At 44.2% G+C, this 144179-nt stretch overlaps 1 protein-coding gene across 2 annotated transcripts; it reads left to right on the top strand.

The window, feature by feature from the left end:
* The first annotated feature begins 37694 nt into the window (after positions 1-37694).
* Ntn4 (netrin 4) lies at positions 37695-143940 on the top strand. 2 transcript variants are annotated; one of them, XM_028880244.2, is made up of 10 exons: positions 37695-38219; positions 41322-41851; positions 77180-77458; positions 103892-104018; positions 107185-107373; positions 127410-127623; positions 127939-128051; positions 134334-134402; positions 138130-138300; positions 142493-143940. In XM_028880244.2, exons 1-10 carry the CDS (start codon positions 38165-38167, stop codon positions 142627-142629), a joined length of 1884 nt encoding a protein of 627 aa, XP_028736077.1. In that variant the 5' UTR covers positions 37695-38164; the 3' UTR covers positions 142630-143940. The 2 variants fall into 2 exon arrangements, with proteins under 2 accessions (XP_028736077.1, XP_028736075.1); XM_028880242.2 differs by having other exon boundaries at positions 127936-128051.
* Positions 143941-144179: the final 239 nt, after the last annotated feature.

Raw genomic sequence — 144179 nt, 5'->3', positions numbered from 1 at the left:
CCTTGAGATGGAGTCTCCCACTGAGCGTGCAGCTAGATTAGGGGCCAGCCAATTCCCGTGGGCCTGCAGTCTCTGCAGCCTCAGCTTACAGGCATGCGCAGTCATGCTTGGCTTTTTACATGGATGCTGGAGCTTTGTGGGGAGCCAACCCAGTCCCCCCCTGATGATTCTGATTGTGGCTTTGTCTTGGGCACTGAGTAGCAGTGTTCGTAATCTCTCTCCAGCAGATGCAGGTAGCAACTTCTTTCCCTCTTGCAAAAAATGAAAATGCCAGATGTTCCCTAGGGGATTCACTTGTCCCTGCTTGCAAACCACTGGAGATTGTTTATAAATAAAGACCCCGGGCCTGAATCACTTTCCTGGTAGTATTGCAGCTTTGAAACTATTTTCATTATTAAGCAAAAAGCCGGCACAATGTGCGTTTATTTTATAGAGATTGTGAACACTCCCGATGCATCTCTGATGTTTGTTTGTTTTGTTTTGTTTTGTTTTTTTCCGAGACAGGGTTTCTCTGTGTAGCTTTGGAGCCTATCCTGGAACTCGCTCTGTAGACCAGGCTGGCCTCACACTCACAGAGATCTGCCTGCCTCTGTCTCCCAAGTGCTGGGATTAAAGGTGTGCGCCACTGCCGCCCGGCCCTGCTTTTTATTAGAGTAAAATCGACTCAAAAAAGAAATACTGGTTGGTTATCATGGGTCTGTTCAGAAGTTTTGAGCAGCGTTTAGATGATTTATAAAAGTGGGAGAACAAATTATCAATAAATTATTTTTATTTTGTAAGGTACAGATTTGGTTTAGGAAGACTGTAGCTAATACAAACATTTGGGCATAAAGAGATCCAGAACCACTTAGCTGAAATGCCGACTTTGAATTCGGTTGGGTTCTTTACCTTGTTTCCACAGGGGGGCAGTGCTGAGTCTGGAGCAGAATAACACTTGGCTGTTGGGAAGTCAATCATCCAACTGAGAACTCGCCCCGCACTTGAAACACAATACCCCTAACAAGTTTTCCCACGTTCCCCCGTACCACCGGCTCCCTACCTCAAATGTCTCCAACGAATACAGTGTTTAAAACACCTTTGTATTCTAGCTCTCCATCCATCACCCGTGGTCAGTTATCTCGCACCTCCCCGGACTGCAAAACAAAATGAGGGTGCGGACCTGTGTCGGGATGTTGATGCTTAGCAGTCTCACCCATTAGCAGCAGCCGGAAATGAGTGGTCCATTCTGCCCGACAGACCGCAAGTCTGCCCTTGCACCGAGAGCTGGCTTTTCTTTCTTCCTTCCTTCCTTTCTTTTCTTCCTTCCTTCTTTCCTTCCTTTCTCTCTCTCTCTCTCTCTTTCTCTCTCTCTCTCTCTTTTCAAAGACAATTTATTGAAATCATCTCCTTTCCTTTTTTTTTTCCTGGAGCTGAGGACCGAACCCAGGGCCTTGTGCTCGCTAGACAAGTGCTCTACCACTGAGCTAAATCCCCAACCCAGGAGCTGTCTTTTCTCACCTCCATGACTTACACATAGCCTATAAGTGACCCCTTTCTTGCCCGTCTTTCTTTGCCTGGAGAATTCTTCCCGTTTTACCTCCATATTTCACTCAAATGAGCTCTCTGGGATCCCCAGCTCCCTGGGATCACAAACGTGAGTCGCCATGCCTAGCATGTGTTATGTGGGTTCTGGAGAACAAACTCAGGTCTTCATGTGTGTGAGGCCAGCACGTTGCCTGAGCCCCCTACCCCACTGGACGTTTTTCTGTTTGAACTGGCATGGATTCTCAGTCTTCAGTCCTTCACCACACAATCACAATCCATCTTGTCTTAGCACTAGACTCCATTTCAGAGGAGATTTTGTTGGTGAACGCATTTGTAGCTAGTACTAACCATTCCCCAACACATAGCAGGATATTCCCCATCCCTACCCCGGCTCTCCTCTCTACACAGTACAAAGACCAGGATGGCAGCAGATTCTTGCCTCAGCCTTCCAGGTGCTAGGACTACACTCTCCATGGTGTGGCAATATTTTAGTGGTTGGATAATATTTGTTATTAGGATTACACCTTATTGTTGGACATTTAGGTTGTGTCTTGATAGATCACTTTCAATACCAGTCTGGAAACTACTAAATATAACCAGTGTATACGTTTCCTAGTTATCAGTCCATTTCCTATTCATGAGTCTTTCGGAAACATGGATACCTCTGTTCTATTAGAGGTGGCTGCATGTTATGGTTAAATATAGGATCCCCAGAGTCTAGGGTGACTAACAACAGCCCCAATATCTGGCTCTGGTTTTTTTTTTTTTTGTTTGTTTTTGTTTATTTATTTATTTTTTATTATTTATTTTTTCGAGACAGGGTTTCTCCATGTAGTTTTGGTGCCTGTCCTGGATCTCGCTCTGTAGACCAGGCTCTGGCCTCGAACTCACAGAGATCCGCCTGCCGTTGCCTTCTGATTGCTGGGATTAAAGGTGTGCGCCACCACCGCCCGGCTTGTTTTTGTTTTTAATTAAGACCTTTTAGCAGTTCGTGTTACATGCTACTCCCAGGCAAATGTGTCTGGGAGGTGCTAGGCCTAGGGTGGACTTGTCTGCCGGTAGATTCCTGCCTGGTTTGTGTGGCTTCCGCTCAGTTGGGTGGTGGTAGCTAAGGTAACCGTACATGTTACCAATACGGAGTGAAAGGATAAACATGTTAAAAAAAAATAACTAGGCTCAGCTCTGGCCTAGATTAGTCTATAGACATGCTAAAGAGTAGAGTTTATAAGTGGAAAAAGCAAGCCCGCCATCTTAACACGGCTCTCCTTGCAGTCCAGGAGCTTGAGAACGGACGCTGCCTTTGCTGGACACCGAGATCCCTAGCTTTGTTGTTCTCTTGATTGAGATCTCTGCTCCGGTGGAAGCCCCACCTCTCTGTCCAGACCCCGCCCCTCAGAAAGTCCCGCCAAACACGGCTCCTCCCCCAGAGATGCTCAAGACCACTCCCACAGGTATTTAAACTGCACCCCAGAAAACAGACACGTAGTTTTTTAGTCTCTCGTCCCTGTCTCCTCTCTGGTGGGCTGGAGAATAACCTAAGAACGCTTTACCCATTAAACTGAGGCTTTTTCTAATTTGGTTTGATTTGGTCTGATTTGGATTGCTGTGTTAGCTGAGACGCTTATTGGGATGCAAAAACTTTTCAGTCTCCCTGATGCTTTCAGAGGACAGTGACTTTTGTTTTGGCCTTTACCTATAATAAATGAAACATCTGTCCATCCCCTATCCCTTAGAAGGAACATTCATAGAAGTGACATTATTTTGATTTTAAAAATCATATGAAATTCATAATAATGTTCCAAGTATATAACCTAAAATCTTTATTTGCCCTGAGGCATTTAAGAATAAGATGTGGCCCAGGCAGTGGTGGCACACGCCTTTAATCCCAGCACTCAGTAGGCAGAGCCAGCCGGATCTCTGTGAGTTCAAGGCTAACCTGGTGTACAGAGCACTAAAATTATACAGAGAAGCCCTGTCTTGAAAAACCAGAAAGAAAAAAAAAAAAAAAAGACTGGTAAGATAAAACATGCCTAGTATCTTTAGTATCTTCACTGTGCCCTTCCTATGTTTGAATTGTGTCCCAATTATCCGAAGTCTGTGATCCAAGAATATGTCACACAAGTTTTAGCCTAGTAATGTGAGGATGGAGTAGATGCTACAGTATAGGATTGTTTGAGTGTGCTCTATATTTACACAGACTACTTACGAATATCTGTGCCCATAGTTCTTTCTCCATACAGTGATCCACCATAGAGTATCATACCTTAATTCTCTGGCACATACAGCCATCCTCGCTTACACGTGAAACTTCTCACCAAAGACTACATCCATAGAAGGGGCTAGCCAGTGACTCTCTCCCTGAGAGGTGGCAGAAACACATTCACTCTCCAGATTAGTGTGTTTACTACAGTGTGCCTGTCATCCCAACTCTAGAGAAACAGACACAGGAAGATCACACTGTGAAGGCAATACAGACTCCATCTTAGGGCAGGGCCACCATCTTAGAGCACTTGCTGTATTCAGTTCCAGGAAGGATCTCAGGAATGTGCCCTGACAATTCGAACAGATACAGCGCAGTATGTGCCTGTAGACATTCTGTCTGTGGTTTATGGCCCTTAAGATATTTTGTTTTCAAAGACTGTATTTTATTTTGTTTTGTTTTGTCCGAAAGTCTAATGCATCCCTGGTAGGCCTCCCACTTGCTAGGCAGAAGACACGCTTGAACTCCTGATCCTTGCTAGAATTCCAGGTGCGCCCAGCCACATGCCCATCTCATGTAGTGCTGGGGCCTGAACCCAGGGCTCTGTGCATTCCAGGCAGGCACTCCAACTGCACTGTGTCCCAAGCTCTTCTTCAAAGACTGCCTTTAGTTACAGGGTTTCACACTGTCTTCAGGAGGTCTCCATGGGTAGGCTAGCCTACAAACTGCCATCTTGCCTCACCATTGACAGTAACCGAGCTGACATCTGGGGTGTGGCTTTAGGAAGACCCAGTGTTAAGCTTGCATTAGGAAAAGCTCCAATTTGTAGGCGGAGCCTGCAGGTCTCATTTAAACCCTTTGGCCCGCGCTTGCTTCTCACGCCTTTGCGACAGGAAGGTAAATAGTGTTTTCTTGTCGGCGCATCTGCTTCACCGGTCAGCCCTTGTGCAAATAAGTGTCTTGGTTCTGTTCACATAGCAAGTGAACAGAACTCATTTTAGTCGGATGTGGCCCACATCCCAGTGTACCTGCCTGGAACCTGATAAACCAATTGTGAACTGAGGTAACCCTCTAGCACATTCTCAGGGCAGGGGGAATAAAAAGGTTTCTTTCATTGTAAGATAAGGTTTGGTTTGGCTTGATTTGGCTCTGCGCGGACTCTGAGGGTTAAGAAAGAACAAAGAGGCTGACAGAGGTTACATCTGGACAGAGGTGGAAGAGAGGCTATTTTCTGTTCTGTATTCTCCCTCACTGAAAACAGTTCTCCAACTTAATCATAATAAACCATGTTCAAAGGACCCTCATCAAAAGAATCAATGAATGAGGCCTTGGCCACCAGCCGAGGGGATCTGCTGCCCTCTAGAGGTTGTTGTACTGTATATGCCAAGATCACGAGCAGGCTAAAAAACAAGTTTTTTTTTCATGGCCAAGGAAAAAGCATGGAAGTCACTGAATGTAAACAGACAAGATGGAAACTGAGAAATGGTAACGTATGTTCCAAGCTGATATGCTCATTCTCTATCTCCTCATTTAATTTCCGTCAATATTGGGGAACTAATGTCCAACAAGTAATATTTTGTGGTCATCACCTACAAATAATATCTGGACACAGTGAACATAAAAGAGGGAGCTGAGGGTTTCTTAACTAAGCTATATAAAGGCTCAGGTGGATGAAGATGAAAGTCTCGCCCATGTAGTGGAATTCTAAATGGGGGGCAGTCAGATGCAGAAGTCTACCGCCATGCTGCTCTTGTCCATCTCCCCTAGATTTTGTTCAAATGAGACAGTAGGTAGCTCACACCGCCACAAGCAGATGGAGCTCTGATCTGAGCTTTATAACATACAAACTCCACTGCATGTCTGTCAGATGTACCAGAAATCATATTAAACTGTAGACGAATTTCTAAGTGGTCTTATTAAATAAAAAAACATGGGTGAAAGCCTTAGAGATCAGGGAAATGGGAATAGCCACCAGCCAACCTTACCTTACCATGCCGCAGCTTCCAAAGTGAGCTACTTCCTGTCTACCCATGTCTTTATTGCCTTGCTGTTCTGCCCTCTCATTGGCTCTAAGCCCAGCTACCTCACTTTCTTGTCACTGCCTGTCTGTACAGACCTCCAGGTCTCTATGGTTGGTACTGGGATTAAAGGCGTGTGTTAACAGCTTGGCTCTGTTCCTTAGTGTGTCCTTGAACACACAGAGACTCTGCCTGCCACGTGATCGGATTATGGGCATGTGCTACCACTGCCTGGCTTTGGTGTTTACTTAAAATGGCTTGCTATTTCCTCTGATCTCCAGGCAAACTTTATTTATTAACATACAAATGAAATATCACCGCATTAAGCCAAAAGTGTTTGAAGGCCTGTTAGAGGGCAGACACCGTGGACTTTGCCAGAAGTTCAGTTGGTACAGATCTAAGTCCTGTATGTGCGATTACAGCCATGTTCACCTCAGTAGAAATGAAAAAAAAAAAAAATGTAGTTAAGAGGCATGGTTTTAATTTTCTTGTGTCAGCAATTTTTCATGGTCCTAGCCAATCAAACAAACATCTCCTCTCCCCCATGCTGTGGAAGAATCACCTACAGAGCTATACCTGTCCAGCACAGTGTATGGAGGGGCTGGGGAGATGGCTCACTGGGCAGGAGTGCCTCCTGTGTAAGCATGAGGACCCAAGTTCGAATCCCTGGCAACCACATAAAAGCTGAGCTTGTCAAACATGCCTGTAAACCCCAGTGCTGAGGGATAGAGACAGGAGGATTCCAGGAGCCTCTTGGCCAGCAGCCCAACTAGAACAATGAGCTGCAGGTTCGAAGAGAGACCCTGCCTCTAGGGAATGAGACAGACAGCAATAGGAGAAGATATCCAATCGTCTCTTCTGGCCTCCACATGCATGTTTATGTTCATGGTGATATTTTATTTGTGCTCTAACAAAGCTTGCCTGGGGATCAGAGGAAAAAGTCAGCCACTATATTCAACATAGAGGTCAGGCATGGTAGCACACGCCTTTAATCCCAGCACTAGTTAACTATAGAGGTCTGGAGGTCTATACAGACAGACAGGAAGTGATAGAACTGGGGGGAAATAGGAAGTGATGTAGCTGGGAGCAGAGAGGAAGTGAGATGGCAGAGCACAGAAAGGTATATAGGCATGAGTATACAGGAAGTGGCCCTCTCTCTTAGGCTGAGGATTTCCTAGCAGTAAGAACTAGTGGCTGGCTTGTTCTGTTCTCTGATCTTTCAGCTTTCACCCCAATATCTGGCTCTGGGTTTTTTATTAATAAAACCTCTTAAGATTTGTGTTACAGACACATGCATGCACACACATGTGCTCATACACACATAGCACAAATGCACAGCATAACTCACACACACATACACAAAGAAACTATACTAAAGCACAGCATTGAACATATAGTAGTTGCTCAGCAAATGTGAGTTGATTAATGAGCCTAGAGACACCTCCAGTGAAGAGTCAGAAGGTCCATGTGGAAGGCAGCTGTACGGGGAGGTCCAAGAAAGACGTGACTCTCCACCCCTGTCCAGCTCATTAGGCACATCAGCTCCGGCACTTTTGAAAACCTTGCATTATCATCCTGGGAAACCCTTTAGTCCAGGGGGAGCTGGGGTCGCTAGTCACCATAGCTCAGAACCCAGAACCAGAGACCGAAAGCATCCTAATGTTCACTGGCTTAACATGGACACTGGTACCATTCATTCAGTGACCGACTGCCGCACTAAGCAATAATGGATGTCACCAAACTTCAGAAGCGCTTTGAACTAAAGGAAGCAAGCTGCAGGAGGATTTGTACGGTGTCACTTAAATTGTGTAAAATCACAACGTTGTGAACGTCTGTACGCCAATACATGATGCAAGTTCAAAAACAGTCATGGAGATGAAATCAGGAAAGTTCATATGGCGTCACATTGCTGGTTTTGGCTTATTGTTTAAATTGCTGAAGGAAATGAGTCAATGTATTAAGATTTGCCCAATCTGGAGGATGGGTACACAGGGGGCAGGTACATGGGGGACCGGGTACACGGGATGGATACACAGGGGATGGGCACACAGGGGACGGGCACACACAGGACGGGTACACAGGACAGGCGCACAGGACGGGTACACAGGGGACGGGTAAATAGGGAAACAGGCTCATAATATAGGGGATAGGGACATAGCATTATTTTATTTCCCATGTTATCTATTGCTTTGAGTATTTTACTTTGGTTAAAATAATCAAAACAGTAGCGTTAACATTTAAATTGGGGTTACCTCAAAATCACTCCAAACATACAAAAGTTTAAAAAAAAATTTTTTTTGAGAATGGGCTGTTTAACAAAGCCAAATAACATTATTTCCAAAAAATAAAAAACACACATCCCAGTGCCCATGGTCCTGACGGAGTTCACTGACACTTGCCCAACACTAGAGGTCGCCTGTCCTCAAGCATTGGACTGAGTGTGAGCCCTTCTGGCTGGCTGGAGTGGGTCTGTTTGTTAGTTTCTCTGCTTGGTATGGAAAACGAAATTTCAAGTCTCACCAGGTAGTGTGTGGAGACACTAGGAATCACTAGGAAGCTTCAGACTTACTCGGTGTCTTTACTTCAGGCTCTGTATTAAAAAGAAAGAGAATATCCTAAAAGCTCCCTGTTTGGTTAGCTGTATTCTCCACAGGAGAGTGGCAGCCGGGAGTAATTCCCACACTCGTCAATGCTACACAGGCATAGTCACAACTGAGAAATGGGGCATTCCCACCCTCCACCCCCGGAGCTGAGGACCGAACCCAGGGCCTTGCGCTTGCTAGGCAAGCACTCTACCACTGAGTTAAATCCCCAACCCCTTGTTTTATGTTTTGACAGTACTGACTGTGTAGCCCAGCTTGGCCCCTAACTTGAGATCCTTCTGCCGAGTCTCATGAGTGCTGGGATAAAAGGCCTGTGCCACCACGCCCAGATCTCAATTTTTAAAGGAAGTGCTGTTCTCCTCAGTATACTACACCAATGCCGTAAGATCGCTGCAGTGGGGCTTATTTCTCTCTTACCATGCAGTCTTGCTGTATGTGCCGGGCCACACCAGTCCAGAACTGGAGCAGGAACTTTCTTTGGCACGGCTGGTCATTGCATCCTTGTGAAATGACGTATGGAAAAAAATGGATGCTGCTTTTAAATATTTATTTATTTGTATGTGCGTTGGTGTTTGTTTTGCCTGTGGAAGGGCGTTGGGTCCCCTGGAACCATAGTTACAGACAGTTGTGAGCCACCATGTGGGTGCTGGGAATTGAACCTGGGTCTCTGCCAGAGCAGTCAGTGCTCTTAACCGCTAAGCCATCTCTCCAGCCCCAGATGTTACTTTTATTTTATCTGTCTATCTATCTATTTATTTTTGGAGCTGAGGATCGAACCCAGGGCTTTGCACTTGCTAGGCAAGCGCTCTGCCACTGAGCTAAATTCCCAACCCAGATGTTACTTTTAAAAAGGAGACTCTAACTTGGTTTCTAGGAATCCTACCACAGCTTTTTCTAACAGATATACAAGCCCGTGAGTCCCTCATCAGAGAGACATAAGGGGCTCCAGGCCACCGTTTTATTTAGCTGAATGAAGGAGAGAGAGAGAGGGAACTCATGCATTTTACAGTAATCTGAGCCACTGGGTGTCAAAAACTTTTACAAATGAATAGAATAAATATATTTGCCTTTACATACAGAATTACTAAATTTGCCAACTTAGATTCACTTTATATGCTTAGAGAATTTCTGTTTCTATTTTGTTTTTGTGTTTGATTTTATTTAGTCAAGGTCTCACCATGTAGCCTAGGCTGACCTGGAACTTGCTATGTGGGCCAGACTAGCCTCAAACTGATAATTGTCCCACCTCTGAATGCTGGGATTTTAGGCGTCCACCACCACACCTGACTGTAAGAGAATTTTTTAAGGCCTGAACATCACTGCTTTTCATATTAAGCAAGAACTAGGTGGCAGTACATTGTGACAGTTTTCACTCACTCCGATCCAGTCTCTTAAGGTTATTCAGTAGTATGAGCTTAACACCAGTGTGGACACTGCACATACACACTACTTACAATACCGAAGAGCAAGAGAGTCTTCAACAGCTTTCCAATTCCTATCTGATGTCTGAGCTGGCTAACAGTAGAGGAACCATCAGCCCCAGGAAATAGAGAGTCCCTGGGCCACTACAACATCTGCAGAGAGACTCAGAGTCAGCCACTTAGGAACTCCATGGCCTGAGGCGAATCACTGCAACCTCACTGCTCCGCATCTGTAAAATGGGAACAAGGACAGTATTTCTTTCATGAGGATGTTGGGGGACCGACCACCCAAGTCAGTGTTTGTTAAGACCTTATTTTATGGCCGGGCGGTGGTGGCACATGGTTTTAATTCCAGCAACTCAGGAGGCAGAGCCAGGCAGGTCTCTTGTGAGTTCAAGGCCAGCCTGGGCTACAGAGTGAGTTCCAGGGAAGGCGCAAAGATACACAGAGAAACCCTGTCTCGAAAAAACAAAACAAAATACAACAAAAAAAGACTTTATTTACATCAGTACCTGGAAGATGGCATTTGACAGTAGATATTAAATGGTTATTTCCCAGTTATAAAAATGTTGGCATGCTCAGAAAAATTAGCCTGGGGGCCTTTAGACTTACAGTGCTAAATTCTTTTATTATACTGATTTCCCTAAGACAGGGCTACCAAATGTACCCTTAACATCCCATAGTCTTATGCCTTTGTGAAAGGTCTTTCTTGCTACTTTTTAGCCTATTCAAAAACTCAAAAGCCATCTTCTCTACCTACCCCCTTTCGCCTAGGCACTCTAGTCTCTGGTGTATTTTGCTTTATGTGCAAGATTTTACTTGTTTTTGTTTGAGGGGTTGTTTTTGGTTGTGTCTTACTATATATCCCAGGCTGGTCTTCAAAACGACAATTTTCCTACTTCATCCCCCTCAAGAGCAGGGATGCAGGCATGTGTCACCACAGTGGGTTTATAATGCAACGTATTGTATACCAAGTCACACAGCAGGTCTCTGAAGAACATTCAGATGTTCCCGTATACATGTCCCAGCACATGGGCAAATTCTCACTGAGTGAATAGAGAGTACAGGAAAAACTAAAACGGAAATCACTCCTTAGTGCTGTGGGATGTTCTGTATGTCCTGTGGGAGCCCGTTCTTGGGTTCCTTGTGGCTTTACCCAGCAGGTCCTCATAGAGGATGATTAGGACCATGGCCTGAGTGCAGGTGTCTGAGATGGTCTCCACTTGGCTGTGCTGGGGGATGGTCTGTATGTCAAGTTGCTCTGATTGGTCAATAAATAAAACACTGATTGGCCCGTGGCTAGGCAGGAAGTATAGGCGGGACTAACAGAGAGGAGAAAAGAAAGAACAGGAAGGCAGAAGGAGTCACTGCCAGCTACCAGGACAAGCAGAATGTGAAGATGCCGGTAAGCCATGAGCCACGTGGCAAGGTATAGATTTGTGGAAATGGATTAATTTAAGCTATAAGAACAGTTAGCAAGAAGCCTGCCACGGCCATACAGTTTGTAAGCAATATAAGTCTCTGTGTTTACTTGGTTGGGTCTGAGCGGCTGTGGGACTGGCGGGTGACAAAGATTTGTCCTGACTGTTGGCAAGGCAGGAAAACTCTAGCTACAATGTGGTTTGAAAATGACCCAGAGGTTGGAAGTCAGTGCCCTTCCCAACCGATGTTCTAAAAGACAGTGTAAAGCTAATTCCTTATAAATCCCAGCAAGACACATTTTTGGCTAGCCGCTTGGTTTTCGACAAGCGAGACTTTTAAAAATCTGGTCTAAAAATTTGAAAACATTCTGTCTGCTGAGAAGACATAATTGGGGTTTTCAAATGGCATCCCTGTCAATCTGAGTTTAATGTTTTCCGTTTTCTGTAAATAGGAAAGCTGGTCTCTTTGGCTTCATCCTGTTGCTGCTGTTGCTGGTTTTGTTTTATGAACCAGGGTCTTGCTGTGCAGCCCAGCTGCCCTCACACTCACCCTCTTCCTGCCTCAGCCCCCCCCCTCCCCAGGCCCTGGGACTACAGGAGAGTCCCACCATGCTGGGTATTTCTGCTTCTTTCTAAGGACATCTTTTTGGAAAAATACTTTTGTAGTTGTAATCCCATTTTTCTATTATGCCTCTGAAGTTTTCCTGGAAGCGAACGAAATGGCATTCTTCATTGTATTTCCCAAGGTGCTGTTATCACTGATGTGTGGCCCTAACATCACTTACACCTGGTGTGCAGGATGTGTTTGATACCAGATATTAGAATCAACAAGATATTATTGTTATATTTCAACAAAGGTGATATTTGATTGATTTTCTTCCTCCTATGTAAGTCCATATACATACATACATACATACATACATATATGTATGTACACACACACACACATACACACACACATATCCTTTTCTTGTCTTCCTTTTATTTTGAGACTGAGTCTTGCTATGTAGCCCAGGCTGGCCTTGAATTTGTGATCCTTCTGCCCTAGTTTTCTCAGTGTTAGGATCACAGGTGTATACCAACACATTCCGGGGTTTCTTCTTTTTGACTGTGCATTACAGTCCCAAGTTTGTGTCCACTGCTGTGCCATGGACTCACAGGGAGTCTGCACACATCAGCTCAGGCTCCTCCCCATTGGTTCTCACAAACCATGCTTCTCCCGGACAGAGCACTCCATAGCACCTTAACGGGACTCAGGGACCTTTCTTGGCTCTCCTTCTTCCTCTAATCACTTTCCTCTGTGTATTTTAGGGAGCTATATCTGCTCTCTAAATGCTTAGCGTGCTCAAAACGCATTTAGTTCTGTTGGTTTTTCTTTGTGACAGGGCCAACAGCATTCTGGGTCGCACCCCACCTTCCACCTTCGCCGTCATGACAGTGGTGGGTATTCCTTTCTGAATAACACCGTATCCTCAACGTTGCATCACAGTATCATTTCCTGTGGATTTGTGTGGAAGAGCACAACACCGTGTTTCGTTAGAGACCTCCAGAACATACATGCAGTGGGTATCTCTCCCCTTTCCCTCTGTAGATGTCATTTTGGTTAATTACTGGAAGATGGTGTTTCCAGCTAAAAGGGCCCACCCCACCCATTCTTAACTTATAAATGTGATTTCATGATGATCTCATTTATTTATTTATAATCGGAACTCTAGAGCAGTGGTTCTCAATGTATGGGTCACGACCCCTTTGGGGTTAAATGACCCTTTTAAAGGGGTCACAGATCAGATATTTATGTTACAACTCATAACAGTAGCAAAATTACAGTTATGAAGGAGCAATGAAATGATTTTATGGTTGGGGATCACCACAACATGAGGAACTGTATTAAAGGGTCGCAGCATTAGGAAGGATGAGAACCACTGCCCTTAGAAGATATGCTTATTAAGGTAATTCTGATTTCCTAGTTTTCTTTATATAAAGCGTGTCAGAGTAATCTTTTCTTAAAAACACTTTGCGTTAAAAAGACATTTGAGCAGGAACTAGAGAAGATTTTAGTCATTATTCTTTAAAAATTGGTGTATCTCTCAGCTAATTCACACAGGAAGCTTACGAATTAAGCAGAATTAGAATGTGATGAGTCACTGGCATCCTCCTCTGCTTGGGTTTAGCCTGTTGTTAATTCCAGAAGTTCATAAACAGTAGATCCACAGAGAGACTAGAGACACACGCATGGACTTTTTAACCTCTATGATTTATGATGTTTAGCACTGTCTGTAGAAAAAGAAAGAGGAAAATATTCTAAGTACATACCACCTTTGCTACAGGCTAACAGTTAGCTTTTGCTAGTTGGGGAACTTGCTTCTAAATTATACAAACGATGACATTTAAGCCTGTGCCTGGGTTTTGAGAGAGGTAATGCACTGGGACCATGAAGGAGAAGGATCCTAAATATGCAAGGATTAAAACAGAGTTAAACGATGGCCCTGTGGTTAAGAGCACCTGCTGCTCTTGTGGAGGACCCAGGTTCAGTTCCCAGCACCTACGTCATGACTAACAAACATCTGTAACTACAGTTCCAGGGGATCCAATGCCCTCTTCTGGACTCTGAGGGCTCCTGCATACATTTGCAGCACATAAACTCACAAGAGTGTACATATATATTATATATATATATATATATATATATATATATATACTTTTTTAAAAATTAAAGAATACAATAAACTAAAATTAGACAGGTAAACAAGCTTGAATTTCAATTACCAAATATATTTGGGGTGCTCATAGTGAGGAAATACAAATTTTTCTCTATGAACATTTTAGTAATAGAAAAAATTTAGAAAAATCCATTGGCAAAATACACTTTTCAGCTATATGGAGAAAATATAAAATAGCTAACATAAGTGCATACTCTGTGCAAGGCATAATTCCTAGACCTTTACATATATATTATTCCTTTCATTCTCATTAATAAAACTATGTGATTGACACATGGTCTCAATTTGAAGGAGACAGGAATATAGAAGTGGCATGCCATTGCGGTAGTGAGTGGGTGTTACCATTTGGATCTGAAGTGCCCTGTAAAACTTGTATGTTGAACACTCAGTCCCCCGTGCAGCAGTATTGGGAGACGGAGCCTTGGCGTTAGATCATAAGGTCACTGGCCTTATGCATGGATTAATCCACATATAGATTCGTAACTTAATGGGTGCTGGAAAATGCTGAAAACTTCAGAAGGTAAGTCTTTGGAGGAAGAAGGTCATTGAGGGCATGATCTGGAAGGGTATATTTTGTCTCCAGCAACTTCTCTCTCTCTCTCTTTTCTTCTTGGCCACCATGACATGAGTGACTTTGTTCCATCACGTGCTCCCTGCCATGATGTTCAATCTCACCACAGGCCCAAAGCATGAAGCTAAGCAGCTGTGGGGTGAAGGCTCTGAAACTGTGAGTCCAGAGAAAGCATTCCTGCTCCGAGGATTGTCTCAGATGGCTTTCACTGCAGTGACAATTGACTGATACAGACTCTAGTCTAAAGGTAGGGCATGTGCGTGTTCTCCATCTCATTTTACAACATGATCAATAACCTTTCGATTCATTTTTGTTTCAACAATTAGGATGTCTGGTTAAAAGAGCAAGTTATGGTAGATGGTATTCTATCACAGCATACAAATGTGTTGTATGTAGAATATAAAAAAACATTAGTACCATTAGTTATCACATACTCAGTATAGGAACTAAAGATCCAATAAAGTCCCAATACTGAAATTTCCTGTAGTCCAATAAGCCAAGAGAAAGAGAGAGAGATTCCACTCTACTTGATAGAAAAAAAGACAGTCATTAACTTTTATTAAATGCTTACTAGGAGCCAAGCATTATTCTAAATGCTTTGATTAATAGTATTTAATCTCACGACAATCTGAAAAGACACTTCTATTATTATCCTCATTTTATGAGTGAGCTTAAATGAGAGGCAACACTCTTACCCCGTCTCTCTCTAGTTATTGGTGGGTTTTCTGGATCTTTAGTGCTTCTGGTTTTCCATTGGTGAGTGATCTAGAAACTTCGAGTTGACTTTTTCTGGTAAAGACGGTTGAGGCATCTGACTTCGAAATGGTTTGAAGGATAATGCTTCTTCAAAGCAGAAGAAGAAACAGAACAGAGGCTCTGGAGGCCTTTGTGTCCAGTCACCACTGGCTAGCCCACAGCAGAGTTTAAGGGGAAGACTATGGCTGGGTTTGTCGCCTTCTTCCTCCTCTGGCTTGAACTGTTCTTACTGCAGTGTCAACGTAACCTCAGACTAGGTGATTTCTACACAACACGGATCTATCTCTCACAGTTCCCGGGAGTCTAAGACACCTGTGGCAGCGGAGTCCTTGTCTGGTGAGGGCCAGCTCTCTGCTTCAAAGATGACACTTTCCCACAGTCTCCTCGGGGGACAGAAGGGGAAAAATGGAAGACAGGCTTTCCCCGTCCTTCTGTAAGGGCACTAACCCCATTCAGAAAGTGAATGGGATTCACCTCCCAGTTACATCACCTTGGACACTAGATTTCGGTCATGAACTTTTGAGAAACCCAGGCACCCATAGAATAATAATTTCTTCTGAGGTGATCTTGTGCAAGTTCACTTCCAAGGATGGTGTCTTAGGGTGCACAGGGGATATCCTTGCCTTGTTTGTGCTCCCGAGGAGGGAGGGAAGAGGTCATTGTGAGAGAGAACAGAGAGGCAGCAGCTAAAAACGCTTCTGCCTATCCCCACCCAGCATTCCCATGACCTATTTGATGGTTCTGTTTGTATGGCGGTGAAGGCAGACCTCTGTCAGCGGCTTCTAAGCATCTGAGAACTTTCTAGAACAGATGTCCTTCCATGAAAACCGACCTCCAGGCCCACCCAAGCTGTTTTGGTGAGGTCACTTGTAGCCCTCATCCTAGGTCTTTCCTGATGCGTCACCAAGGCTGTCTGTGAGCCACACCCACAAAAACAACTTGGAGACAGATTTTTTTTTCCTTAACCATTGACGGCACTGGTGGGCCGGGATATTCTTAACTAGGTCACAGAGCTGTCTACTTTATCATCCCTCCTCTATATTCAGTAGATATTTCCTGAGGATTTATCCTCAGCACCCTCTCCAATGGTGCCTGATGGGTGAATTCATCCCAGTGGATTATCCTTGGTCACGTCTTAGTACCAGCAAGCCTCAAACCTTCTTCACTGCCTGGGAAGACTGCTTTAAACCATCTTTCCAAGCCTTTCTTCACCTTGTGACCCTTGGCCTCTCTGTTTAGGCCCTGGTGCTAACGCTATCACTAGCAACTATCTCAGAGCATCCGCACTTCATCCCTCGCTACCTCGATTTGTACTCTGGCTCCGTCCTGTAATGGAATTGCGTATTTGCACACTCTACGAGTAGTCCCTTTATGGTGTTATCCCTGTGAGGACTAGGTCTGTGCTGTCCAGTTCTGAATTAATGAGTGAACAAAATAGCGTACATGTCTGTCGTGTGTGTGTGTGTGTGTGTGTGTGTGTGTGTGTGTGTGTGTGTCTAAGCTTTAGATATGTGGCTACAAAGACAGACTGCTGACCTCCTTGCCAATCTCAGTTATGACCTATGGACTGCCTTTCTGAACAGAGATTTATAGTTTTGCTCTGAAAACGTTAATTTTGACACAGAGTGGACATGGGATGAAAGTTTTCTTTCTTTTACATTTATTGATTTGGGAGGGGCGTTGCACATGTGGAAGCTGGAGGCCAACTTGGAGAGTTAGTTCTCTCTTTTCATACAGCGTTGAACTCAGATCTTCAGTCTTGGCCACAAGCAAACTCACCCACTGCACCATCTCTCCAGCCCAGAATGAAAGTTATAAAAGATGTAATATATAGCCGGGTGGTGGTGGCACATGCCTTTAATCCCAGCACTCGGGAGGCAGAGCCAGGTGGATCTCTGTGAGTTCGAGGCCAGCCTGGCTACAGAGTGAGTTCTAGGAAAGGCACAAAGCTACACAGAGAAACCCTGTCTCGAAAAACAAACAAACAAAAAGTTATAATATAATTGAAGCAATGATACTGCATATATGGTGACTTAATGTACATCATTAAAAGTGGCATTTCTTATCAAGAAAGCAGTATTATTACTTTGTAATCCCCCCCCAATGCTTTTATAGGAAAATGGGAAAATAATCCACCATTAGGCTTAAACTTGGAGCTAGGCCAAACAATTAGGACTCATGGGCATACCATCATCACCAGTATCACCATTTGCCATCATCCCATCAAAAACATTTTCAATACTATTAATGAGAATTGTTAATTGTAGGGTTTTTATTAGTTTGTTTTTGAGACAGGGTTTCTCTGTATAGCCCTGGCTGTCCTGGAACTCGTTCTATAGACCAGGCCATCCTCGAACTCGGAAATCCTCCTGCCTCTGCCTCCAAGTGCTAGGATTAAAGGCGTGCGCCACCACCGCCTGGCTAATTGTAGTTTTTTTTTTTTTTTTTTTTTTTTTTTTTTTTTTTTGGTTTTTCGAGACAGGGTTTCTCTGTTTAGCTTTGCGCCTTTCCTGGAACTCACTTGGGTAATTGTAGTATTTTTATATTGTTTCTTTTCTCTAAAGAATATCTCCATTCTTTCCTTGTTTCTTTCCCCCTGATTGCACTTACATTAAAGAGAAGCAATGATTTTTCTTAGTTGCATCATACATCCCAGATGTTTTCTTCTTGAAGCTGGCAATGTAAACTTTCTTGACACAGGTTTTGGGAGTGCTTTTGGAATCAGGTCTTAGAAGATTCTCACTACTTGCTTGTGAGAGACCCCTCAGTCTTAACTGTGATGTGAGCCACGTGGGCAAGGTTATAGCTTTCAGCTCCGTGGATTGCGTCCTGTAACGTTCTAGGTCACACCACTCACAGAGACACGAGCCTCCACAGCCTTCCCTATGTGGCACAGCAGAGAAGCCTGAGGAGTACTCATTTCCGCCAAGACACACCATTAGACGTGAGAAAAGTAAAAGCGATCACCAGCTCACACTAGGGTTCTCACACTAGGGACGGTCCAGAGGCAGGATCGCTTCCCAAAGAACAGACCCAAGCAATTGTGTAGACTAACATCTGAATCCTATCGATGCGAAACACTGGGAGCTGTGTAGAAACAAGCACGATTTTAAGCTTACCTCACAGACAATATGAGAAACTGGAAGTCCCACCACTACTGTGACTTTTCCAAACACACTACATGTTATAGCCAATGTATTTAGGAAAGAAAAACAAACATGTTTTAAGTCATCTTTAAAGAGTCTTTGTAGACTAGTAAAGGCAAATACTTAATCACACATGATACTGTTCATACAGAAAAAAAAATCAAGACAGGATAGATGATTAGAATTAAAATTTTAGGTGGTTGCTCGATGTAAGATGAATGTACAAAATCCAATAATTTCCATACACCAAGAACAGAGTTAGACGATACTATTTTTTAAACAATGCCATTCAGGGATGGTGAGATGGTTCAGTGCTTGCGGCCAAGCCTGGCAAGCTAAGTTTGAACCCTGGAACCCACACAGTGGGAGGCAAGAACTGACTCTTATAACCTCCATGGGCACATTGTAGCATACCCCTTCCCGACACAAAATACATAAATAACTATAGAATTAAACATACATCGTTCATGAAAAACAACCCAAAGTAGGTCTACAGCCAATCGAATGAGACGTTGGTACTATTTTTAATGAAGAAAATTATACACGACTACTGAGATGTTTTAGAGAGGACCTGATGGCATGCTCAGAAATGTATAAATTCAGTTTCCTAAGCACATAAGCCCACCTGAAACTAACTGCAAATATAGTACAATGCCAATTCAACCCGACCCATGGGAATAGGTGGAATAGAAATGATCTACTGGTGTGGGAAGTGTATCTTGAGTTCTTTGGAGAGCCTCGTAGGATTTACGGTATCTCTTTTGAAAGTTATTCCCTGTAAATTCTGTTACAAAAAGGATGAATGTTAAGATATACTTTGCGAAAAGAAATATATATGTATATATACACATATACATATATATAATCTTGCTTATCAAGATTTGGAATATTTATGCCAACATTGGAAAATTAATGTGATTTCTTGGCAAAGCAGTTACTCTCTTAGGAGCAAGACATCATTCTCCATCCAGGACTTGGAAGGGAAAGCCTTGAATCCCTGCCCAGTGCCCAGTATGGATACGGGCATCAGGCTTGCAGATCTACCGAAGAATGTCGTCAGGGTTCAAACTGCCAGACATAAGAGCATCCAGTGGTATCTGAGTGACGGAACCTCACCCAAAGGCTCCTTGTTAAAGTGTAACAGGCATACCACCTGTCCCTTCAGGGGCCAATAAGTGATCTTTGAACAGGGTTGGAGTTAAAGAGTAAACCCATACTTCACGCTTCTGCATTGTTATAGCTGAAGGGCTTGGAACACCTGACATGATATGAGTGTGCAGTCAGTGTTTGCCCTGGAGATCCACTCACTGTTTACATTTTGACGGCAGCACACACTTGCCATGAAAAAGGTTTTCCAAATCGCCTGATTGCTTTGGAAGCAGCTGTTAAAACTGTAACGCTATACAACCAGACAAACCTCTATAACGCCAACAGCACTGAGGCTTTGGTATCTTAGAATACACAGAGGACACAAACTAAAAAGCTGCAAATGCTCTAAGAGTCTTATTATTATTTTCCTATTATGAATTATCAAGAGCAGAGATAAAAATCTTTGGTGGATGAGATTGACATGCAAGTGTCGTATAGAATATGGGAAAAACCAACTGATGATGTGACTCACCCTTTGACCCCTCTGGTCCTCGAACACGCCCTTCTCATTGTAGGAAACAGTCATCGGACACAAACTGAAAACTTGATGAAGAATGTGTCTGGCAATCTGTTCCATATTTTAAGTGCAAAGTGAGTTTTATTTCCTTTTTCTTGCCTTGTTCACTGGCTAGTAAGTGTCCTTTGGAAAGGATGGCCAGAATAAAGCTGTATATGACCTAAGCAGATTGATCAATTTGGTCCACTTGAGCATTCTAGAATACTCCATCCCACAACAGTGTAGTAATGCCTATTCTTCTCAAACTCAGGGAATATGCAGCGAGACAGACCATGTGAAAGAAACAGGAAACATACAGAACTTATTCTGAGACCACAAATAGAATTAAACTATAAACAAATTTTGAAAATAGCTGGAGGATCCTCAAATATCTGAAAATTAACATGAAACACTGCGTGCTGCTGAGTAACCCTTGGGCTACGAGAAAAGTCTCAAGAGCAACAGAAATATTTCGAGTTAGCTGAATATGACGGCTCATGCCTGTAATGCCAGCCCTCTGGAGGCTGAAGCAAGAAGATCTCTGTCTTAGTTAGGGTCTCTATCACTGTGATGAAACATCGCGACCAAAAGGCAGGTGGGGGAGAAAAGGGTTTGTTTGACTTTACACTTCCACCTTGCTGCTCATCACTGAAGGAAGTCAGGACAGAAACTCCAGCAGGGCAGGATCCTGGAGACAGGAGCTGGCGCAGAGGCCATGGAGGGGAGCTGCTTACTGGCTTGCTTTTCATGGCCTGCTCAGCCCACCTCCTTATAGAACCCAGGACCAGCAGCCCAGGGGATGGCACCACCCACAGTGGGCTGGGCCCTCCCCCATTGATCACTACTTGAGAAAATGCCTTACAGCTGGATCTTATGGAGGCGTTTCCGCAGCTGAGGCTCCTTCCTCTGATGACTCTAGCTGGTGTCAAGTTGACACACAAAACCAGCCAGTACAACCTTCATGAGTTCCAGACCAGCCTGGGATACGGAATGAGACCCTGCCTCGAATAAATTATTTTTTTTTTAAGATTTATTATTTATTATGTATACAGAAGAGGGCACCAGATCTCATTACAGATGGTTGTGAGCTACCATGTGGGTGCTGGGAATTGAACTCAGGACCTCTGGAAGAGCAGTCAGTGCTCTTAACCTCCGAGCCATCTCTCCAACCCCTCGAATAAATTATTTAAGTTAAATGAAAATACAAGTGTAGCTTAAAGTTTGTGGACATAACAAAAGCAGCCATCAGAGGGCAACAGAGCATTGTGTGCTTACTTTAGACCAGTGGTCCTCACCCTTCCTGATGCTGCGACCCTTTAACACAGTTCCTCATGCTGCGGTGACCCCCAACCCTAAAATTATTTCCATTGCTGCTTCATAACCGTAATTTTGCTACTGTTATGCAATACTGTAATGTAAGTATCTGATATGCAACCCCCGAAAGGTCATGACCCCCCAGGTTGAGAACCACTGCTTTAGAACTAGAGGTATCCGGCCTCCCCAGCAAGTCAGGAAATTTTACTTTCAGAGGTCAATGAAAGGGGGGGATAAGACTAGTTAGCAAACACAGGAAAAAAAAAAAAAAGTTCTGCTTTAGTATAATTCAATTAAGTGGATAAAAACATCATTTTTCTCATACCGAGCTAGGGAAGATATTTTAAATTTATTTATTTATTTATTTTTATTTTGCATACATTGGTGTTTTAGCCATGGGTGATGGGTCCCAGGAAAATTGGAGTTACAGACAGTTGTGAGCTGCCATGTGGGTACTGGGAATTGAACCAGGGTCCTCTGGAAGAACAGCCAGTGCTCTTAACCGCTGAACCATCTCTCCAGCCCCTATTTGAAAGCAAAATAATTATGCTGATATGGGTAAGGTAAAAACAGACACATACATTAGCGGTGACTGTACAAATGTATTGGTACAAATACAGTTCAATCATCGTGCAAATGTATTGGTAATTCTACAGATTTGCAAAGGTTGTAAAGGGTATAACCTTCTTCTTCTTTTTTTTCTTTTCTTTTCTTTTTTTTTTTTTTTTTTTTTTTTTGGTTTTTTGCGCCTTTCCTGGAACTTGCTTTGGAGACCAAGCTGGCCTCGAACTCACAGAGATCCGCCTGCCTCTGCCTCCCGAGTGCTGGGATTAAAGGCGTGCTCCACCACCGCCCAGCGTAACCTTCTTAAAATTTTGGAATGTAGCCTAAATGCACCTTGACCTGGTATTTCCATTTCAGTGGATGATCAGGAAACAGTCCCAGACTGAGAAAATATTTAGTTCGCACAGCCAGATATAAAAGTATTATTAATGAGCTGAAAGTAGCCCAGGTCAAATAACCACAGTACTAATAAGAATGAGATTCACACATTGGAACAGCAGATAGCCATGAAAGATTGATCTTAAGACAGTATTTCTCAATTTGTGGGTCTTGACCCCTCTAGGGGCCAAGCCACCCTTTCACAAGGGTCACATATCAGATCTCCTGCATATCAGATATTTACATTATAATTCATAACAGTAGCAAAATTATAGTTATGAAGTAACGACAAAAATAATTTCATGGTTGGCAGTCACCACACCATGAGGAACTGTATTAAAGGGTCGCAGCATCAGGAAGGTTGAGAACCATTGCCTTAAGAGAATTACTACTAACTTAATCACATGGGGGGAAGTATCGTGGAGGCGATAAACCAGAGGAAAAGCTTGTTTCTTTGTTTAATGGGTTTTCCTTTCTGTTTCCCATAAGGCCACGGTGAGCACAGGAGTTTCGCTCACGATCCCTGGCGTCTGGATGAGACCTCTCCTCTGACGCCCACTTTGGCATCCATTCTTATTTGTAAAATGAGGATGGCTGAAAGTGTCTTCCCAGGTGACTGTCAGGTCTGAAAGTTATGTTCGTGGGTCCTTAGAGCAGGGCTGCTGGGACCAAGGCCTCATTAAATGCTCGCTATCGTTATTGGTTATAGGGAGGGGAGAAAGTTCTTTCAACCGTAGGCACCTGAGGACAGGTTCACCCAGATTTACACAGGCTCGGCTCTCCCCAGGACTCTGTTTACTTAATCCCCTAACTGATCTGCAAATGCAAGACTTTAGATACCGATTGCAGGGTATGTTGTGTCCATAAAGGGGCAATTAAATTTTATATACATATAAAGTACACACTGGAAAAACATAAGTATCTTTGACTCTCTTTGTGTATTTTAAAAGTGCTGTGCCCTGAACACCAGGGACAGTGAGAAAACTCAAAGCTGCTGCTGATTGTGGCTACTTATTACCTCAAGACTGCTGGCCCTGATTTGTTTTTTTCAGAGTAAAAGATAACAATCTCTGTCTCCTTTATCCTGTGGGTGGGTGTGAGGCCATAAAATACAGCTTTCCACAGAACAAAATCTCTCCAAGGTCATTAGTAAGGTAGGAAATCCCCTGGTGAATCAGAACTCTTGTCAATATAAAATTTAATATTTTTAAAGTGTTAAAATAGCTCCGTATACCTTTGTGACCCAAACCACAGTTCTGGCACTCACAAATATGCCATTCATGCTCCCTGTAACATTTTTTGGGGTTCGGGGATTTATTTGGTTCACAGTTCCTGACCACAGTCTATCACTGAGCGAAGCCAAGGCTGGAACACAAAGCAGGAACCTGGAGGTAGAAACTGAAACAGAGACCGCGGAGTGCTGTTTACCGGCTTGCTCCCCATGGCTTGCTCACCCGCTTTCTTATATAACCTAGGACCATCTGCCTAAGAGTGGCACCACCCATAGTGGGCTGGGTCCTCCCACATCGGTTGTTAATCAAGATTGCTCTACAAGCAAATCTTAGGGAGCGTTTTCTCAATCGAAAGTCCCTCTTTCCAAATGATTCTCGGTTATGTCAAGTTGACGTAAAGCTAACCAACACTGAGGGCCTACGACATTAAAATTTCCCTAAGATAGCCGCATTTGAAGCGATTACTGATGAGTAGAGGCAGGAAGTGAATGTATAGGGATGGAATTCAGTCATCACCGAGGAACAGTCTCCTCCCCATGCGTCCTTACGTAGCAAACATAACCGCTCGTTACAACAGAAGTCTCTCTACTGTGTTGGAGATGACCTGGGAGCGCTGCAGGATGGGAGGTAGGCGATGAGAAAGACTTCGGGTTTCACTTCGAAGGCCCACCCCACCTTCAAGTAATTCTCTTGTTTCATTTGGGGATTTGTTACCCAAGATCGCCCTGGGCAAAAGCAGTATGAAGCTAGCATGGATTGAAAGTCCAAGGCATTATTTAACTCACAGTAAGGCAATTTTTTTTTTCTCTTCACCGTTTCTGTAAAACATGTGTGTCTGTCAGCAAATCAGAGTTGCCCATCTCTACTAAGGACCCAAGGCAAGGAAATCCAAACACAGGATGCACAACATAGTTCCTCCTTGGTTCTTAGAGATGCTGATAGCTTCTCTAAGAAGCTTCGCCATATTTTCTTTGTCCTAGTCTTTTTAGAACCCCTCATCAAGATCCCTATGACTCAAAACGCACTAGGAGACTGTTAGAAGTAAAAGTCAAAATATATCACTTATACTTGTTGATTTATGGACTGGCCTTTTCGGCCACCGAATAAGCAGAGAGAACTATCAGGATGCAATATTTGCATCCTCTCAGCAGAAGCAGCAGCCCCGAATCCCAGAAACAATGTGTCCACAGAGAAACACACAAGCCAAAGACTAACTTGCGATTCCAAAACAAAAATGGTTCTCACACACTTTATCGGTTTTATAATCTTTCAGGTATGATCTCACTGGAAATCCACACCCGTCCCAGGACTTAGGAGGACTGGTATTTTTTACAGTCACCCACACATGGGCTCAGGGCCTAAAGAGACTCGGGGAATGCTCCGGGGCCCCGAGCCCAGTTATTGGGGGCAGAGTTAGGGCTACCTCTGCTTTCTGAGATTCCTCAGAGATGAGTGAAGGGTCTTCCCCCTCCTCCTCCTTTATGTTTTAAAATGTGTTTTAGTGGAGGGAAAGTTTAAAACTGGCTAAGCAGTGTCCAGAGCCCTACTTTATTTCTACCGTTTCTACCCTGAAAGCTTAAATCATCCTCTGCTTTTGTGATAAGCAACAAGTTCCCACACACCAATAACGAATACCACTGTCAATTCCGTGATTTTTTTTTTCTTCAGTTAAGCGTGTGAATCTCAAATGATTCTTCAGATCATAAGAGCTGTTTATCCACCTACTCTCTGCCTCCAAGACAGCGACCACAGAGCACCCTGAGTGACAAGACACGTCTGGCTGGGTAAGAGGTCGGCTGCTTACTCCAAAACGTATGGAATACATACTCTCATGTGTCTCTTGGGATTTCTTATTTCTCCCTCCTCCTTGACATCCTCCCTTTCCAGTTATGGGTTGGGGTGAGTACCTTGAAGGGGAGAGAGGGATGAGTGTAGACCAGCCCACTGAAGGATGGCAAAGCATTTTGAAGAAATATGGGCCTCTGCAAAGAAATCAAGGACAAGCACTTGGCCTCTAAGGGAAAAAAGCACACCGTTCAAGTCCAGGCTCCCAGCTCGGGTCTTTGTGTCCTTTGCAAAGTGGCCCATGGGGACAGCAGGCTGTGTGGTGAGACTTCCCACTTCCCAAGCGCAGAGCTCACTGTGACATTTTTAAAGATTCCTGGGACTGGAGAGACGGCCCAGGCATGAAGAGCACTGGCTTCTCTTCCAGATAACAACGTCTATTGCTCCAGAAATCCAACATCCTCTTCTGACCTCTACAGCTACATGACTTGTGGGCAAGACGCCCATATGCATAAAAAATAATGAAGAGGAAGAAAGAAGAAAACAAAGAAGAGAAAGAGGAGGAGAAGGGGAGGAGGAAGAAGGAGAAAGGAAGAGAAGGAGGAAGAGGAGGAGGAAGATTGTTTTTCCCATTTGATCCATTCAAACATCCCTGAAACAGCAGGAATCGAGGAAATGAATGACCAACACTTCCTCTCTGAGGAAGAAAGCTTTCACGTGAGAGGGACTAACCAGGCACACAGACACCTGCTGCGTGTTCAAGAGCAACAAACATCGTGTTAACTTTGGACTGAGGGGTTCGGTCCCACAAATCCAATAAGAAATCTTCGTGTGGCTAAGCAGAAGTCATGAGTAGAGACGCTCTACAGCAGACCACATGCAGCGTCCTGGGAAGCGTGAAGAAACATAAAGGACCTGGTTTTTACATGAACTGGAGTGGCTATGGCCTCAGTTTCTCTCACAGCTCATTCACAGGCTTTTCAAAGCCTATCAGCATGAGAGGATGGTGTTAGTGTTTGACATCCTTTATTTTTTTGAGACAGGGTTTCTCTGTGTAGCTTTGCGCCTTTCCTGGAACTCGCTTTGGAGGCCAGGCTGGCCTGTGTTTGACATCCTTTAGTGAGAGTCTTCAGATGTTTCTGGGATCTGAATTCCCACCTACGAGGAGGTAGGTTGTGGAAAATTTGGGATTAAAGAAAACTGTAATAATTGGTCTTCTAAATTGCACTGTAATCTTCTGAAACTTCACACCTAAAAAAATTCAGGGAGGTGCTTGTTGGGAACTACAACACAAGTTTAGAATTGGAGAATAGCTAGATTGGCTTGTTTGTTTGTTTGTTTGGAGACATTGCCTCATTATGTGGACCAGGCTGGCCTCGAACTCACAGAGGTCTGCCTGCCTCTGCCTCCCGAGTGCTGGGACTAAAGGCGTGTGCCACCACCATGCCTGGCTTGCCCTGGGTTATTGAGATCTAAAGGTCAAAGCAAGCTGGGAGTACATCTATCTAGCTTGGCCAACAGCTCGCACAGAGTGTGGCATCATCTATCCTGAAATTCCTCTTGCAGAGTCTTTAACCCTCTTCCCAGGTTCTCTTTCTTTCTAACCTGATATGCACTGTTTCTACAGCAGATAAAACGATATAAATTCCCAACAACCCCAGCAACCTGGCAGACCGTGGTCATCACTCTGCCTTTTCTTTCCAGTTTCCACGGATCCCATGACTACTGCCCCCCCCCCTAATTTATGTTCACTTTCCCAAGCCTCTTCCTTTATTTTATTAATTTTTTTTTGATACGGGGCCTTACTCTGTAGCCCAGGCTAGCCTTGAACTCAAGGCAATCCTCCTGTCTCCGCTTCCCAAGTGCTAAAATTATGGCCAGGAGCCACTGCACCCAGCTCCCAGGAGTCCTGACATTTTACCCTCTGGCAAGGCTCATCCGCACCCACCGCATAGCCATCCACACCTGCCCAATTGCTGGGTCCAACTGAAGGCCTCAACCTTGTGTGGCTCTTCTACCTCCCACCCCCAAAGCCACAGAGTTCTGCCCACTGCTAATACCCTACCATACATGCCTCTCCTCGGATGCCACTTGATGCATTTTAGTGTTGTTGTTGTTGGTGGTGGTGGTGGTTCTGTGTGTGTGTGTGTGTGTGTGTGTGTGTGTGTGAAAGCACGTAGGGGTATATGCACATGCAAACACCTGTATGATTTCATGTGTACTACCTATGTGCAAGTGACCCAGAGGTCAAAAGGGCGCAATTGAGAAATAGATGATTGTGAGCCATCACATGGGCGCTGGGAACTGAACCCTGGTCCTCTACAAGGGAAGGAAGAGCTCTTAACCACTGAGCTGTCTCTTTTTAACCCCCATTTTATGCTTTTTGAGTAGCCTGCCTTAAATTGCCTATGATTCTTTCTTTAAAAAAATTATTTATTTATTATGTATACAGTGTTCTGTCTGCATGTATGCCTGCAGGCCAGAAGAGGGCACTAGATCCGATTACAGATGGTTGTGAGCCACCATGTGGTTGCTGGGAATTGAACTCAGGACTTCTGGAAAAACAACCAGATGCTCTTAGTCACTAAGCCCTCTCCAGCCCCGCTATAATTCTTAAATAAAGTGTAACTTCAAGAATTGCTAAGAGAAAAGGTTATCTGTAATATTTTGTTACATTGATGTCTTTTTCCATGCTTTTTCATTCATTCATTCATTCATTCATTCATTCATTTTTTTTTCAGTACTAGGGGTTAAACGTAGGGCCCTACACATGCGAGACGAGACTTCTACCATGGAACTACACCTTAATCCTTTGCCTATTCCTAGGTGGGTTTCTCATCACTCTATTAATGCATAAATTCAATATTGCTTCCTGTTTCTTTTCAGTACAGAGGGGGGACACATATCTGAGAATCATGGCGTCATAGGTGGGTGCCACGCGCAAGCAGAGGGGCGGACAGCTCTTTGGGAAGAGAGGAAGGAAGACGTCACGGCAGTCATTGTCAGGACTGGATTTCCAGGGACCCGCCAGTCACCAGAAGAAGAGGGGAAACTGCACAAAGCTCACCATGGGTGGCAAGGAGCCCATGGCACAAACTGGTCCATCCCAGAAAGCTTGAATGCCAAGTCAAGCAGCATGAGTCCATCTGCCAAGGGGCAGGGAGCCATGGAATATGCTAATCTGGGCAAAACACATTGCTGACTTTTGATGACATGTGTAGACCCATGTCTTCCTGACATCCAACCTTCCCTTCTTTTTAATAGAATCCTGACTTGGGTGAAGGGTCCCTGTGTGTCCGGATGGAGGTCGTCGCTCCTCGTCGGTCCCCAAACTTTCTTTTAGTCTGGAGAAGCTGACTGACCCAGCTCTGCGCAAGTAGACATACAGAAGCGGGTAAAGCTGCTAGGAAAGCTGCTGGAGGTCAGTCAGGCTGGAGAGACGGCTCAGAGAGAGAGCAAAGGCCTGGTGCTCTGAGAATGATACTCTGGACCTGCACAGTAGAAGGAGACAATGAAAGGAGAGAACCCGTTCCCAGATGTGCTCTAACCTCCATGAGCAAACACACATAAATAAGTATAACTACAAAAAATTAGATCGAGGCTGTAGAGATGCCTTAGAGCAGTGGTCCTCAGCCTTCCTAATGCTTCGACCCTTTAATACAGTTCCTCATGCTATGGTGATCCCCAACCATAAAATTATTTCCTTGCTACTTCATGACTGTAATTTTGCCACTGTTATGAATCACAATGTAAATATCTGATATGCAGGATATCTGATACATGACCCCTGGGAAAGAGTCATTAGACTCCCAAAGGGCTTGCGACCCCCAGGTTGCGAACCACTGCCTTAAAGGTTAAGAGCACGGGCTGCTTTTGCAGAAGACCTGGATTTGATTCCCAGGACCCACATGGTGGTTCACAACCATCTGTGACTCCAATTCCAGGGGATCCAGTATCTTCTGGTCTCTTAGGGCAGCAGGCAGGCACACACATGGGCAAACGCCTGTATACATACATTTCTTTTAAGAGTCAATTGGCATACACCTTTTCTTCTTCTCTTTTTCCATTGGCTTGCATAAAATAAGGTCACTCCCTGTAGATGGGCAGCCATACTGTGCCCATGAGGAAGAACACCATACAAATCCCATGACTTCTTTGAACAGAGACACTGCTCGACTGTTTGCTCCCTGACTTCTCATCATATGAGGAAAATCAACCCCAATTTGGCTAAGATAAACAGCTTAGTTCCCCATTCATGCAACAAAATGCCATTCTATCAAATATTATAGTGCACCCATTTGGGAGGGAGGGTCACAATGGAACGCAGAGTATTAAAATGTCTGAGAAATCCTATTTAACTTTCTTTGGTCTAATTAAAATGACCTGACTACTGAATTTTTCTTCCACAGAACAAGTAGACCATCTTGCTGAATCTGAGTGGTCTATAGACATTTGAAAAAGGACACCCTTTTTCATTTCAATCAAGGCTTAGAGAAAACTGACTCTCTGACCTCATCTCTCTCACCAATCCCAGGAGCTACAGCAGCCTGACGAATCAGGCCTATGTAATAGCAAGTTATACATGTGTGATTTCAGTGGGCTGAGTGTCTTCCCCTGACAGAAACACAGATTGCCTAGATGATTTCCACCATCTTTTCCTATGCTGCTGTGTGTGTTGGGGTTGGGGTGCACACAGGAGCCCATGTGGAGATCTTGGGGTCTTCCTCAACCGCCATACTCTACCTTGTGTTTTTGAGACAGGGTCTCATCCCTGAACCTGGAGATCATTGATGCGCACTACCATATCCGGTTTTTACCTGGGGGCTGGGGATCCGAACTCAGGCCTGATACTTTGAACAGCCCACACTTTACCTCCTGAACCATCTCCCCAGCCTCAGTGTTGATGCTTTATTGGGAAATTATTAATTAGGTGAGTTGATAATACCAACGGTAAATATTCATAAACTCCCTTTTGGAGATAATGAGATAAGACTGTAGTTTTATGAAGATGAATAGTTAAGCAATCTACTAAGACAGGCTGCGGGAGAAACACGTTGAGGGAGAAAGACAATAGGCTTAGCTTTGAACTTGAAGTGAATTCAGTTCAGTGTTGAACTCGAGGGGTCTCGGTGGACTTGCCCGTAGACAGCTAGAGAGAAAGCCCCAAAGATGAAGGGAGATCTGAGAGCGAGTAAGATAGATGGTGGTTAAACCCACAGGCTCAGTGAGATAAACCGTAAGTGTTAAGGTATAAAACACTCTCTGAATGTGTTTATCAAACGGGAAGTCGGCGTCTAGGGGCAAACCACGCCCCCTCGACCTCTATGCTACCCCACCATTCTTTTGTTGTTGTTGTTGTTTGTTTTTTTTCGAGACAGGGTTTCTCTGTGTAGCTTTGCTCCTTTCCTGGAACTCACTCTGTAGTCCAGGCTGATCTGGAACTCACAGAGATCCGCCTGGCTCTGCCTCCCGAGTGCTGGGATTAAAGGCGTGCGCCACCACCACCGCCACCACCACCCGGCAACCCCACCATTCTTAATAGAGGCAATGCAGGGAAAGCTCTGCACAGGAGTTCAAACCCTGACTTCCGATGGGGAAGCCTGCTCAGTCAGAAGAGTGCCCACGGTGACGTCACATAAGGACCTGACTTCGATGCCCAGCGCCCACGTAAAAAGCCCCGCGCGATGGTACACACTTGAATGGTTCTCGCGCTGGGGAGACAGAGACCGGAAGGCTCTTTCGAGCTTGCTGGCCTGCCAGCCTAGCCCCAGGTCCCAGGGAGAGAGATCTTGCCTCAAAAAACAAGGTGGACAACTGCTGTAGAAGGACACCGAAGTTTTATCTCTGGACTCCGCACGCACACACATGCATACACCATACCTGTGTCCATGCACACACACACGAACACACATACACGCATACACAACATCCAAACTGGTCCATTTCCTCAACTGAGAGAATGTGGCTCGGTTATTTAGCTCTTCCAATCAATTCATCATGGGGGGCGGGGCAGCTTGCCCTAAACAGTCACTCTGCTACCAAAGGGTTAACAGAAAGTGATGGTCACGTGTTTGGCCCCAAACAAGACATTTATGTCGTCCTCTCCAAGCCTCAGGGAACACTGTGGGAGAAAGGGTGGGAAGATTCTAAGAAACAGAAGCTGAAGATGACTGTTGTAGGATGTCATATTCTGGGAAACTCAGTCACTAATTCATGGACCCTCAACAAGTACAAATGACTTTATTGTGTCTGCAGTAACAATGGGCAAGGATGGAGGACTGGGGTCCTATCCCTCACTACTGAATTATTTCCTAAGAATAGATATGGGGAGGTGGGAGTCGGGGGAGGCTGCCGAGATGGCTCAGTGGTTAAGAGCCTTAGCTGTTCTTCCAGAGAACCCAGGTTCAATTCCCAGCACCCACATGGCAACTCACAGCTGTCTGTAACTCCAGTTCCAGGGGATCTGGCACCCTCACATAGACATACATGCAGGCAAAACACCAATGCACATAAAATAAAAATAAATCATGAAAGATAGATTAGATAAAAAGAATATTAGGGAAAGAAGGAGCCAATGCCTCAGTTGTATCTACTGGTAACCCCACCAGGGCCCAGTGTATATTCTAATCCAACAGTCACACAGATGGCCCTCATTACTGTGACGATCATTTAATGCCAATTCCTTCAGCCCTCCAGCTGGGGGTTGGCTCCTTCATGCCTTTATCTCCTGTGGAGATCTTCTCATAGAGGGAAAGCCATTTTTAAAATTAAGCCAGGGCCACTATTGACCTTCTCCTATTGGATATCTGTGTATAACTCAAAAATGAAATTTTGAGTCCAATCAAGAGTACATGGTGGACTTATATTTTTATACTTTGTATTTAACAAATACAAAATTACATCTTGTGCTTTTCTGAATATTAAATCACATGATATTCACAACCTCCTTATGAATTAGACACTGTTACCATCCCCATATAGAAATGTAGGCAGGACAGACAAAAAGATCAACAAACTTGCCTATGGCCAAACAGTAAGTTGCAGACCCAGAGACATCAGACTCCAAGTAGTAGCTGATAGCACACATCTGTAACTCCAGGTCACTCAAGAGGCTGAGGTAGGAGGATTACTAGTTGAAATGTTGAACTCAGGACCATCCTGGGTCTCTTAGAGAAATCTTGTCTCCAAATGGAAAAAAGAAAAAGAAAAGGAAGCGGGGCAGGGTGTATGAGGGAGGGATGTAGCTCCGTGGCAGAGTTCTTACCTAAGGTGATTGGAGCTAACAGTCGTGGACAGGAAAATGGCTCACGGCCGTCATGGATGCAGATGCAGTGCTGCTGGTGTTAACTATCTCTGTGTTAGCAACAGAAGTGATCTCACTCCTTTCCATTTTTCCTCACCTCCATTCATGAGTTAGAACACGAGAGGGCACGTGAACGTGTTTTGTGAAGACAGGTACCGGTTACCTTCCTGGAAGAACTGGTGTGTTTTCAAAGCCTCCCTCCTCCCTCGCTGGGGATGAGCAGCCATAGCCAGGAAGCATGGGAACTAAGAAACAGTGTGGTTGGCCAGAGGCTCAGATTAAAGCTTGAGGAAATTCCTGAGATGATGTCCTAAGGGGGCACCTGCAGGGCAGAGGCCAGGAAGAGAACAGCCTGGAAGACGATTTCAGTGGGAACATATTTCTCCATCCGACCTCCTCCACAAGGTCTCCCAGCTTCTTGCACCCGCAGGAGACAGATAAGCAAAGAGATTGCGATCTCCAAACCCAGGCCCTGGCTGGATTACGTTCACTAGGTGTTCACGTATTTGTGATCTAAATTTGGTGACCACACCTCTCCTGCCACTTTCTCTTTGAATAGTTCGTTGTGGGTTACAACACAGACACACATTCACGCAACAAGGGCAGAAGGGATGATGTTTCTTGATCCTTAAAGGAAGGATATAAGAGATAATGAAATAGGACTCTTTTCAAAGACCTCCCCCCTTCATTGGCAATGGAGACCAGTGCCACGTGGGTGTAAGAGCTTTATTCAGGAAGTAGTTATTTTTTCCACTTAGGAGAAAAAGTTCGTTTTAAATATTCTGACAGTTTTTTCATTTTTAACTTGTTTGTTACTGTATGAGTATGTTTGAGTGAGTGTGTGTAGTACATATCCTATGTATTTGCCTGTGCTAGTGTATGAGTGTGTTTGAGTGAGTGTGTGTGGGGGGTACACATCCTATGCATTTGCCTGTGTTAGTGTTTGAGTGTGTTTGAGTGAGAGTGTGTGTGTGTGTGTGTGTGTGTAGTACACATCCTATGCATTTGCCTGTGTTAGTGTTTGAGTGTGTTTGAGTGTGTGTGGGTGTGTGGGGGGTACACATCCTATGCATTTGCCTGTGTTAGTGTATGAGTGTGTTTGAGTGAGTGTATGTGTGTGGGGGGTACACATCCTATGCATTTGCCTGTGTTAGTGTATGAGTGTGTTTGAGTGAGTGTGTGTGTGTGGGGGGTACACATCCTATGCATTTGCCTGTGTTAGTGTATGAGTGTGTTTGAGTGAGTGTATATGTGTGTGGGGGGTACACATCCTATGCATTTGCCTGTGTTAGTGTATGAGTGTGTTTGAGTGAGTGTATATGTGTGTGGGGGGTACACATCCTATGCATTTGCCTGCGTAGACCAGAGCACAATCTTGGGTGCAGTTCCTCAGGCACCATCCACTTTTTTTTTTAAAGACAGATTCTCTCGCTGACCTGGAACTCCCAGGGAACCCCAGACCATTCGTCTCCACCTCCTCAGTGCAGGGATGACAAGCATGTGCCCCTGTGCTCAGCATTTCTTTTATGAAACGTGGGTTCTGGGGGGTAAACTCAGGTCCTCATTACTTTCAAGGCTAGCACTTTTTCATCTGAGCTCTCTCCCTAACCATTTTTTAAATTTAGCAATTTGAACCTATGGGTTTTTTTTGTTTGTTTGTTTTGTTTTTTAAATACTGAGTGAATGTTTACGCACTCATGCACCGAATCTTAATGGTCTGTAAGAAATCAATATATACAAAAGATTTTACCCCAAGCATTATCAGCCCATGTCACAAAACTGCAGATGTGTTTTTAGGCGACATAAATACAAGGCTCCAGACTCATGAAGGACACTGTAAGTTTTATTTTATCCTCACTGACCACACTTAGAGTTAACTCGTAGGTACTGAGTGTAAGACAAATTGGAGTATACTAGAAACGGCGAGATAAAGCGGAGTTTTAAAAAACACTTGGAGGAGGTATTTCAACAATCAAACTCGGTTTCAGAGTCGCGGATACTTCTCAGGTGGTGTGGGCTTGTCATCCCAGCACTCAGAAAACTAGGGCAGGAGCACTGAGAGCTTGGGGTCAGCCTGGGCTACATCAACTGCAGGTTCCAGGCCAGGCCAACCTGGGCTATTTAATGAGACCTAGTCTCAACACACACACACATACACGCACGCACGCACGCACACTGAAAGAGAGAACTTATGTTTTCTTTGTCTAGTTGCAAATGCCTATAAGAAGATAAATGCCACAGTTAAATAAAAAAAGTGCTGACAATAACATGGATGCCTTTGGTTCTCTTGTTTATTGGGATGCTCAGAAGAAAAACTGCATGGCCCGTAGGCAAAGACTTCACGGTGGAAGCAGGACTCCTGGTGGGGTGAGAAGTTGAGGCCCAGGGTTTTGTTATTAGGTTTTGTGCCGAGTGTTTATAGAGCGGTCTCTTCCTAGCCTTGTGCTGCTTTATCTCTGCCCAACAGGCCTCAGACTGCTGGGGAACTTTTACTGGGGAGGGGTAAGTATTGCTGCTTACACTTTTGTCTTCATATCTGTGGTTCTAATTTCACCATCCTCTTGATTCCGAGGCTGCCTCGGTTCATTTCTTCTCCTTAACCATATCTGGTCCCATTTGAGCTTGTTATTATAATACACTGAGCCCTGGAAAGCGCCCTAAGCAGAGACACTGAGCTAGGAAAAAAAAATTTACATATGGCCCAGGGGCACCCAGGAGTAAGGTCTTTGGTGTGTGGACTTTTTGCCATTGACTTTAGATATTAGAGGCCCTTTTAACATCTTTCCAAGTCACCAGGAAGTTTCTCGATTAAATTTGTCAGTTTGTGACATTTGGAAACCTGCTGTGGAAATTCTGTGGTTTCTCCAGCCCTCCCTGTAATCCACAGCAATTAGAAAATTCTGAATCAGTTCTTGAAAACCTCATAACAAAATCATAACCAGTAATGCCCTCATGTCCTCACCCCTGAGCAGACTTTCTTGTTGGTTAACTCTTGGGTCCTTTCCTCAAAATGATAATGTAATTTGTGACAATGTAGACTAGATAAGCATTTTTTTTCTTTTTTCTTTTAAAGACGTGTTCTCCTGTGGTCCTGGCTAGCCTCAAACTTGCTTTATAGCTAAAGCTGGCCTTGAAAGCACGACCCTCCTGCCTCTACTATCAAGTGGAAAACTTACAGATGGGAACCACCACATTGCATCCGAGGAACATTCATTAGAATGCTCATGACCCCTCCTTAGAGCTAGTCTACACATGAAGTATTGCTGTAGAGAGCACACATTCCACTAGAATGCTAGGAATCACTCTTATTTCACTGGTTTCTGCTCGGTGGTTTCTATTCTTAGCATAGAACAATAGTTTTGAGATAACTCAGTCAAAACACTCAGTGAACATTTATTGCATGTCTGACAAGTGTCTTCAGTTAAGAATAACCAGCAAAGTAAGAAAAAAAAACATAATTGCATCTTGCATAGACTGTCTAACTGCCATTTTAGGAGCTTGCAATTTTATTAAAGGAAAAAAACAAAACAAAACAAAACAAAAAACCCAGTTACAAAGCACCAGGGACGTTCACAGCATCACTGCCGACAGAAAATGCTTTTGAAATTCATAATCAGACATGGGTTAGCTTTGCCTCAACTTAATATATTGACTCAGAGATTAATAGTAAATACCGTCTTCCTCCTCCTTCCTCTTGGCCAGTTGGCTAATATTTGGGCTAAGGGCCCTTAGCCTGTTATAATTTCCTATCGTTTGTTTAATAAAAAGAACAGTTGGAGAGGCATTTTAGCGACTTCATCAGGAGCATTCATTATCTGTGCCAGCCAAAGAAGGCACCAACATTGCCAGGATTTGAAAACACACAGGGTTTGTTTTCTAAAGCTAATGGCGGCTCCCATGTCGTCTGCCACCTCCAGTTATTATTGGCCAAAAGAATAATTTTAACGCCTCCCGAGTGGCTTATGCTAACTCAACTCAGTTCCTTCTGCGAGATAGAAACTTATATGTCCCCAGCTGGGCCATTACAAATAGCATCTACGTGTCCGTCCCCCCCCTGCCCCCACCCCGAAGCTCTAACTGCCCCATCTATTATGCTCATGATTTATAAACAGAATGTTATCTGTAAAGCAGTTAATTTTCTGGAAAATATTCAAAGGCACACACTGAATGCTGCAATACAAAATTGCATTCGACTTAACTTTTGCCAGTTTCCTGGGATGTGTAAGCAGAATTATATTTTCAGAGAAGTTACAGAAGTCCCAGGCTGAAGTGCTATTTAATCTCCTTCCATAAACACCAGCCCTGAGCTACAATTAGCTGCTTTGTGGTTGCTGCTAAATTGCTCCCCATCAGATATTTCATAACATTATCGTTCCCCTGCACACCATACTCTGGAAAATGCGTGAATACGCCGAGGACTCAGGCGTCCTCTTTGTTACATCCCTGCCCTAGACCAGGATGTCCTTAAACAGCCCATTCCCTGATCAGGGATTCTGGTCTTTCAGACTCTTGAGTTTGGTGAGAAAAATCACCCTTTACACCAAAACGGGTACACCCTCGGCTCCTGTAGGCAGCGGCTGGGCTGCACCCCCAAAAGGCGGCAAAGACTCAGAGGACACTTGGGCACTTGGCGTGCGCTCAGTGCCGGTACCCCAGGCTGAACTGGGGGGTTCCGAACCCAGACCACGGGGTCTCCCCGAGAAAGGGTGCCGTGGAGTGGAGGGGGTGAAGGCTTGTTTTTTGTTTTTGTTTTTTTTTTTTTCTGGATGATTTTGGAAAGGAGTAGCTCGCCTGTTTCGCGGGTTTTTAAGCCCCTTGGCATGCCCTGACCTGATCGGGGAGGGAGTCAACTGCTCTCAGGAATGTTCCTGGAGAAGGTGGGAGACTGCTTCCCAGGAGAGGCCCGTGGGTGCTGGAGGGCACCCGCGAGGTCAGGCGGGGAGATGCGCGCAGCGGGGGCGGCAGGGACCCCTCCCCGGGCGGCGGTGACGACGACGACGACGACCGGACCGCTCGTCTGCACCGCCCGGGCTGTCAAGCGCGGGGGGCGGGCGGGAGGAAGGGGTGGAGGTGCGAGGGGAGGAGGAGGGCTGGCACCGGAGCGCCGCGGTGTCGGTGCAATAAAAATGCATCCCATGGAACTGCCCATGGAGAAGGACGGGACCGAGCCGCGGCGGCCACAGGAGGTGGGAAAAGCGGAGGAGGACGGCCGGGAGGCGGCGGCGGCGGCCGGGAAGTGAAAGGTCTCGCAAAGTTCAGCGTCGGCTGCGGGCGCCGAGCCCCGGGCGAGCGGCTCACCCGCCCTCAGGGCCGCTCTGCGGGCAGCGGCCAGGCCAGCCGGCTATGGTCCCGGGGCTCCCGCCGCTCCTGAGCTGCCCGGGCCCCGCCAGGCCGGTGCGCGACGGTCACCCCGCCGCCCGGCGCGGCCCCGGCCCGCGGCTCCGCACCCACGGTGCCCACTGAAGCGAGCCTGGCGCCCCGAGAGGAGGAAGAACCACAGAGCCCCCGCTGCTCCCGAGGACCGCTGCCGCTTCATCCCACCCGCTCCCGCCGCTGCCCGGCCATGGGGAGCTGCGCACGGCTGCTGCTGCTCTGGGGCTGCTCGGCGGTGGCCGCAGGTGGGTGGTGACGCGGCCGGGCCCCCACCCCTCTTCCCTTGCTCCTGCTCCCCACCCCACCCCAACCCCCAAGCTCGGGGACTGGGGGATGTAGGGGACCCCGGACAGGGAGCCCTGAGCTCGGCTACCGAGGATGAAGCGAGTGGCCATGTTCCGTCTCCTTTGCCCGCGACTCCGCACTTTCAAACACTTGATTTTTTTTTTTTCCTCCCCTGCAACTGAGATACACATGTCCTTGAATAACCAGATATCCTGGGTACGCCCTGCAGGAGATAGAGAGATCAGTGTTTCTTTCTGGGTTTGGCTTGGGGGAAAGAAAAAAAAAAAAAACTGCCTTTGCACTTGGTGAGGGGAACAAAGGACCCAGCTCGCCATCCCCGGGCTCTCCATGGCCTGAGGAGTGACGAGGAGGGGTGGCCCAGAGACCCTGGGCGTGCGTGGGCCGAGACCGCTCTCTCCTTTGGAGCGATCGCCACCTTCCCGGATCTCCTTCTGTAAACTTGGGAAGCAGGTAGGGCCACCTGGGGTGAGGGTGAGCGCCCTCTTCCCGGGGCGGTGGCTGCAACGCAGGAGAACTCGGAGCTGGGGACCATGGGGGGTGATCACTCAGGTGGTGATTGCCCGAGCGAGCTGGCTGACCGCCCCTGGGGAATCGGTACCCTGGCCGAGGCTCTGCAGGAGGTCGGAGGCGGGTCTGCTCCTTGGCTCAGTAACTGGACTACTGGCAACCGTCAGATGCCCTCTCCCTCCCACTCCGGTCCTGGCTCTCTTGGACTGCCTGCCCTAAGGCCACCGGCTCCAGGCTCGCTGTTTTTGAGTCCCTAAGCCCCTCTCGGCTTCTCTGCCTCCCTTCTCGCAGGCCACCTGGCTCTCAGTTGGGCTAAGTACAGCACAGTGGGGTACAGGGTAAAGATTGCGAGGCACCCCGATTTCAACCTCGCTCAGATGGACGTGACTTGCTCCAGAAACCAGAGTGTGGGTTAGAGGAACCGACTGGAAGATTCAGAGCATTGTGGCAGGCATCTCTTTGGTTGGGCGGCTTCCAGTCTCTCCTCAGAGCTGCTGGCTTGAGAGTCTGCATCCTCCATCAGGTGTACCCCCCCCCCACACACACACAGTCAGTTCTTCAGGGTTGCCACTGTTTTTGCTCACTGATAACTACTTATTGTCAAATTATTAGGGTGTGGAAACTTTCCTTCATTATTTTCCCCCAAGACTGCGTCAAACGTCTCACTGTTAAAGATCTCTCTTGAATTCTTCCTGCTCACACTCTTGATTGTGCATTACACACCCACGCTCCCACAACCCCGAAGTGAACTTTTCGTAAACTTTCCCCCTTTCAAACCATGTTATGACAAAAAACAAAAAACAAAAAAAACAAAGCATGGGAGGCATCAGGAGGTTGTAAATAAACATCACAAGGCGAGTGTTGCAAGTCAAAGGTACTTGTACAGGCAGTATGCGCTTTTCCCCTGGAATGCTTCACAGGTGAGTCATAGCACACGGTGTTTTGTGTGTTTCTGGCCACAGGCAGCTGTTGGGCCCGCTAATCAGAACAATGGCAAACAGAGTCTGGGCATGGTGCACATTTCCATTTGACACTTAAAAAAATAATGCCCGAGGAAACCCCTTATTTTGGTTGCAAGCCTGTGTGAGGCGGTGATTGCCACTGTGGGACATCTCTCCTCTCCAGCCAAAGCTGTCATTTGGCTCTATCCAGTGCCCCTGTGATAACAACTCAGAGGTCTGTCTCTTAACCAGAAACATCCAATTAGCCAGAATTTGGGGTTTGGTTACCTTTTCCTTCTTTTCCTCTGTGTTTTAATTTTTCTCAAATGGACAATTTTTTGCTTACGGTATTCATAATTAAAATGACAAACCCAAATTAAGGGATTATGACACGTAGCCAGAATGTGAATCAGTGGGTACTGTTTACCATTCTAAGTACTCCTGAGACATTAATGTGGGTGGGAACTTTGGGAGGGAGAGTCACTCTCTTTAAGACGAGGTTTAGTTCATGACAGTTGTTAGAGGTTTGGTATGGCAGACCGTCATCATTCTCCAGCTAAGCTAACAGATAAGTACTACACAAACCTGCCATAGGTAGAAATATTTAAGAAACAGAGAGCAGGGACAATAAACTTTCCTGTCATGTGGTAGTTTGGAGGGTTTTTTTTTTTTTTTTAAATAGTTATATTTAGTTAATACTAGACATGGATATCACACATTTGAGATCCAGTGGTTTCTGAAATGAGGTCCCATTGTGTATTTATGAAATATCTTGTGTTGATTTTCCTAGAGAATTACCCCTTTACTGGTTAAAAAACAATATAAAGAAAATGAAGGAGATGGGGGGGGCGTGGCTAAGCTCAGTTGCTAAAATGCTTGTCAGACAAGCAGGAGACGTGGAGTTCCATCCTTAGCAAGCACATCAAAAGTGAGGTGTGATAATACACTTACAGCCCAACACTGGAGAGCCCGAGACCAGCAGATCTCAGGTCTCACGCCTACTTGGCAAGTTCCAGGCCAATGGGAAACACTGTCTCAAAAACACAAGGTGAAGGGCTGGAGAGACGGCTCAGTGATTAAGAGCACTTGCTGCTTTTGCCGAGGACCTGGGTTCTGTTCCTAGCACCGAACACTAGGACTCACAACTATCTGCAACTCGAGTTCCAGGGGATCCAGTACCCTATTCTGGCTTTCTTCAGGCATCTGTGTGCAGGTGGTGCACATGCATATACTCAGACACACACACACACACACACACACACACACACACACACACACACGACACGATAAATCTAAAAGCAACAAGATACCTTAGGAACAATACCCAAGGTTCTCTGGCCTCCACATGTTTACACTCACTTGTACACACATCTAATTGCACACGTGAACACACTATCATCTATCTCTCAAGCACACACGTACTTGTATACACTGTGAGTATCGGATAGTGTTCATGGTCCAGTTTGGTAGCTTCTTCTCATAGAGAAAGGCCCAAGGTCTTCGGAGGATATCTCGACTGTGGTAGATAAAATAGCAGATCCTTCCTATTTCCAATGGGTTTGTCTTGAATGACATATGCTCTTCCTTCCTCAGGACTGAGTGGCGTAGCTGGAGCGAATTCCCGCTGTGAGAAGGCCTGCAACCCTCGCATGGGAAACTTGGCTTTGGGACGAAAACTCCGGGCAGACAGCACCTGCGGTCAGAACGCCACTGAACTGTTCTGCTTCTACAGCGAGAACGCCGATCTCACGTGCCGGCAGCCCAAGTGCGACAAGTGTAACGCGGCTCACTCTCGCCTGGCCCACCTGCCCTCTGCCATGGCAGACTCGTCCTTCAGGTTTCCCCGTACCTGGTGGCAGTCCGCAGAGGATGTGCACAGAGAAAAGATCCAGTTAGACCTGGAAGCAGAATTCTACTTTACTCACCTAATTATGGTGTTCAAGTCCCCCAGGCCCGCGGCCATGGTGCTGGACCGGTCCCAGGACTTCGGCAAGACGTGGAAGCCTTACAAGTACTTTGCAACAAACTGCTCAGCTACTTTCGGTCTGGAGGATGATGTTGTGAAGAAGGGAGCTATTTGCACGTCTAGATACTCACATGCTTTTCCATGCACCGGAGGAGAGGTAAGGGCACCTGTTTAATTCTACACCGTAAGGGAAGAGAGGTAGAAAAAATGCTGCCAGCCCACATTTTTTAAAAAGCATGAAGCTATACTTGTAGCAACATGAATGAAATTAGAATTTTTGGTGAGCTTTGTCATAAATTATTTCTCACCCTTGGACATGGATGTGTAGCTGTTCTCCAGCAGATTGCCCACTGGCTCGATTTCAGTCAGGATTCTAAGATTCTGGTTTTGTTTTTTTTTTTTTTTTCATTTGCGCCATCCCTCTGCTCAGGATGTTTAAAGGCTGCTGGTCCCTCTGGCTAGCAGAGATGTTTACTGCATTGCGGAGAAAGCCTGCTTGGGAAGCACGTGCTGGCATTTTCCTGATATTCGAAACGAGCTCCCCTTGCAAGCATGATGTCCTTAGTTCAGAACCCCCACGAAAGAGCTGGGTTCGGGATGCAGGCTTTGCCACTCAGCGCTGGGAAGGTGGAGACAGGAGGATGCACGGGGCTTGTTGGCCAGTCACTGTGGCCAAATCAGTGAGCCATAGGTTCAGTTGGAAACCCTGTCTCAAAAAGAGAGGTGCAGAGCCGGGGGGGGGGGTGGCGCAGTTGGTAAAGTGCCTGAGATACAGGCATGAGGATCTGAGTTCGGAGCCTCGGCACCTCTGTAAAAAGCATGATGGATCTCTAAGGCCTGCTGGCAAATCTAGCCAATTGGCAAGCTCTGGGTTCAGTGAGAGGTGCTATGTCAGAAGATAAGGGTGAGAATCTTAGTGAACGATACTTGATGTCATTCTCTAGCTCTGCATGCATACACACACACACACACACACACACACACATATCGTACACATGCATCATACACACACACAACAGTGAAAGCATTGAAAATCACCATCAGCCCTGCTCATAGCAGGTATACAAACATGTACATGCATACTACACACACACACACACAAACACACACACACACACTGTGCATGCATCACACACATGCACACAAACAGGGTAGAGAAGCGATTGAGGAAGATGCCCACCATCAGCCCCTGCTCTCCATGAGCAGGTATACAAACATGTACATGCATACTACACACACACACACACACACACACACACACACACACACACAAATAAGGTAGAAAAGTTATGCTAGGAGATGCTAGCTTTCAATGTCTGGATTCACACACATTTGCATGAATTCACACATGTACACACACACACACACACACACACACACATTGGAGGTTTGGTGTTAAGATGCCAATAATGTGTAGCAAGCAAAGGAAGACAGTTCCTTTTAACACAAAAGACAATTTGAGGCTCACAGATACATGAATTTCACTTAAGGACTCGGGTCTGTCCTCTTTCCTGGGCCCAAAGTCAGGCCATGTTCATTCTGTAAACCAGTCTTGCCAGCTACAGGTCCAGTTTCTATATATTTCCCCCAATTTCATATTCCTTCCCCTGTGTGTGGGGGAATATGTCTTTTTAGCTTTCATAGAGGCTCCCAAGGAAATTCTTCCTAGGTATATGAGAATACACACAAAGATGGCAGCTCTTCCAGAGAACCCGGGTTCAAGTCCCAGCACCCACACAGTAGCTCACAACTGTCTGTAACTCAGGTACTAGGGCATACAATGCCCTCTTCTGGCTTTCATGGGCACCAGGCACACACATGGTACACAGACACACACGCAGGCAAAACACCCACACACATAAAATAAAATAATTAAAAAATAAAACAGGAAAATATTGAGAAGGGGGGCAGGCAGTGAGAGTATCATCTTTCTGATGCTGATAGCTACCATGAACGTAAAGACTAGATAAACGATGGGTGACCAGGGTTTGTTTTATGGAATCCCCTGGCATCAGGACGTTTATTGATGTCTGGAGACACTTTTGCTCTTTGAGAGAGGAGTGGTGAGCACCATTTGGGATCTACTGGGTGGCCAGGGAGAAAGTTAAGTCCTGGACAAGGCACAGGAGGCATTTCCTCCTCCTTCTCCAACAGAATTATCTAGCCCAAGATGTCAACACCACCCCGGTTGAGAAAGTGGGAGCTAGGTGTTGGGCATCCATCCAATGCACATGACCCGAAGGCTATAGGCACCAAGATAAGCAGCTCGAAGCAATCATTCATGCAGCTGCTCACAAGGTTCCCAGGTGGTGGCACTTCACCAACGTTTACGGAGTCCCTGCCGTGTGTCAAGCATTGTACTCAGCTCCAGCAGTTCTGCTTTGGGTTGGTAGAGGATCTGCTTGCCAGGCGCCTGATGCAAAGTTTAGGATGGGAATTTCTTCTTCCCTTGAGTCTCTGACACAGAGTGCCTGTTTCTAGGGGTTCACGCCCAAAGCCCTCCAGAACAGTGCTATATTGAAACCAGAACCAGGAAGGTCATGGTCTGCCACTGTTTCCCATTCTCCTTAATAATCCTTAAAGCTCGCTTAATATTGTAAGCCCTTTCTTTATACGCTGTTTTGATGGACATTTTTAAAGATACGAGGACAGGAAAGACAAAGATAAGATAGGCTCCTTGTTTTCTTATGTGGAGAACACTTTGTGTTAAAAACAAGTGAATGGTTTGAACTCTCAAACTGCTTCGGAACTGACCCACAGGCTCCTATCGGCTCTCTACACCTCAGTGCTACCTGGGCCACGTGTATTTGTAAAGCAGCGAAAATAGTGAGTAACCAGGTGACGGGCACCTGCTTACTAACAGGTGCCACAGTCACTCAGAGATGACTAATGCAATGCTTAACCTGGACTGTGTTGTAAGCGCAAACTGAACTGCCGGAGAGCTCAGTCTATCAAGGGTTAGCCTCGCAAGGACAGCGACCTGTTTTCCATCCCAGAACCCACATAAAAAAAAAAGCTGGGCATGGTGCCACACACTTATAATCCCTGCCCGGGGAAGGCAGAGATAGGCAGATTCTGAGGGCTGGCTGGCCAGGCAGCCCAGGCTACTTGGTGAGCTTCAGGTCAGTGAGACCCTGTCTTTAAAAAAAAAAAGGAAAAGGTAGACGGCCCCCCAAGGCACGGCACCTAAGCTTGTCCGCTGGCATCCACACATGTACATGTGCACCTAAACACAAATGTGCATGGGCACACAGGCATGCACAATGTCAAGTAGTCATTGTCACCAGTGCTTACGTCACATTCCAAGCAGAGACTACAATTTTTATCAGTTATTTCAAGGGACAGATACCTTTTTTTAAAATCCACGTTGTGGCCGGGCGGCGGCGGCGGCGGCGGCGGAGCGGCGGCGCACGCCTTTAATCCCAGCACTTCGGAGGCAGAGGCAGGCGGATCTCTGTGAGTTCGAGGCCAGCCTGGTCTCCAAAGCGAGTTCCAGGAAAGGCGCAAAGCTACACAGAGAAACCCTGTCTCGAAAGCCAAAATAATAATAATAATAAATCCACATTGTAAACGCTTTCGGCTAACCCTGCTGTTTGAGCAGACTTCTGTTTTAATGGTGAGGAAAACATGAGTTCATCTTAGCACCCCCTAGAGCAGTATTTACAACAGTGAGCTGAATTTCTCTGCTGAGCTGGCAAGCAAAAGAGAGCCTTGCTTCAAGATCAGAGGCAAAGGAAGCCCCCTAGGACCTATCGAGAACTGACCCCTCCTCTAGAACAGAAGTTGCACGGAATGAATTGTGCTGAGCTCCCATGAATTTTGCGGCTAACTGCAAATCACCAGGTTGTATCTTTGGAAACAGTGTTGAGAAAAACAAGCCAGCGACTCGGATTTCAAGCAGGACATCTCAAGTTCCATTTCTTGCTTGCCAATCAGCCTAGAGATCTGTTATCTTCCTGCATTTTTAGAAAGACTTGCTCACAACTTCAGTAGGAAGGAGAAGCTGTGCCCGTGACATAAGCTGGCTTCCAGGGTTCATTCAGAAATCTGGATCTGAACTTTGAGACCTTACAGCTGCACATCTAAAGAGTCTCCATCCACAAAGCTGGAGGGACCACATTCTGAAAGAGGGCTTTAAAAACAGGTGCACCTGGCAGTGGTGGCGCACGCCTTTAATGCCAGCACTTGGGAGGCAGAGCCAGGTGGATCTCTGTGAGTTCAAGGCCAGCCTGGTCTATAGAGTGAGCTCCAGGACATGCACCAAAACTACACAGAGAAACCCTGTCTCAAAAATAAATAAATAAAATAAGATAAAAAATAAAATAACATAAAATAAGATAAAATAAAATAAAAACACAGGTGCATTAATCCACTCAGGCTGCTTTGTAGGAGACAGATGCTGGTGGTTGAACCCAGGGCCTTGAACATGCTAGGCAAGCTCTCTACATTGAGCCACATACTCAGCCCCAAAAGATTACTTTTTAAACCATGGAGTTAAACCTGCTATACAGACTTCTGAAGGTGGCCAGTAGTTTAAAAGGATGGTTATTTTTTAAAGCACACCCCCTACCCAGAGGACGACTCTGTTGCCCAGAAGTGTCATGGTCTGCCCGACAACTTGTAGTAAGCTGTGGGACAGTTAGGAATAAAGCCACAGGTCTTCTGACCTGAAGTTCAGTGTTTGCCCCCTAGATTATGTTCTTCCTCTAATATTGACGCCCCCAGAGCTGCTGGGCACCCCTCTTTCCTCACTGTCTCAAAGCCATTTATTTGCTGCTATCCATTGGGATGATATAAAGAGGAAGAAGAATTTTCCAAACGGCTCTCTCCAAAGAAACAGTATCTTCTGAGATGTCAGTGTGTCTCAACATGGACAGAGTCAGTGGTCAAGTTAGCGCAGGAGACATGGACTGGGGTCATGATCGATTTTCTGTCGCTATAACAGAATGCCTCAGTCCAGGCAATTTGCAGGAATAGATGTGCATTTGGTTTATAGTTCTGGAGGTTGCCAAGTTCAACGTCATGGTACCGGCGTCTGCTCAGCATTCTAACAAAGTCAAGAGCATCACCTGTTTCCACAAAACAACTTGCTAGCTGGGGTCTCTCTATTCTTATAAAACTACTAGACCCGCCGCCCTCTACCATAAGCCCAGTGACTGCTCCAAGTCCCAACCTCCAATACTATCCACCTACGAATGTGGACTTTAAGTTTCCCACCCCTGAAATTTTGGTGAGCGAAGTCGAACAGCCACAGCTGGGTTCAACAAAGTTAAACATCTGGAAACACAGATGCTATCGTGCGCCTTGGCGTCAGTGAGAGAACAAGGAACATGGCACTCAGTTCCATTTGTCTGGCCGTGGCCTCTCTTTTCAACAGCACTCCAGTGTCGGTCGGGCAGGACTCCAGAGCTCCATAGCACCCTAGGTGGGAAATTCTGGGATGGAGTAAAGCGCTGCCAAAGCCTCCCATGAAAGGTACAGACAGGCCTGGGGCTCAGGTGGTTTGATTTCAACACTCTCTGTCAACTAGGGCTTAGTCCATTTGACAGAGCAGTAGATAATAACAAGCTTGGAGCTGAAGGTGGGGAGTCGATTAGGCTCGGGCAGGATGAAAAGAGCCCCCCGTCCCCCTTACATCACCCCTGGGTAGAGGAAATGTAGGAAAGTGAATCATTCAGGATCCCCCAGTCTTCCAGGCTTCCAGCAACGGTAGATGAGACACACACCATCTCTCTCCCTGCTGACTCCATTAACTGGCTATTAAAAGCATTCTGCACAAAATTTGGATCACAACCAACTGGACCACATAGTTTTTTTCTTCCCCCTCCAGAGCATAGTGAATATATCACACTCAAAGAGAAGAAAGTAGAGTCATAGGCAGCAGTAAGGGAAGCCAAGAGCACAAGCGGTCCTGGAATAGACAATGTCTGCCCACAAGGGTAGGGATTTCATCAATCTCATTCACGACTGTTTCCTCGGCGCGTAGGACATGGCTTGGCTCATCTCGGCAGTCAATAAATATGTCGTTGGGACGAATGGAGGGGTGGGTGATAAGCTGGGAAAGAGCAGAAAATGTTCATAAATTGAAAGTGAAAGGGGTGAGAGGCAGAAGTTCTAGTTGGCATGGAGAAACCAAGTTGGGGGTAATAGAAGACAAAGACAGGGAGGGGCAATTCATAAGGATGCCAATGTCCACCTGCCCAGTCATCTAAATAACTTTGGAGCTGCTGTGTGTCAGGACCAGTCACTCTAGATGCTGGTGGTGGATCAGTGAACCGGACAGAATTTCCCTGTCCTAATAAAAACTTAGATGCTAACGCAGGCGTAGGTGGGTTGGGGTTGGGGAATTGAGAATAAATAAAATGTATCAGGTACCGGAGTATGATAAATACTAAGGAGGAAATAAAACAACACAGGACATGGAGAATGTCAACAAGAGGGTGCTACTTTTAAAAACTATGAAGCGATTTATGTTTGATAGACTGGACGATGGCTGGGTTTCTGGAAAGTTCTCATGAGTGAACAACATCTGTAACTTAGGGTCCTGTGTGTGTGTGTGTGTGTGTGTGTGTGTGTGTGTGTGTGTGTCTGTACTATGCATGTGTATGCACTTTTGTGTGTATGCACATGTGTGCACACGTGTGCAAAGGCCAGAGGGGGGCATTGTCTGTCTTACACCATCACTCCAACCTTGTGTTTTGAGAAAGATTCTCTTACGGAACCAGGTGCTCAGGGGTTAGGCGAAGGCCCCGGGGATCCCCCCCACCTCAGTCTCTTCCCCCCAGCACTGGGATTCCTAGCTTTCACATGGGCTCTGGGGATGGAATCCAGATGATCACACTGGTACAGCAAACAGTTCTCACTGACTAAGCCCTCTCTCTCTCTCTCCAACCCCCCCAGAGTCACATGTCCTTCAACTTCTAAAAAAAAAAAAAGCAAAACGAAATTAGATGTCAATTATTAGGACGCAGAGTGATCAAAATCCAATTTTTTGCTGATCAACAAAAAAAAAAAAAAAACACTTCACTACGATGAGAGTATTTGAAAAGGACTTTAATGCCACCTGGGAGGCGGGGGGTGGGGGGGTGGAGAGGGGAGGATGATGACGGCAGGGGATGAGAATACCACTAGTGTGTAATTTGAAGGCTGGAGAGTTTGAATGGCTTTCCTACAACTACCCCCACTGGACCCGGTCTTCCTGACTTCTGCTCCCAATACACACGTGAAGCTGAAATGCGCCTGTGACAAGTGTGAAGGACACGGGGACCATGCAGGTTCCTCTTCTTTGCAACCCTACAGCCCCACTGAGTGAGACGTCATTTATGGACTGAATTGCTTAGTAACCCGGGGCAGTGTATGATTAACCCCCAAATACGTTGTGTAGATGGCATGCCCTTCAAGGTCCAAGCATTTAGTTGTCTCTTTAGGATATTGAAAAGTTCGGATTCTAATAGCTGGTGATCCAAGTCTGTAGTGGAGAAAACAGTCAGCTGATTGAATTTTTGCATGTATCTACATTTCTGTGTTAAACTATGCTTGGGATTTTTTTTTTTAACTTAAAGGATAAAACAGACTAATACAGGAATGGGAATGCTTTTTACACAATGCTCTTTTGGGTAGCTGCTGTTTTCCTCAGTGACTGACATCTGCTCATGCCTGTCTCATCAGTATTAGCAGTGATAAGTCGGAATGGTGAGCTAATATCTGTGTAGCCTTCTGATGGGAAGGACTCTGTAAGCACACTGCAACCTATTTTATTTCAAGAACCCCATTGAAACTGAGCATGGTGGTGGCGCACACCTTTAATCTCAGCACCAGGGAGACAGAGGCAGAGGAACCTCTGTGAGTTTGAGGCCAGCGAATCCACATAGTGAGTTCCAAGATAGCAGGGGATATGTAGAAAGAGTCTGTATCAAGAAGAACCCTATTGGTCATTTCCTAGACATAACACTGGTGAGTCAGAGTAACTCAGAGCCAAGCAAGCGATGAGCTAGCCAATCTGAGAGATGGGACAATGAGCTTACCTTGGAATTATTGATATGATTAAGGGCTCATGTAACTTCAGAGTAGAGAAGAAGGCTGCCAGGACGGCTCAGCAGCTAAGGAGACTTGCACCGAACTGATGACCCAAGTCTGAGCCTCAGCACACATGAGTGGAAGGGGGAAAATTGGCTGATGCAGATTGTTCTGACTCGCACACATGTGCTGTGGCCTATAAACCCCCCCCCCAACAGTAAATACATGGAGCAGACTGTTAAAGAAGAATTCATCAAGTAGAAGATAAAAGTAAAGCCAGACTGACTCTGCGATTGTTAGAGGTTGTAGAAAACATCCAAACTGATGGGTGATGTGAAATGAGTTGCCGTATACACCCTGGGTTAAGAACTGACTGTTTTCTTATGCTCTAAAAATACTTACCACAAGTGAAGATTTAACATTCCCTCAGGTGATTTAAAATAGTGGTTCTCAACCTTCCTAATGCTGTGATGAACCTTCAATACAATTCCTCATGCTGTGGTGACCCCCAACCATAAAATTATTTTTGTTGCTACTTCATAACTGTAATTTTGCTACTGTTGTGACTTTTAATGTAAATATCTGTGTTTCCAGATGGTCTTAGGCGACCCCTGTGGAAAAGCCCAAGGGGATTGTGACCCACAGGTTGAGAACTACTGATTTAAAATAAGTCCTACAGGACGGAGTGTGTGATCTAGTGTCATTGAGCATGTCTTTTGATTGGTTTGATTTCTGAGTGGACGGGAGTCCCTTTCACCTAACTAGTAACAACTCAAAGAAGTTTTTCTCAGTCAGTTATCTAACGTATTAGTGTGTTTGTCTCCTTGAAGTTCACCCTCAGCTATAACTGCATAGTGCTATGTATAGCTACATACAGCAATGTGATTGTGTACAGCCTAAGGCATTCCTTCCCTTAAGGATTATAGCGAAAAATGTATAATGGCACCTATTCAAAGAGAAAAGTTCCTCTAGTTTAAACAAAACTCACACAGGGATTGTTGGTTAAAAGGATTTAACGAAGCTACAGAAAAGGGGAGGGTCAAACATAGATGTCCAGATGCCCGGTTGATTGAGGGGGGAGAGAGAGACAGAGACAGAGAGACACACACACAGAGACAGAGTCAGAGAGACAGAGAGATGGGGGAGAGAGGGTATGCAGGCATGTTGTGTGTGTACAGATACACACACACACACACAAGTGTGCAGGCTAGAGGTTAATGTCAGGCATCTTACCTCCTCACTCTCCATCTTTTTGTAAGGCAGAGTCTCTCCCTTAACCTGGAGCTCACCAATTTAGCTCGACTGGCTGGCCAGCCAGCTCCAGGGACCTGCCTGACTCTACACACACTCACCAGCGCACTAGCTCAGCACCACGTGCCGCTTGTGTGCAGGAGCTGGGGGCCCACACACAAGTCTCCATGCTTGTGCAAACACTTTTTTTTTTAAGATTAATTTATTATGTGTACAGTGTTCTGTCTGCATGTGTCCCTGCATGCCAGAAGAGGGCAACAGATCCCACTAGAGATGGTTGTGAGCCACCAGGTGGGTGCTGGGAATTGAACTCAGGACCTCTAGGAGAACAGCCAGTGCTCTTGACCTCTGAGCCATCTCTCCAGCCCCTTGTGGGGGGCACTTTACCTGCTGAGCTGAGCCATCTCCCCAGCCACCTGAGAAAACTTTTCCCCCAACAAAATAACACCCTGGTCGGCTTTTTTAAAAAAGTCTGTTTTGCATTTGTTTGTTTTGTACTCATTCTATCTGACGCTTTGGCTTGGCCAATATTTGGTCGAAATATTCTGGAAACTTTGAGAAATCAGATTGCAAAATGTCAAATGTTTTGTAGTGAGTCATTGAAATATTGAGGTTTAATGATGAAGAACATATGAGACGTAGATACCTGAGAGTCAGGTGTATTCAAGCCTATGAGGCAGCTTCAAGAAATAGAGAACCCTCAAAACCAGAACAGGGCTTAAGGACATTAAGTGTTGGGAGCTCCACAAACCCGTGAAAGTGACTCATATTAATGACGTGGGAGTGATTGCTTCTGACCTGAGGTGGGAGATGTGTGGGAACTTGGGGACTCTCCCCCTATTGGAACATACCTCCGATCTCTTCCACTCCCACAGTGTTTGTTCATTGAGGGCCATTGTTCTTTGTATCATTGTGTTCAATCTGTGGATACCAGTCCCCAAAGCCCTAGCCAGCACAGATTCCTATAAGAAGTAAATGTCGGGGCTGGGGATTTAGCTCAGTGGTAGAGCTCTTGCCTAGCAAGCGCAAGGCCCTGGGTTCGGTCCTCAGCTCTGAAAAAAGAAAGAAAGAAAGAAAGAAAGAAAGAAAGAAAGAAAGAAAGAAAGAAAGAAAGAAAGAAAGAAAGAAAGAAAGAAAGAAAGAAATGTCTAAGATACATTTGTTGAACTGGAACTGAATTATATGAAAGTAACTATGAAATGTTTATTGTCTGTGCTGGATGTTACACATTTACTAGATAGCAATCATTTCAAAGTATTCAGTTCATTCTTTCTCCCGATACATAGTTGAAAACTCAATTTTCAGAAAGCTTTGGGGTTTTGTTTGTTGATCCCTGTAGACTTGGCTGAGTGGTAAGGAGAATTGCTGGGCAGGAAAGGGAAGAGATGTGCAGGAAGAGGATGAATGCTTAGGCAGAGCCCCCCCCCCCCAGGAAAAGCCTCAGGAAGACTACAGGATAAAATTGTGAGCCCCAGGCCTGTGCAGGAAAAGGCGAGGGCCCTGGGCCTGCGGGCCTGGTGCTCTCAGAAGCGCAAGGCAGCTGATGCTGAACCAGAGCGGTCAAGACAGGTGAGGTCAGACAGATGATGGAGAGCAGTGAGAAAACAGGCGGCATCTCGAAGGCAGGTACCACAGGGAGGTCCAAATCCACTCCCACATCAGTTAAAGCCAAATCATTATTTTCAGCATCTTCCTATACTTAAAAAAAAAAAAATCCCAATTTGCACCAATTGATTTGACTTGCTTATAATGCCATTAGTTTTCATCCTGAGTGGTATTAAGTTATTGGAGATTTTAAACAAATGATTGATATAATACATTTTTTAAAGATACATGTTAAGAAAAGACTAAACAGGGAGGCAGGGTGAAGGAGGAATTGGGGACCAGCAGGGAATGCATTGCAGAAAGTCAGGCTAGATCTCACAGAGGCTGGATGGGCAGAGGGGGCCAGTGGAGGTGGAGAAAATAGCTGGATTCTGGGTCTCTTTAGAAAGAGCTAACACATTGGCTGACAGACTGGGTAAACGATGTGTGTGTGTGTGTGTGTGTGTGTGTGTGTGTGTGTGTGTGTGAGAGAGAGAGAGAGAGAGAGAGAGAGAGAGAGAGACAGAGACAGAGACAGAGACAGAGACAGAGACACAGAGAGACACAGGGGGAGGAGGGAGAGGAAGGAAGGGAAAATATAAGGTGCTTATAACTTGTACACCTGAAAGAATAAAACAACCCTTTGCTGAGAAGCAGAAGACTCTGGGGAGCAGGGAGAAGGGAGGAAAGCTCATTTTGACATGCTAAATGTGAGCTCTTTATTAGACACCCAAGTGTAAACTCTTTTTTTCTTTTGGTTTGTTTTGTTTTGTTTTTCCAAGACAAGGTTTCTCTGTGTAGCTTTGGAACCTGTCCTGGAACTCACTTTGTAGACCGGCTGGCCTCAAACTCACAGAGATTCCCCTGGCTCTACCTCCCAAGTGCTGGGATTAAAGTCGTGCGCCACCACCGCCTGGCTCCAAGTGGAAGCTCTTTATTAGACACCCAAGTGGAGACACTGAGGAGGATTAGAGTTCAGAGAAGTTGACAGTTTACAGAATCTATTTGAAGCTTTGAAACTTGCCCGAGATAATCAAGGATGTAGGTATGGATAGAAGAGAAGATGGCCTGGGAACTAAGCCAAGGCAGGGACAACTTTGTCCATGGATGCTGCTGCTTTTGAAACACTCAGAAGTCCTAAGGCATTCACAAAAACCAATCTCGCTCACTTAAGGGACCAGTGGCGATTGTGTTCTGAGTTCCATTGGGTTGACACAACCAGAAGGATGGGTGTGTAAAATGACAAGGAGAGGGAAATTGGAAGCAGCACTTTGGGTTTCCACAAGAGGCACCAAGACAGTCAAAGACAAGGATGAAGTGATGGGGACCGAGTGACAGTAGATCTTTGTGGGTCTACTGTCTATGGAGCCTCTCCATCAAGTGCTACTTCTTCTCATTCATAAGTTCTAACTCAAGCACATTTTAGATGGATGGATGGATGGGTGGGTGGGTGGATGGATGGATAGATGGGTGGATGGGTGGGTGGATAGATGGATGGATAGGTAGATGGATGGGTGGGTGAGTGGATGGATGGATGGATGGATGGATGGATGGATGGATGGATGGGTAGATGGATGGGTGGGTGGGTTAGGGGGTGGATGGATGGATGGATGGATGGATGGATGGATGGATGGATGGGTAGATGGATGGATGACTAAATAATTTATATTCATCCTTAAGGACTTTGCTTAAGTTCTGTCTTTTACCTAAACTCAGGGGTAGCTATACTGTATGTGTGCATCACGTGTGTGCATCCCAGCACCCCATACTCACTCTGCTGTCGCCATCATCACATTCTTTTGTGAGCTCCTTAAGGAAGTGCAGACCACATCTACAAAATGATTAAGAAATGCTACCTGAGGGTCGAACACGCTGCCTGTCATTAGGGAGATATTCATCAAATAAATGAACTCTGATATTATCACTGCTGATTTTATTGATAACAACTCTTCCTTTGTATGTGTGTGTGATTCAAAGTACTTTTATTGCATAGAATCAGGTAGAAGGCACATAAATAGTGTGCTTGAGAAGCAACTTGCCAAGTGCCTCTTAAATTCACCATTTGGGATGACAGATCCTCAGGTGGACAGTTGACAAGTATACCTTTTTACAAAGATGTTGTCATGGGTTCCATCCTGTTGCAAACCCAAGCTGCAGGCTCTGTTCCTAGTTGCCCGAGGCATGGTATGAAGGAAAGACTCATGTCTATTCCCGCCTCTCGGAAACTAGGTGTAAGTGTAAGGTGCGTGGAAAGGTTTACTCCAGGATTGTGCTCCACTGTTTCCATTGGTGTCCCTGCAAGTGTTGGGAAGCGTGCCTGGTGCATGTGCTCCCGTGGTCCTGCCAGCTGGGCTGTCTCCACACTGCTGTGTTGATAGCATGAGTGCTTGTTGGGGAATTCTGGACAACAAGCCTCGTGATGCTATCTCTAGACAAGCTTTCATGGCTGTTGGCTTGCTTGTGGAAAGTCCGGCTTGTCCTTCTCTCTCCCAAAGACCTACTCTTTCAAGTAAGCCAAAGCCAACATCCACCTCACCTACTTATCTAGAGCTCAGAGGAATAACTAGTTGAGAGAGAAGCCATTTTCAGAGAAAGAGTTTAAATGTTAGTCCAGCATGGTAGTGCATGCCTTTAATCCCAGCACTTGGGAGGCAGAGGCAGGCCGATCTCTGTGAGTTCAAGGCCAGCCTGGTCTACAGAGTAAGTTCCAGAACAGGAAAACCAAAAAGAAAGCAAGAGAGCAGAGAGAGCCTTTGAGCATCATTTTCTCACCGAAACAAACAATACTTTTTTTGGGGAAAAAAAAAGAAGTCTAAACCGGATCTTGTCTCCTCCAGCTACTCATATGTTGTATATTTGAGGACTTGATAATCTGATTGAGAGTTTTAACTCATGTCTCTTAAGGATGGATAACAACTGAAATGTGGAGAAGGAATCCCCTGGGAAAGTACATACAGAAAGTCACCTTGCACACTAGTTGGAGAGTCGGGAGCCTGGTTGACAAGAAGGGGAATGGGAAGGTGAAGCTGGCCGTGGAGGCTCAGTCTGATACGTGGGACTCAATCCTGTGAGAACCGGAGGTCCATCAGCAGCTCTGGGCAGGGGTAACATAATCAGAGCTGCTATGGAAGAAAATACAGGGACCAGCATGGAAAGAAAACCTTAAGCAAAATTTAGGAGATTAATCTCAGTAGTGATACATGTGAATTCCTCTGTTCAAAGCCCGGCTGACCTACCACCAACCAGGGAGGTGTGACTGACTTATCAGCCATTCATGTGAGAAAGGAAAAAAAGAAAAAACACCCGAGGGTTTTAGTTGACTGTGATTTCAGTGTGAATCATCAACATATCATGACTGCCAAAAAACCTGAATGTAATCTCAGACCACATTAGCAGAAGAGCTGCGTTCCAAGCAGAGGAGAGAATAGTCCTCTGTCCTCTGTCCTCGCCTTTGTCAGGGCACAGTTAGAATATTATGCTCAGGTCAAGATTTTCCTATTTAGAGGACGCTGAGCAGGACTAGTGAGAGCAATTAGAGCCCTTGTTATATAATGAACAATTAACTCGGGGTATTTCGCCTAGGAGAGGATTTATGGATGCTCAGGGATTGCCAGCATTCTTCAGATATTTGAAGAGGAATTAAATGGACTCTGATGCGTTCCGAAGGCAAGAGTACGACCAAAGAGAGACTTTCTGAAAACCTGAATGTATCCAGAGTCAGACTGAACCAGTCAATGTCTCGTGCCAGGGAACGTTTCAGAAAAATCCCAGGGTCCACGGAGGGATGACGCTCATGTGCGGGGCTGGCAGTGAGTCTCAGGCCCTCTGCCTCTGTCCCCTCCAACTCTGCACACACTCACTTGGACGGAAGACATTCTTTACATCCTTCCAGTTCAAGAGCAGAGAGAGCCGGGCTGAGGGGTCTGTGGCCGGCCGAGCAGCCGCCCTCTGCCGCACTGTACTCTCAGGGGAGAGCTTTGCTGTGGTGGAAAGAGCAGCCCTGCTTCTTAACCATTAACCACTAGGAAGTCATTTAACAGCCAGGGGAAGAGAAAAAAGATACTATGTCCCTACCGTCTGGGTTTTTGCTTTGTGCCCATGGGGGGCATTTCATGTATGTTTTGTAATAGGTCAGATACCATGTGGCCATTTGAGAGAGGAGTCGGAGGCCCCCATCTGGCCTGTGCCTCGGGGGGCCGGCAGCTCCAGCTTTGACATGAGTCGGCCAATTCCACAGCTGTTCCTCCAGATGAAGCTCGGTCATCTCACACTACAATGTAGCCTAAATAGCTGTCTCCTTATTCAAGGGCCCTCCAGTTCTCCATTTATAATCTGGGCCAGTGTAAGGAAGACTCAGATACCACATATGTAACTGTGTTTACAAAGTGCTGAGTACTGTCTTCCTACTAATAACCCGTCTCTGTCGCATTACTAGTGAAGACGACACTTTGGGCCACTTCATTTGGTCCCCAAGCAGATGTTTGGTTCTAGGGATACAGCAACAGACAGAATAAAGCCCACTTCTAAAGTCCAAGCAATTGACATAAGTGGATTTTTTATTATTATTTTATCTCATGTGAATGAGTGTTTGCCTGAATATATGTCTGCACACCACAGGTTTGTACATCGTGTGGGTGTTGGGAATTGAATCTAGGACCTCTGGAAGAGCAGCCAGTACTCCTAACCACTGAGACATCTCTCTAGACCCCTAAACAGACTCCTTGAAAACAACAATAAGTTATAAATTAGAGACTTCTTTTAGTAACTTTGAGCATTTGCCAATGTTCTCTAGGTCATCCGGGATCTATCATTTTTCTTACTGCCTTTGGACAGACATTTAGTAGAGAACAAACATCCGTCTTGGTCATTTAATAGTAGGTAGATGAACATAAAGAATTTTATGCAGCCAGGCGGTGGTGGCGCATGCCTTTAATCCCAGCACTCGGGAGGCAGAGGCAGGTGGATCTCTGTGAGTTCGAGGCCAGCCTGGGCTACAGAGTGAGTTCCAGGAAAGGCGCAAAGCTACACAGAGAAACCCTGTCTCGAAAAAAAAAAAAAATAGAATTTTATGCTTTTTTTTTTTAAAGCTGTAGACCCGCCGTCTCGTTGGACAGTAGCAAAGTTACTAATAATGTTAGCTTTAGAGGGAAATGACCAAATCTGGGTGAAAGGACCATTCACGTCTCTTCAGTCCATATTTAGTTCTGCCTATCTCCTGTGACTTTACAAATTATTTCAAAATTGCATCATGAATGTCAAGTACGAGATGAAGAGCTAAATTGTAAAAGATATTTTTAGGTAGCAATGCAGCCAGAGAAAAGTATGAGCTGAAATGCCTGAGCAAGACTGAAGGAAATGTACCCACCTACACCTTTTTGGTATTCCAGACTCCTGAAGTAATTTCTAAGTGAGTCTATCTGGAGGTTGCTCTGTTGTGAGCAACAGTTATGCTCTCAGCCTTCCTCTGGGTTCCCTCTGGACTTTTTATTCTTCAGCTAAGGGTAAATAGTCTTTATGACTTTATATGAAAGGTTTGCTCTTAAGATGAATGGGCTTTTCAAACAATACACTTTTCAAATTTCTCTTAAGGTGTTTTTCAAGTTAGTCAGGGACTTAGAACACGTTTAAAAGACCATCAGTTTAAAATAAAGTAAGCAGAATACACACACACACACACACACACACACACACACACACACACACACAAGCTGGGTGGTGGTAGCACACGCCTTTAAGCCCAGCACTTGGGAAGCAGAGCCAGGCAGATCTCTGTGAGTTCGAGGCCAGCCTGGTCTAGAGAGCAAGATCCAGGACAGGCACCAAAACTACATGGATAAACCCTGTCTCAAAAAACCAAAAAACCAAACCAAAACAACAACAACAACAAAAACTTTATGAAATATGTTCCAGGCCCACTTGAAAATCCACAGCAGGAGCTCAGGCTGTTTCTCTTTGGCCACTCCTCTTTAAAAGTCCAGCTAATAATGTCTTAGCCACTTCTGCATGCTCTTGTCTCCAGATTCTGTGAGCAAAACCCATGCGGCTGGCTGGGATTCCAGGCACTATGTTACTTCTGCAGCCGGCCCTTGGTGCTGCGCTCCTCAAAGGACACTTTAATCTTTCCGTCAGTTTCTAGCTCATCACCTGCATCTCTTGAGCTGCTGGGGAATTCTGTGAAGACACTGCAGACATTTTACCCAGAAAGTGAAGTTGATGACTACACCCCTAACTATTCTAAGGATTTCCATACTGAAGATTGAATAGGCTTGCTTTGTGTGGCCCCAAGATAAGTAGTAGGCATTACAGAGGACCGGGGGAACAATTCTGTTTCACGTGTAACACTGAATACTTAGACTCACTTAGCTTCCCCAGACCTCCACTGCTGTGTGACCTCAGCCTTATCTGCCCTTCTCCCAGTGAATTCAGTTAGCATGTGATCAGAAATATCATCTTCGGGTAGATGATGTATTTTATATTATAATTCAGATGTAGAACGGACTCTTCCCCTCCCCCGCTTTCCAATATCATAACCTTCGGCGTCGGACTCGCTTCACTATTTACCCTGACGGGAGGTAACTGTGCAAAAGCCTGTGTCTCAAAAACAGTCCTCCGCCGCTCTCACGCCACCGTCTCCACCGAGTCAACTGGATTTCTTCCCGGAGAACTGCACCCACCAAAAGCGCCGTAGGTCTTTTCAAACTGAATATTGCTTAAGTTACAGAAGAAGACCTTTGGCATCCGTCTAGATGTAAAAGCATACAGTCAGACAAAGAAATGTTCAGAAATAGAGGTTAGATGCTTGGCATCATAGAAGGGAAAAAAATGAAAATATTTTCATTGGTGGTTTAAGCATAGAAACAAAAGAGAGGCCATTTGCTACTCAGCCAGAGGGGTAAACGGTTTAGAAACTGTGTGGCAATGAAGAACTGTAGATAGTTTACCCAGAGAAAGAAAACTAAGTTGATGACCACATTTAACCATTTGAAGGACTTTTCCATATTGAAGATAAAATGAATTTACTTTGTTTATCTCCAATATAGTATCATAGCAAGTGGGTGTGTCTCATAAAAAGTGGGTGTGTCTCACAGCAAGTGGGTGTGTCTCACAGCAAGTGGGTGTGTCTCATAGCAAGTGGGTGTGTCTCATAGCAAGTGGGTGTGTCTCATATCAAGTGGGTGGGTCCCATAGCAAGTGGGTGGGTCCCATATCAAGTGGGTGTGTCTCATAGCAAGTGGGTGTGTCGTCTCATAGCAAGTGGGTGTGTCTCATAGCAAGTGGGTGGGTCTCATAGTGAGTGGGTGGGTCTCATATCAAGTGGATGGGTCTCATAGTGAGTTGGTGGGTCTCACAGCAAGTGGGTTGGCCTCATATCATGAGTAGGTATCGGTCATAATAGAGGAAATTTTCTTCATTGAGAAATTAGGGTTAACTAGTCTTTTGTTCCCTTCTAATTCCTAAATAATAATAATAATAAATAGAATTGTTTCAAAGCATTTTCGATAGAGCTCAGTTCTCAAGAATTAAGGGGCAATTGAAATCTTGCATGAACTTTTCAAAAATTAGAGATATCTGCAAACCAGACATGATAGCACATGCCTGTAACTCCCAGAATCTGGAGGCTGAGGGGGAATAAGTGGAGGCTAGCCTGAGCTACATAGTGAGTCTGAGGACAATCTGAACTAAACTGGAGATTAGCCTGAGCTACATAGTGAGTCCATGGACAGTCTGGACTACATAGGGAGACTGTATTGTTTTGTTTTTGCAACAAAATACCCACCAAAAGCAACTCAAGGAAGAAGTGTGTTTCCTGTCCATCATGATGGAGAGGCAGAGTGACGGGGACTTGGAGCAGCTGGTTACCTCACATCTGTAGTCAGGAAGTCAACTGTGTTTAGCTCCCTTTCTTCTTCATTCAGTCCAACACCTCAGCTCATCAGATGGCACCACCCACACCTTCAGAGGTCTTCCCACTTAGGAATGTAATCTAGAAAAATCTCTGAGACAAGACCGTCTAACTCCTGACGAGCTGATAATCAAGCTTAATCGCCACTGTGATATTGTCTCATCGAAGAACTAAAAAACAAAACAAAACTAGGAGGCACTTGAAACAGTATGTGTGGTTGATTTTTCTTCTTCGGGATTATAACCTGAGTATAGTATGAAGTACAGTGGCAAACTGAATTAATAAGCAAAGTAGTTGAATTAATAAGCAAATAGTTCCTCTCTTAAAAAGCCGAGTAACACAGACGTGAAACTTTCATCTCATTTCATCATGGCTTTGCCATCATTTAAAAATAAAATTTGCATTACAGTTTAGAGATATAGGCAGGCCATAGTGAGAATTTATACTAAGCTTGCAACTTGGCCAGGTGAGGAATGGTTTTTGTTTTGTTTTGTTTTGTTTTTCAAGTTAAACAGGATAGAAATCTATTTGTTTAGGGCCTGGAGAGATGGCTCAGAGGTTAAGAGCACTGGCTGCTCTTCCAGAGGACCTGAGTTCAATTCCCAACCCGTGTGGCGGCTCACACATGTCTGTAACTCCAGTTCCAGGGCTTCTGACACCCTTACACTGACATACGTGCAGGCAAAAACCAACAGTGAACATAAAGTACAAATACATTATAAGAAATTTTAAAAAATTGTCGGGTGGTGGTGGCGCACACCTTTAATCCCGGCACTCGGGAGGCAGAGGCAGGTGGATCTCTGTGAGTTCGAGGCCAGCCTGGGTTATAGAGTGAGTTCCAGGAAAGGCTCCAAAGCTACACAAAGAAACCCTGTCTCGAAAAACCAAAAACAAAAAACAAAAAACAAAAAACAAAAAAACCAAAACCAACCAAACAAACAAAAAACCCTATTTATTTATGTATAAGCGTGTGTTTCTGGGGAGTCAAACCTAGGGCCTTACATACACTAAGCATACTCTACCACTGAGCTACATCCTCCAGCCCATTTATGGAAGCTGAAATGAGGTTCCATTTGTTAGCCCAGAATTTCTACTATGAACATTTTTGCTTAGAAACCCAATGGTGGGGTTGGGGATTTAACACAGTGGTAGAGTGCTTGCCTAGCAAGCGCCAGGCCCTGGGTTCGGTCCTCAGCTCCAAAAAGAAAAAAAAAAAAAAAAAAAAAAGAAACCCAATGGCTTGTAAACATCCTTAAAAATTCTGTGTCTCAAACTGTCCCATAGAAATCGCCATTCTATGGACAGAGGAAAATACCTGCTTTTATGGTGTTGTTTCCTCTCTTTAGGAGTCATACGAATTAGACTTAGCCATGTCCCAGTTGACAGAGAGTACTTCACGATGTGCAATACAAATGGGAGGCGGTCTGCGCTTTCCTAGTTAGCTGCTGGGCTTTCTCTTTGTGAGTCCTTCCTTCTAGCTAGCTTTCTGTTTTTTTCCTTAATTCAAACCTTGAAACGAATCCTCATACTTCAGACTGGAACTGAATGGGGGAAAAGATATGTGAGCCTAATATCTCCTGGGAAAACTTTTCATGCTGGTAATTGATACCGGTCCTCAAGGTCTCCTACCAGTGAAGGGCAAAGTGGCCCTGTCCTGCCTACCACTCCAGTAACAGCAAATATTTGTCTGTGGCCACGCAAGTTGCGTGGTCCTTTTGAAGTCTATTTGTTTGGTAGTCAGGATCTCCCCACCAGGGAAACAGTGTTTGAAGCTTGTTTTCAAACCTTAATCGGGACATTTGGTTGCTCCTGATAAAGTCTGAAAAGAGGAAAGAACATTCTAGTGTTAAGTTTCTGTTATAGAAATCTCTCAATAGGCACACTCATGTTCAACAAGAAAGCTCAGGTAACTGTGGTTTTCTGTACCACAATAGATAGATAGATAGATAGATAGATAGATAGATAGATAGATACATACATACATACATACATACATACATACATACATATATACATACATGGATGGATAGATAATGGATAGATACATGGGTAGATGGATAGATAGATGATAGATAGATAGATAGATAGATAGATAGATGATCGATAGATACCTCTATCTATCTGAATGCATTTCATTAAAAAAATAAAATCTCTACTGTCCCATCTCAGAAAAAAAAAAAAATCCTGTTTTCACTTTCCCTACACTTCTGCATAAGAATATCTTCCAGTCATAATTAAGTGGCCAAGGCAAAGAAGACTCTAAGAGCTTTATTCTGATTATGTTCAATGATGAATTTAAGGCCAATCTAAAGCTTAGGAAAGCCGGGTGGTGGTGGTGCACGCCTTTAATCCCAGCACTCAGGAGGCAGAGGCAGGCGGATCTCTGTGAGTTCAAGGCCAGCCTGGTCTCCAAAGCGAGTTCCAGGAAAGGTGCAAAGCTACACAGAGAAACCCTGTCTCGAAAAACAAAAAAACAAAAAAAAAAAAAAAACAAAAAAACAAAAAAAAAAAAAAAAAAAAAAAGCTTAGGAAGCAAAGCATCTGCCAAACGCGTTGGAGTTTCCCTCCACCTCAGGAAAGAGGATGGCTTCTGCTATTCAGACACCGAGTACGTCTCCTAACACAACGCAGTATAAAGAACAAGCTCTTGTTCAAAGGAAAAAAAAAATCTCAAGTAGACTACTCCTCGACCCTTTGGAGAGGAGGGGAGGTGGAGCCTGGAAAGAAGGCTACCAAGGAAAGACAAAATGAAATGCATTTAACACATGCGAACCGATACCACTAAATCAGGTAGGTTTGTCCTTTTGACTAGTTCCTAACATTCCACGAGTTACAATTTCCTAAACGTTGTAGCTCTGCTGTGGGGTTTCAGCTTTGGCTCCTGAAGAATCCTGAAGAATTGGCTACAAGCTTTAGCTTCCTGCAGTTTAAAACAAAACAAAACAAACAAACAAACAAACAAAAAAGTAAACTACATAATACAATTGTTTTCAGGTCCTAGACATAGACACCCCAAGACTGAGGTCTGAGAACGGAGGAAAGAGACACAGGGAGCCTTAGGGTTACCTCTGCTTACCAGTGGTTACTAGGAGGACATTTCCAACCCCCAGCATGAAAAGGGAAACCTAGATTCCAATGGCTGAGTTGAGGAGCCACAGTCAAGTCGGCTACAGTTGTTGAGGGTGGGTTACTAGAGGGTGGTGTGGGGTGTGTGTGTGTGTGTGTGTGGGGGAGTTGGCTGAGAGGCAAGCTGGAGGTCAGTTCAAAGGTTGACTCAGACTTTTGGCTGAAATCCAAGCTGAATATGTACATCCTAAACCTCTGCAAGCCTGCAGGGGGCCCCTCCAGAAAGTTGTAGTTAAATGATTCCAAGCATTCTTTTTTTTTTTTTTAATTTTTTGTGACAGGGTTTCTCTGTGTAGCTTTGCGCCTTTCCTGGATCTCGCTCTGTAGACCAGGCTGGCCTCGAACTCACAAAGATCCACCTGCCTCTGCCTCCCGGGATTAAAGGCATGCACCACCACCGCCCGGCCCCGAGCATTCTTAAAAGGTGGGAAAGAGTTGGTCTTCCCCCACTACAGAATGAAAGACTTCATAATTCACAGGCATCAGGTAGACTTGTTACCAAGATTCTCAGAAAGCTTTAGCAGTGGAGCTAAGCTAGCCCTAGAAGATTCTTTCTACCAAAGGAGAGGGCTCAATGGGTGAGTCCTTGCTTTGCAAGTGTGGGGATCTGAGTTTGAATCCCCAGCACCCACATAAAAATCATAACCCCAGCACTGACAGAAGAGACCCACAGAACCTGGGAACTCACTGGCCACCCAACCCAGTAAAAATGGGGAGCTTTTCCTTCAGTGAGAGAGTTCCAAGGTGATAACACAGAGAACAATAGAGGAAAATACCCAATGTCTTGCTCTGGCACACATTCAAAAAGGATTAATTTATCCCAGTTAAACTAATTTTATATCACATTTAAGTCTAACCCATCTTAGAGAAGCACATCAAAATCTACCAAGTAACAACCTAAGATTCACAATGTCTAAACTCTAAACAAAAATTATCAAGGAAGAAAAAAGCGACTCCTAGTCAGAAGAAAAGTTAGTAGAAACATACCCAGCCAGACAGTCACAGCCAGTAGAATCAGCAGGCAAGGGCATTCAAGCAACTATTGGAAGTGTACTCCACATGTTCAAGAAAACACGAAAGTGTTGAAGAGAACCATGGGACACATGAAAAAGATTCAAATGGGAGGTCTAGAAACGAAACACACAATATCCAAAATGAAAAAAAAAAGTCACATAGGTTGCAAGGCATTAAAGGTAGAATATATATGATACGGGGAAAAAAGTGTGTCACCAGTGGAAACTGTAAGAGAATGCTGAGCAGAGGCAAAAGGAGACTGCACAAAATAATAAAGCGACATCGGACCACGGGAGAGCATCAGTTGTTTGAAGATTCATGCAATTAGCGTCTAAAAGAAGTAGAAGGCAAAGCATGAAGGAAGATGGGGGACTCTTCCAAACTGGATGACAGCCATCCATCTACAGACCTAAGAAGCCCAGTGAATCTCAGGCAAAAAAGACAGAATGAGAAAAGTACCAAGGCTGCCAACACGATTCAGGAAAGAAAAGGTGGACATTTCCGAAAATGGCGCCGGTATGATTAGACCCGTGAAACTTAAATCCAGAATCAAACAAGCCTCAATAGTTGGTTCACACCACACAAAAACTGACCTGAAACAGATTGTAGGCCCAAATATCAGGACTTAAATCCATAAAACTTATAAGTTATATATGAGCTAGGGTTGAGCAAAATACTTCAGAGACAGGATATGAGAAGCATCAATTACAAAAGAAAAATATAAAAAAAATTGTTAAAAATGAAAAGACTGCTTTGAAAATACTTGAGACCTAGGTGTCAGCCTGTGAGAAAGATTTGTTTACATGTAATAATTCATGAAAGTCATAAACTCAAGAAAAATAACAAAAATGGGCAAACGGTTTGGAGAGACACCAAATCAAAGAAATGAGCCCAAACCTGAAACAATGCATAAATCCTGTAAGCCCATGGAAAACCCCACCTTAAAATCACCAGGAGATAGTATGCATGTTCACCACAAAGACAAAGATGAAGATGACTGATAAGAACAAGTATTGACAAGGTCATGAGGCAGCTGAAGCTTCTCATCATGCACCCAGGGCAGAAATACAAATTGCCCAACCACTCTAGCAGAAGGCTGACGGTTCCTCCTACCCATGCGGTCATTCACCACCATCACCTAGCGATTCCGCTCCCGTGAGAAGCAGTGACTCCTGTTCTCATTATGACCTCTAGGTGACACTTGAATGTGTAAACATCCCAAATGCCTCTCAACTAACGAGTGGATAGGTAACTGCCAATAATCCTCTGTCTCTTTCTTGTTTCTGTTTCCTGGCCCCCGCAGTCTGTCTTGAAGCCTTTACAGACTCACTGACCCTCATTCCCTCGGAGCTGTCAAAAGTTTTCTGCATCGAGCAGGGTGTGGCGCCACTCACACCTTAAGTTCTAGGGCTGAGGCCAGCCTTTCTCCATAGCTCCAGGCCAGCCAAGGCTACACAGTGAGACTCTGTCTCAAAACAAACAACAACAAATAACGCTTCTGTAACCAGCCAGACTGGGCCAGGTTTCCTCTCTCCTCCCTCCCCACCCCCCTCTCTCCTCTTTAGATTTGCATCTACCATTGTTCCTTTTTCTTTCTTTATATTTTCACTTCTTTGGGCTTCCGTGGGCATACTTTTTTTTTTTTTCTGTTATATTACACCCATCCCTGACCTTTTCTTACATTTTTTTTTTCCTGGCTCTTTTCTGCCTTCTGATCCCCAGCCACGGTGGCCCCCAAAGCTTGGCCTTTGGCTTCTCCTTTGGGTACTGGTGTCCATTTACTTGCTGCTCACACTTGGCTCCTCTTCGCCTGACCTCGCTCCCCCTCAGCTGCCCTGTCCCGGTTCTTCTCTTTGTCATGTTAATTCTCCAGAAGGGAGAGTCCAGTCTTTTCTCTCCCCGGCTCACCTATTCACTCTTCTATAGCCAAAGTTGGCCGAATTTGGACGCCGTCAACCAGGGTTCACATGTTAGCTGTGCCACGTCGCAGCGACGGGACCTTGAACAAGTTAGCATTTCTTTTCAGAGTTCTGAAAGATGAGAAAGAATTACACCATTGCTAATACCCTAGGTGTCCTTTAAGGGTGAAATGAGACAAAGAAGAGTGAAAGCTGTTTATAAACTAGAAACCCTTGTCAAGCCTGACTGTGAGTTTTCACGAATACGTATTTGTAATACGTGCTAAACTTGGCTCGTACAAGCCGATAAAGTCCCCTCTGTTCACGGGGCTCATGGTCTAGAAAGGAACACAGACGGACAAATTAAAAAACTAAGCATGGTAACGTCCAAGTCTGGAAGGAATAATAGATACTTGAACTGGCACATGGGAGGTGGCACCTAAGCTGGACTTGTGATGAAAAGAGACGGTAAAGTTAACTTCCTGAATAAAAGGACATGGGAGATGATCTCTGTAAGACAGTATGAGTTGGCCAAATCACAGGATGGGCAATGGACGATGAGAGAGGAGTGTGCTCTAGGTGAGGAACGGCCTTGGAAAGGAGCCTTCCAGGAACAATGAGGTTCAATATGGCAGAGAAGGGCAGTTGAAAACAAGGAGATCATACGTGCATGTCGGGGCAGACAACTGGAAGACCCTGTTGATCTTGGTGTGAGCTCAGCATGCTCTTAAGGAACCGGGTCACCAGTATTACACTGTTACCAGGTAGATAAACAGAATCTGAGAGGTTTGTCAATAAGTCCTAGACACTGACTGGCATTCACCAATGGGTCTGTGTCTCAACGGAAGCAAGGTCCCCAGGGAAACACGATCGGCCAGTCAGTTTTATTTGGTAAGAGTAGTGATTTTTTTTCAAGGTATCTCTACATCTGCTGCTTTTGTGGGGGAAAAAAATGCTTCACAGCTTCCTTGTGTGCCACAGGAACAGGTATGACACTTTCTTTCCCCAACAGTCAATCCCAGCCACTATCAGGATAACAAGGAAAGGCCAGGCAAAGCATACGCATCCTTTTCTAATTCTATAGTTTAAATTCAACTTAGACCAGGAATGGCTAGCTACAAAGGGTAAGCGGGATTAGTGGGGGAAATTCTTAAGGGGGAGGTCGAAATACTGGGTCCTGGTCCTAACTGTCACCAACCTGCCGACTGATCTTTGTAAATCATTCTGAGCCTGGCAGGACGGGAGCATTGATCCTAAGGATTCTTCTGCGGTTCGAGTCCTTTGATTCTAAGTGCTGAGTAAAGGAAATGCGGGATTCCGTCCATATTGGGGAATTTGGGGCATCGGCTTTTCAGCCCTGTCTCTGTTTTTACTTTGCTCCTCTGTTGTTTCCTCGTCCCTCTTTTCGGTCCTGTCCGTCTCCTTCCCTTTGAAGATATTTAAGAGGGTCCTTTCATCACTCAGAAACCGTAAATATGCCCTTGAAACATGCAAAGAGGCTTTTGTGTACTTACAACTGGAGGTTATTATCGGACAAGTAAGTCACTTGAGTGCACGGCATTCCTGCGCCCGCCCCACCGAGAGAGCTTTATTGGGCTGTGTGGCTCGCTCTCAGCAGATAAGACTCTCCTCCCACTTTAAAAGGTGGGCTATCTGATGAAGCAGGTGCCTAATGCTCCAGGGCTGTAAGCACAAGGATTCTGGCGCTGCCCAGAAGTCAGACATACTTCTCCAAGACAAGTAGGTGCTTCGCTTAAAGTGTTACCAGTCAAGGACAAACGTTCTAAAATTAAACCAACCAGCTGCTCCACCGCAGACGCCCACATGTCAATTACACTGTCTCCTCCTTATCTAGCCTTCAAGAATTCCTACTCTCCGCAAGGCTTTCCACAAGCCTGGAACTTCACAGACGTTCCGAGAGCAACCCGAGTCGTGAAGGCAGAATCCTGTGATGGAGCGTATGCAAACACATCTCCTCTCACAGAGCGTGGGCTGTTTGCATTTTTTTTTTTTTTTTTTTTATCCAATCGGATGCCAAAACCTTCAATTTCAATGGTGGCAGCTACTGGCTTCAGATGTCAAGGGCATGTAGCCTTCCTTGTTGACCTCAAAGAATATTAAAGACCGCGTGTGTGTGGATGGAGAGATGGCTCATGGGATAGCAGTGTGGCTCTACCGAGGGCCCCCAAGTTCAGCTCCAAGCACACAATACATCAGGTTTCCCCAGAGGAAGCTGACAGTTCCTGGCCTTCGCAGGTGTCCGTACTCACCTGCACATATATACCCACACACATACACATGATTAAAAGTAAGGTAAATCTTTTTTTTTTTTTTTTTTTAAAGGAAGAAAACATTTGTTTTTCATGTCTTTTTTATTTACTAACTGCAGGCATGCTCTTGGCTTTCTTAGCAAACTTTCAACTGTGTGTGATGTCATGTGCCTGGAATCCCACCCCTTGGGAGGCTGAGGCAGGAAGATGACCTCGTGAGCTCAAAGCCAGTCTGGGCTACATAGTAAAACCTTATCTTGAAAAGCCAAAGACTCACCGTCACTCCCAGAATAACAGACAAACACTTTTCAATATGTTATTTGTATCAGTTCATATAGGAAAATCAAGCGTCAGGCCACACACAGTTATATATATATATATATATATATATATATTATATATATATATATATATTTGTTGTTGTTTTTTCGAGACAGGGTTTCTCTGTGTATCTTTGCGCCTTTCCTGGAACTCACTCTGTAGCCCAGGCTGGCCTCGAACTCACAAGAGATCCGCCTGGCTCTGCCTCCCGAGTGCTGGGATTAAAGGTGTGCGCGCGCGGCGGCCGCCGCCGCCCCCACCACACCACCACCACCACCAACGCCCGGCTTATAATTATATTTTATGAAAGTTAAGTCACCTTGGGTTTCACCTTTCATTTTTCAACCAAGATGGATGACAAAAATGAGGTTCACCCTCACTTGAAACACCTAAATGCCAGAAAAGATTGGTGAAGCAATAGTTTCAAGGCATCGGGACAATGGGTGGACAGTGATGCTTGGGGCAGGTCCTGAGATTCCTTCTCTTACTGTCTAGAGAAAGTGACCAGGTACCAGTGCAAGAAAGAAGAACATTAGATGGAGCCTGATGGATGGATTCTCTGAGCTAAGAACTTATGAGGAATAAAAAAGAACTGTGAGACTCTGAGGAGGTCAAAGCAACTAGACCTCATGAGGCTGGAGTTCCAGAAAGGAAATCAGCTTTCCAAAGGTTGCCGTCAAATGTCCAGCTGAGTACTGATCAACAGGAACAGAAGAAAGCTATCACTGGGTGTGGTGGCTCAAACCGATAATCCTAACACTTGGGACACAGAGACTGAGGCAGGAGGATTGACCTGAGTTCAAGGACAGCTTGGGTTATAGAGTGAGTTTCAGGCTAGCTTGTACTGTTGAGTAAGACCTTGCTTCAATTCTACTCCTAATCACAATCATAACCATAATAAAATTAAATTCAAAAACAAAAACCACTATCTACGCCACAGAAGGCACCCTCCCCATAAAGGGTAGAGGGAATAGTTCCCATAGGTCACACAGACTACACAGAACCAGCATGGATCTTGTAATACATTATGAGAGTAATGAGAGAGTACCATCACCTCTGCAGAGGAGCAGAACATGTCCTATACTGTCTTAGTATTCTATTGCTGTGAAGAGACACCCATTGTGACCAATGCAACATATAAAAGAAAGCATTTTATTGGGAGCTTGCTTACAGTTTCAGAGAGTGAGTCCATGACCATCATGACGGGGAGCATGGCATCAGGCAGGCAGGTGTGGCCCTGGAGCAGTAGCTGAGAGCTACATCTTGATCCACAGGCAGGAGGCAGAGAGGGAAGTGGGAGGTAGAGGGAGGGGGGAGAAAGAGAGAGATGAACTGGGCCTGGTCTGGGCTTTTGAAACTTCAAAACCTACCCTCTAGTGACACACTTCCTCTAACAAAGCCACACCTCTTAATCCTTCCTGAACAGTCCACCAGCTTGGAACTAAACATTCAAATCATATGAGCCTCTGGGGCCATTCTCATTCCAATCACAACATATACTAACAAGTATAAGGGGCTTGCCTAACAAAACGTAAAAAGAAGCCTGGAAAAGATCCAGCTCATGTCAACAAACTACCCAGCACCAACAAAGTGAGCCTCACAGTGTCTTGCTGCCAATCAAGACTTGCAAAGAAACAGAAAGTCAGCACACGATGGGAAGAAAAAACGCATCCATGGAAACACGGAAAAGATAATGAAAATCCAGTGTCTCTTGCTGAAAATGTTGATGGCTGAGGTGAAGAACAGTCTGGCTTGTATTAGAAGACACCACAGACGACAAGACTGGTGATTATAACTCAATAAACAGCAAAGGGAGAAAAGGACCAGTGAGCTGTGAAAAATCTTCAAGCAATTTAACATGTGCATATAGTTGAAACTCACAGAAGGAAGAGGAATGGAGAGCGGTGTGGGGGGCGGATGGCTGACAGTTTTGTTAGGTTACAAGCATTTACTCACAGATCAAAGAAGTACAAAATACACAAACAAAAAGAAAAATACCCCAAATACCCCAAGGCATATCATCACCAAACTGCTTGAAGACCAATGGTAAAAAGGAAAACCTGAAATCAGCCAGAGCAAAAACATAACACAGCGTGTGGGGAGGAACAAGTGTGGGGATGACAAGGCTTCCATCTTCACTGATGCCAGCAAGAAGACAGTGGAGACGGACTCTAAAAGAATGGGAAGCCTGAGTCCCAGGAAAGGCGCAAAGCTACACAGAGAAACCCTGTCTCGAAAAACCAGAAAAAAAAAAAAAAAAGAATGGGAAGCCAACAATGGCCGCTTAGAATTCTATACCCAGCAAAACTTTCTTCCAAAATGAAGACAGAATGGAGACTTTGTTCAGGCTTAGAAAGGTCTCCCTTGCCCGACAAAACGTCTATCACCAGCCAATTTGTACTTCCAGGGAATGTTAAAGTATTTTTCAGATAAGAAAACTGATACCAGATCGGTATCTGGGGCTACAAAAAGGAGAAAGTATCATAAAAAATGGAAAATGTAGGCTGGGCGGTAGTGGTGCATGCCTTTAATTTCAGCACTCAGGAGGCAGAGCCAGGGGGATCTCTGTGAGTTCAAGGCCAGCCTGGTCTACAGAGCGAGATCCAGGACAGACACCAAAACTACACAGAGAAACCCTGTCTCAAAAAACAAAACAAACAAAAATGGAAAATGTAAATAGTGTAAATTTTTTTCTCTTATTTTTAAATTTTCCTTAAGGAGAACTGTCTTTTAAAGCAAAGGTCTCAACAAGCTGTCTTGGAGGTTATACTATATGGAGAACCAAAACACACAACAGCTGCACAGAAATCAGGGCAGGGGGTGGGGTGGGGTGGGGTGAGGGTGTGGAGAATAGGAGTCTACTGGACCATAACACAAGTGTCAGTAGGTGTGAAGTGGCACCCTACAGTGTGTTCTCTGACCCCCAAGAGAGTTTGATTAACAAAATCAACAAGAAGATGCCTGGGAAGTCCCAAAATATTTGGAAATGAACATATTTTTGAATAACTCATAGGTCAAAGAAGAAACCAAAGGCGCATGCCTTTAATCCCAGCACTCAGGAGGCAGAGGCAGGCGGATCTCTGAGTTCGAGGCCAGCCTGGTCTACAGAGCGAGATCCAGGACAGTCAGGGCTACACAGAGAAACCTTAAACTGAGAAAGAGGGGTGGGGGAGGGGAAAAAGTGGGGAGGGGCGTCAGGCAAGACCAGGGATTGGATAGGAGAGGATCCAAGATTCTTTCAGAAGGGCAGATATTTTTAAATTATGCATTTTCTTTGCCCCATTGATCTTACTTTTGGAAGTTAGGAAAATGCCATGTGAGTTGACATTTCACTCACAGTGCTGTTTGTTCATTGTGTTTGATTACATGGAGAAGGAAACAGTTCCATTGCCTAACAATAGCTGCATGGCTGAATAAATTATGTCATCCATACAATGGCATTCTAGGCAAGTTTTTTGTTTTTGTTTTTTTTTTTAACTGTGTGGCAATGTTTCTTACTCTCTCCTGCATCAGAATTACCTAGAGGGCCCACTGAAACTCAGATTGCTCAGCCAAGCTTGTAGAGTTTCTGATTTAGTTGACCTGAGATAGGGCTCAAGAATTTTGCTTTTCTAAACCATTCTCCAAGGGTGCCGCTGTAGGTCCAAGGACTACACTTTCAGAACCGCTGATGTATGGGCATATTTCTTGACTTGGAAGAATACTCACCAGTTGTACAGATTGCTGGCAGTCTATACAAGAGTTCAGGGGGAAAGATATTATCAAGTTCACATTTCTGGCTGTCTGTGGTAAAAACATAGGTGGGTACGGAATTGTCTTCTAAAGTATGAATGGAACTTCTCTGTAATGAGCAGAATGTCAGTAACTAAAATACAATAAAATCACTTATTTTAAGGGAAAAGAATCCTGAGGCACTGGGCATCGGCCCTAACAGGAAGTGATGCTTACTTAGTCTTGCTCAGGACAGCTTGCTCCTGACTCAAGTGTACTTGTTGGAAGTGTGTGTTCAGGAGCAATTGGGGGCAGAAAAAGACCAATGATGAGTCCACCCCCAGGCACCTCCTGCTCTTCATGTGGACAAAACAAAAAGAGGCTTCTGGGAAATGGAGGGCTTCTACTGTGCCTTACTTCTCTTTGGTGGTGACACACAGGCTTCTTCTGGGTGGGACTCAAGGGCCACCTGCCAGGACTTTGCAGCCTCTGGGTTGGCCGACTCTTTGTTTCCTGATGTAGGCTAGATCCCCTTCCCAGAGTATCAGATTAAGGCGTCTCCTCTCTGGAAAAAAAAAAAAAAAGATTTCATGGTTTAAATTCCCGTTCCCTTTTGTGTCTGTGGTACTCTGCTGTCTCTGTCCCAGCACGCAGCCTCAGGGGTCATGATGTCCCTTCCCTGCTGATATCACTGTGCCAACCCCCGGTGTCATGCACACCCAGCACAGAGCCACCATTCAGCCTCCCTGGGCTGGGTTCAGGAAGCAGAAGGGCCTCTAAGTTTCCCCAAACCTTGACAGATCTTCCTCCCCTTGTGCTGGGGCCGGACAACTCACAGGGTGAGAGGGGTGGGGAGGGAGAGGGAGTCAGGGTAAATGTCAAGAACGTCAAGGGTAAACACGTGACCGGAACCGAGAGCAAACAGCCGCCACCAGTGTCCAGGAACAGGAAGGGTGGCCAGACAGCAGAGAGGAGCATTTCTCAGTGGGCACCGACTGGACCACGCCTCTCCATGCCTGCAAGAAGAGCACACAGAAATGCCCGTGTCTCATTTCCAGCCCATGATGGCGCCAGCTCTGGGGCGTCGTGTTTATTAAGCGTTTCAAAAATACGAAGGATGTGCTGATTTCTGTCCTTCAAAAGCAAAACTCATTACTTCTGCGACGACACTCTCAACTCTGTGACGTAGTATTGGTTGGAAAATTTAATCATCCCCCGCCCCATGTCATTTCCCACCAACTTTACATGTAAATAGAAATGGGCCAGAATACTTTTAAGGTAACTTACGTTTGTCCGGGTTTGAGGTGTTCAGAGATGCATGGGCTGGTAGGTTAATAGTGCAGCTTTTATGACATCTAGGTCAAGTTCTTGCCTCTCCCTTTGATGCTGTGGAACTCAGCACAGGCTGTCTACAAGGGCTCTGTGCAGAGAGAGGGTGCTTACAATCTCACCATCACTCAGGTGCCAAGGGGAATTTTGTAATTAATTAGTCCCTTACCAAAAAGGCATCAAACACCTACAAAGTGCCAGGATGGTTCCTGTGATTCTGGAAATAACCCCAGGAAGTTTTCATTCTACCCTGGAAGACAACACAGATCAAAAAAAAAGCTGTATGTAGACTGTCAGGTACTAAGCACAGGTACTAAAGAACTGTTTATGCTTAGTACTATAAGACTGTCAGGTACTAAGCACAGGCACTAAAGTACTGTTTATGGTTAGTACTATAAAACTGTCAGGTACTAAGCACAGGAACTGTAAGTACTGTTTACTGTTTACTGTTAGTACTATAAGTAGACTATTAGGTACTAAGCACAGGTACTCTGAGTACTAAAGACCCAAATCAGGCAGGGCCATTGAAAGACTGTATTTTATTCTGAAGGAAATGGGTCTTTGGCAGGGCGGGGAGGAGGATGGTTCAGCAAGAGTGTGAGGTAATTCAGCCTTCTCTTTTACACTGGAGAGTCGTTCCGGCTCCTGTATAAAGGCCAAGTACGCACTGAGTCCCTCCCAAGCAGTGTTACATTTGGTCAAGAGCAGTTTTATCCTCAGAGGCATGGCGATGAGGTCCTCCACAGTTAATTCCTGCCTTTTCATGCTTTTGCTTAAAAAAAAAAAATACATTTCTTTTAGGAAGTAGGATAGCGAGTGAGACAGGGTTTCTCTGTGTAGCCCAGGCTGGCCTGGAACTCACTCTGTAGCCCAGGCTGGCCTGGAACTCCACCTGCCTCTGCCTGAGTGCCGGGATTAAAGGCGTGTGACACTATGCTGACCGTTTGTTTTCTTTTCTTTTTTTAAATTTTTACAATGTTTATTTCTTTCAAGTGGGTCAGTGATTTGCTTCCACGTACACGTGTGTTCCACACACGTGTCTGGTGCTTTTGGAGTTCCGACAAAGGCATCGGACCCCCGAAACTGGAGCTGTGGATGTTTGTAAGCCACCATGTGGGTGCTGAGGACTAAACCTAGATCCTCTACCAAGAGCAACAAGTACTCTTAACTGAGGGTCCATCTCTCCAGCCCCCTAAAATCCATTTCTGAAATGAAAGTTTTATGTCTGAAGCATCCTTAAGAAAAATTGATAGAAAAAAGAAAAAGTGAAAACAGTGTTAAGGATACAGAGGGCCTCCCTAGCATGTGAGCATGGGCAAAGACCATTGGTTTGATCCTTGGAACAAAAACAAATTTTTTTTAAAAATTTATTTTTCTGCACAGTCATTTGGGTACATTTTCCCTAAGTGGTAGTTTTTCCAAAGCCTATATTTGACAATTATTTTGCATTGCTTAGTTATCAAAATATTCCTAGTTTTTATTTATTATTGTTAAAAGTTTTTTAAGTCCTCACAGCCCAAAAGATACTCAAGAATCTCAACATGCGTAATGCTCAAGACTACCTAAGTTTTATCCTGTCTTTATAAAGCCTGGGTAATAAGCATGCTTTTAAAATACTGTTTCACGTTACAAGGCTTCGGAATCTCTTATATCCCTTGGTTTCCATCGTCTGTGATGTCCTACCAGCCTTGGTCTTCCAGGTAACAGGCAAGTTGGGGATTGGGTGCCGCCCAGGCCAGAACCACTTTATGACCCCCGTCCTGCAGAGACTCACACATGGCCAAAGGTTTCCCAGTAGCCAGAGCCTGCCCCTCGGGCCTCCCTCCCTCACGATTCCTTCGCACACCTTCAGCGTCCATCTGTAGCCTTCACGACAGAAGCAGTCTCGTTAATCACACGGTGTGTTTAACCAAGGACGCTGTCGGCAGCTTGGTCAGGTCCTTTTCCCCTTACACTTGGATTTAAATGACTTCTGACTCATCTCAGAAATCAGTCTGCCCTCAAGGGCAGAGCATTTAGCATCCGTAGGATCATGTAAATAAATAAATAAATAAATATATGTATGTATGTATATATGTATATGTATGTATGTATGTGTGTATGTATGTATGTATCTATATATGTGTGTGTGTGTGTGTGTGTGTGTGTGTGTGTGTGTGTGTGTATATAAAGTGCCACCAATGTGGAATTCAGTTCCAGAAAAGGAAAACCAAAAATATTTGTTTCATATCAATAATGGCCCCAATTGTTAATCAATTAGTCTTTGAAAGGGTTTTAAGTTTCACTCAGAAATACAAGCTCCTGGATCTTGGCTTCACGGTTGCTTCTCAACTGGCCCTCCTGTTTGATTTTTGACTACTTAGATATTTAGTCACTGAAGTGGGAGGCATCAAACCCAGGGCCTCCCTTGTGCTAAGCACATACTCTCACTCTTGACCTGCACAAGCTGTACCCTGGGAAATGACGCTTTCTTTTCAGAACACATAACGACTCGGATGGGGTATTTGGCCACCACACCCTCCCATTGGCTCCCTGCGGTGCAAGCCACCCCACCACAGCCTCGCCAGGCCTGGTGCGTGTTTCCTCCTCTCTCCAGCCCCTCTTCCCTGCTTCACTGGTCTCCAATTACACTGATCGTGTTGGTTTGGTTTTGACCCTGGGTCTGTCTATGTGGCCCTGGCTGGTCTTGAACTCTTGGCTCGTATGATCCTCTGGCCGCCATGGCTGGCCCATTGTTCTTCCAGAAATAAGTCAAGCTTGGTACTACTAGGAGGCCTTGAAGCTTGCTGTTCCTTCTTCTCAGAATGCTCTTCCCCGTGACCTTCGCACGGGCCACCTTCCTCTCGAGAGCCAAGTCTCCGTTGGTTACTCACTGTATACATGCGTCCCAACAGGAGGTACACCTGTTCCCTTAGAATAACAGGGTGGCTCCTCTCCAGGTGTGACCAAGGTCTAAAAGCCCCTGGTTATCTTATCACTCACAGATAACCGAAGGTATAAATCAACAACCCGGGGCTTGCACACGGCCTGCACACACATACCGTGTTTTCTTCTCTTTGCAGGTTATTTTCAGAGCTCTGTCCCCGCCATACGACATAGAAAACCCTTACAGTGCCAAAGTCCAGGAGCAGCTGAAGATCACCAACCTCCGCGTGCAACTGCTGAAGCGGCAGCCCTGCCCCTGCCAGGGAAACGACGTGAACGCCAACCCTCAGCACTTCACGCACTATGCGGTCTATGATTTCATCGTCAAGGGCAGCTGCTTCTGCAACGGCCATGCTGACCAGTGTGTGCCTGTGGATGGCTTCAGACCCGTCAAGGCCCCGGGAGCATTCCATGTGGTAGGTAAAACCAACCAGAAGTTACCTTCAGCTTTGGGGACCACAGTCCCCTGCGTTGATGTCTGCCTAACAGTGCTTTGCATTTCCTCCTTGCCATCCACCCCTCTGACTCCCTACTCGACCCATGAAGCACTATTAATTTGTTTTTGAAACTTCAATTTTGGAATTATTGTCAAGTAGGATAACTAGATTCCTTGGGAAATATGCACGGCAGTTTTTGCGCCATGACCTTTGGATCTAAAGGGTAATGCGAGCAGTATTGAGAAGTTGGTGTTATCATATATACACAAGTCACCTTTGGCTATGGTAAATAGGGACCATTGTTGAGATTATGGAGTGAGGAAAACAAGATCCTCAATCCAGTGTCTGTGGCTTTGCTGTCCATCAGTAGGATCCAAACTCCCTTCACCCGAAGGCAGAGCGAACCTCTCCCACTGCTGTGTTCTCAGGACACAGACAGATGTCTTCCATCCATTTCCTGGCGAATGTCCTGTGCCCTCCTCAACAGTGCCCATCTCCCTTTGAGACCAGGGGATGTGTTCTCAGGATATCCATAGCCTCAGGACCCGGCAGGTTACCTGACCTAGAAGCAGGTGCTCAGTAAGTGAACACAGGTGGAAGAAGATTTAAAAAAAAAAAAAAAAAAAAAAAAAATCAGCATTGGTTATGTTCGCTATCTTCCAAAACAGAAAAGGTCTCAGACATCGAGCACTTCAGAACTATGGATGGGGATTAGAAAAAAAAAAAAAAAAAAACAAAAAAAAAAAACACCTAAAACTAAGTAGGAAAACACTCTTAATTCTTTTTTTTTAAAACTTAACATTTTTCTTTACTTTTTTGAAATTAATTTTTAGCTAGCCCCAAAGTAACAGATTTCACTGTTGTATTTTTCACACCGGCATGTCATTATATTTGGTGCTTATTCAGCCCCCACCCTCCATTCTACCCCTCCCCACCTCTCTCCTCCCTAGAAGTTCCCTTCACGTCCCATTTATTCTATTTACCCTCTCTTTAGAACTTTTTCTTCCTAAGTAGTACCCGGTCTGCAATCCTGTCCTACATAGGCAAATATAAATCTAAGCCTAGATTCTGTCCATGAGAGAAGACGTGTGTTAGCTTCATGAGTGCGGCTTATTTCATTTAACGTAATGATCTCCGCTTCCATCCACTTTGTCGAGATCTCTTCCTTACAGCCCAGTGTAAGTGTAGAGTTGTTCGTGCGTCTCATTTTCCTTACCCGGCAAGCTGCTGGTGGTCTTCCAGGCTGGTCTATTCACATCCTGCGTGCACTCAATTCTTTAATTTTACACATCCCCAAGCACACCAAAAGACGTAACAACGGCCGTGACAAACAAAACGGAAGACATTTACATTAAGAAGGCTGGAGTCACTTGGGTATGAATGGTGACCATTTGTAAATCCCAGCACTCAGGAGGCTGAGCTGGGAAAACTGCAAGTTCAAAGTCAGCCTGGGCTACACAGGGAGACCTTGTCTCAAAACAAAACAACTCTGAGTATTCATAGAACATCACATAAAAGGTAGATTCTACAGGCTCCTCTTTATCCTGGTCCCAATGTAGGACAGACCATGGACTGGTTACCCAGCAGGACCCTGTATGCTCATAGGGCTGAGTTTCTAGGGTGCCTCAGATGAATAGGAGTGGCCAGAGAATAATAGAAATGATTACCTCTAGTCACTGAGTGTTCCCCAAATTGAAAGAAAGAAGTGCAGCTTTCATGCAGTCTGCTCATTTCTAGGCAGTGAAAGACCTTTGAAATAATACTGCTACAAAGAAAGATTGGAATAATTTTGTTTATCTCAGTTAGTTTCCTTCTGGTATGATTCAAATATGAATGCCACAGATACTCTAGACACAAGTAACCTACTCCAGCAGGGGATGGACATTTTGGCTTCTCTCAACCAAACATTGTCATCTACGAAGTTCAAAGTTCATACTTGAGACCTGCACAGTCAAGTCACATGACAGGAAAAGAAAAGCTCATGTGTTAAGTACTGTTTTGACTGTTTTGCTGGGCCATATTTATAGGTATATAGCAGGCTGCAGGCTGCTTGTGGGCTGCTTGTGGGGCACCTGTCAACCAGACAGCTCACGGGAGGAAGAGTGTTCTTAAGTCTTGGTGAGTTATGGAAAGGTGCACAGGCCTTCTGCTCCCTCAGCTGGCTTGTCCTCTAAGCCCTGCGGGGCTACTTCAGAGCAGAGTCCTGGGCAAAAGGACAGGTGTAAGCCTTGAGGTCCCCAGTACATGACGCAGAGGGGTACTCATGAGTGTCTGTAGAATGAAGGACCTTTTAAACACCTGGGGACCCCTTACCAACCAGACTAAGTGGCCAGAATAGAACATTCATGTGCATGCACTTGGAAGCAGTTCTTTCTTTCTTTTTCTGTTTTTAAATAGGTCATCCAGCTGTGAACTTTCAAAGAATTAGTAATCCTTCCTCAAAGAAACCACTACAAGTTTTTCTTCATTCTGCTGGAATCCATAAGGGAAAATTACTCAAACTTAACACGTTTTTTTAAAATATAGAAACCTTAAAGTAAAATTATTCTAGGCAATGTTCTGTCACCCAGAGAATTATCAAACAATAAAAGGGAGCTGAATAAGTGATACTCCTATAGTGAGTGTCTGTCCACGTCAAAAGGGTGGGAGCATGAAGGACCCCTTTCTATAGGAAGATCCGTGGAATGGGAACCTTATTTCCTGGCTAGTCTCAGGCGACTTTGAAGTGGGAATCAATTTCATTTTAAAACAGCCCTAGTTCCTGGCGTCTCTGCCTGTTTGCAGACAGACTGAACTTCGGCCATAGTGGGTTAGCCTGACTGACATAAGTGTGTACCTGACTGAACCAGGGCAGGTCAAGCCAAACCTGGAGCTAGCACCAGGAAAAGGGTAGAACCCAAGACAAGAGGCCAAGACTGTCAGCCTTCAGGGATCTGGTTTCACGAGCATCCCTACCCTGTCTCTAAAATAGAAAAATCCCTGGCTGCCTGACACTGAAGTCATTGGGCACACGCTTAAATGCAATTTTATTTTATTTTTCTGTGAAGAGTTGGTTATATAGGTTGAACGTCGCTTTTCTGAAATACTTGAGACTAGAAATATTTGGGATTTTTGGAAAGTTCACAGATACATAATAAGATTATCCTGGGAGTGGAGTCTGAATGCAAACATGAATTCTTTTATGTTTAATGTGGACCTTATACACAGAGTGTGAAGATAACTGTATACAATAGTCACACTGCATCCATGTTTTGGCTATGAGCCATCACAGAGGTCAAGTGTGGAATTTTGCACTTGTACTATCTTAATGATGCCCAGAAAGAAAGTCCTGGATTTGGGATTTCAGAATTTTGGATTAGGGGTGTTTAACTTGTTTTAAATTTGGAACTGGGGGCTGCAGAAATGGCTCATCTGCCAGGATGTTAGCTGAGTAAGCATGAAAGCCTGAGTTTTGATCCACCAAAAAGCCAGGCACGGCAGCACACGTCTGTAACCCTGTCACTGTGAGGAGCTGAGGTGGGTAGATCCCTGAACCTCACTGGCCAGGCGACCCAGCTGCTCCAGGTTCAGTGAGAGACCCTCTCAAAAATAAGGTAGAATGAGGAAAACATCCAATGTTGGTCTCTGGCCTCCACATGCTTACACACACACACACACACACACACACACACACACACACACACACACACGCTCGAATGTGTACATCACACACATATATATCCTAAATCTGGAAATGGTTGCCTCTTTTGACTCGCTGAGTTCTTGTTCTTAGATTGCTTAGTTGAACAAAGAGCACATCAGAAGACTGACCCTTGACCTCAGGGACACATACCATGGTCAACTGTCATTCCATGTGTGCCTATTTGTCGACACTGTTGATTATATGAACATGACTTAAAGCAGCTGTATTAGCTAGGTGGTGTGGCACACACTCTTTTTTTTTTTTTTTTTTTTTTTTTTTGGTTTTTCGAGACAGGTTTTGTGTAGGCATGAGGCATAGCGAATCTCAGTGAGTTTGAGGTCAGCTCTCCGAGTGCTGGATTACAGATGGCAACGTGCTCCAGAATTGTTATAGCAGAGCAATAATCTCAGTGATTTGAGCAGCTTGTCTACAAGAAGTCAAAATTAACAGAGAAACTGTCTGAAAACAAAACAAAACAAACAAACAAACAAACAAAAAACACCAAAAAACAAAACAGCTGGATTAATAACTTATGACTTCAGAGTGATGTCTGGCCTCTTAAGAAATACTCTTCTTTTGTAGGTCACCTTATCCTAGGTATGTTCATGTAAGTGTGACTCTTCTCAGCACATTTTTTTTCTCTATACGAGTAGCTCTTGAAGTGTAGTCCCTGAAACAACACCATCCACATTTCCCAGTAGACTGTGAGAAATGCAGACCATTAGACTATCCCAGAGTGACAGCGTCTCTGGAGACAGGGCCCTGGAGTCTGTGGAGCAAGTCTACCCGGTGATTAGGGTGCTTCTGTCTGAGGTAACTGGTTTGAAGACTATGATTCATATATCGTGAACGTGTTCCTAGGAGTCACTGTAACAAAGTCTGATTTTTCTAGACTAGAATTCTTTTTATTAAGATTAAAAAAATTGATATTTTTCATTTTATGTGTATGAATTGCATACATGTATGTGCACCACACGGATGCCTGTTGGATCCCCTGACTGGTGTTCTGGATGGTTGTAAGCCACCATGTAGATGCTAGGACTCGACCCCCAGTCTTCTGCACGTGCGACAGATGCTCTCCACAACTGAGCCATCTCTCCAGCCCCAGGCTAGAATTCTTAATGGTTGATGGTAGTGACTTAGGGATGTTCATGGAAATGACACCTGTCCTATGTTCTTGAGCTCTCTAAGACGGTAGGGCCATTCCTTGCCTTTCGAAGGGAGATTCCCGTAGGCAGCTCTGTGTTTCTTTCAAAAAGAATATCAACTCCTCCCTCTTCCCAGATCCACTCCATCCAGCTGTTCCCAGCTGCATTTTCCCCCAACGGGTCCTTTTTCTGGAAGGCAGAGCATTGCAGTGACTGGCCGGGAGCCGTGCTGGGCGCCAACCAGACATGACTATGACTCATCACGGAATGTGCTAAGTCACTCTGTGTCCATGAACTTCAGCCTCCATATACAATAAGGATGACATCTGCTTTCATAGTTACTGTGAGGATTCAAAGTGTGAAGGTTTCAGGCTTGGTGATGCGTGCCTGTGGTCCCAGCCCTCAGGAGGCCGAGGCAGGAGGATTCCGAGTTTGAGGCCAGGCTGGACTGTGTCCTGAAATGCTGCCTCCGGAAAGTGAACAGTGATGGCGATGTCTACCTTAGGGTAAACACTACTTTCTTCGCTGTTCTTATCGTGTGGCCTGATCTCAGCCACCTCTGCTGCGTTTCCCACATACACGTCTTCCCAGTTACGACAAAAATAAATCACGGCTTATGCGCTACTTGACATGTTTACGAGGTTAAGGGTTCTGGGGCTCCAGAAACTGGACTTTGCCTCCAGCCTGCTGAGAGCCCAGAAATTACGTGAGGGGAAGAAGCTATGGTTTCTTCTCTTCGCAGCTGTGGAGGCCTGATTGAGTTCCTGGTTTTTTTGTTTTTTTTTTTTTTTTTTTCTAGCAGCTGGTGATTTTACAGCTGTTGGATGATGAATGGCGATGAACAGGAACATAATGGATTTTTTTTTTTAAACTGAAATATCCAATCCACTGGATTACACCAGAGACCTCTGAGTACCGTGGAGAATTATTTAAATGCCTTGAGCTATGCTTGTTAAGGTGGATTTATACTTCATGATGAGAAACTCATTTAAAAGGAGGGTCGGTATTTTGACTGCTGTATTCTAAATGTAAGAATCAATATCGAGATTTGGGGAACCGTAGCAGCTGGGTTTGAGGATAATGTCACCCGGTCACCAAGCTATGTGAGGCATATTTGAGAATCATCCATATGGTCTTATTTCAATAGATTTTTGGTTTGGTTTGATTTTTGAGGCAGGGTTTCTCTGTGTAGCCCTGGCTATCCTGGAACTCACTCTGTAGACCAGGCTGCCCTCTAACTCAGAGATCCGCCTGCCTCTGCCTGCTGAGTGCCAGGATTAAAGGCGTGTGCCACCATCGCCCAGCAATAGTTTTTTGTTTGTTTTGCAACTGAATATGAATACACTTATCCATGTTTGTACAACTCAAGCATCATAAGTACAGAACAGAGTTAAGTCCATAGTTCGATCTTCTTTCAACAATTTCCTGTATTATAAATAAGTCAGAAATATCACCAGGGAGATGGAGGGATGGCTCAGGGGTAAGTGCACTGGCTGTCATCCAGGAACCTGGGTTCTAGCCGAGCACCTACATGGCTGCTTAAAACAGTCTATAACTCCAGTCCCAGGTATCCAAGACCCTCATCGGGCCTCTGCAGGCACCAGACATGCACAAGGTGCACATACATATGTAGGCAAGACACTCATGCACATAAAATTAAAAGTCAATAAAAAGAAAATGCTGTCTGTGAAATATATGTTATATATCATCAGAAAACTAATCTTTCAGGTTTTGTGGAAAAAACAGTTTAAAACAACGTTATAAAATCAGATGATCGAATGGAGATTTGTAAAATCTTTTTCTGCAGTAGGATACATATTTATATTTGGAAGTGAACACCTGTAAGTTAGTTTTAGATCTTGGCATTAAAAAAAAAAAAAAAAAACACGCTCTCATGGACTAAAAATGCCAACATTACCATTTATTGAGTGTGGTATAACAAGTCTTCGGCTATCATGCTACAAAAGCCACTGAATTTAATTTTCACAACAGCTATATAATGTATGGTCATCGTTTTTTTCACAGAAGAGGAACTAAAGCATGGAGATATGTACTGGCTTCCCAAAAGCTATTAGGGGACAGCCACACTAAATTCACCTGCCAGACTCAAAAACTCATTCTCTTATTGTTATACTGTGAAAGACACTAATCCAACTAGGGTTAACTGTCCAAGAACAGAGAAGGGGGGAGGGAGAGAGGGGAAGAAGAGGATGATGGGTTCTGACAATACACACTGTGGAATCTCAACCTAGCAAGGACGGAAGCCAGGACACAATAGAGTGAAGAGGTTAAATAATCTATAACGCTCTCACTCTGCACCATTTCAGGTGATGCTTAGCACTTTTTTTGATTTTTTTTTTCGAGACAGGGTTTCTCTGCGTAGCCCTGGCTGTCCTGGAACTCAACTCAGTAGACCAGGCTGGCCTTGGACTCACAGAGATCCACCTGCCTCTGCCTCCCAAGTGCTGGAATTAAAGGTTTATAACACCACACCAGCCCTGGGGGAAAGAAAATCTCATTGGAAGGACACTTAAAGAGATAGGAAATCTATCCAGGTTGTCTACCTTTAAATATGGATCCCCAAATTAGCAACAATCTCTTGTTCTTCCATTCATCAGCCAGTGTAATGGCCCAAAGAAAAGAAAATTTAAAAAGACAGACAGACAGACAGCAAGCAAGCAAGCAACAACTTTGGATATCGGATTTGGATATCTACAAAGTAAATAATTTACATGTGGCTGTCTTTTAGGAGTTAGGGTAATGGCTATCCCTCAGTTCATTGGGAAGAGGATTTTCTGCATCCAATAGCCGTTAATTCCACCTGTGGCCCTAAAGCATTTGTGCTGCTGACAAAGAGCAGCAGCTTGTTTCGTTTGTCCCACAAAGATCTGGAAGGATAGGTGACCCTGTCCCCAGCATGACGGCGATGTATTCCTAACATTAACGAGACATAAAGCCTTCCCATTTTGCCCAGTTAGTGTGGGACCTTTCTTACTTCATGGCAAGGTCACACCCTCTTGTTTCAAGAGTCTCGTGTTGTTAGGTAGCTCTGCCAGGAGTCCCTAAACAGTGAGCAACCACTCAGAGTGACGAGTAATTACGAAGTCTTCAAACCCAGAACCATTAAAAAGTCACCTGAGCTGGGCTGTGGTGGCGCACGCCTTTAATCCCAGCACTCGGGAGGCAGAGGCAGGTGGATCTCTGTGAGTTCGAGGCCAGCCTGGGCTACCAAGTGAGTCCAGGAAAAGGCGCAAAGCTACACAGAGAAACCCTGTCTCGAAAAACAAAACAAAAAACAAAACAAAACAAAACAAAAAGTCACCTGCACTCATGAAAGAATTCCATGTGGGCTTTCTTTCAAGAGTTCTCACAGAATATGTAAATGCTTCTTGACAGACCTCTAGTTATTTCGCAGTGAGGTAAGGTAAGAGGGTGAAAATGTCTGAAAGCTAAAATGCTGAGGTCACAGCCGCTGCCTCTACAGGTGCCATGTAAAGCCGGCGGGGGGAAGCGAGGTGTAGTCTTCAAAATGCTCGCTCGCCTTTTCACGAGTGTGCTTTGAAGAAAGCAGTGCCATCCATATATTTGGGCCAAAAATTGGGAATGTAGAGAGGCAGAAACGAGTCTCTTCCACAGTTTGAGCTGCTACAGGTGGAGAAGGAAAAACACAAATTGGGCATTTTCTTTCTTGAAAGTGCCCGCTGGTGGGAAAAGCACATCTCGTCTTGCACATCTCGTCTTGGGAACGCTTTTCTCATGAACGCGTCCAGCATGGCACTCTGCAGTCCACACTGTAGATAGTGGAGAGCGTGGAGGAGCCCCTGTGCTGACCGGCCAGGCTGCCGGTCTCACGGCTAACGTAAAGGGAGGGAGTGGTAATCGAGAAATTAGGCAGAACGAGGAGGGGTAGAGGGACCGTAGATACGTCCTTTGTGGTTCATGAGCCACGTCTCTGTGGTATTTCATTTCTAGCACGCCAGTTTCGTAAGAGCTGAAAATGTCCTTCAACTTGTCCTAAATAATTTCATTCAGAAGATAAAATGCAAAGCCAGTCCTCATTTTTATGTTTTATTAACACACACACATTCACATACATACACACTACACACACTCACAAACATACACACACTACACATACTCACATACATACACACACACAGACACACACATATACATTCTCTCTCTCACACACACACACAGTGTACATACACTATAGAAGGTAGAGAAAATTCAAAGCCTTTTTTTTAAAATTTTACTTTAAAACTGGGGTCCTGCTAGGTAGCCCAGGCTGGCCTGGAACTCACTATACAGGTGACCTCAACCTCACTATCCTGCCACCTCAGCCTCCTGAGGACACAGCCATTTTAAATTACAGGGAAACCAAGTGTGTTAGACATTCACTTCTTCTGTCATATAACTGAGGCCGCAGGTGCATCACATCTCAGCAATATTAATATCTAATGCACTAAAATAAAGTGTGGGTGGGGATATAGAAAGGCTATAATATTTGTGAAAGCCAAGTAATACTGATGTTAGTCATAGAGAATTCTGATATCATTTTAGCCTCTCTCTCTAGTTCTTTAGATACAAAACCAAAAAAAATCTGTGATTATATAATTTTGGGAGTGACAAGGTCTAGCCCTGAACTTTGGGCTAAGTGTCCCTCCTGTTTCAGCTTCCCACAGAGCTGGGACCTCAGGCATGAGCCTCTGTGCCTCACTGGAAATTGTGCTTCAAAACAAAAGAAATGACTAGCTTTAGAAGAGCTCATGTGCCGGCAACGAGAGTGATTATATATGGTATATGGCCATATATGTATATATGGCCATACCATCTGAATGTGCCTGACCATGCCTGTTCCAGAAGTTAAGCAGGGCTGGCTCTGGTTAGATGGGAGAAGAGACTATTTGTTTCATTATTAAATGTTTCAGATGTGATACTAACACCTATGACGTTCATAAGAAATAGTTGCATCTCTAAAGACCCCACGGCCAGGAGTGGAATGAAAACTGACTGGGGGCTCTCAGAATTTCCAAGGGGCAGGGTTGTCACTGTGTGCCAGACAAGGCTTTAGCAGGGACATGGAAATTAAAGAGACCATGGAGGGTTTTATGTTCACGCTGAGCAGAAGGGTAACACTCACGGGTAAAGTGCGGCTGTGCTGTAACTCGTTTGTAATTTCATTTGATTCCCACACGTAATAAAAAGGGAACTTCAGTCACACAGAGCAGTGATCTGGGAACAACTACAACCAGGCTTCGCCACCTACTTTCAAAACTGTGCAAAAATGAAGAATTACACCCTTTGTCAAATAACTGAGTTATTAGAGCCTTTACACAAAATCCCAATCATTCTTCAAGTTGCCCACAGCCCTTTTGAGCTGGGCACATTTGCTGTTACCATCATCATTTTATCATTATGTCATTTACTCACTGTATTGTAGTTAATTGCTCTCATACTCAACTCTCCTTAAATGCTAAAATTCCTGCTTTCATAACAATAGGTTGGCAATTCACAGTAACTATTATATGGTATGTTAAAAAATTCTGGATCAAGTCAGGTGTGGTGGTGCGCGCCTTTAATCCCAAACACTCAGGAGGCAGAGGCAGGTGAATCTCTGTAAGTTCAAGGCCAGCCTGATCTACACAGTGAATTTCAGGCAGGTGAATCTCTGTGGGTTCAAATCTAGCCTAGTCTACATAGTGAGTTTTAGGACAGCCAGAGCTACAGAGTTGGGATGCTGTCTTAAAAACAAAATCAAGGGCCAGGCAGTGGTGGCACACGCCTTTAATCCCAGCACTCGGGAGGCAGAGGCAGGCGGATCTCTGTGAGTTCGAGGCCAGCCTGGGCTACCAAGTGAGTTCCAGGAAAGGCTCAAAGCTACACAGAGAAACCTTGTCTCGAAAAACAAAAAAACAAAAAAACAAAAACAAAAAAAAATCAAAACAACAACAAAAATTCTGGATCAATATATGCCTGAATTAATAAGAGAAGTATGTTAAGATAATGTTAAAGGGTTGAGATTTAACTCAGTGGTAGAGTGCAAGGCCCTGGGTTCGGTCCTCAGCTCTGGAAGAAAAAAAAAAAAAAGATAATGTTAAAATTAACAAAAATGGCTAGCCTTGATGTCATATATATATATATATATATATACACATATACACACACACATATATATTTTTCTCTTTTAATCCTCTAACAAATAAATAAGGCCAATATTTATGCATCTTTATAAATAGGAAGCTGTATTTGTTATGAGAGACCTTGCCTAGGATTATTGAGAAGAGGAATTAGGAATTACTTGTATCTAATTACAAATTTTTATTTTCTTTATGTCACATAGAGGCAAGAAGAGAGCCCCAGAGCCCTAGAACATCAGTTCTCAATTTGAGGGTCGCAAACCAGATACCCTGCATATCAGATAGCTACATTATAATTCATAACAGTAACAAAATCACAGTTGTGAAGTAGCAATGAAAATAATTTTATGGTTGGGGGTCACCACCCCATGAAGAACTGTGTTAAAGGTCGCAACATTAGGAAGGGTGAGAACCACTGCCCCTAGGGTTTCATATAGATTGTTTATTGTTTACAGTTGATTGTTATTGTGGTCTTATGAAAGCAATACATAAAGACCAAAATGTATTTTAGGATCATCTCAAGTTTCCTTTTATTTATTTTCATAAATCCCCTCAGGCAAGCATTGTAAACATTTGTAATCATGCAGATATTAACAGTGATCCAGAGGCACACTTCTTCAGAGAACATTAAACTATCTTCAGTGTTTCTAATTATTAGATTTCCTTAAAACTATGTAAAGGAGCCTGGCGGTGGTGGTGCATGCCTTTAATCCCAGCATTCGGGAGGCAGAGGCAGGCGGATCTCTGTGAGTTCGAGGCCAGCCTGGTCTACAGAGTAAGATCTAGGACAGACACCAAAACTACACAGAGAAACCCTGTCTTGAAAAAAAAATTATGTAAAGGAAAAATACAGTTAATTTCTGATACTGTCATTACTTTTTCTTTTTTCACTTTCTGCTGTTAGAACACACCAACTGAACAAAGCAATGGTCACTGTGACATTTTCATATGCCCACGAATTGCACTTCGATCATGTGCCATTGTTTTTCTTAAGTTATCTCTCAGGGTAGAGGTGGAATAAAAACTCTTGGAACATCTTTAATTTCTATTTTACTCTCTAATGGATCTTAATAATAAAATTCCATTCTAACCTTCATGGAAGTCACTTTTTCTCCTCATAAAAAGTGTGTGTGCGTGAACTTGCTGAAAGGGGGTGTTCCACAGAGGCCGGAAGAGGACACTGGATCCTCTCAAGCTCGAGTTCCAGGGCTTCCTGAGCTGCCGTGCGTGGGTGCTGGGAACCCAGTTCTCGTCCCCTGCAAAGAGCCCCAAGCTTCTTAACACTGAAGAGCCATCCCTCCAGCCCCCATACGTTGTAGAACTTTTTTTTTTTAAAGATTTATTTATTTATTATGTAGACAGGAGAGGGCGCCAGATCTCATTACAGATGGTTGTGAGCATGGGGCGGAAATGAACTCAGGACCTCTGGAAGAGCAGTCAGTGCTCTTAACCTCTGAGCCATCTCTCCAACCCACGTTGTAGAACTTTTTTAAAAACAGAAAAACTTATAAATATGAAGACACATATTATCTTAAATACATCATTTATCCCTCACTGTAGTATATAATACTGGCTTTGTACTTAATTTATTATAATAGATATTTTTAAAATTCTTTTCATATTCCTTAATAGTGTCATACTATAGAAATTTGTTTTTAACTACTATAAACCTTTAAATATTTCTCTCTAGGCTTTGCACTGTTTTTCCTATTAGAAAAAGAAGTTACACTTTTATACTTTTTATTAAGGAGAAAAGAGAATGGTATGTTCTTGTTTACACAAGTTTATTCTAATGCAAATCTAGAGGACTATACAATTTGAAGCTCAGTTTATCGACAGAGTTTACTATCATCAGAAAATCAACCAATGCAATCTGCTATAATCATAAACAAAAGCAAAACCTACCTGATCTTCTCAGTAGACCAGCATCCTCTCAAAAATAATGAAGAAAAGCACTCAGTAAACTAGGGACGGAGAGGCCATCCTCCTCACAGTAAAGGATAACTACATTAAACAGCATACATACACAATGGTGAAGGCTAGCCACACTGGACAGCATAAATACACAATGGTGAAGGTTAGCCACACTGGACAGCATACACAATGGTGAAGGTTAGCCACACTGGACAGTGTACATATACAATGTTGAAGGTTAGCCACACTGGACAGCATACATACACAATGGTGACAAAAAACAGTGTTTTCCTCCACTATCAGGAACAAGACAAGTATTCCTGTTCCCACTGCCTGTTTAACTTTGTGCTGGAAATGCTAGCCCAGGCAATTAGTACAGAATAAAACATAAAAGACACCCAGATTGGTAGATCTGGATTCGAGGCCATCCTTGGTGGCACAGAGAATTCCATTTTGCAGAGAGCCTGAGACCCTGTCTCAGAAAACAAAAAACAAAATAAAACAATACAATGAAAAAGACTATTCCGTGGCAATGAACAGTTTCTTCAACAAATGTCTAGCCAATCACAAAAATATATTTGGATCTCTACCACACACCACGCAAAAGACAAGTCAAGATGGACCAACAGACTTAACCCCAGGGCTAACATTGTAAGCTCTCAGAAGGAAACATGGGTTAACTGTGACTTTGCCTTAGGGGGTGGTTTAGACGTGACACTCAAAAGCACAAGAAACAATAACAAAAATAAGCTGGACAGGGTGGTGCATACCTTTAATCCCAGCACTTGGGAGGTAGAGGCAGGTGGATCTCTAACTTCAAGGCCAGCCTGGGCTACAGAGTGAGAGTTCTAGGACAGCCAGGGCTATCCAGAGAGCTGCTATCTCAGAAAATAAATGAATATATCATTAAATACATGTTTGACTTCATCAAAATCAAAAACTGCTACACAAAGGACACCATGAAGAAAGTGAATAGATGGTCTATATAGGACGGCAAAAAAAGCTTTCCAGATCACCTCTGTGTAAGGTTCTAGTATCCATGGTGTATGTAAAGAATTCTCACAGCCCGACAACAGAAAACCAACCTCGTTTTCCGAGGGGAAAACACACGAGCAGACATTCCTTCAAAGAAGGAACGCGAAGGGTCAGCCCGTACGTGGGAAGATTCTCTGTATCTTTAGTCATTTAGATGGATGCAAACCAAAGCAACCACGAGACACCACTTCACATCCACTACACAGCTGTCACCAAAAGGATAAACAGTCCCAAGTGCCGGTGAGGACGGGGAGATGATGCAGGGCTGAGGAATGCCCAGTGACAGTGGCTGCTGTGGAGGAGAACAGTTTGCCATTTCCTCAGAGGTCAAGACAGAGTGGTGGTATGATCCAGAAATTTTACTCTTCCCTCTGCACGCAAGTGAATTGAAACGATGTTTACATGAAATCTTGAACATGAACGTTCACAGCAGAATTATTATTCATAGCAGCAAAAGAGTTGATACCGCGCAATGCCCCGCGATTGATGAACACATGAACAAAATACAGCATACCCATAGTCCCGTATTCTCCAGCCTTAATAAGGAATGAAGTTCCCATACGCACTTCAACATGGCTAGATCTTGGAAACATTAAACTACTCAAAAGAAGACGGACACAGAAGCCCTATTTTTTTTTTCCCTTTTTGTATGAAATGTACGAAGTGAAAAAAAAAAATCCATAAAGGCAAAATAAATAGGCAGTCGCTGAATGCTAAGACTCGGGAAAACAGGGGAGAGCCCGCTTCCTTGAGTTCTTGTTAAGAGTGATGAAAAGCTCTACATCCGTGTTAGTGCTTGTACAACGTATTGACTATGCTGAAAACCACTGTGTTATGCCCTACAGAGCTGAAAATGACAAGTTCTTTGGGAATAGTTACCTCAAAAAGAGAACAGAGCTGTTACGACGGTCGCTCCGGAACAAACCCGAAAGGCAAATGTGGATGTTTGCAGAAGAACTTTGCACACTGGCTGTATTTCTTTTCTAGTTTCAGTCTTGCAACTGACTATTTTTAAAAACAGTATCTTTGACGGAAGCTGGTGCTTTAGCTACCTGTGGCCGCTGTTTCCTGGCCACATTCAGAGGATCACAGATTTCTTAACGGCTCTGTCAGAGCCGCCAAGCGAATGCAGCTTTCAAGTAAGTGACTTGCTTCTACCTTAACCTTTCATAGGAGCATGCTTTAGGAAAAAAAAAAATGCAGATCACATTTTACAGAACGCACGACGAAACAGGCGATTTTCTAGTATGAGGAGCAGCCTCTGAATAAAGTAATTCAACAACGAGAAACCGTGGAAGAAAATACGCCCTGGCAACTAGCTTCTTGTGCTCCAATCCGAGGCTCATTTATCTTAAACAAGTCAACTTCTGTAACGCCCTCTGCACTGTATAGAACACTGAGTGACAGTCACCCAGCGCTGTCAAGGAAGAGGGAACAGGGTGGGAAATGAGAGCCAGACTGAATTAGGAAGGGGGAGGGGTCGTAAGAGAATGCAAAGTAGTCAGTAGCAGAGAATTTTCCTTTAAAGCAAGCAAAGGCTATGTGAGCGCATTGAGCGAGTGTCATTGAGGTGAAAAGTACTTAGTAAAGCACCACGTTCTCAGAGAGTTTACCTGGCCCCCCACTCATTATAAAGACTCATCTAAATCCTAAAAGACTTTGGGTAAGACCCTACAAAACCTGCCTTCAGCCTCACGTCAAACTGCTTTACACAGGAATCGCTTACAAAATGAGTTCTATTCATTTTCTCTCTCTCTCTCTCTTTCTTGTGTAGCATAGGAAGACTTAGCAGCATGGAGAAAGGTAGATGCATGTCGTTAATTCCACTATTACCTCCTGAGATTGTGAAAATTACATGGCTGTTAAGAAACTGAAATTGAGATCTTCCTTTTCTTCCCTCAAAGATTACATCATAAGCAGCTATTTTAAGTATTCATGGGAAGGATAAAAAAAAAAAAAATCCCCTTGATGGCATCACTATTCTGAGGTGGAACTTCTGGTATTTGGGGGCCTCTTGGGGAGTCTTATCTTGTGCCCTGTGAAAAGGATAGACTGTACGTGTGACATCAGATGACGAAAACCACACTTAGCAGAGCCATCGGGCACACGAGGGAGCTGAGTGGCCACTAGCAGCTGTCCCCAGAACTGAGTGAGCTCGGTGGCCAGGCACTAGTTTGGCTTGAAAGACATTGCCAGTTAGCTGTCCGCTGAGGCACTTTCTTAGACAGAGCGCTATAGGAAATGAGAGGCGGGAAATGTAGCAATATGTATCCACTTTTTAAAACCGGGCTTGTGCTTTATATTTGCGGTTGGAGAAACTGGAAGGGATAGAGGCAGCATCACATCCCGAAGCCATGAGGTCTCAGATACACTGAAACAGGCAGCGTACAGTCAAGAGCCTCTAACTCTGTGGCCACTGCCTGCATGTGGATCTCAAGTCAGATGATGTGTACACACCGGCCCAGTTCACCTGTATGAGTTAGTCAGACAACTTATCTGTAGACAGAATCATTTTTACCTTAGTAATCAGAAATAATTTTTAAATCCATTGGAAGCATAAATAATAATAATAATAATAATAATAATAATAATAATAACAATAATAATAATCAGTTCTCTGCGATGAAGGGAGTAGTAATGTGGGACACCCTCCTAAATCAGCAGTAATATGGTCTTATCTAAATGCCTCTTCAAAGGGCATTGCATTTTTTAGTTCAATGGTGTTATTTGTATTTTTACAGAAGAGGGAAAATCAAACCCCCAGTGATACTAAAATGAGGAAGCTATCGAAATTATTTTTGTAAAAATATAAGACATTTAAACGCATTTATCTTTATAAAACATGTTGAAGTTCTATCTTTAGAAGCAAATTCTTAAGGTTTTTTTTTTTTCCTTCTGTTTGTTTTTTTGGACTGGGTCCACAGCATGTAGCTCTGGCAGGATCAAAGCTTGCTAGGCCTCGACTGACCTTAACTTGTGTTCCCCCACCTCCGCCTCCCAGAATGATGGGGTGTCAGATTGTACACAGCACACTCAACCTCTTTATTACTCTTGTTCTTTAGAGATAGAGGCTCACGATGTACCCCAGGCTGCTCCTGAATAGCGTTATTCATTCGGTCCCCCTGCCTCAGCGCCCCAAGAAGCCGAGACCACAGCATAAGCCACCGTGTCTGGCTTCAAGTAGCCTTGAAAAAGCAATGGAAAAAAAAAAAAGAAAAGAAAAAAAGAAGAGAGGAAGGGGGAAAGGAGAGGGGAGAGAGAGAGACAGCGAGAGAGACAGACTGAGACTGGAATATACCTCAGCTGGTCGAGCACTGTGGCAGTGGCCAGACTCTGTCTTCAAACCCTAGTACCACAAAACAAAACAACCCCTTCACGGGCTGGAGAGATGGCTCACTGGTTAAAGAGCACTGACTGCTCTTCCAGAGGACCCGGGTTCAAATCCCAGCACCCACATCTACTCACAACTGTCAGTAACTTTCAAGATCTGACACCCTCACACAGACATACATGCAGGCAAGACACCAATGCACATAAAATAATAAAAATAAATAAATAAATAAAACTCTTCACAGACACAAATGTTAAATGTGTCAGAACCAGTCAGACGTGATACCAATTCAAATTAAAAATTAAAAAATATAGACAGATGTTGGCTAATACAAAAGTACAGAATTCTGAAGTGAGCCAGGCATGGCGGCTCTGACCTATGATCTCAGCACTTGGAAGGCTGAGGCAGGAGGGTTGCTTTGAGTTAGAGGCAAGCCTGGCTACATAGTAAGTGGAAATAATAATTTGCATTCTTTCAACACAACTTATTTTCTAATACAATTGATTTGGTTACAGATATTGGTTTTCTACAACTTAGAGAGGTAAAAGAACTCAGTGATAATCACACTCACTATCAACCCAGAAAGCTTCACTAGCTAGGATACTTAGCAAGTAGGGTTCTCCTCCTCCATTGAAGAGTTTTTCTTCACAATTTTTTTCCAGCAGAGACAATCTGGCTAGTTAAACAGAGGATGAGCAAAAAAATAAATAAATAAATAAAATAAAAAAAAAAATCCTTCTGGGAATGAGGTTTCCCAGTTGGACGCTATCTGGGACTCTCCAGTCCACAGCTGCAAACAGAAGTACTCCAGATCTCTGGCCTCAGAAAGGAGAGACCTGCTTTGTTCTGTTTAATTCTCTATGAAGTAGAAGAGCATCTCACAATTCCTTAAGAGCCCAACATTTAAAGTGCTCCAACTCACAAAAAAACAAAAACCCATGGTATTGAGAATGAGAATACTATACAATGAGAATAATTAACTCCTTTCAATTTGGCTTTAAAAAAAAAGACTGAGTGTATTGGGGCTGGAGCGGCAACTCAGGTGTTAAGAGCTCTGGCTGCTTTTCCAGAGGACCCGGGTTTCATTCCCAGCACCCACAGGAAAGGCTCATAACCATCTGTAACTCCAGTCTCAGGGGTCCAACACTTCCTTCTGGCCTCTGTGTGTACATGGTACACAGACATACATACAGGTAAAACACTCATACACATACAAATAAATAGGTAGGTAGGTAGACAGACAGACAGAATTTTACAGATTGAGTGGAAGGGGGGTTATAGTTTTTCACTTACAGTTTTTTGTTTTTTTTGTTTTGGTGGAATTTTTTTTTTCATTTGTTTTGTTCATTGCTTTATATTAAGTTGTCTGGATGAACTTGGATGAACTTGGGTGGGGATCATTTATGTGGATGAGGGCAATGTCCAGTGGTTACACCATTGAGGAATACGATTCCCCTTACCCTTGCAACCTTTACCTGCCCATAGGTTCCTTCAGGATGGGGGGGGGCGGTGCTTTACAAGCCCTTTCCCTATCCATGCTGGAATGTTATTGGCCCAGTCTTGTGCAGGTCCTGTGCAGACAGCCACTGCTGCTGTGAGGCCATGCATCTGCCATGTCACATCCAGAACACAGCATTTTACACTGTTCCTTCCTGTACGCCAACTATCTCTCTCTTTTTTTTTTTGTAGAGGGGGAGGAGTCGAGACAGGGTTTCTCTGTGTAGCCCTGGCTGTCTTGGATCTCACTTTGTAGCCCAGGCTGGCCTTGAACTCACAGAGATCCACCTGCCTCTGCCTCCCGAGGGCTGGGATTAAAGGCGTGCGCCACCACCGCTGGTTGGAACCGGCGTTTTAAGTGCACAGATAGAAAGGGTTTGCGTGCAACCCATGAGTCTCTTACGTTCTTCTCCATCCCTCCTTGCTGGATACTTACTTGTGGCAGGTGTGGAAAACTGTGTCCAGTCTTCTGTATTCCCTTATCCTCAAAACAACCTGGCATTACCACAAATCCAGGCCAACTCTATCCTGAAGAACTGAGCGTGCGTGTGTGCTTGTGTTCGCGTGCGTGTGTGTGTGTGTGTGTGTGGTGTGTGTGTGTGTGTGTGTGTACACATATGTACCTATGCATACCTGCACACAAGCACATGCATGCTGCAAGTGTGGTGCTCGGAGGACAACGTGTAGGAGTTGGTTCTCTCCTTCTGCCCTGTGGGTTTCAGAGATCAGATTCAGGCCACAGTCTGGGCGGGCATCATCCTCACCCACTGACCCATCTCGCCAGCTTCCAAAAAGTTGTGGAAGGGCACACTGGCCCGCGACACACCAGCATCATTTAGAGATCACTCTGAGCTGGTTTGGGCCAAGTGGATCCCTCAAAAAATCTGCCCTCCAGGTCTTACAAACATGGGTTAGGTTGGGAACTCAGGAGTCAGACTACTGGAGTTCAAGTCATTCTATCAGCCAGTTCTTGAAGTCTGGACATTTGGACAAATTATTTAAGCCCTCCGGGCCTTGGTTTAATCCATTCTGAAAGTGGGTAATGCTAATTATTCCTGCCTTCTAGTAAGGTTTCTGTGTGAACCAAGTTAATTAATATTTATATGGTGCCTAGAACAACACACGGCACATTGTAGAAGCTGTACAATGTAATCACTACTATTATTATTATCCACCATCATCCATGGCAGATCCACATTGCAGCAATTCTCTCCGAGACACTCGGGTATGAACGAATACAGCCTTTACGGAAAGCAAGTTGGTCGTGCGGCATTCACTAAAGAACTGTGGGGAACTCATGCCCACTTCACATGCAGAGCTACCTCCCAGCCTTCTTGGCCGTTTTAAATAAATGGCTAAGGTCCTCAATGTCCTGCTAAACATATATCAACGGAAGGGGAAAAGCGTGTATTTACTGATAACCTATTATATTGTAGTTGGGGAAATTCAAAGAAGCGGCAGCCACTGTTTCCTGCAAGAGTTTATAATCTAGTGGAGAGAGAGATACGCATTTTGGTTCTCACGCAGAGTGCAGAAGCTTAGCCTTTCCTTCAGAAATTTGCATTGGCTCCATTCACGCTTTCTCCCAAGTGTCAGTCAAGGGCTGGTCTTGGCAAATTAATGAAGGAGGCAAAGTCTGTCTCTGGCCCCTTTCCTCTCTGCCTAACACATTCCTTTCAGTTCCTCCAGGAAGTCCATTCCTCCTCCATTCCGTCTCCAGCTGTAGGATTAAGCTGATATGCATAATCTCCCCTGTTAGGGTTTCCACTCATCACGTCAGGTGTATTTCTGTCAGGAGCTCAGGAACCCGGCACATCACTAGAGCTGAAGAACAGATCTCTACGAGAAGCATTTCAGGCTGAAGCTAGATGCAAAGAACAGTCTCGGATTCGAACCAACTTTCCTTCTGTATCTGAAATGGCTTTTCCCTCTCTGCCTATCCACACAGCCCACGCTGTCTAAGACCAGCTGTTTTAGTTAGTGTTCTGGTACAGCCTGAAGATTAAAACTACACAGCGGTCTGCTTCCTTGCCGTCTCCCTGTCTGTATTATTAGGTGAGGACTGGAACTCCCCTCAACCTATTTTGTCCATCCTGACAGAATGCTTCAAGCTAGCCTGTTGTTAGAATTCCTCTCTTGTCATGCAGAAGTTCGTTCCTTCAGACGCTAATCCTTTTCTATAAGGAGGACATACTTTCTCTTAATCAGTTTTTCTTCCCATTTGGTCTTAAGAGGCCACACGGCTTCTTCCCACTCTCTAGGTGATTTGTTAGAGCTAAACAGAGACTTGTGACTGCCACGGTCGTCACGGCCATCAAGTGTGCATTCTTGGCTCACAGGCTCTCTTCTTTCCACACCTGCTTTTTTAAGGTTCTACGATGGTATGACACGATGTTCATTTTCTACTAGAATTCAAAGTGGCACAGTAATGACAATAAAACCATGTGTATGTAAGTTATCACAGGCCGGGCGGTGATATCACATGCCTTTAATTCCAGCACTCGGGAGGCAGAGGCAGGCAGGAGAATCTCTGTGAGTTCGAGACCAGCCTGGTCTACAGAGTGAGATCCAGGACAGGCACCAAAACTACATGGAGAAACCTTGTCTCAAAAAACAAAAACAAACTAATTAATAATAATAATAAGTTATCACAGACAAGAAAATTACTCCATTTTTGAAATTCAACAATGTCTTCATATGAAGTTATAAAACACGTCTCCCATTAACTTACATGATTGTTTTCTGTAGGATCTGAATAAAAGACTCCAATGGTGGTTGTACCTTTCTCGGAAATGGTAGGAAGCTGATTTTTGTCGCATACTCCCTAAAGAACTTAGCATATGTTGAGTCTCGTGAAACACTAGCCCTTTTGAAATGGTGAAAGTCCGTGGGGGACATCATCACTAGGTCACCAAGGGCATGGCTACTGGGGAGAAATCATTAGAACAATCTTTACTCTAAGATGGCTTTGGCGGTCCCTAAGCCAAGTGAAGCTCCATCTCCGGACTGTTCATGCTCATTCATTTATCTGTGCTATGTACATTAGGGCAAGAAATAAGAAATGTGCTCTTTGCTCTTCTTGTTTCATGCCAGGAGTTTCTGACATTGGTGAGAGGGGACAGAACCCTCTGACAGTCCAGAAAGAACTGTGGATTGTGACTCGCTGTCTGCAGTTGAACAGAGTCCAAAGTGCAAAGACACAGGCCTTGAGATTGCTTCAGTTTTCTTAAGGACCCCAAAAGTTTTTTAAAGGTCACCCAAGCCAATCTTCCATCTAATATTTAAATATTCTATAACATCTCTGGGCTGGAGAGGTGGCTCAGTGGTTAAAAGTGGTTAAAAGTGCTGCTCTTGCAGAGGACCCAAATTTGGTTCCCAGCTCCTTATTTAGAGGTTCATAAGTGCCTGTTAGCTCCAGCGTCAGGGGACCTGACACCCTCTTCTGGAGTCTGCAGGTACCAGCACTCACATGTGTACATACCCATGTACAGACACACAGATTAATTTATATATTTATATATATATATATATAATAAAATCAATCTATTTTTTAAAATCTACATTTAAAAATCTACATCTAAATAAATGGTTGTTCAATCACAAGCGCTTAATACTATCGTAACCAGGTTCCCACCATCCCACCATCTCTTGCTATGACCAATGACAATGTCAACCACGTGACAGTTGACCACTGGAAGTCAAAATGAACCAAGGAAAAAGAAAAACAGAACGTTGCTCTCCCAGGCCAATCTTCTGACAATGAATCGGAAAGGCAATCGTGACTGATTTGGGGCCCCGCCTAAATTCTTACGTGTACAGCCTCAAGTGGGAAAAGATGATACTTTCCTTTTCCTGTCCATCTGATTTTAATATACAATTATTGTAACAGAATGGCACAGCTCAATGAACACACTGGTCCAGTAAGTCCTCCAATGACTTGTTTCACAAGTTACACAAGTACCTTTCTATGAGGAATGTGCTAAAAACGAGTAGAAAACAGGCTAATTTTAGTGGTAAATAGAATTGTATGTAATTATAAAAACTTCGGCTGGGAGGAAGTAGCACATGCCTTCAATCCCAGCACTCAGGAGGCAGAAGCAGGCAGGTGGATCTCTGTGAGTTCGAGGCCAGCCTGGTCTACAATGAGCTCCAGGACAGCCAAAGCTACACAGAGAAACCCTGTCTCGAGGAATGGGGGGGAATTCTTTGGACATTGACAGATAAATGTATTCTTAACATTAACAGAGGCATCTCTGAAACTCCTACAATATTCAGATACCTCCGGTAATTAGAAGTTGTGGTTTTGTGGTCAAGATTCATTCCTCATTTTCTAATTAGACAACCAGACAGCGGTGTTAGATGACCTCTTGAGTACATAACTCCATTTTCTCACTCTTTGCCTAGTTCCTGTTTATGTACCAAATAGGAGTTATGTTTAACTTGTTACTAAGGTTTCCTTTTTCTGTTTGTTCTCCAAGGAAGACCCAGTTTTACTTGCGAATTTTTCACGAGCATCAAATAGTGGGTGATCTTTCAAGCTTGAACAGCAATAGTCGTATCGCTGAGGAAGGATTTCTTGTTTCAAACTGTCTGGGTAATGATTTACAGCTATTTTTGGTAATTCTCAAAATGACAGCTCCTTGAATTTTTCTATGTGCAGAAAAATTTGCTGTCCCAGCATCCTCAGACCCTGGGAGGTCCATTTCAGTCTTTGGCTGATGGGAACAAAGGAATGTTCTGGATAGAACAGAACTGTCAATGTTATCCTGTGATACACGTGAATGTTTGATGAGGTTACCACCAAGTGTCTGCGACCTCCTGAGGCCTAGAATTTGTGGGACAGAATAACCTGTGAGTTAGGTGAAATTATATATAGGGTTTGGACATCCCAAGACTAAACCTGATAAACTGACTCTTAGCAACAGCTGAGTTTTTGTAAGGAAAATTAACAGTACCTTTCAATATCATCTTTATATAACCCTTGATAAGTGGATGCTAAAACAGTTCGAAAGGACACAAACAAGGAATAAAAATAATTACCTTTTAAAACCACAAATGTGCCCCAGGCAGTGGTGGCTCACACCTTTAATCCCAGGACTCGGAGGCAGAAGCAGGCCTCTGTGAGTTCGAGGCCGGCTTGGGCTACAGAGTGAGATCCAGGATAGGCTCCAAAACTACACAGAGAAACCCTGTCTCAAATAAATAAAAAATAAAACCACAAATGTTACCAGAAAATACAGGTGGTGTCACTGGCTGGTGGGAGACATAAGCAGGGAGCAGGGGCGACAAAACAATACAAGAGAAGGGAAAGAAAACGTATATCATAGGCAAGAAGAAGAAAGTAGAAAGAATTTTTCTTGAAGGTGAAGAGAAGTATAACAAATACACTTCCCAGTTATTTCTTTACTTAAAAAATCTTCACTGTGTCTGCACTGTCTCCAGGGTAAATTCCAGACTCTTGGAGCTGATGTTTGATGAATGCCATGATCTGGACCAAGCCTAGGCCTCTAATACATACTCTGGCTCCTTTACGGACTGTTCTTTGGACATCCCTTCGCAATTCTCATCGTCTTCTCTTCCATCCAGGATGAAAAATCCTGTGTAGCCTTCAAGACCCAGCTTCCAAGGCCACACTGCCTCATAGATCTCCCTTACACTTTAGTTTACAATGTTTACCTGTCCTGGGACGTGTCTTCCTCTCAGCTTGTTAGAAATGCAGCCCATCCATCAAGGCCAGATCGAACCCCATGCCTTTCATCATGTCCTCCACATCTGTCAACCTCTAACCAATTCTAAATCTTTTGAATTCCAACATTGCCTTCATTCTTTTGCATGTATTTATTGTCTTGTTTATTCCTGCATAAATCTCTTTGTTCCGACTGTACTATATCCTTCCCTTATAAAAATTTATTTTTACTTTTAATTACATGTATAAGTGTGCATGCACACATCCATGGGCACACGCACACACGAGAGCGCATGCACCTGCAGAGGCGAGAAGTGTGGATCCCTCTGGAGCTGGAGTTCCAGGCAGCTGTGGGCTTCCTGATACGGATGCTGGGAATTGAACTTGGGTTGTGTCTCCTCTTGAAAAGCAGTCTATGCTCCTAACCACTATCTCATCAACCACCCAAATCCTTTATTGTTTATTATTATTATTATTATTATTATTATTATTATTATTATTATTATTATTAATGTGTTGCCTGTATGTGCACCACGTGCAGTGTCTGTTGCCCACAGAGGCCACAAGGTGTTAGCTCCCTGGGATTGGAGTTAGAGATGGTTGCGAGCCACCACGTAGGTGCTGGGAATCAAACCTCTAGAAGAGCAGCCAATGCTCTGAAGCACTGAGCCATCTCTCCAGCCACCACCAACTCCTTTCTTAAAGGAAAGAAATGCTGTGGCTCCAGAAATGGTCCTGCAGTTAAAAGTGCCTTTGGCTTTTCCAGAGGACCCGGGTTCAGTTCCCAGGACCCAGGCAGGAAGCTCACAACTGCCTGTAACTTCCGCTCTAGGACTCCAGCGCCCTCTTCTGGCCTCTGAGGGCACTGAACACATGTGACATATATTCGCATACACACATAAGTAAAAATAAACAGGAAGGAGACGCTTTGTGTACCAAACTCAGTGTGCCGTAGTGATGGTCCCTTCTAGATCATCAATAAATATTCATTAGCTGATTGACATGATTTGTCACCTTCATGCTGAATTATTTTAAATACTCAAGAGAAACTTGCAGATTCGTATTGATGGACCCCATTTAGAGCTGCTTTACAAAGTTTCTTATCTGTGGTCACTGTATCCTCATCCAGAGATGCACTTTGGTACTGGACTCCATGGTGATTCTAACTAGGTGACACTAATGTTATCAATGAAACAAGGGCCAAAAATATTTGCTTAAGAATTCTACTAAAGCGTTCTTCTCTGAGAAACACACTGTTTTAGATGACCCCCAAGAATTCAGTTGTGGGGTCAAAAGAGAAGCCCAGTCATTATGATAAAAAAAATGTATTCAACGTCTTAGCAATATTTATTAGGCCCTTTGATCAATTTTACTTCTAGGAAATACATTTAAGAGAAGTAAAAAGTCATACAGGGCCCGATAAATGGTTCAGTGGTTAGCGAGGCACACACTCTACCTACCACAAAGCTACATGCTCTTGACATGTTTGTCGAGAAAGGCCTTCACTGCATTTTAAGACACTAGAAATATGTGTGTGTGTGTGTGTGTGTGTGTGTACATATTCAAATGTTGATATTAATGTCTTTTGAAAAGATTACAAATTTCTAAATTTTCTACCGTAAAGATGCATTATTTTGTGCTAAGAATTTTTTTAAAAAACTAAGGATATATCTAAATACTTACCCAATACCACAGAATTTCTCATTAGGTTCATAGATTCTAGAGTCAAGAAAAAGTATTCTTTCTTCTTTTCTGTTCTTTTTTCTTTTCTTTCTTTCTTTTTTTTTTTTTTTCTTTTTTTTTTCTTTTTTTTTTTTTGAATTAACCACAAGACGGACTAAAAGAATGCTCCCTCATGCTAGCTAACTTCTTCAAGAAAGTGAATTAATGTCTTCCGACTAAAAGGGCTGGTGGAGGGAAGGGGGAATTTCTTCCTTAGCGACGTGGCGGGTGCTCACAGCTCTCACTGTCGTTTGTAGGTGCACGGGAAGTGTATGTGTAAACACAACACAGCCGGCAGCCACTGTGAGCACTGTGCTCCCTCGTACAACGACCGGCCCTGGGAGGCGGCCGACGGCCGAACCGGGGCTCCGAACGAGTGCAGAAGTGAGTATCAACCTCCACGACTCAAAAGCCTTCTTTGTAGACTCCCCTTATCTGTGAATGCCTCGTTATCTCCTGACACACAATACAGAGTGGTGGGTGACAGAAGCGAGGCACAGACATACCCATATCGCCGCCCGGCACGACTAATCGGAAACAAGTTGGTTTGTAAAGCGGCCAATAGGGCCGAGAGGCCAAGAATGTGCTGTTTGCTTGGATCCTTGCAGGATCTAAATGCTGTCCCTGAGAACCTGACATGATACAAACATGTGTAGACACAGGAGCGACCGAAGTCGACAGTGTCCAACAGCTCTCCCAGCTGTGATAGGAATGATAACCATGAGAACAGCTCTTTTAAATTCAGTGCACAAAGCGGGTGTGCGCACCAATCCACACTCGGAGCAGACAGCGGATCTGAGTCGAGCCAGCCGGCTACCAAGTGAGTCCAGAAAGCAAAGCTACACAGAGAAAAGTCGAAAAAAAAAAAAAAAAAAAAAAAAGACAAAAAACCAGTGAGCGATCAATCAGTAAGATTAAATGTCTTGCCAGAGTTAGAGAATGAAGGGATGAGGACTCGATCCCAAGTCTTCAGGGTCCTATTAGCTACTGTCCTCACTGATGGATCAGACCTGCAATTAAACCAGGAAGTCGAGAACGGGATTGTTTTACTGGGACTAATTTTGGGTTTGCATTTGGAGATTAGATAAGGGAAGACAGAACATGGGAAAATGAACCATTTTTCTATTTTCAGTTTAAATGTTCAGAGTCTCATCCAGTGGTAGCGGGTAATCATTCAAGCGGTCAGATGCTCTGAGAAACACGTGCTCACAGAAATGTGTCCAGTCCCAAGCCTGTTTAAGGAGGATTTGTAACTCTTGTGTCTGCTCATGTTTGTACCACGTCAGGGTCTCGGGGACAGCATTTGGGTCCCCCAAAGTGTCCAAGCAAATAGTACATTCTTGCCCGCTCAGTCCCCATTGCCTGCTTTGAAACTGTCTGTACCGTGAATAAATTTCCGAGAAGTCTCTCCCCGTACACAATCCGGAATCAGAACGGATTTGTTTCTAAGAAATGTAAAGGATTTCCTCTTAGCATAAATATCAAATTACCTTATGCCTTTTAAAGATATGAGTCTGGGAAAAATATCATGACACATAGAGGAAACCATGAAAAAAAATGCACTAGCATTTTCAAATACAGTTGACTTCCGGGGTGGGGGTAAGGGGATATCTGGATTCTTATCCTAAATCACTTATCAAGTGAATCTAAAGAATGTCTCCTAAATTCCTAGAGTGCCATTGTGGTCCTTCCCATGGAAACTCACTGCATATCTAAATACACATGGACACAGAGACATGTCACGTGGAACTAAAGACTGATAAGCTTAGAGGTGTCATTGAGAAATTATTGCATAAGGAATACCGAGGCCTCCTCTGTAAACTGAGGCTTCAATGGGAGACTTCCTTATATTCACCAAGTTACAACAGCTGAGAATGTTACTCCATAGAAGATAACTCAAACTAGCCCTGAAGGCTCAGCCCTGTGATCTCAGTTACTTGGAAGGCTAAGGCAGGAGACTCCCAAGATCAAAGGCTGCCAGGGCTATAAAGTGAGTTCAAGGATAACCTGGGCAACAAAGTGAGATTGTCTCAAAATAAAAAGTAAAAAAGTGGGCCAACGGTAAGACTCAACTTGTAAAGGTGCTTGCCACCAAGCCTGATGACCTGAGTTCGATTCCCAGGCTCCACGCAGAGGAAAGAGAAGAACAACTGAATTCCAGCTGGAATGCATATGGTGGAAGGCGAGAACTGATTCCTGCAAGTTGTCCTCTGATATCCACACGTGTGCAGTGGTGTGTACATATGCACGAGCGCACATGCACGCACACACGCACACACGCACACACACACACACACACACACACACACACACACAGCACCTAGCATGTGTAAAGCCCTAGGTTTGATCTTAGTACCCCAAAAGAAAGATACTTAGGCTCTGTCCACTGTCCATCAGACATTTCTTCACAGCCTCATGGGTGAGCATGAATTATAGTTTGTATCTGCAATATACATTGTTATTTTCAAATAATGCCATGAGTCTTAAGTTTTCTCCCACAGAGGCAAGAGACCTACTGAGCCTCAGAAAGTAGCAGGAATAGAAATGGTCAAGTGTCACCATTGAAGAGGAAAACTGGTGACCTCTCAAACCTCTTTCCAAAATAGATGCCAACCTCAGTCTACAGAGTAACCAGAACAGCTTTGCTTGAATGGACATATCTTCACTTTGATAGATATTTTAATCCTTCCCAGTTGCTATGACTAAATACTCTGACAAAAGCCATGTAAAGGGTTTATTCTGGCTTGTAGCTCAAGGGTACAGTCCATCATGGCAGGGACGTCGAGTACAGGAACTTGAGGCCAGTGGTCAGAGGCCGGTGGTCACCGGGCATCCACAATCAGGAAACAGGCAATGGGGAATGCATGCTGGTGCTCAGCTCTTTTCTCCATTTCCTGCAATCCAAACTCCCTCCCTAGGATTGGCCTTGGTCCACAATTATGATGGGTCCTCCCACATCAATTAACATGATGAAGATAATTTCCAGGCGTGCTGAGGCCAATTTCCAAAGGAGTCTAGATTCTGTCCAGTTAACAATTAACACTAACCATCACGATGACCTTCAGGCATTTACTAATGCTTTTACAAATACCCACTCAATCAATGCTCATGGATAGGGCAATAACTAAGCAATAAATAGTGGCAGTGGTGGCGCACACCTTTAATCCCAGCACTCGGGAGGCAGAGCCAGGTGGATCTCTGTGAGTTCGAGGCCAGCCTGGACTACCAAGTGAGTCCCAGGAAAGGCGCAAAGCTACACAGAGAAACCCTGAAACCCTGTCTTGAAAAACCAATAAATAAATAAATAAATAAATAAATAAATAAATAAATAAATATAAAAAAAATAAAAGTAGTACTTGGATCAAAGGAAAGCAAGATAGCTCTTAAAACATTCCTTTTTGTATTGTTTTTATTCCTGTGCTATATACTCTCCAGTAAATAAATACAATTTAAATGTAGCGATGACGTTATCCTACGGTGACATGTTGACCATTGGAGAACCCGTCGCAGTGTTTTTTTAATGTCCCTCCCTCGGCTATTTCATCTCCAGCCTGCAAGTGCAATGGGCACGCCGATACCTGTCACTTCGACATCGGTGTGTGGGAGGCATCAGGGAATCGCAGCGGCGGCGTCTGCAGCAATTGCCAGCACAATACCGAAGGCCAGAACTGCCAACGCTGTAAGCCGGGTTTCTACCGCGACCTCAGGAGACCCTTCTCTGCCCCAGATGCTTGTAAAGGTAAGCACGTGCGCGCTGCCCGCGGCCATCTCTGCAAACGAGACATATCTCACTGCCCTCCCCTTTGCTGGCCCAAGGGAGAAAGTTTATGAAATCCTCTGACAGTACCACTTGGAGATACCAGCTCGTTTCTTATCGATAGGAGCCAAGAATTTTCAACCTGTTCAGTCAAAACCGTCCAAGACTCAGGAAAGGAATCTCCCTTTCTTGCCCCTGATAAAGAAGTTTCCTTGGTGCCACATGAGACTTAGTGATGAAGGGGGAAATATGAGTACACAATAAGCAAAAATATACTGATGGGATAGAGTGGTCACTTACACTGTGGGTGTGCTACCATTCACCTGCCCAGTGACCTTAAACACCTGAAAAAACACAAAAATCAAGGGTTTTCATGCCATGATGGATGTACTTCAGTTGACATTGCTCCAATGTATCCTGTTATCATGGCTAATTCAGGACATAATAATTGTATGCTCTCTCTTCCAACACTGAATTCACAGGCTCCATTCTGCTTCTCTGTTGGCACAGCTCCCAGAAGTTTCCTTGAGGGGAGAATAGGATTTTAAAAGGTCTGCCTCCTGTGGGTGGCATTGCCACATGGGAGTTTGAAGCATGCATGCAGAGCCAAAGCCTTGTCCGGTGGGATGCAAAGCTTAAATACCCACGTTGGGATCCGCAAACCTCTCAACCAGAAGTTATTAGACAAGAGAAACCACCTGCCTCTCATTGGCTGTCGATGATCATGTCCTTTATATTGAGAACTTCGGGTTCTGGCTTGAAATCAGTGATTGGACGGGGGCAATACAACAGGGAAGGAGCATTCTGGGACACCATCCCATCCCATCCCACCCCCATCCCCTCTTTTTTAAAGGAAAAAACAAACTGCTCTTTAAAAAGCATATTTTGAACTTCAAGGGAACGGTGAAATCTCCATGAGCAGTTTAGCGGGCTCCTCGTCTCGAACTTTGTCTCTTAAGCAGCGGAGGGTCGAGAGCAGTAGACCTCACCTTTTCCATCAAACTCCACATCTGCACTCGCCTCGGAGTACTTCACTAGGAATACTCATCTCCCCCAGATCCTTGCTTGTATCCAGACTCTCATTTTAACAGGTGACTCCGCTGCCACTTACTGGCTGTTTCTGATCCTATGCCGGTTACTAAAAGCTCTTCAGTCTTCAATTTCTTAAATACAAAATTATTCTGTGCCGTGTTGAAATGAGGACTAAGATACAATAAACTCATCAGAGAATATGTTTAACACATCACCCATGCCATAGAAACACGTGTAATACGTCAAAAATAGTTGTGCCTGGGGCTGGAGAGATGGCTCAGTAGTTAAGAGCACTCACTGACTGCTCTTCCAGAGGACCTGGGCTTGGTTCCCAGCACTGACATGGTGGCTCACAACTGTCTATAACTCCAACTCCAGAGGACCTGATGCCCTCTTCTGTCTTCTGTGGGTACTGCACACATGTGGTGTATACACACACACACACACACACACACACACACACACACACACGCAGGTAAAACACCCATACACATAAGATAAAAATAGATAAATCTTTAAGAAAAAAGTAGTTACATCTTCAAAGTCTATTGGAACTAAAACAAAAATTCTTATCTATATGTGCTGACCAAAAGAACTGCCTACAAAATTGCTTCAATTTGGAGACTGTTCAACCCCATTTGTATCAGGCGTGTTTAAAGAGGTGGGGGTGTGTATGTGCATATCCCATAGCCTCCGACCACTAGGACAAATGTCTAAAAATCAAATACAAGAGGAAGGGAAAAAGAACTTGTCATTGAGTAACCTAGATGGCTCTCATAGGAAAATGGGCAACCTTTTCTAATGTGTGTGACAATTTCTTCAAATACGACATTGTTCCGTGTACCTAATGTGTTCACTTACTTGTCCACCCATCTATCCATTTGGTGACTACCGATTGAGGGCCTATTATGTGCTGAGGTGTAGGGTGCCTCAGGGAACAGAACAGAAATCCTGGCCTCTGAGGAGCATCTATTCTAGGAGAAGAGAGAAGCAGTAAGGACCGTTGATAAATATGTAATATGCAAGAAGGTCGCAAGTGCTGGCATTACCAATGTAGGAAAATTAAATCATGGTTAGCAGGATGGAGAGTGCCACACAGGAGAGCAGGAAGAGGGCCGACCAAGTGCTATACTGAATAGGATAAGAAGGGATGGGGGTGTCACCATTAGGTGGGCAAGATGAGCCGAGATTGAAGACAGTGAGAAACATCCTAGGCAGAGGGAATGCCCAGAGCTAGTATTCCAAGACAGGAAGGCGCCTACTGTGTTCAAAGAATCACGGAGGTCAAGGTGTCCGCATTAGAACAGGGGTTGGGAAGTTGTGGGGGAGGAGACTAGAGAAGGGACCCGGGCAGGGGGGGATTTCTGTGTAGCTATGGACAGCGGTGTCAGCCCTTCGGCTTTGACCAGGATCTGAGCAGGGAAGGCGGCTTCGTTTTCAAAGGGTGGTTCTCATCTTATACACGGGCAGCTTCCATCATACTTGTGCTTTTCTCGTTCGACTTCGGTGAAAGTTAACAAACTAGTGATTTCCAAAATGTCACCCCCAGGGGCGGACCAGCAGTGTCAACAGGGAAATGTTAGGTGTGCACAGGCTTAGGCACCAACAGAGAGCAACAAATTCAGAAAGTCTGTCGATGCGAGTCACGAATCTGAGTTTTAACAAACCCTCCAGGTCATAGGCCACACTGATGCACAGGAAAGTTTGGAAAACACTGATATAAATGTGCTCCCGCCACAATTTTATCATGGTTAAAAGCGATCTCAATTTCTGACATTTCACCAACATTTGAGCATCATTATGGGATAGCAAACAGTCATTTCCATTAAAGAGTAGAAGGCCAAACAGAACAGTGAAAGAAACACAGAAAGGTTCTTGGTGTTGGGTAGATTTTAGAGAACCTTGCCCACAGTCTTAAACATGTTCATGTTCACTGAGCAGGGCATAGTGGTGCACACCTTTAATCCCAGCACCTGGGAGGCAGAGGCAGAGGCCGGAGGATCTCTGAGTTTGAGGCCATCCTGGTCTACCTAGTGAGTTCCAGGACAACCAGAGATATATATAGTGAGACTTATGTAAAAAAAAAAAAAAAAAAAAAAAGTTTCTAGGACACAGGAAGCCATTGCAAAATTTTAATTAGTAAAGTATTATATATTTGCAATATACTTTAATGATGCATAATTCCAATTCATTTAAAAGCATTATATATTATTCACTGACTTTTATTATTTTAAAAAATATATCTCTGTGTATTTGTGCATGTGTGTGAGTGTGGGCACATGTGCATGTATGGGGGTCAGAGGACAACTTTCAGGAGCTGGTTCTTGTTTTTTACCTGGGTCTCTCTTGTTTCTGCTGTTCTGCTCTAGACCTCAGGCTAGTTGGACCACAAACTTCCAAGAGATCTCACTGCTCCCGAATCGACCTCTCTCCCCACCGTAGATTCTTATTTTGAATTCTGTGTGTGTGTATGTCTGTGTGTGGTTATGTGCACACGAGGGCAAGTGCCCTCAGAGATGAGGACCTCGGATCCCTCTGAGCTGGAGTTGGGGTGGTTGTGAGCCACCCAAGACGAGTGCTGAGAAACAAACTCAAGTCCTCTGCTAGAGCAACAAGAGCTCTTATTGCTGAGCTAATTTCTCCAGCCTCTGCCCGCTCCTGATCCTGTTTCTTGTTTGTTTGTTTGTTTGTTTATTTATTTATTTAGGTTTTTCGAGACAGGGTGTCTCTGTGTAGCTTTGCACCTTTCCTGGATCTCACTCTGTAGACCAGGCTGGCCTCGAACTCACAGAGATCCACCTGGCTCTGCCTCCCAAGTGCTGGGATTAAAGGCGTGCGCCACCACTGCCCGGCTTGTTTTTTTAATTGCGGGTTCCAGGGATCAAATTCAAATCAGGCTTGCATGGTGAGCACGTTTGCCCTATAAACCATCTCTATGGCCCTTACTGTGGTTTTTGGGTTGTTTTTTTGGGTTTTTTTTTTTTTTTTTTTTTTTTTGGCTTTTATAAAATTTTATTTTTAAAAGGCCACATGAAGAATTAAAACATGTGAAACCCATTTTTGAATGAGTCTGACCAATAGAAAAAGAAAAAGTGAATAGGTTTACTGGCAGAATTGGAGCCAAAATGAGTTATCTCCAATTTTAGTTTTTTGTTTTATTTGGGGATTTTGCTACTATTCTGTGACAAGCTATGATTCCTATGCTTGTCAAATGTAAAAAGGCTGTTTAAAACAACAACAAAAACTCTAGCTTTTTAAGACCTAAAATACTCACAGATCCAGAGTTTTATAAAAAGGGTATAAAAGAAGAAATATAAAACAAAAAAAGATCCCTTATCAGGAGACCAATGGTGTCTCAATGAAAACTCTATAATAGCACATTAAGACATTCTCAGAACAAAACTAAACAAAACCACAAATGGCATTTGTCCGATTGAGTTCTTCAATCTCTCCAGCTATCCTGAGATTCACTTCCCTTCTGGGCTCCTGAAAGGGTCAAAGTATCAAACTACTCTAATAAGCCATATTGCGGATCATGCCTAGTCAGCAAATATGTGTACGGTGCTCAGTGTACCACAGAGGGGAATTACGGAAACGGTTGATACTAGTCTGGCATTTTAGGATGGTTTTCAGGAGGTGGGTGAGGTAACAGGGAAGGCCTATTTCTTCTTGTCTCTACATAGCCTCTGCACTATAGAGTAGATGGTTCCATCTACCTCATGAATACTCCAGGGTACATGAGGTTACATCCATGTCCACTTTCTCCCAGAATACATGTCTAGTTAATTTCCCCTTTCTGAGCTGGCAATACGTCTCAGAACATAGCAATCCGTTCTTCTGTCCAAATCCTCTCCATATCTTGTGTCCAGCTGGCATTTATGTTCCATGCCATTCTCTTTATTTCCATACCAGGGTCTACCTATCAACTGTTTCCCTGGGTGTCCTCTCCAGCTATTAACTCTGATGACACACAAGATCCGTTGTGTGTGTGATGTACAGACTCATATGAGGTGCCCTTATAGAGAATCACTACAGTTAGGATCTTCTCTCCCTCAGTTTCTACTTTTTGGAATTTCAAGGAAACAGGTTGATTTAAAAAAAAAAAAAAAATCCAGACTATTTCCTTGTGTGACTCCATTAACAGCATGTATGATTTTGTACGATTTCGCTCAGATTAACAGTGTTATTGTTTTTGTTCCACTGAGGTTGCCAAGGCAGAGGAGTAACCTGCCCTCTGTGTGTGGTCCAGAGACTAATCTCATTGGCATCATCTGGTTGTTGCTCAGAAATGCAGAGCCTCTGATCCCAACCCAGATGAAGTCAAAACCTCACTTTAACAAATCCTCGTGTGGCTGTATTTTCTTAGAGGTTGAGAGGGCTGCAAAAAACACTTTCCAATGAAGATTAAGAGTATTCGAGCACTTTCTAGAGTTAAATTGCACAAGTAAGTTAGCCAGGATATCTACTTAAACCAACGTGCAAATCAACCAAAGATTTTTATCTCTATTTGTGTGCATAGAAACGTAGAATTTTAAAATACATTTGAAGAAGTTTACTGAGAGAGAAAAACAGAAATCTAGATTAGATGTGTGTGATCCCCAGAAGAACTTTGATTCTATGAAATGTTCGTAGAAATTCCAAGAAGGGATGTTTTCCTAGGCCCGTCAATTTAGGAAGTGAGTCGGCTTAAGTGTCCTTGACGCTGAGACTCCCCGAGGCCCACTTTGCTGCTGTCCACTGTAAATCTTTTGTCAAGTGGCCATTATCTATGAGAAGACTTCACTTAAAGACATTTATGGTCCACCGTGTCAAGCACCAGGTCTGTAAGATGTCAGGGTCTTCCTGAAAAGGCCTCACGTGCTTGATGGGAAGAAACTTACAGGAACAGATCTCATCAATACACTGACGTGGTGTGACATGATGGACGGGCCCTGGCTGACACCCCACCCCCACAACCTCACCCCCACCCCACCCCCGAGTGCACAGTACTCTCTGTTCACTCTCCAACGGGCTGGCTGTGAACCGACTCATTGAACGTTTTCAAAAGTGCTTCGGTTTAAGTACTATTAGGATCTCTGTGTTCAAAAGTGCTTCTACATAAGTACTATTAGGATCTCTGTGTCACGGGAGGGAAAGACACACTGCGAGCCCTGGGGAGAGGCTGGGAATCAAATGAGGACATTTTGAGGGTGACTTTCTCAGGCAGTCCCCTGCAGTATTCCTTCATGGACTTTGCTTTTCCTCTGAAATTATCGTCCCACTTTCCAATTTCAATGAGTGTCTTGGTGGCCGTGAATGAGTGATCTAAGGAATGAAGCGGACTGATGACATCCGTCCTCATGACAGCTCCCATAGGTTTAGTAGGATGCCACCTGGTCGGTCACCTTAGCTCGGTGGCAAGCAGTGACATCAGCACTGGGAATCTGTTCAACACATCTACACAACAGCCAAGGACTTGTGGCCACACTAGCGTTCTAGCTGTTTTTGTACCTCTCGCTGTCCCGATGTGTGACGAGGAATGGTCCTTATGTGCACACTTCAGTTACTGTCACAGATCCATCAACCTTGAATAAACATGGCCCTGCGCCAACTCTGCTGTCAATAGACTAATTCCTGTGAGCAATGAAGTCATCTGTTTTCACTTCCTCTTTATTCCAGCCTTACCCAGAGCCGACTGTGGGACTATCCACCGCACATTTCCAGGCCAAGGGATCACTTCTGAGAAGTCCTAGGGTGTTGTTTGTTTGTTTAAGACAAGTGGAGATCATTGAAACTGAATTTATTTACACAAGTAAGGAAAAGAAGTGTTTTTAAGGGACAGTGCATTTAAGGTCTGTAAACACAAGGGAAAATGTGAGTCTCCCAGCTGAATTTAGGGCTAAGAACAGAAACAGGCTCAAACTCAGCGGTTGCTAAGGGCCGGGAGAAAGGGGGAGTGCTTGCTCCCTCTCTCTGTGGCCTGAGTTACTCTGAACGAGTCGGAAGGAGCACAGTTTCTTTCAAAGAGGCTCGGTTGAAACCTCTGCTCTCTTACAGAACTATAACCTGTGTTGGTTTGGCTACAGCAGGGGTGTTAGAAATGGGAGACTACACCACGTGGCACCCAGTGGTGTACTGTCTTTCAGTGGGGTGGAGACAGAGTCCTAATTACCAGATTTGGAGGGTGAGGGATGCCGAAGACTGACTAGGGACTCCCAGGCTAGGCGAGTACTTACATCCGAAGCCCCTGATGTTTTCACTAGGAAACCAAACAGATGATAAACGTAAGTGGGGTGTTTCCCCAGTCTGGCCACCTTCCCAGCCCACGTTTCCAAGGGCAAGCATTGTTCTCTGTGCTCACTGGCTGTGGATCAGAATCACTCGGGAGCTCTTGCTGCACATGAAGAGTGAATCTCCCAAACAGGGAGGTGATCCGCAAACGCACAGTTCTTTACAAGCATCCTTGGTGACTTTGATTTAGCCTTTCCGTCTCCCTGCTGGCCTCCGAGGACCCCTCTTCACCAGTCCTATTTGTGGGGTGAGCTGTCTTCACTTCCAACCTGAGCTAACGATCGCCTGTGATGTAATCTCCTCGCTGAGTGCGCCAAACCTCTGGCAGGAAACCCCAAAGCATTGCTAAAACTCGGGCTAGGCATGCTTTTTCTGACTCACCTATGCCGGGAAGCATCTGTGTTGGCTGTCTTCTCCCATGTAAGATGTTTAGCATAGAACCTGTTTTTCTCCAAGATAATCTGTGAAAAAAAATTCTAAGATGTCTGTTTTCTATGTAACCACTTCACAATAGTTACCTGGAAACTCCAATCACAGAACTTCTTATTCATAGTATATAGATTGTGTGTGTGTGTGTGTGTGTGTGTGTGTGTGTGTGTGTGTGTGTGTGTCTTTAAAGCAGATTGTTGTAATGAGTCTACAAGTTATAATAAACCTAGCTTTCCCACCACACCGACATTTAGGTTTGTTCTATAATGACCTATTTCAGAACAGTACAGCATTGAGCTACTGTATGTTATTGCTTTGGCATTGGAATAATCCTTGAATCCAATTCCTCCCAAATTTTCTCCTTCCCCATCCCTTCTTTTCAACACTAAAGGATTTATTAAGTGTTGTGTGGGTGGGAAATTGAGTGGGCATGGACTACTGACAGCTAGTCTATGATGCTTCTGTACACATTTTCCTCACTTTCATAGAGCATGTTTAAAACAGATGTTTGAACACATGCCTTGCAGAACAGAGTTAGGCTCTTCTTAGGACGCACCCAGTTAGTTCCTGTATAATGGGAAAAAAAAATTTTTTTAACATCAAGAAACACACTTTTAACCACTGCGTAGTCTTCCTCAATATTTAAGAAAAGCAGCAGCTGGAAACAGATTAAAATATGGAAGCAGCCACCTCCTGAACGGTCATCATCAGTCTTCATCCTGAGTGGCCAGAATAAGTTCAGCCAATTGCCTTTTAGGAGCACATGGATAAAAATAAACTTGCTCTCCCTGCTCTGAACCCCAAATCAAATGTTCCCGAAGAGCCTATCTGTCTCATCAGTTACAGTTACATACACTAGTGAGTCTCTCATCCAAACTGCTTTTCCTCCCTTGAATCTTCCCACCGTCTTCGTCCTAGCTGAGGCAAAAAGAACTCAATGCACAGGAGAAATACAAATGCCTCGGGTGGTGGCTGTTTTCAGTCCTCCACAGTCTACCCGCACAGGCAGTTCACAAGGCGAAGCCTACACATTTCTCGTCACTTAGATCGCTCTCCGTTATTTCATATCCCGCCCCCAACACCCAGTATACTGAGTCTATCCTTTCCATTTGTCTTATGCATTAACAAAATCCAGAATGCCTTACCATGAAACAGTTAGGAACCAGAGACATCTTCAATCTTGTGCCTATGCCCAGGGCACTGCTTCCCAGGTGCCAGTAAAGTCCCTTCACCCGTAGTCCACTGGTGGACCCTTCCTGTCCAAGTGCAATTTGGCAAAGCCATGTGAAGTTCATTTTATGGCACATGAACAACACAGGCATCTCTGTTTTGTTCTGAAAGCAAGGGCGGATGATTCCAACGGAGAATCAGAATGAAGTAACTGTTTTTGAAAAGCAAAGTTTAAATAGAACCAGCAATGTGGCAGCTTTTTAGTTTTAATCCAAAAAGTAAAACCAGAGGGGTAAGAAAATGAAAGAAACAGGAAAAAAAAACCAATATGATATAAGGACCACACTAAGATAATTCTTTAAAAAGATTAAGTAATATATATTAACATTTACACTCTTCCTATAAGAACCATTATAAACTGATAAATAAAAGTCCATAAAGGCTATACATAGTGGCACATACCTTAATTCCAGCACTGGGAGGCAGAGTCAGGAAGATCTTAAGTTCAAGACCAGCCTGGGCTGCATGGGAAAGCCTGTCTAAAAAAATAAAGAAAGAAAGAAAAAGAGTTGGAGATACAGATCAATAGTAGAGTATCCCAGCACATGTTCTCTCTCTCTCTCTCTCTCTCTCTCTCTCTCTCTCTCTCTCTCTCTCTCTCTCTCTCTCTCTCTCTAAAACACACATACACACATGCACAACTTGGGAAGCAATAAATATTAATAAATTCTCTGCAGTTTCTCTCAAACAGAAAGTAAATTTCATTGAATAAATAAATTAGATATACCATTTTACATTTGATAAAGATAATAAACATTAAATAAGCACTAAACCAAAAGTTTCTATAACTACCCTAAAAGTATAGAGGAATGCAAAGTGGTGATTTTAAAACAAGCTATTGCCCTAGAACAAAGAGGCATAATTAGAGATAATTGCATGCAAAAAAAAAAAAAAGAAAGAAAGAAAGAAAAGGAATTTCAGATTGATTCATGTGGGAAGAATTACTTTCAGTGAAAGGCATTATTTTGGGTGGAGAATGTCTCCTGCAGAGTTATAATATTTTTATTACAGTAGTAAATAATAAAACTGGTCTCGAAGCATTGAATGTAAGAAATAAATAAATAAGTAAATAAATAAATCTTTAATGAATAAATAAATAAAGCTGTAAAAGCATTAGGAGAAACAAATACCACGATAGATTATAGACCTGATTCATTGTGTCTGCTCAGAGAAGAGCTCCCAGACACGTGCCGACAGTAGGGAAGAGGACTTCTTTCTCTAAAGAAAAAAGGTGCATTAGAGATGACCCCATTCCTAGAGGGGTGCTGGGCAAGATGGTGACTGAGTAGAACAGGAATACAGGAGGCTGGACAGGTGGTATTTCTCTTAAAAGTATGATATGGACAATAATAATATTTTTGTGGTGTATGGCAGGACGAAATTCTTCAAAGTCAAGAAGAGGACATAAAATCCTATCTAGAAGTTTTCTAGTAAATTAAATTCATCTGTGTACTCAGAAGCACTTTCTTGAGTTTAAAAAGTCACAAGCAGAGATTATAACTTTTTTTTAAAACCACGTGAGATCTCTTAGATATGTCCAGGAATAAATAGAAACTGGCATGGTTACAATCGGTAAACAGGAAAAGAACGATACAAAAAAACAAAGGTCTGACCATTGGCTTCAGTCATAGATTAAAAATAAAGGCCATGACGTTAGTATTTATTTATTTATTGTACACTGAAAATTTCACCAAAGGCAGATAGGAGATATACTAAATTGCCTTCCATTTACTGTTGAAGACATTGAATAAAAGCCTATCTTATGTGTGATGGATTTTCCTATGCCATGTGGCACATCTAACTTGTGAGAGAATCAATTTCAGTAAATTAAAGGCAAATGTTAATTTGTATTACTTATCAAATTTATCCAAGCATGATTTGCTTTGAAAACGGCATTTCTCAAGTGCATATTGGCTATGATGGATTGGCTAGCTGTCACCGAATACAAAGTATTTATCCTTTCAAGGGTCAACAGGAAAATGTTCCGTAGGTGCTATCCTGCCTTTCACAAGGTGAGATTCATGCGCCTTATTTTTCGTTTCATAGCTATTCATTCCCTTGCAGAACGGGTTGTTTCTGTAGCTGTCCGTCCATCTATTACCAAAGAGAGATAACAGTAGAATGGAAGGAATAAACAGTGGCCCTCAGAAAGATAGAAGGGCCCCTTTTAGCTATTATTTATTTAGTTTCACACTTAATGCATTTGTAACAGCTTATGCTATCTCCTCTCTGCTCCAAGCGGCGTCTCCAAAGCATCCCCCTAAGTTCCCATTCCCTCTATGAACTTCAGTAGCGGCTGCCAGCTTCTGAAATCCCCTATCAGAAGTTGGGTAGGGCCTTGGCCTTTCCAGGAGAAAACAATGCTGGGAGCCTGGGAGGCCATGCCAAGGGAGTGGCCACCGGCCAGTGGTGAAAGGTCCGGAGCAGCCACATCTTTCCCAGCTGAGGGAGGGCCTTGAACTCTGAGTGCTGTTTTTAGAAACGCTAAATCAGGAACAAATACTTTCAGGGTATTTTGCTCTCCGGGTATCTTTGGCCCGCAGAACAGCCCAAGTTAGGGGACTACCAGGTGACGCTAGGGAGCCCCGACTGATGGTTCCGGGGCGAGCTTGGTGCCGTGGACCAGTCTCGGAGTGGGAGACACCGTAACAGGGGTTTCTGTCCTGCTGAAGGTCAGAATGGGGTGAAAGAGCAGCCGTGGTCCCCCTGGATTCCCCTCCCAAGGCCTTAGCTCTCCATCACAAAAAACGGGGCTGTGGGGCTCGTGGCCATTGTCCCTGGTATTTGTATTCTTCCATGTTCATGCAGCAGAGTGGCTTCGACCCCTGTCCTACATCACATTACAGGCTCACTCTGTGTAAGCCCTGGGACCATAAATCACACCCTACTTTTTCCTCATACTCCAATTTAGCACATGAGTGATAGGTTGATGTTTTTATCCAAGGAAAGGACCGAAGAGGAACTCCATTCTAAAGCCGCAGGGCAATCAAGAAAGGTATGCTGCTGTTTGCCACCACATTCCTCCCAAGGGCAAGGTAGAGAGAGCGGCTAACTGGAAAACCCGTTGGACTGTTCAGTCCCTTCAAAAGCAAGCCGTGAGGTCATTACTGGTTTGCTCTGTGTTCTCATACCCTGTAGACGAAGTCAGTCCTGACATCCAGTGCCTCTTGTCATTTCTTCTCCTGCTCAAGAGACATAATTCTTAGTATTCCCCTTCATATCTCGGTTCCTAGCAGTTCATATTAATGCTAAAGTGTAAGGGTATCTGGGTCAAAGTGTGGGTAGATAGACGGGTGAGTGGAGAAATGGATGGATGGATGGACAGGTGAATGGACAGACAGATGGATAAAGAGTGGATGGTGAACATCTTAAAACATATGTCAGCCAGAAAATAATATCAGTTATTGATTATATGGCACCACAAATTTCTGATACATTGCTAAATGCATACACACTTACTCACTCACAAGCTGCCCTGTGCTATCGGTATTATTAGTCTTGCTTGATTAATGAGACTATTGAGACTTAAAGGAAATTAATTTTATAAAGTATAAGCCTCAGGCAGGGTGTGGTAGCACACGCCTTTAGTCCTAGCACCCAGGAGGCAGAGGCAGGCGGATCTCTGTGAATTCAAGGCCAGCCTGGTCTACAGGGCGAGTTCCAGGACAGTCAGGGCTGTTACACAGAGAAACCCTGTCTCAAAAGAAAAAAGAAAAAATAAGCCTTAAAACCAGGATTTGAACTCGTCAATCTGACTCCCGAGTTTCCCCATTATCCATTTTATTATAGTGTCTCTGTCTTGTTCTCTGTTTTTCTAAGAGATATTGTAGGCAGATTTCCAAACAGCTGTATTTATTATCAGCTCCTGTAGTTGGAATAACTGCACGAAGTTGCTTGAAAATGTGTCAATCCATTATTTCATTAACAGCTGCACTTCCTGTTAGGAAATCCTCTGAAGCAGCTGCATGTTCTACCCCTTTTCTGGAAACATTCTACAGAGCCGTGCCCATCATAGACGTATTCCTACAGAAATTTTGTAGACACAATTTGCGTCTCACTTAGCAGTGGTCGAAGTTCATTGTTCCAGGGGAACCTGCTGTGGCATCTTCTGTAAAGCAAGCTACTCCATCTGCTCCATCTGCTTAGAAATGCTGTGCTGTTCCTTGAGATTCTCCTCCAGCAGGACCCAAGGCAGTCAGTACTGCACCACTGCAAACAGTCATTTACATTAGAAGGGAATGCTTCCGGGTCAGAGAAATGGCTCTGCTCCTGAAGACCCCGCTGCCAAGTCCGAGGTGTTAACTTCGATCCCTGGAACCCATGTCAAGGCGGAAGGAGAGAACCAATTCCATGAAGCTGTACACGCACCGCAACACGCAGTGATAATAATAATTAGAAAATATTGTATAATACTCGCCATCGAGGTTCATGTCTAATGACCAGCCAGGGTGTAGGGCTTACATAGTTCTGTGTATCGAAACGCCGACAGCCCCGGGAAGATAAAGGTGGCACTTGTCGTCTCTCATTTGTGGGTTCTAGATTTTACCGTTCAGCACATGAGATCGTATATGTACATATGCTGTGATAGTAGAAGTGAAACTTTCTGGAGAAACAAAGAATTCATTAGGGGGATGAGAAAAAGGGAAGGGAAGGGGGTCTGGAGGGAAGTATGCGCAAAGTATATTATATAGTTGTATGATAATGTCTAATGTGGCCCAGCAGCATACACAATGAATGTATACTAATGAAAACAAAAAAAAGTTAAAAAAAAAAAAAAAAAAGAGAAGAGAGAGAGAGAGAGAGAGAGAAGAGAAAAATGCTTGAGTTGAATTTAAAAAGAACGATCACCTGGGTGGTGGTGGCACACGCCTTTAATCCCAGCCCTCAGGAGGCAGAGGCAGGCTGATCTCTGTGAGTTCAAGACCAGCCTTTGTCTACAGAGTGAGTTCCAGGACAGGCACCAAAGCTACACAGAGAAACTCTGTCTCAAAAAGAAAAAAAAAAAAAAAAAAAAAAAAAGAATAATCAGTATAAAATATGTGTTTGAGACTCAGACCTGAACTATAACCTGCAGACCAATCAGTCCCAAGCCCACCAATCTTCCTAAACAACAATAACAAATGTGTGCATTCTGGAAGAGAAAAAGACAGGCGGATTCTATGTCTCCAATACTGACAGCCAGCAAACCTCGGGAGCCAAGCATGCAGGGCAAGCGTCCCCGAGCAGCCTGAGAAGGCAGCTGTGGAGGATGCCGGGCCTCTGCCTGCAGCTAGTTCTGCATAGTTTCCCACTGGTATTTCTGTCTTGTTATTATGCAAAAAGTCACATTGACAGAAATCCACTAGTGCACGTGATAGAATCGCATTCTTCTCTGGCCATGCCTGACATGTGTGTCGGTTTAAAACATAAGCTCCTGCTGAGAGGTCAACTCCTAGACATACTTTTTCCCCCCTTTTTCCATTACTGGAAAAGCTATGAGTGGGGTCCCATGAACAGGGGTCCTATGACATCTGCCTTCTGTCTCAATCTCCCGTGGCTGCTGTCAGGAACCAAAATGATTTAACTGAGTGACGCAGTAACTGTTGGTTTAAACATCTAAAAATTATGAAAGTGTTATGCATTCTCATATGGTTTGATTTAATACCATCTCTATGCTGTTTTGTACAAGCTATTTTGGTATATTCATATTCCATATTATATAAACTTTACACACTGGTTAATGAAAAACAAGTAATGAAACCCATTGACAAGGCCATGAAGATAGTTCACCAGGAAAAGGCACCTCCTCCATGACCTCCATTCGATTCCTGGAGCCCACATTCGGGCGGAAAGAAAAAGCTGGCTGTACAAAGCTGTCCTCCGACCTCTACACATGTGCCAGGTCAGGTACACACCACACATAATACCTACATCATACATATACACACCATACACATACATACATACATACATACATAATATACACATCATATGTATACAACCCAATAATAAAGAGAAGTTGTTTTTAAGAACAAGTGATAAATCAATAATGATTTGATATCTTAAGAGAGAATTCTGGAAGATCCTCATAATCAAACACTTGAAAAAATTAGGAAGCTTAATGAAGACACACAACACATAACTGCATTAACTTCAATGACATTATTACCACAAAAAACTCAGTGTTTTAAAGATAAAATCTTTTTTCTCTTTTTATGTTAGGTAAGTCCCTTTATATTGGGATAGTTGTTATTACTTTCAATTTTTAATTTTTATTAGTGTGTGTGTGTGTATGGTGTGTGTTTGTGTGTGTATGTGTGTATGGTATGTGCATATGTGTGTGTGTGGTGTGTGTGTATGGTGTATGTTTGTTCATGTTTATGTGTGTGTATATGCGTATGGTGGTGTGTGGTATGTGTGTATATGTGTGTGGTGGGTGTAAGGTGTGTGTATGTGTATGGCATGTGTGGTGTGTATGTATGTATGGTGTGTGTGTGGTGTGTGTGGTATGTTTGCAGTGTGTAAGATGTGGTGTGTGTGTGTGTGTATGTGTGTGGTGGGTGTATGGTGTCTGTGTGTATGGCATGTGTGGTGTGTATGTATGTATGGTGTATGTGTGGTGTGTGTGGTATGTTTGCAGTGTGTAAGGTGTGTGTGGTGTGTGTGGTATGTGTGTGTGTATGTGTGTGGTGGGTGTATGGTGTCTGTGTATATGGCATGTGTGGTGTGTATGTATGGTGTATGTATGGTGTGTGTGGTATGTTTGCGATGTGTAAGTGTGTGTGTGTGTGTGTGTGTGTGTGTGTGTGTATGTGTGTGTGAGCATGCCATGGTGCACACGGGACAAGTCAAAAGACAACTTTCAAGAGTCATCTCTTTCCTTCCACTGTGGTTCTAGGAACCAGACTCCTGTGAGGTTTGCATGCTGACGTCTGCCCTCTGGGCCACCTCATCGGCTCTGGAATAACTATTCTTGTAAACTGAGTCTCTTCAAAGGGCAAAGATTATCTGTCTGGTTGAACTCAGATCCCTAGCCATCCTCTCAGCCCTTACTCAGCACACAGTGGCTGTTCAGTAAATGTTCGCTGACTAAATGAGCGGATAGAGGACCACGGTCCTTTCGGCCATTTGTTAAGAGTTTTTATCATTGCATTTTAATTTGGTTTAATGTGGGGTTTTTAGCATTTAGAGTTTATAATGATTTGTTATGTATAGATACATGGATTATCACTCACTCAATCTTCCCTCAACCAAACAGAACCACGAGACTCAGAAAGGTTTAAAAAAAACAACAAAGTAAATCCCAGGACAGCCAGGACTGTTGCCCAGAGAAATCTTGTCTCGAAAACAAACAAACAAAACAACAACTAAGCAATAAGAAGGTAAACAGGATCCTCACAGTCTAGTCTGACAGAAAACACACCACGGTTGATAATTTAAAGTAATATGCTCACAAAGCTCTAGGAAGAAATGTTATCCATGGAGCAGCCAAGGATTCAAAGAAACTGTGGATTACATCCACCGTGGGGATTAGGGCCGATGCCTTAAAGACCACAAATTCACCCTTCCATAGGCACCAGGAATGACTGCCTTGGGCACCAAGCCGGGGTCTGTGGAGAGGGGCGTGGAGAGCAGGGTGATGGACGGTGCTCCTCTCTTCCGAATGTCATCAGCTTCTGTTTCCGTCTGTCTTTGGACTGCTGAGGTGGCTCAGTTGGGGGAAGCACTTGAGGTACTTGAACCTTCGCTGTAGAACAAGAGAACCGACTTCAGCCAATTTGTCCTCTCTCTCCACACGCTTGCCCTGAGCACGCGCCGCCTCCAACGGATGAATTGGGGGTGACGTCTGAGATAGACGTGAGTGATGTATGCAGTACTGAAAACTGTGTGCACAGGGTGGGCTATCCCTTCCCTCGGTGAAAGCCCAGAAACGGGAAACAGCGGAGTGTGTGTCTAGAAATGGAAGATAGCACTTAATCGGGATAAGGAACAGATGCAAGAAAATAATAAACGAGAGATGAAAATAATAAAGACCGGAGACGTAGGCTAGGGCCACAACATGCAGTGTCTGACTAAAGAGTAGTAACGACACCTTCTAGACTGAAAATGCTTCCTACACATTAGAGTTCTTATCAACTCCCAGGTCTTCTTGAGTATAAGAAGAGCGGAGTGAGTCAAAGATGCCTTCTAAGAGATAACGCATGCCGTTGGCAGGAAAAAAGCAACACTCTATCCATTGTGATGGTTCTTAAGCAAAGACAGCATGTGGAAGGGTGGGGAGAGGGGGTTACACACACTCAAGTCTCACAGGCTTTACCCAGTAATACCCATTTGAGGCAACGCTCTAACACTTACTTAGTCAAAACATAACTTTTTGTGTGCCAGCTCTCATTTCTCCAGCTCAGAAAAGTCATCGGTGACCTCCTGATAGTGTCCCTGGCCTGGACTACTGTCAATCTTAGGTGGCTTGTGCATTCTGTGGTGTTTGACACCGTTTGACACTGGACACCTTCTCAACCTTTGTTTTCCACGGTTCCTTTTCTTTTTCTTCTCTCCATCTAACCCTTAACGGTGGCATCTGTGAGTGAGTGCTCCTCCATCAGTCTGGATGTACGGATGACCTCCATGCTGGGTCTGTGGTTGTCTGCCCACTTTTGGGGGTTTCGCCATGGTCTCTTCACTTCAACTACCTGAAAACTCTTTAAACTGACCTTGTGATCCTCCAACTCTTCTCCTACGCCTCAGATTACTTCCAGTTGTCCATTATAACTTATTAGCATATCCCACAAGCACATGGCAGCTAACATGTTTGACCCAGAGTTCATGTTTTCTCCCTTTTGTAATCCCCATCCCCAACACAGATCTATCTATCCCAACCTTCTGTCTGTCTGTCTGTCTATCTATCTATCTATCTATCTCAACCTTCTGTCTATCTATCTATCTATCTACCTATCAACCTTCTATCATCTATGTCTGTCTATCTATCTATCTTTCTATCTACCTACCATCCATCCATCTGTCTATCCATCCCAACCTTCTATCTATCTATCTATCTATCTATCTATCTATCTATCTATCTATCTATCTATCATCTATCTATTCTATCTATCTCAACATACTCTTGCTTATCTTCATAAACAATGTCATTCCTTTTCACAAACCAGGAAGCTTAAACTTTCTTCAACATCTGCTTGCTCTTGACAGGTTCTTTCTCATCCAGATGGTCTTTATAAGTCTTTTTGTTATTGTTTGTGGTTTTCTTGCACAGGGCCATAGCCTCAAACACTCTCTCTTTAAACACACACACACACACACACACACACACACACACACACACACACACAAACCTTTTCTGTGCAAACTCTTTTCTCACTCCCATACCTTCTGCCTTATGTGTCCTTGTCAAATCTTGCTTCTCTCGTTTCCCTAACATTCTACGTGTCTGCCAGAGCAGAACTGTGCCCTGGGTCCATTTGAAAACTCTTAAGTCATTAATCCGTAAGAAATCCAACTGAGCATCAGTTAGCAGACCCAACTGAGATCACAGTTTATAATATATAATGAACCAAATAAGTGCATTTCTTAGAGATTCACACACACACACACACACACACACACACACACACACACACACACACACACACACACACACACACACACTCACATCCTCTATCCCAGAGGCAAGGAAAATACTGATGTTGTGACTTTGTGAGAGGTAGATAGTTTAGGGAGGGCTGAGAAGACAGGCTTGCAAAAATGGCCTATCATAGATTTCAGTCTGAGGAACCAGGCTGACCCCACCCAGATTAAATCCATCTCGTCCTACACCAATCCTGAACCTGCTCTGTTACATGAAACTGGAGGAAACCAGCTAATGTATCTGAGGGATACTACACATTCAGACTCTAACCTCAGGTGTGGCCCATGCTGCTTAGCCAATGGCCGTACCTGGCTTCCCAAACCTTTCTCCCACGTCTCAGACATATGCGGTCTTCCTCATCTAATGATCTTGCTTCCTGTGTCAGGCACAAAGTGCATTCAATCAGGAGAAAAACCCAGCAGCAACCACCTCTTCCCTGCCTTGGTGGCCACCTGGTACAGTTCCTTCTGGTCTCTGTAAACTGGCAATGCCCTTCCCTCTGCTCTATCAGGTCCCCCCGCCCCCACACCAATCAGGTCCCGCCCCTTCCCCGTCTCAAACACACTCAGGTAGCCCTCCAGTAATTTTCCTCTCTCTCTCTCCCTCTCTTCCTCTCTCTAATCACCATTTTTCCTTTCTATTAGATCTTCACAATCAATATCAAACATCAACATGCTACATTTTCTCCACCCCCACCCCCTTAAAACAAACAAAAACCCAAGTCCTCATTTGGTTCCCCAGCCCCAGCCAGTTTTCACTTTGAAAACGGCTCTCTGGTCTCCAGGTGGAATCCTCTCTATAGTCCTCCTTAATTACATTCCCATTTACCACTGAACTGAAACTTTCCCTATGAAGGCCTTCACGTGGCTAAATGCAACAATCCATTCTCTTTCTCCATCTTCTCTGTACAGATGATTGAAGTCATTCCTCTTCCTTAAAACCCTCTTTACTTTCAGAACAGTGGTTCTCAACCTGTGGGTCATGACCCACACATTTACATTATGATTCACATCGGTAGCAAAATGACAGTGATGAAGCAGCCACGAAAATAATGTTACGGTTGGGGTCACAGTGTTAGGAAGGTTGAGAACCACTGCCCTAGAGCACAATCTGCTTCCGATTCATTTCTCATTCAATGTTCCTTCTCTGTCTTCCTCACTGGTTTATCCTGGTCACCCTCAACCAAAGGTGTTCGTGTGCAATGCTCTCGACTTTAGAATACATGACTTGGCTCTTTGTGCGGCCGACGCGTTTTCTAAGTACATCTTGCTTATCTGTAGTTTAGCTTTCGTTCCCCGAGCACACACCAGCTGGCCGAAGGAGGAGTCTCAGAAACATGCTGCTGTTGGGTGAGGTGAGGCCATTTGCCAGGCATACGCGCCACCCCGACGATCCAATCCCTCAGCCACTCACCAGTCCACGGTCTCTTCTGTTGTAGCATGTGCCTGCCACCCGGTCGGATCGGCTACCCTTCCCTTCGGCTCAGTGACCTTCTGTGACCCCAGCAACGGCGACTGCCCATGCAAGCCTGGGGTGGCCGGGCCACACTGCGACAGGTGCATGGTAGGCTACTGGGGCTTCGGAGACTACGGCTGCAGACCCTGCGACTGTGCGGGGAGCTGCGACCCGCTCACGGGAGACTGCACCAGCAGGTGAGCGCGCATGCCTCGTGGTCTTTTCTAGAATAGTTCAGACTCTCGGAACTCAATCGGGCAGTGACCGCACACATCGCTCACATCTCCTTTAAAAAAAATTTTTTTTTTCAGTTTGCAGAATCATTTGTTCTTGCAATTTTTTTTTTTTTTTTTTTTTAGGAAATTATCTAGTTCATTTTGCAAAATAAGTTATTTTGCACAGTTATCTCCTAAAACAGCTCTGGTGTCTGGAAAGGGAAATAGGGAGGTTTGGATCTACGTAACAAGATGCATTTTTACTCAGTTTGCCCTTGTTTTCTGTTCTGTTAGCAGTGCTGATGCTGATTGGTACCACGAACTCCCGGCCTTGCCCTCTCCACACAATAAGAGCGAGCCGACCTGGGAGTGGGGGGATGAGCAAGGATTCTCTGCACTCCGACACTCAGGTGAGACCCACACGTCCGCTGCCATATTTCCAAGTCGAGCCGTGGGGATTGCCTCAAATCAGGGGACAGTTTGGGAATCCTCTGAGGGGCGTTCTTTAGTCTGAGGTTTAATAAAGCCATCGCCTGTCCCCACAAATGTGAAGGTGAAATACAGCTGAGGGGCATTTTAATAGAGTTTTTTTCCCCCCCTGGTTTTTGTATATATATCAGGAAAAATGTAGAACATCACAGTAGAAAATGTAAGTCTCCCCAGTGATGCCCACTCGTTGTACAGATTGCAAAGTAAAAACACAGGCCGTGGTTTGTTTCCAACCGCCTTTCATGATCGAGGCTAACCTGACCCATTCTGTATCTTTTTTTTTTTTTTTTTTTTTTTTTTTTTTTTTTTTTTTCCTTTCTTATCTTTAGTCTAACCTGCCCATTCTGTATCTTTAAGAAGCGCCTTATGGTGGTCCCTCCTTAGCTCCCTTCTGCCCGTTGGTCTGAACTGACCTCTGCCGCCCGCCCGATTCTGAAATCAGAACCAAGAGCTGTGCTTTCCGGCCCCGACTCTTTGCCTCCGGCCCCCAACTGTTTCTAACCCGCAGAGGTTGTTCTCTGACGTGAACTGCACCTGTCTTCTTGTCTCCTTTCCCTACCATGGCTGTGTGTTTAAAGCTGGGATGGGGCTGAGGCGGCAGGCTCGGCCAGGAAAACGCTTGCACAGTGAGCGTGAGGACTTCAGATTGATCCCTGGTGTGTGATGAAACTTTCCCAAGGGAGACACAGTATACGTGTCTATTCACCACAGATAGGAAAGCCATGACAGACCAAAGTATGGATACCACCTAAGTCCCACTTGGTGACCCAATGAGCTTTATGGGGTTACTTACAGGAGTGTGGATGAGGGGTCACTTACAGGAGTGGGGTGAGGGGTCACTTACAGGAGTGGGGTGAGGGGTCACTTACAGGAGTAGGGGTGAGGGGTTGTTTACAGGAGTAGGGGTGAGGAGTTACTCACAGGAGTAGAAAGGACTCACAGACAGCTGCACCACCAAAGCCCACCCCAGCAGGGGTGACAGCTCCCAAACCCGGAACCTGGAGCGCACTGCACAGCCTGCAGGCGGCTCAGCAGGCTGGAGAGCATCCTTCCCGGGTTCTTCTCTCTTCCAGGCCCCGGGCCTGCCCTCAGCCTTCTTCGCAGCTCTTCTCCTCTGAGCATTGTCTTGGCAGCTCCACTCACCTAAGAGTCTTCTTGGCATCCGCGTCCTCATCTGAGCAGTGCTCTCAGGTTTCATGCTTACTCTGGCAGGGAGAGGCCTAGAGAATCTGCTCAGTTTCAGGGACTTCCTGAAGCTGTTTTGAGTTGTTTACTTTCCTGCTGAGGGGGCTTCCCTGCTGGACCGAATGTTTCAATCTCAGAGGAAACTGTTACACAACCATCTCCCAGAACGAGCAATTAAAAAACAAAACAAACAAACAAAACCCACCCTGGCACACACCTGTCATCCCTGCACTTGGGGGAAGGGAAAGGGCAGACAAGATACCTCAGGCTTGCTGGCCACGAACTCTGGCTATAACTCAGCAAGCTCCAAGTTTAGTGAGAGGCATTCTGTCTCAAAAAATGAAGTACAACTAAAGACACTTGACACTAGCCTCTACCACACACACACATACCACACACATATACATGGATACCCCTTAATATGCACACATACATATGCATACATAAATTAATAAAGCTGGTAATGTATTTCAGTATTGTGGTGGTTTGAAAGAAACTGGCCCCCAAAGGGAGTGGCACTATTAGGAGGCATGGCTTTGCTGAAGTAGGTGTGGCCTTGTTGGAGGAAGGGTGTCACTGTGGGGGTGGGCTTTGAGGTCTCCTTTGCTCAAGCTATACTCAGTGTGGTAGACAGTTCATTTCCTGTTGCCTGTGGATCAAGACATAGAACTCTCAGCTCCTTCTCCAGCACCATGTCTGCCTGCACGCCACCATGTTTCCCCATGGTTAGGGTCCTGTTGAAGTCCCACAAAAGACCACCATCCATGTATTCAATCAACAAGAGTGTTTATTATCTCGAGACTAAAGGTACCAGCATGCTGGGGCCACACATCCTACACATTGGCAAAATGGGGACCCAGAGAGGAGCTCACAGGTTCCTTTTAAGCACAGCTAAGGGGAGTTTCAGGGACAGTTAGGTCATCCCAGATATGATTGGCTTACACAAGTGGCAATCATATTAGTACATCCTAATTGGCTAGGGCTAGCAGGGGCTGGTAAAGGCTACAGTTTTCCATTTGGGGGCAGGCCTGGACGAGTCCCAGGTTTTGTCCTTTTTTGGTTATTACCTTGAACCACTGATTGTGGGGACTGACCCAGTGGCCTGGGCTTGGTACCTGGTATCTCCTTCATCCTTGCTGTGAGGGGTGCTGAACTCGACTGTCCTTTGTGGCTTCCTCAGAAACTGCCTGTTCAGTTTCAAGAAGCAGGAACGGAGGCCTAGTTCTTAGCTGAGTTAATAGGAGCCTGCTGTGGTGTCTGCCTGGCCTTCTCCCCCGCCATGGTGACAATGGACTGAACCTCTGAGACTGTAAGCCTCGCCTCAATTAAATGTTTTCCTTTATAAGAGTAGCTGTGGCCATGGCGTCTCTTCACAGCAATTAAAACCCTAACTAAAGCAAGTAGGAATTTACAAAGCTGTATTGCTCAATTATAACATTTTCCCAACATTTTATTATTTTCAGAGACATTTAAAGCTGTCATTTAATTCAATCTACATTTTAGATAATGGAAAAGGCCATTGTTTGAACACATTTTCATAGGGAATTTATAGCCCAAGAACTAAGAATTTTGGTGTCTGACTTTTTTTTTTTAATTTGCAAGGGTTTTTTTTTTTTCTATAATGAAGTTTATTTTTAAAAAATTTTTTTTTAAAGATTCAAGATAGACATGGTGACACAAGCCTTTCACCCAGCATTTGGGCGACGGAGGCAGGAGCATCTCTATGAGTTCAAGGCCAGCCTGGTCTACGTAACAGGCCCCACGATAGCCAGGGCTACACAGAGCAATACTGTCTCAATAATATCAACAAAGAGATCCATGAAACGAAGTTTGAGAAGCACTGGTATTTGCAGTTCTGTTTTTCTCACTAAATATAATGTCATAACAATTTTCCTAACGGCTCATTTTAACTTACAATAGAAAGAAGGTAGGAAATATAAAGTGATAGAATAGGTTTTCTTTTCTATTTATTTATGTTTGAGACCAAGTCTGATTGTATAGGCCAGCGTGGCCTGGAACTGGCTACTGACCCTGGTCTCTTCCTCCCAAGTACTGGAATTACAGGTGTGCACCATGCTTGGCCCTCCGATTTATCTTTTTTCACAGCATCTGAGAAAGAAGACAAATACTCATGTTATACAGTCCACATTTTATCCCTTCAGTAACCACTCCCAAAGCTCTCTTCCCCTTTCCTGTGGCCGTGACTTCTAATCTGTAGCTGCCTGCTGGACCAAATCTGTAATAATCAGGTCATTTGGACTACAGGACAGCTACTAAGCCCATTGTGCATGTTATTAAGGAGATGGCAGCGTGCCCAGTGAGCACATAAAGTGTCCCCACAGCTGTTAGGCTGGGGATGTCCCCAGGGAGCCTCTGGGATCCATCTGGATGAGTTCCCGAGGGAGAAAGACAGCTCCGCTTCAACATTCCCTTTGCTCCTGGGTACCTTTCTTCAACAAAAAGTGACATCCAGTTTCTTAAGCACTTCAAAAGCCTGCTCATCCTTGAATCTAGCTGCCTACCTGCCTACTGGTCTACAGTAAACACCGTTAAAAGCTTTTGGCGACAAGTATACAGCAATATGCCAAAAAATACTGGTATTTGTCACAAAATCCTAATTTCTTTCTCTTTTCTCTTCCTCCCTCTTTCTTTCTTTTTCTCCTTTCTTCCCTCCCTCCCTCTTTCTCCCATCCTCCTCAGTGCCAGAGATGAAGCCCTGAGCCTTGTACTTGGTAGGCAAAGCATTCTCCGGCTGAGCTCATTCCCAACCCTCTAATCTATCATTTCTACCACTTGTGAGGTAGAAAATACCAGATGTGAACTCTGGCTTCCCAAATGACAGGCCTGGCTTTAACTAGTACCAGAGACCCGAGAGCAATGTTCATTTTTCAAAATGTTCTCGAGACCTACTGTAGCTCAGCAGGCCTTTTCCATTTCCAGATTTCTTAAGTCCTGACAAATGAGAAATATTATTCTCTGGACCTGGCTCTCATGATATACCCAGGCTGGGCGTGAACTCCCAGGCTCAAACAGTCTCTCGGGCTCGGCCTTCTGAGCAGCTGAGACAACCTCGTCTCCCCCACCCAACCCCAGCTTGACCGGTGCATGTTAATGCTTGAACTCAAGTGTGTCAAGAAGCCAAAGAGAAACCTTCCAGTGACAGACCTGTGTGCTGCCCAGAGGACTGACAGGAGAGATTTGTGGTGAGGAATGGCGTCCGTCATTCACTTGGAGTTCCCTTAGGTTTTATGGTAGTGTGGTAAGCTAGCACGCTGTTAGGATTCGGCTACCACGCCAGCGGCATGACTGCACATGCTAAGCAAGCAAGCAAGGGTTTTTTTTTTTTTTTTTTTTGAGACAAGGGTTCTCTGTGTAGTTTTGGAGCCTGTCCTGGATCTTGCTCTGTAGACCAGGCTGGCCTCGAACTCACACAGATCTGCCTGCCTCTGCCTCCCGAGTGCTGGGATTAAAGGTGTGCGCCACCACCGCCCAGCGGGGTCTTACCATTTTTAAAACAACACACTGCCTGCTTCAGTGCAGTTGCCAAAGGCCATGGGCCATTCACTTTAGTGCAATTTCTGCATGAGCTCCTCCGCTGAGTTTCGATGATAAGCAATCACAATCGCTGGTTTTGAGCGCCTTCGACTTCTCTTTCCCATTCTTTAATTCTACTTGGGATTTTCCTCTTGGTACTCTGATCCTCTTTTGTGTAGCAAGGGTCGCGGTAGCTGATACGCCAGAGGTTTTCCCGCCACTCTCACTGGACTGGCGTTTCTGCCCAGATGTCCGGTCGGCATTCTCTGACTCATCGTATCCTCCTTGTCCTAGACCATTGTCCTTCCGGTCTGGCCAGATCCATTTTCCCCTCTTTCCCGTTCCGTCTTGTCTGGATTAGTGCCCCTCGGTTTTGCTAACGAGAAGCCACCCTTCCTTCCTCTCTCAATCCAGTGTCTCCTCTGGCTCTGGAACTTGGGTGTTGCGCCCGTGGTGACTAAGTCGGCCCAGGACAGGGTGCGTGGCTCCAGAGGCAAAGCTGTAGGAACGGCTACCCCACCACTCCACTCCCTGGGTCTCTGGTGCCGTCCCCCCAACTCCAATTCTTGCTTCTACTGAGTTCCGATTCCGGCTGCTTCTCCCTCCCGAGAGCTAGCACTGCTCTACGTCCTTTAAAACAATAAACTAGACAGATGATCGCCACTAAAGCCTTTAAAACTATAAAGCCCTGAAATGCTCCCCGCACCCGATGTCCCTGTTTCTGTTAGGGGTCTCTCAGTCCTCTGTCATTAACTGAGAACTTGATTCTCATTCATTTTTGTGCAAAGGTGTTTTGAAAGTCTTCAAGGGGGCCTGGCAATTCTCTGACTGTTGGAAGAAAATACTCTGTCCTCTGTGTAAAAGGCCGTTCTAGCATCTTCAGCCAGCAAGGCTTTTCTCGTCTTCCCAAACGCAGAATCCTCCCTCCCACCTAGGCATGTTGTACTTCTACCTTAGACCACTTAGTCATTTTTTATACACCCTCACTGTACTTGCCAAATTGCAGACCTTAGGCAAGAATTATATCTTGCTCATACTATGTGCTCTGAATGACCTCATGGTGCCTAGCAGGGCGTAAGGTATCTAGTTACTTTCAATGGACTACAAAGTATTTGATTTTTGTTGACATAATTGTAAATTGGATACTTAATATGCTTAGTTACTTTTCTACAGATTCACACTTTTAGCTGTTCCTTCTTATTAACAGGGAGTATTGACACAGACCGTATTTATCACAACATCAGTTTATGCACTGGAATTTGATATTGCCTTTATCTTCCATATTTTACTTAGGTCGATATTTTATTAGACAATAGTCAATTCAATTTGGAAAGAGACTTTACTTCTTTTAAATTATTTTTTGTGGCTGCTTAATACTTATAGATGTTCTATGAATCAATAAAGGAGTAAACTGTGTTATCTGGATTTGCCTACTGAAACCCCCCACCCTGCCTGTAACACAATTTTCCATTTGCTTTATGTAGGTAAATGTGAATGTAAGGAACAAGTGTTAGGAAACCCCAAGACATTCTGTGGAATGAAGTATTCATATGGTGAGTTTGAAGTCCTCAATGCTTGTATACATCCTATTCAAACTACGTACAGCGCTTCCGAAGGAAACCAGAGGCTGATGAGATTCCGTAGCACATAAGATGCTTGGGAAATGCTAAGATGACTGTGAGGCATTAAGATTGGTGATTCAGACAGGTAATGAGGGCACACGCCTTTAATCCCAGCATTCAGGAGGCAGAGGCAGGTGGATCTCTGTGAGTTCGACGGCTAGCCTGGTCTACAAAGCAAGTTCCAGGACAGCCAGGGCTACACAGAGAAACCCTGTCTTGAAAAACAAAATAAAACAAAACAAAAAGATTGGGGATTACCTAGGTCTGTCCCCTGATATACCTATAAACACTCTTTACCATTCACATGCCTCCCCCCAAAAATACAGCATATGGAGAAACAAAAATGGAGTTTCTCTAAATAATGACTATTACTATCATCAAATTCTAAATGGCTCTGTATTTACTATGAAATATGTTAGGGTACCTTTGCCAACACATCCTTGACGAGACTTTTTAATTGCCTGCACAGTTTATATGGATGAAAATATGCATTTGACTAAAGAGAAAGTCTTTCAGTCATGACTCCCAAAACTGAGTATTTTCATTCTTGATATTGTTTGTTGTTCTTAGCTGGCCTGAAACTTAGTACCATGCTGGCTTAGAACCAAACTTAGTAGCAGACAGTACCATGTGGCTTCAGGTCACAGAGATCTGCCTGCCTCTGCCGCCCATGTGCCGGGAGCCACCAAGCCTGCCCGTACTTCCATTCTTGATAACATTGTTTTTAATCTTACAAGAATTAAGTTGAAAAATAGTTTTTTTTTAAATCTACATCTTATCTAAAATTACAAGCGTACAGCCAGGCATAGTGACACAGGCCTTTAATTCCAGCACTCAGAAGGTAGGGCAGGCAGATCTCTAGCTTGGAGGCCAGTCTGGTCTATAAAGCCAGGACAGCCAGGTCTATTACACAGAGGAACCCTGACTGAAGGGTCGGGGTGGGAAGGGCAAACGAGAATGCTTCCCTTCTATTCACTTTCCAATTTGGCCAATAGAAGAAAAATTTTTGAAAGTCTAATAAAGCGGAAGGAGTTGGTTCTCTAGCGCCATGGGGGAAATCTACTTGATTTATTCTTTTGTTTTTTTTTTTTTTTTCCTGTTTCAAGTATGTGTTGGATGGCAGTTGTGAGGGAGCGAGGTCCCTGCCGTCTTTGAGCTCACAGGCTAGTGGAGTGACATGCTTACCAGGCACCGTGACATGCGTGCTCTCTGTGCACACACACAACTTCATTTCATCAGGAACAAAGCACCCAGGCCTGTGAACTCAAGTTCACTTAATGGCTTAGAACTTGTAAGACTAGATCCATTCTGATCCTTGATGAGTCTGTGAAGATAGCTGTCTGACGTGGTGTCCTTGAAATATGGAATCAGCTAAGGGAGGGTTCTCTCATTACTCACATTTGTCTATCAAAATCTGTAGGCATTCTCTTAATGATACAGAAAATTATATTCTAGTGTTTGTTACGTCTACACTCTTCCTTACCCCAACATATTTCATTACTTAATTTCTAGCCACATGTATTTCATAGACAGAAGACCATAATAGAATCAGAAGTCAAGCAGAATATTGGAGGTCTGTAATCATAATGTGTATATATACATATATATTACATATATAATTACAGATCATATTAGTATTACACTGCATATTGCAGAGAGAGGTGGTTTTTTTTTTTTAACTCTTTTAGGGGACCTGCCACCCAGCTCCCAAATAAATCACACATACAGGCTTATTCTTAATTATGAATGCTTGCCCTTAGTTTGGCTTGTTTCTTGCCAACTTTTCTTAACCTTCAATTATCTCGTCTACCTTTTCCCTCTGGGCTTTTCCCCTTCTCTTACTTCTGTGAATCTTACTCTTACTCTGTGGCTTGCTGTGTAGCTGGGTTGCTGATCCCTGGAATCCTCCTCCTTCTCTGGCTCCTTCTTTGATCTTTTTTCCTCCCAGATTTCTCCCTCTATATAGTCTCTATGCCTGCCAGCCCATAGTCTCTCTGCCTGCCAGCTCCACCTATCCTTTCTCCTGCCTCGCTATTGGCCTTTCAGTTTTTTATTAGACCATCAGTTGTTTTAGGCACAGTAACACAGCTTCACAGAGTTAAACAAATGCAATATACACAAAAGTAACACACCTTAAAATAATATTCCCCAACAGAGAGGGGGAAGGACTGTAGATGTTCTCACTACAGAGGAATGGTGAATGGTTGAACAGGTCAATTTACTCTGTTCTACACTTTACAATGTATATATTAAAATATCATATAGAATTCCACAAGCATGCATAATTTCTATGTATTGGTTTACAAATATTTCTCAATTATTAAACATTAAAAGAAGGGTCGAGCCGGGCGGTGGTGGCGCACGCCTTTAATCCCAGCACTCGGGAGGCAGAGGCAGGCGGATCTCTGTGAGTTCGAGGCCAGCCTGGGCTACCAAGTGAGTTCCAGGAAAAGGCGCAAAGCTACACAGAGAAACCCTGTCTCGAAAAACCAAAAAAAAAAAAAAAAAAAAAAAGAAGGGTCTGGGGGACCTGGAGAGATGGCTCAGAGGTTAAGAGCACCAACTGCTTTTCCAGAGGTCCTGAGTTCAATTCCCAGGACCCACATGGTGGCTCACAACCATCTGTAATGAGATCTGGTGCCCTCTTCTGTGTACATAATAAATAAATAAATCTTTAAAAAGAAGGGTCTGGAGAGATGACTCAGCAGTTAAGAGCATTTGCTGGACTAGCAGCGGACCAGGGCTCACTTCCCAGCATGCATATAGTAGCTCACTACTATCTGTGACTCTAGCTCCAGGGGGAACTGACGCCCTCTTCTGGCCTCCATGGGCACCAGGCACACATATGGTGCACAGACACACATGCAGGCAAACACTCATACACATAAGATAAAAATAAATAAATCTTAAAAATAAATCAAATAAAAGGACACAACAGTCCTGTCATCATGTAGGAGGAGAGCAGTCTACCTCACCTAGTCAGCTTACGTTGTACTCCGAAGAGCAGTAAATAGTAATAACATTTATATAACATCTGTAAAGTGATGTGACGTATACTCTACCACAGCATTTTGTTCTCTGTCATAACATCATATACAGCAAACCACAGAAGTATAATATAATCAGAATCTAAATAAAAGTCAGGACAATAGTTCAACTTCCTATTTATTCTTTCTTTATAGTTTTGATATATGAATATACTTTTTTGTTTTGTTTTGTTTGTTTTTGAGACAGGGTTTCTCTGTGTAGCCCTGGCTGTACCGGAACTCTCTTTGTAGACCCAGATGGCCTTGAACTCAGAGATCCACCTGCCTCTGCCTTGAGTACAGAAATTAAAAGTGTGTGCCACCATGCCTGGCTCAGCTACATATCCTTAAAATTTTATTTACAGAAAGCAATGGATAATATCTTTCTGGTGTCATAATACGGGAAGGGGCAAAAGTTGAAATTGCCCAATAAAGAGAAAATAAAATATAAATGAGGTTAAATCACTGTGAAAATGAATGTGCCTCATGATTTTTTAAAGCAGATTTCCATATTCTGATTTTCATCACTTCACTTTTCATCATACTTGGAAACGAATCTTCAAATAGTTCAAATTTCAAAAGACAACATAAAATCCCGTATGTTTTTTACTTTTGGAATTGTGTCGTTCCAGTGTTAAAAATCAAGATTTTATCAGCTCATGATAAAGGCTCACATGCTGAGGTCAATGTGAAGATAAAAAAAGTCTTACAGTCTACGAAACTGAAGATCTTAAGAGGCAAGAGGACACTTTATCCAGAGTCCTGGACGAACAGAGGCTGCACGTGTCCAATCCTCAACCCAGGTGAGCACTAATTAGACTTAATTAATTAACCTTGTGACCCTTGTCTCTGCATATTGGCTGTCTGTCTCTTCATCCCCTGAACCCAAACTCCATAAGATCCTGGGTAAAATCCAAAAGGAATTCTTTGAGCTGACATTTTAAAAAAATACGAAATCCAATCTTCTCCATGTGCTCTAGAAACATAAAATATTTTCAAATCCAGCAGTCTAATACTTTCTGTCCCGAAAGAGAAGCCTCAGATTGGTTCCAGGTGCCCGCTGCACCCGCAGGACTTTCCTGTGCACATCTGCCGCTTGTGCGTTATTTGGAAGCTGGGTCCTCGTCCGTCCGTGAGAACCTGTTCCCAGAGGAAGCAGCGCCAGCACAAAAGAAAGTCCATCTGTGCAAAGGACTCCGAAACCCTTTTTGACTGTTGCATGAGAAGCAGCTGTTTCTCCTGGACGGAGAACAACTCCCGAGTTTTCATCATGTTGTTTTTCACAAAGTGATCACTCTGGTTTCAAAGGAGAAACAGCAGGGGAAAATCATTTAAACCCAATCTTAGAGAAACTTGGAACGGGGGCAAGATTTGATTTGAACCTTAAAAACATACCGCAGGGATGGTGGTGACAGCCGTCGCTGATGAGTTCTTAAGACCCCTTAGAAGTCCGGGCCTTCGTGATTCTATAAAGATAGGCCTCTGGCAATGGGACGTTGAGAATGGAGGACCAGCTGAGATAGCGTCCTCCCGTGACAACCTTCCATCAGGGTGTGTAAGAACTCTGCTAAGGATAACCCAAACTGTATCCTATGCGTAAACACACACCTCACATACTGTGTCCTCGGCTACTTCTCTGCCCTCCCCCCTTGTTAATCTGAAGACAGGATACAGATTTCCGATCACAGTATATCTTCAATGCCCGTCCAACATTAGCACCCAAATATATTATAGCGCTAAGATGATAGATTCTAAAAGCCTGCTTCCCTGTTCGTGAATTCTGTGGTTTCCTGTTTGTGCTGTAGAAAGGTCATAATTTATATCCTGCATCTAATGTATTCATTCCCCTTACAAGCTAGGAAAGCACAGTTATATTAGAAAGAACTCTTCTGTGCTTTTAATTAACAAATTAAGAGAAACAGATAACAGAGAAAAACTACAAATAAAATATCCCCTTAATCTAAACACTTAAACAGTGATTTAAAATAAAAATAGGTTTCTCAAGTTAACTAATTCCTTATAACCTCTTTTATCCCTCTAGTATTTTACTTAATTTCATTTAAATTTCAATAAGATAGAAGGGAAAGGTTTTTTTTAATTATAAAGATAAATAGTTCCAAAGCATAAATCTGAAGAATAAGTAAGAATCTTGGATTTTTGAGTCCAGGAAACCAAGAGTCGTTCATTTAAATTCTGTTTCCCAGTGATCTGTGCTTTAGGGCTCTTATGAGCAATTTTCTATTATCTTGGCAAAAGGAAAAAAAAAGTCTGTCCAGTTTTGCAGAATGACATTAAAAACAAAAGCTTTGACCATCTGAGCCACCCTCCAGGAAGTGAGCTATATTTCCTGCTCAGGTTATTGCCAGAGTCACAGAACCAACTGAGCTCATCACAATTGAAAACATAAGCGCAATTATTCAAAGAATTCTTGAAAACATGTTTACTTGCTTTGAAGAAAAATCTGGAAGCTGCCAAAGCAAAACCAGACACTGTTTCATTTTGCTTTTGTTTTTCCATTTTTACAAGTTTAATAACAAAAACCATAGAAGGCTGATAAAACAAAACAAAACTCTGAAACCTTACACCTCAACTTACCTCCCGCGCTGCCTTTGAGAAAGAGCGATCTACTGGCCATCCATGCCAGCCCAGTCCTCCGTGACTCATGCATACGTTTCATCCACCTTTGAAATACCAATGCTAGCACCAAAGCACACTTCCTTTATTCTATAGATAAAAAAACATTGTGCCTTCAAACACAGAACAAAGCAGACATCCAACTGCAAAGACAGACAGATTAAATGTGAATGCTACCAAGGAATGTAAAAGAAGACAGTGTGTTAAGTTATGGTTTGATGCTACTCCGTACATTAGGGGTTTATTCAGTATCACTTATATAGTTTTATATTGATACTTTAAATGGTAAATTTCTGTACTATTTGTACTACTTACAGCTTTAAAGTAATTTAAAATACTGGTCCTGAACTACAAGTTGTTATTATTATTATTATTATTATTATTATTATGATTATTATTATTTGAAGCATTTATCTTGTGTATTTGTGTTTTGCCTGCATGCATGTCTGTGCACCACATTCTGGCAGTGCTTATAGGCCAGAAGAAGCTGTCAGGTCTCTTGGGACTGGAGTTACCGATGGGTGTGAGCTGCCATTTGGGTGCTGGGAATCGAACCAGGGTCCTCTGTAAGAGCAGCCGCTGCCCTTAAGCACTGAGGCATCCCACCAGCCCTGAAGTTTTTGTAAAAGAGAACTTTATTATTTAAACATTAGGCAATAACAAGATATATACATATACAAGTTTTAAAATGTTTATTATATTTGTAAAGGAGAGCTTTATTATTTAAATAGTAGGGCTGGAGAGATGGCTCAGCCGTTAAAGGCTAGGCTCACAACCAAAAATATAAATAGTAGACAAAGCCGGGTGGTGGTGGCGCATGCCTTTAATCCCAGCACTCAGGAGGCAGAGAGCCAGGCGGATCTCTGTGAGTTCAAGTCCAGCCTGGTCTACAGAGTGATATCCAGGACAGGCACCAAAACTACACAGAGAAACCCTATCTCGAAAAACAAACAAACAAATAAATAGTAGATAATAGCAAGATACACACACACACACACACACACACACACACACACACACATTAAACACGCATACAAACTACACATAGTTTGTAGTCTGTTTTACTACAGATTTAACCTAGGTCACTGTGCATTCCCAGGCAAGCATTCTACCTCTGAGCTCCATCCAAAGTCCTTGTTATTTTGAGACAAGGTCTTGCTAAATTGCTCAGGTGACCTCAAACTTGGGATCCCCTAGCCTTAGTGTCCCAACTAGCTATAATAACTAGAATTACAGGCGTGCATCTTTACACATGGCTCCTAAATTTAAACTGATACTTATTTGAATTTTAATATCTAGTGTTTTAATTAAAATTTTAAAGTATATATAGCTCTTTTTCTTAGAAAGTTATAAGCGTAATTATTTTTCTAATCTTATATTTTGTAAAATCGTTTCTAAATATCAAAATTGACACCATTACAAATATGTACTGAGGGGCATTATCATTTCCTTAACTAATACATAAAGAGACAATCCATCTCTCTGTGCATTTGTTAGCCAAAATATTTTATTCAAAGCCTGAAATTTTTTTTTTTTAATTATAAGGGCAGCACTAAATGTGGTCAAAGCCACATCAGTTTTTTTATTTTTGTTTTTGCTTTATTTTGTTCACAAACAAGCTTCTTGTATTCATTTCTGAAATACAACTGTACAGAGAGAATACGTGTCATTTTATGTCACTCATGGCTACTTCTAACATTTTCCAAATAGATGCTTCACTTTTATAAAGTTCTTTTTTTGTTTTGTTTTTGTGTTTGTTTTTTGTTTTTCGAGAAAAAGGGTTTCTCCGTGTAGCCCTGGCTGTCCTGGAACTCGCTTTGTAGACCAGGCTGGCCTTGAACTTAGAGATCCGCCTGGCTCTGCCTCCCGAGTGCTGGGATTAAAGGCGTGCACCACCACCACCACCACCACCACCACCAGGTGTAAAGTGCCTCGGAATTGCTGCTGCCACATCCGGTGATCTCCAGGGAATAGTCATGTGTCCAGTGCCCACGGATCTCTCACTTCTCTCTCGCTCAGAGTGGAAAGATACACGGGTCAAGAATCAGACAGCCCTGAGTTTGAGTCACGGTACTGCCACTGAGTAGGAGGAACGGAAGAAGTTTCCTAACTTCCGAGCCTCAGTTTCTCATTTGTAGAAAAGGAGAGATGTGATCCTTATTTTGTAAGTCTCTAGCAAGGTCACACAAGATACTATGTGTACCGTATTTGGTACATAATAAACACTACAGGCCAGCTCTTACTGTTTATGACCCTCTGTTTTATCCATGCCTATCTAAAACTATGAACCAGGAATGTATGAAATCACTGGAGTCACATCCCCTCCTTTAACGGAGTATAATGCGTGCATCTCCTTTTCAGGTCTGGAATACCTTGTAGCTGGACACGAGGACGTGAGAACAGGCAAACTGGTTGTGAATATGAAAAGCTTTGTCCAGCACTGGAAACCAGCTCTCGGGAGAAGAGTCATGCATATCTTGAAAAAAGAGTGCCAGTAACTAACGCCGGAGCTGTGAGCACACAACGGCTCTTCATCTGGGTCGATACACACGTGGAACGAAAAAGACGCCTCGGAACGAAACTGGAATATTTTTTAAGTGCCAAAATGTAGAGGAAAAAAAAATGTTTCAAATGCCTAGGCCTTGTCTGACCTATCTGTTCTGGATCTGTATTTAAATACAGTTTTGTTTCATAAAGAGAACTGAAAGCCCCCGGGCTGAGAGCTGCTGTCTGTGGAACTGGCTCTGAATGGCATAGCTTTGGAGAATATTTTAATAGCGATGTGATATTTAGCACTCATCCTTTAAAGGACCGTGTCCCTGACAAGGTCTCTTCCCAGCTTTAGATATGTCATTGACATTGTATTTGATGGTATTTAAGGAATTAATGAGATTTTTAGGGATACCCCCGCCCCCAACTCTACCATCAGGAAAGGTGTTTCTTAAAAAGAGCCTTGTCTTGTGTGCTGTGTGCGGACTTGGGTGCGTGGGGCGTGAAAGGAATTTCGTGTGTGTGTATATAGTATTTCCTCGTGTAAAGCACTTTACCTACCACTGCGTTGTGAAAGTCTGGAGACGGCTGTGGACAGGAGGAGAGGAAGGGCTGTGTGAAGAGCTGCTGACACGGAAGTCTGGCCACTGTAGGCGGACAGGGGCACCGCGGATAAAGAGAACCGTGCCGCTCGGCTCGAGCCACTGGGAGAAACGCTGTAGAGATGCGACAACCTCAAGGAGAACGTCTGTGTGAAGTCTCTGTTTGGGGTGAGAGGGCTAGACCGCTAGGGACTGGTCGTAATGAAACTTAAAAAGAAAGAGATAGAGAGACTTTAAAACAAGAGAAAGGAACCCTAAATGGAGAAAAATATAAAGGGGAAGTAGGCATTCTATGTCAAAAAGGCTCATTTATTTGTGATGCACTTGTACACACTTGGAAAATTATTGTAAACACAGAATTTGTTCTATTTTTATGTTTAGTATTTAAACATGAACGTTGGACCAGTTTTCTTCCTTCTTTTATTAACAGTACATGGTCATGACATTTACCCGTTTCCTAACACAACATGTGTGATAGTTCACCAGATTACTGTTCTTCATTATCCTTCATTTTCTTTATCCAGACATAACCACGCTGCATACAGTGTCTACTGTACTTGAATTTACAAACCAGGAACCACAGTGCCGAAACCTTAGGTTCATATCCGGAGCATATTTTTCCCTGAGGTCCTGTGGACTCACAAAAAATATATATATGTTGCTTTGTGAATTTGTTTTTATATTTCATGTATGTAATAAAGGAATATGACCTCCTGACCTTTGTCTCCTGGCCAATTCTTCAATGGTGCTAAAGATTAACTTCTTTTAATAAAGGAACTTAAATCGAATTCCTTAAATTAAGAAAATTAATTATGGGGGAAATGACTTAGTGGGTAAAAGCATTTGCCATGCAAGCCTTATGACCTGAGTTTGAACCCCAGAACCCACACGATAATTAAGAAATGAACTGACACCGGGTGGTGGTGGTGCACACCTTTAATTCCAGCACTCGGGAG

Source organism: Peromyscus leucopus, chromosome 18 (genome assembly GCF_004664715.2).
Source record: "Peromyscus leucopus breed LL Stock chromosome 18, UCI_PerLeu_2.1, whole genome shotgun sequence".
Classification (NCBI taxonomy): Eukaryota; Metazoa; Chordata; class Mammalia; order Rodentia; family Cricetidae; genus Peromyscus; species Peromyscus leucopus.
The sequence above is the reverse complement of the archived record's forward strand: the minus strand, read 5'-3'. Positions and strand labels throughout refer to the sequence as shown.

Excerpts from the sequence above, each read along its gene's own strand:
- Ntn4 (XM_028880242.2), top strand. The coding sequence starts at position 38,165 with ATGGGGAGCTGCGCACGGCTGCTGCTGCTCTGGGGCTGCTCGGCGGTG. Across the intron at positions 41,852-77,179 it reads TTCCATGCACCGGAGGAGAG|GTTATTTTCAGAGCTCTGTC; the intron begins GTAAGGGCACCT and ends TTCTCTTTGCAG. Across the intron at positions 104,019-107,184 it reads GGCTCCGAACGAGTGCAGAA|CCTGCAAGTGCAATGGGCAC; the intron begins GTGAGTATCAAC and ends TTTCATCTCCAG.